Genomic DNA, 144,179 nt, shown 5'->3' with positions numbered 1-144,179 from the left:
AAAAAAAAATGGCGGGCGCGCAGGCTCTCCTGCCCGCCAAAGACACTGACCGCTTGCCAGTAAACTACCTTCCCGCCTGCCTGCCTCCCTGCCTGCTAGGCAGAAGATTCCAGCGAGGACGCGTCATTTGGGGGCTAGGTGCGGCCCGTCATGAGCCATCTGCGGGAGGGGGATGCAAAATTCGCACCCCGGAGACACTCGAGGGTACCAAAAAGCGATTGTGGGTGGACGGGTCGTAGGACAGGGCAATGGGCAGCCTGCAGGGAGGCAGCCATTGCCAGAAGATTCTGGCGAGGATTCACCGAGGAGGAAGGCGTCGGAGGCACCGGGGCACTGCCCACTGGCCAGAAGGCTACATGTTTTCCTTCCAGAAGACTGGCGAGGATGCATTAATTGGAGACGATGTGCGGACAGTCACTGGTCGGCGAAGGGAGTGTCTCTCAGGGCGGCACAGCGGCGGCTACGTAGAGCCATGCGTTCGAGCGCCGCCCTTAAGCGCCCACTCCTGTGGTTTCGCGTAGTTCCTCAGCGTCGGCCTCGTAACCGAGAGAACGAAAACGCCACCAAAGATAGAGCGAGGAGGAAAGCAGAGGATGTAAGTATGACGAAAGTGTGAGGTGGAAGGCGGAGTTGTGAGACCGCGCGAAACGTGCTCCATGGCGACGCGCCTTTCGAGATAACGGCAAATTATAGGAACTGGGCAGCTGGACAGGGGGCGCCACCACTCAGCGCTCCCTTCGTTAGTAAGTGGAATGATCCGGTGCATCGGACTACGCAGCTTTCCGTTGTTTTGCCGTGTTTGCTTCGGTGTTTTCAATGTTTTGTTGGTGTTGTGAGCGGATATGGGCGGTAAAACAGTCTAGGCAGATCTGTTGGGCTCTTAGATGTCGTAACGGCTACTTAAACTTGTCGGATGCTTATAAAGTGGGGTATGGCCTACATTGACATCAGCGTTTTTTGCAGCGATCTACGCTTGGCTTCACCTGATCGAAGTACAAAGAAAACTACTATTATTAGTATTAATTTCTGCTTAAATGCACTAACGGCTACTTAATCTTATTGGACGCTTCTAAGGTTTGGAATGGGCTACATTGACACGAGCGCTTTTTCCGGCGCTCTGCGCCTAGCTCCGCGCTATCTAAGCAGGAATAAAGCTACTATTAGTAGCACTCATTTCTACCACTTTCAGTTACCTTCACTGGTTTCAATGACTACGGTTTCCACTCCAGCCTTAACGGTGGGATACCCCGATACATGTGCTTTGAAGAGAAATGCACTTGTGTAGGAAATCGAGAACCATGTGGTTGTGGAAACGTCGCGGCAGTTTGCACTTTCTGTAACCGTAAGCTTTGCGCGTTTTGTTTTCGTGAGTGACAGTAGGGGAGCCTTAGAGCTGAAGCGCAACTCCCACGTTTGTAGTGGTCATTTTACAAAAAGCCAAAGTTATTCAACCACACAACAGCCCAAGCTACAAACCATCCCCCTTCGCCTTCCCATTTTACCACCTGCGTGTAATAAATGCTGGAACCGATAGTTAGAAATGCTGCAGTGTTAGCTTCATCCCGTGCTTTTTATTGCTTCAGTATTCTTGCCCGAGTACCTAAAAAAATCGTGCAATGCCTTGTGAAGAAAGCAGAAACGTGCGGCTAGTTGCCTCAAACAGGGGTGCATCAGTCAAAGTCCTCCAGCACAGACGCATTCCCGACACGCTGGAAGCAGTTACGATTTGAAGAGGGGTCATGGAAGGGCACAATTAACCAGCAAAATCATCCAGCCATCCATCTATTGAAGAAATACAATGGCAAACAGTCAAAGTCAAAGACGCTGCGATCAAAAGGCCACACTGCGTTCTGGTCAAATTCAAAGCTGTACTAGTCAAAATTTAAACCCAGAAGGTAACAAAGGCAACCCACACGAGGAAGCTGTGTGATAAACCATCATCGTTGTTAGGCGGAAGAGAGCATGATTTTTCAAGCTTAGGGGGCAGCTTGTAAAGCTCGACCGCAGCAATCTGTCGTGAAACGGAGGGCTGTTTTTCGGCTCCCTCCTGTCTCTCGTCCTCCAGCCACGTAGGTGTTTTTTTGCAAAACCATTAACCAACTAGCCAGCAACCATTGCAAGACTTATAACGCAATGCTTTTCCAAGACAACCATTATGTTCTACTAGCATGCGGTATTTATTTTGTAAAGTATTCCCCATGGCTCTATTAAACGTATTTCTGTGAAATTAAACACGTTTCTACCGTAGTTAATCAAGTTACGGACGGTCGTCTATCCCAATCGCTGTTTTGGGATAAATCTTGTATGTAAATCTTGGAAGGCACCTCCAAACTTTGTCTTTCGCTTGTGCACGACGCGGTTTCGTCATCCTCTGACAAAGGGCAGCGCCGCAGCCTTCCTGAATCGGCTGCACACACCGACTTTGTAGGACTATTTAGCTGCATTACAGTCATAGATACACCAAACTGCACGCACGCATAAAAAATTGCACGAAGCAAAGGACTTGTACTTCCATCTTGACATTCAGATTTGCGCAATAAGCGTCGTCTGCTATTTGTATTTACTGAGTATGGGCGAAAATTACGCGCATGGCATCTCTCGTAAAGGTCACCTCTGCTTTCAAGATTTACCAATCTGAAAAAAGTCCTTCTGGTTATCTGCACTTTACAAACCTCACCGCAGCAGAATGACAGAAAGCCCTGCACAAGAACGTTGCGCTGACCGCCACCGACATTCCACTGACTAGTGGTTCGTTACAGGTGGCGCTGTAGGCTGAAGCAACGGCGGTGCCATGAATGAATGAAACTTTATTAACGATACGGGGGGCTTGGTAGCCTAGTTGGGGAAGAGGGGAGAAGGGAAAGGGAGTGGGGCGGCCGTCAGAGTCGTCCGGTCAGGTCTGCCGCTCGCACGAACTCCCACAAAGAAAGGATCGTGCTCGCGGCGTCCAAGTGAGGGGGCGGGGTTGTCCATTCTTCCAATGATGTAACGCCGGCGCCCTTGTGCCTGTTCCTCAGCGGCGAAAGGCCGGGGCAGTCCCACAGTAGGTGCCTTAACGCTGGAGAGGCACCGGTACTGCACGTGCAGCACGTCGCAGTGGCTGCCTGGTCGCCCTCCTCGTTCTGATCGGTGATGTCCACTTGTGGGTCACCGCCACGAGCTCTTTTGGATGCAGTGTGTGCTCGCCACTTGGCCAGAACATCTTCCGTAAGGGCAGCACCTGTCCTAGCCTTGTATATTAGCACTTCCGCACCGCGCGGAAGCCCTTTGGGAAGTGGGTGGGGATTGTGCGGCACCTTCGCCCTCAGTTCTCGTTTGGCTTGCACCTTCATCCGCTCGCGCTCCTCGTCCGGGTCAAAGAGCAGGGAAGCCTGAGGGACTGTGTCAAGGGGGGACGAGCGGAAACGTAACAGCTCGCTCGCCGCGTCATGGGCGGCGCCGTTTCCGATGCTGCCCGCATGCCCCGGGACCCAGTCCACCCGCACCATCACGCCGTAGAGCTCGTGAAGGGTTGCGCAAGCGACTTTCACGTTGTGCGCCAAAGTGCCGGCTCTAGGTGTCTTCGTCAGATTTTTCAGGGCGTCCAAAGAGTCGGTAAAAATTTTGAAGGTTTGTCCTCGCACAGAAAGTGGGCTGGTCCTTGCACATTCAGTCAACTTCTCTAGTGCATAAAGGATGGCCTGCAGTTCAAGTGACCTCACAGGTTGCTCTTGGCAGTATTGAAACGCCTGCGCATCCCGCTGCTGTCCTCGGACGGCAGCGACCGCTCCCCGGAAGGTGTCTGGATCCCAGGCGGCGTCCGTGAAGATGGCGTTGTCCTGGAAGTCAGCCCTCTCAGCAAGGGCGGTTCGTTGGGCCGTGTGATCCCCTTTCGTGCGTCGGCGCGTGACTGACTTCGTGACACGAACCTGGACGTCGTCCCAGGGAGCGATCGCGCGGAGCACTTCTATCTGTTCACCCAGCTGTTCCCCGTCCAGCTCTAGGAGCGACTGGCCCGCTGGCGTGCAGAGACGGCGGCGATCGTGTCCTGCCTTGCGTTCTGCGATGATGTCTCTGAGCGGCGGGATGCGAGAGTAGCGGTGCAGCTCCTCAACCCGGGCATGGCGGGGCAGGCCCGTTATCACCCGAAGACACTCCCGGTGTAGTATTTCCAGCTTGTCGTATTGCGATTTTGTCAGGTCAAAACACACAGCTCCGTAGCAAGCTTTGGACGTTAGTATTGCCATTGTGAGGGTACGAGCTGTGCGTGTCAGAGTGGCCGGTTTTAGTAAGGACTTGTCTTGGAAAGAGATTAAACTGTTTAATGACAGGAAAACTGATTACATTGCGTTATAGGATCGGGGAAACAGCACTGAGAACGTCCGTCGCGATCAGCGGCGGTGGGGCGACTCCCCGCGCACGAAGTTCAGTTTACCCTCGCAAGCGAGGGTCCAAAATCCGAAACACACGCACACAGCACGTATAAACGCGGGCGCCGCTCGGGGCCGCGTGAGGGTACATATAAACACTGGCAGTGACTCGGGGAGGCGTTGGCGGCGTAAGCTGTGGCGGTGTCGTATACGCTGCAGGGCCGTCTTCTCCGCTTTCCGTTCGTTCTTCTATTTTCTTTCGTTCGTCGCCCCCAGCGAATTCTTTGTAGCCCCTGACACGACCTCCCTTTAGAAGGATCTGTCCCCAGGTCCTTCACCGAGTTGGCGCCCGATGGAGCTATCCGCGAGCTCTGTGGGGTAATTGATGCGCTCGTAATATGGACGCAACTGTTCCACGTTAACAGTTTTATTACTTGGGCCTCCGAGGTTTCCGATTCTCTTGATGCGCACCAGGTTTTCGCCAGCAAGGTCCGTGATTTCGTAGGGACCGTCATATCGTGGGTCGAGTGTCCACTTTCTGGCTCCAATAGAACACAAAACCTTGTCTCCTACGTTGAAATTCGGAGGATCCCTTCTCGCGTCGTATCGTCTCGTAGAGTATGCTTGGCTCTTCTGCAAGTTTTCTTTAGCTTCTTTGCGTGCCATCGCAAGCTCGTGAAGCCGTACCGAGTCTTCAATGTCATTTCTGACGGAGCCAATGTTCAGCTCACCGGGTAGTCTCGGCTGGTATCCGTGCATAAGCCAGAATGCGCTGTACCCTGACTGCTGTGTCTTTGCAACGTTGATGGCAAACACTGCGTCTGCAAGCAAACGATCCCAGTCGCGCGTCTCATTGAGCAGCTTTCTGAGAACTTGCTTTAATGTTGCCACCATTCTTTCGACGAGACCGTTGGCCTGAGGCCAGTAAGGTGGCGTGTTGACGTGTTCGATGCCGAGTCGTTTGTGAAGCGAAGCGGTCTTCTTGTTCACGAATCCTCTGGCTTGGTCGGTGATGATTACCTCTGGGTCGCCGAAACGTGGAATCCATCTGTTGAGTAGATAATCTATGTAGTATGTCGATGCCGTACTTGGCACTGCTATTGCATCCATATAGCGTGTCGCGTGATCGATGCATACCAAGACGTAACCCTCATCTTCGCTGTCATTAATTGGACCCAGGTGATCCAGGGAGATAACAGTGTTGGGGTCGTTCGGAATTTCTCGTGGGTGGAGGCAGCCTTGATTTCGTTTTGTTCTTGCGTTTATAGTCTGGCAGGTATGACAGGACTGAACGTATGTCTTGACATCCTTTGACATGGAAGGCCACCAATATTTGCGTTCGATGAGGTCCTTCGTTTTCGTTGCGCCGAGATGTCCGTTACTGTCGTGGAAAATCTTCATGACAGTGTCGCGCAGAGCTCCCGGTACAATAATTTTCTTCGATGAACGCCCCTTGTTCACGATTTCTTTGGTCAGAATGCCGTCGTCCATCTTGAAGGCGCTGTCTCGTCTCTGGCTGTCCTCCGTGAACCTGCGGCAGTCCGCGTCCAAAGCTTGGAATTTCCGCAGCGTCTCGTGATTGCCGGTGATGACGGTTTGAAGTACGTAGCCTCTCGCACCCTCCGTTTCGAGAATGTCTCCTGACATTCTTTCCGTTTCTGTCTGGCGTGATAAGGCATCTGCGGCGGTGTTGAGTCGGCCTGGGCGATGCAACACGTCGAAAGTGTAGTCGGCCAAGTCGAGCATCCAGCGAGCAAATCGTCGATTGATTGCTCCCTTCTTCATGAGGTACGTTAGGCTGAAGTTGTCCGTGAAGACGGTGAACCGTGGTCCTCCTCGTAGATACAAAGCGAATTTCTCTGTTAGAGCCCAGTGCAGCGCCATGCATTCCAGTAGGTTGGAATGAAGCTTAGAGTCGTGTTCGTTGAGCGCTTTGCTTGCATACTCGATCACTCGTTCCTTTCCGTCTTGGAGCTGAGTCAGTACAGCTCCCAGTCCTGTTTGGCAGGCGTCGACGTGGACTCGTGTCTGACATTCGGGATGAAACGTTGACAAAATTGGGGGACTCTTCAGCGTGCTTTTGAGGTTGTCAACGATGCTTTCGTGTTCTGAAGTCCACTGAAATTCAGCCCGTTCCGCAACCAGATTCCGTAGAGGTCGTGTGATTTTCGAGAAGTTCGGAATGAATTTGCGATAGTGGTTCGCAAATTGCAAGAAGGAGTATAGCTTCTTAGCGTTGACGTGCGGCTCAAACTTATCAATGGCTGCGATGCGTGAACCGTCTGGAATTCGGCCTTCCAGTGAGATCTCGTAGCCAAGAAAGTTGATGCTGCTGCGTATGAACTGGCATTTACGGATGTCCATCTTGAGTCCATTGATCTTGATTCGAGCTAAAGCTTCTTCTAGAAGTTCCAAAGCTTCTTGAATCGTGCGTGCGCCTTGACCAACATCGTCCATGTAGGTCGCCGTACGTGGTAGACCGTCGAATGTGTGGCGCATTATTTTCTGCATTGTTTGTGGCGCTTTGCAGAAACCGAACGCCATCCTGAGATATTCGTACTTCCCATCTGGGGTGACAAATGCTGTTTTGTGCACGTCGTCCTCCTTCACTCGAACTGTCAAGAAGGCAGCCTTTACATCCATGACCGTGAAGTACTGCGCTTTGTCCGCTGTGATATCAAAGATGACGTCTTCCATCACAGGCATCGGATACGTTGGGTTTATGGTCTTCTCGTTTAGCTTTCTGTAGTCGTGCACCATGCGTCGAGGTGTGGTCGGGTGATTCGGTTGGTCAACCACAATCGTCGGTGCGGCATACTCGCTTTCGCTTGGACGAACGATGTCTTTCTTTAAGTATTCGTTGACTTGCTCTTTCATAAAGTTACGATCCGCTGGAGAGCATCTGTAGGGTCGTGAAGCAACCGGTATGTTGTCTCGTAGTTCGATAGAGTGCTCGATGTGTGGACAAAGTCCAATCGGGCTTGTTTTGCTCGCGAAAACCGAAGAGTTTTTCAGGAGCAACGCTCTCAACTGATCACGTTCTTCGTTTGTCGCGTCTCTTGTCATCGAGGAAACGGCAGTTTCGATACCTTCACGGATGACTGGGTCGGTTTCGATTTCTAGGCCCTCGATGCGTACGAAGTCCGTTCTTTCGTTTTCGCGGTGACGGCAGAACGAGGCTATGAGTGTCTCTCCGATTTCATCCGGTTTCGATGAACTGGTTGGATCGTGGACTGCGAAAGTTGGGCACTGTTTGTCCTCTTTCGTTACGTTAACGAGCGTGACGTCATTCGTTGGATGAAACGTGACTTCAACGTTGGCGTTTCGTCGCCAGTCTGAACCAAGAATGATGTCCAAAGGCTTCGGAAGAGGGCTTACCACAACGTTCGACAGTGTTGTGCGTGTGTTGCCTACCGTGATGTCGATAGTTGCTGAAAGCTTGGGCTGGATGGTCCTGTCCAATATTTCGATGCGGTCTTGCGATTTCCAGTGGGTGACGGGTGTATCTGGAGGCAATGCTTCAGCAGAGATTAGTGACACGTTGGCACCACTGTCGATGCAAACTTTCACTGGTGAGGAGTTGTTCAAAAGTCCGTTTACGATTGGCAGCGTTCCACCAGATGATTGCAAAAAGCAATTCGCTTGTCGGCTGGAACTGTGGCGTCTATCTTCGGGCGCTGGTTGCGATCGACGCCTTTCTTCAGCTCGTAGTGTGGCGCTCGTTTTCGGTTTTGGGCACTGGCGGGATAGATGACCAGGCTCGTTGCAATTGTAACAGGGTCTTCCGGTTGGTGCCCTGAATGGCGAGAAACTGTTCGTTCCCGAACCCACACGTTCTGATTTTCTTTGGTTCGTTGGATTTGGTGTTTTGTCGTCAGTTTGGTCGCGTTCCGTGGATCGGCGGCAGTCTAGCATGGTTGCTCTGTCGATGAGGTCGATGACCGAAGTGCAACATTGCGCTGCCAACGGGTTGGCCCATTTGTCGTCCGTGATTCCAGCGAGAATGAGTGAAATTCTTTCTTCCGTTGCGAGGTTGTACGGTGCTTTCTCAAGCATGGCATTCTTCGCGTAAACGTACTCGGTTATGGTTTCGTTTTCGCGCAGCGTTCGTTGGGCTTGGTAGTTAAGGAACTCCTGCATGGTCATTTTGCGTTTGAAGCGTTCTGTTAGTGCTTCTTTCCATGCATCCCAAGTTTCTATTTTTCTGCCATAGCTCGTGTGCCAGTCGCGGGCAGGACCCTTCAACCGAGAGATCGCGTTCACCAAAGTCAGTGATGGAGTCCAGTGGGCTAGCGATGCGATGCGCTCGGTCTCCGCTGTCCAGGCCTTTACGTCTGCTCTTACTGAGCCGTCGAAGAAAGCAATGGCTGTGGAAGTATCGCTCGTTGAGTGGACCTGCAGAGGCTGCTGCGCTCGTGCTAAGCATTCGGCTATCGTAACTTGAGACTCGACCATCATAGCCATTAATCGAGCCATATCGTTCGTCTCCGATGGGGTTCTGCGGACTCCCAAAGTTTCGTCTCGTGCGTCAGCAGGCGTAACGTGCCGTGGAGTATCAAGGGTTGACTCACGTTGTTCTTCGATGCGCCCGGTATCAACTTGGTCGTCGTGACGTTGACCAACTTGTTCCGAAGGGCGCTCGTTGGCTGTTGCCATGAGGATCTGGAGCTGAGACTTCAAAGCGTCGACATCGGCTTGCAGCTTTTCGTTGGTAGCCGCCAGGATCTCCATGCTTGCCAGCCGTTCGTTGCTGGTGTTGCGTAGCATCGTCAGAGAGTCGAGGGTACCGTCAGCTCGTCGCCGTGCGTTGTCTTCGAGAAGCCTTTTCACAAGTTCACTCTTGTTGCCCGTGTGACGCAAAAGGCGAAACTTGAGTTCGTCGGTCAGCTCTTTCTTTGTGAACAATTCCAGGGAACTGGCGTCTTCCGATGAAAGGAGGTCAGACCCCGGAGTCGGGCGTGTCCGAGTTGAGTCAGCGTCGTGGGACCCTTGCGTCGAGTGCTCCGCCATTCTCCGTCCGCTTCGATTTTAGGTTGCCGATAATTTCGTGTAACGGGGCTTCAATTGTCGCCGTGAAGTTCCGTAGTCGGCTGCGCCATGTCAGAGTGGCCGGTTTTAGTAAGGACTTGTCTTGGAAAGAGATTAAACTGTTTAATGACAGGAAAACTGATTACATTGCGTTATAGGATCGGGGAAACAGCACTGAGAACGTCCGTCGCGATCAGCGGCGGTGGGGCGACTCCCCGCGCACGAAGTTCAGTTTACCCTCGCAAGCGAGGGTCCAAAATCCGAAACACACGCACACAGCACGTATAAACGCGGGCGCCGCTCGGGGCCGCGTGAGGGTACATATAAACACTGGCGGTGACTCGGGGAGGCGTTGGCGGCGTAAGCTGTGGCGGTGTCGTATACGCTGCAGGGCCGTCTTCTCCGCTTTCCGTTCGTTCTTCTATTTTCTTTCGTTCGTCGCCCCCAGCGAATTCTTTGTAGCCCCTGACAGCGTGTGCTGGCTCCTCCGGATTTGTGGGCTATGCGTCTTACAAGATGCAGAAGCTGTTTCCACTTAGGCTCTACAACGGCCGCCCAGTCCCTATAGGGACCGGGCAGCTGGACGGGTGGCGCCACCACTCGGCGCTCCCCTCGTCAGTGGAATGAGCCGGTGCATTGGACTACACAGCCTCCCGGTGTTTTTGTCGTGTTTGCTTCGGTGCTTTGTATGTTTTGGTGGAGTTGTGAGCAGACATGTGAGATTAAACGAAGTCTAAACAGATGTGTTGGGTTCTTAGATGCAGTAATGACTACGTAAACTTGTCGGACGCGTCTAAAGTTGGGTATCGGCTGCAATGGCATAAGCGCTTTTTGCAGCGATCTGCGCTTGGCTCCACCCGTTCTGAGTACGAATAAAACTACTATTATTAGTATTATTTTGTTCTTAAATGCACTCACGGCTACCCAAACTTATTGGATGCTTGTAAGGTTGGGGAAGCGCTACATTGACACGAGCGCTTTTGCAGCGCTCTGCACCTGGCTCCGCGCGATCTGAGTAGGAATCAAACTATTAGCAATATTAGAATTCATTTCTACCACTTTAAATTATATTCACTGGTTTCAATGACTACGGTTTCCACGCCAGCCTTAGCGCTGGGATATCTCAACACGTGTGCTTTAAATAGAAAGGCACCCGCATACGAGATGGATTACCGTGTAGCCGTAGAAACAGTAGAAATGTTGCGATAGTTTACACTTTCTGTAACCGTGAGCTTTGTACCTTCGGTTTTGGTGAGCGACACTGTGACAGCATGGGAGCCTGAAAGCCGAAGTGGAAAACCCACGTTTCTGGTTGTCATTTTATCAAGAGCCAAAGTTATTCACCAACTCAACAGCCCAAGCTAAAAAACCATCCCTCCTCCTCTTCCCGTTTTACCCCCTGCGTAGAATAAAGGCTGGCACCGATAGTTAAAAAAATGTGGCAGTGTTAAAGTCAGCCGGTGTTTTTTAATGCTTAAGTATTCTTTACAGAGTACCTGAAAAATCGTGTAATGCCTGGTGAAGACACCAAGAACGCGCGATTAGTTGCCTCAAATATGGGTGCATGAGCCCAAGTCCTCCACCACAGACACATTTCCGACACACTGGAAAAAGTTTAGATTTGGAGAGGGGGCATGGAAGTTCAAAATTAAACAGCAAAATCATCTAATGATTATGATGGTTGAACACAAAGCTTTCTTCGTGCGAAATCGAATGGGAAATGGTCAAAGTCAAAGATGCTGCGACCAAAAGACCAAACTGTGTGCTGGTCAAATTCTACGCTTAAAGGGACACTGAAGTGAATTTGTCAAGCTCCCGTTTTTGCTTGCACTGCGTAGACTGGCTCAAATTAGCACACTTTTCATCGTTTATCCTGTTGACAAATCGGTAATTATTTTGCAAAGCGCGAAAGAAGAAAAACTACCATGCGCGGTTTGCGGCGGCCGCACCAACTAAGGCTGTGACGTTGAGAGGAGGGACGCCGTGATTGGACGATGCCCAAGGTTAGCAATCACACAAGTTTCGGTTTCGGTTCTGTAAAACATAACCAATGGCGTTGTTGGATGGGCATTCTCAATACCTCAGTAATCATCGTACCGCGCTTCTGCCATGTTGTCGGCTGTAAAATGCACAAGATAAGCCTCCCAGGACGGCTTGTAGTCGTAGCATTCACTAGCCGAGACCTACGCAGTGCATGAACGCCCTCCGCGTACCCGCAGACGCCCAAATGTCATGCGCTTTTCCCCCATATTTGGAGCTTGCCTCCCTCATGCCTGTATCGTAAAAAGCGTGTTCGCACCAGGCCAAGGGTCTGTTCATTCTGGCCTGTGCCCACTGCCTGCAAGCAGTCGGTGCTTATGGCAACAGCACGCCAACGAGAACTCGCTAGCGCGCCAGTGCCAGCCTGCGCGCGTTTTGTGAACTAGTTCATGTAGCCATGCACATTGCGGCCCAAAAAAAAGGTGAACTCAATATAGAAAACATCGGCGGAAAACAAAAAAGTTAACTTACGAAAAAAAAAAAAAAAGCACGTACCTGCGGGGATTCGACCTCGTAACTTGCAAAACATTCGCGGCGACATACCTACGCCTCAGACAACTGAGCTACGGAGCGGGACGCGGAGGGCCTTGCTAATATAGGATATATATTGTACAACCGGTTTACACTTTTATTTAGTTTTGGCATTTCAAGCAGCTTAGGTGACTATTTGTTGTACTGCGATCGTGCAGTAAGTGTCGCCCGAGTTGCCACAGTAGCTCACGTCTAGCAATTGCATTTCGTAAACGGAAAAGCGTTCGCAGATGCGTAGTCGTGCTGCTGACCGCTGTGCTTGTTCGCCCAGCGCAAAAAAGTGCTTCCCGCGCCCTAGTTTTACGCTGTGCGGTAAAAATATCAGTTGATTTTATTTCCTTAGTACCTATATTGACTTCGCTGACTCTTCTCCCGCCTTCAAGAGGCCTTATATTTTCCTACTGGCGTACCAGTCAGCGAAGCGTCGCATGTGCGCTTGTGCAGCGCTTGTGAGAAGCGACCTTGACTTGGAGCTAGATACAGTGTACAAACAAACCAAGTAAAGAAAGGCACATTCTTCCATTCAGAAACGTGTCCTGGCTTCGTTTCAACTAAGCGAACGAATTGCGACCAAGCAATTTTTTTTAACCTCCTTGATTGCGACGACCCGCCGGCGGCCGGCGGACGAAACGCTGGCCCGACTGACTCTGTCGGCCGGGGAGCCGTGCAGTAGCGCAGCCGTGGCGCAGCCAATTGCCAGCTCATCCCCTCCTGACGTCACACGAAAACGCCACAGAAAATGGGCGAGCGTAAAGAGAGGAGGACAGCATTTTCGAATTAGTTTTTCTACTAAATAAAATCGCGTAAACGCGCCTAGAGTGGTCGAAACATGGCCTGGGGACTCCGGACTACAATTTGCGCTAGTAATCCCGCAATGTTTACATATCACTTCAGTGTCCCTTTAACTAGTCAAAGTTTAAATCCAGAAGGCAACCAAGGAAATCCATACGATAGAGCTTTGCGATAAACCATCATCGTCGTTAGACAGAGGTGTGCATGATTTTTCAAGCGTAGGTGGCAGCTTGTAAACCGACCGCAGCATTCAGTTGTGAAGCTGAGTACAGGTTTCGGGCACCCTCCTGTCTTGCATCCTTCAGTCACGCAGGAATTGGTTTTTGAAAAACCATTTACCAACTAGCCAGAAACCATTGCAATTCTTGTATACAGCAATGCTTCTCCACGACAAGCAATAACATTCTACTCTACTATCATGCGTACTATCATGCGGTATTTATTCTATCAAGGATTCCCGATGACTGCAGTAAGAGCATTTGTGTGAAATTAAACACGTTTCAGCCGTAGGTGGATACGGATACGGAAGCGTCATCCGTCACAATTTTGTTTTGAGGTAAATCTTGGAAGACACCCTCCAACTTTGTGTAATTCGCTTGTGGACGACGTCGGCGCCGTTTCGTCATCAACTGCCAAAGGCCTTCGCCGCAGCATTCCTAGATCAGTTGCACACACCGGCTTTGAGGGAGCATTTAGCGGCAATATACTCCTCGATTCGCGAAACTGCATGCAGGCATGAAAAAATTGCATGAAGCAACGAACTTTCACTTCCGGCTTGACTTCCAGCTTGGCGCACTGAGCGTCATCTGCTATTTGTAAATACTGAGTATGGGCGTAAATAACACACATGACATACCTTGTAAACGTCACATCCACACTCAAGATTTACCGATCTGAAAAATGCACGTGGGGTTACGTTCGCTTTGCAAGCCGCATCGCAGAAAAACGACAGAAAGCCACGCACAACTACGCTGCGCTGACCGCCACCGGCATTCCACTGACGAGCGGTTCGCCACAGGCGGCGCTGTTCGCTGAAACGACGGTGGTGCCATACAACGGCCGCCCGGTCCCTATACCGCGCGCCGTCGTGCATTTGCTGGTGACGCGGTCACTTCCTGAGACACAGCAGCTATGCGCCGTCGTCGAGAAGACTACAGTTCGCTCTGCACTCTAATTTCGAATGAGCGGGTATCGTAATCGTCCGCCAATTTCTTTTTTTCCCAATAAAAAACTGGGCGGTATGAAACTCTGATGATTAATAAAGTGCAGATTACACGCCTGCTTAATTCGGAATATGACGCTACTTGAAGTCGCGGCCGCTCAGTTTCTCGCTCTTCCGCGATGCGGCAGGGAGCAGTGGGCTGGGCGTAGGGTCAACTTTAACGACGAATACCGCTGTCCCCAAGCTAAAAATGGCGAAAAAAACTTTACAGGCATAAACTGACTAATGTAATAATTGTAAGAAGTAGTGTTTTACCCTGTTTTAAAAGCGCTTCAGTAGCCCTTTAAGGCTGATACTATCAATCAGCACTGATACAAGTGATACACTTGAGAACAATCCCGAAGGTAACTTTGAAGCACACATAGAAATGGTCCGCGGAAGCCATAACGGTATAATTTATTACAGAGTACATTCCGTTTTACTCTATAAAACGCTTTCTTAACCTCAAGAAATAACCCAAAGGAAACCTCGTTGTGATATATGCTATTTTGAAGGCTCTCCGACAACTTCTTAAGTAACACCTGCGTACCGGCGCCGGGGATGAAACCGTATTGATGCTCACCCGGTAGCTCATGTTTTGTTACAAATAAAGTCGTGACACGAAGTATGTGTTTCTCAAGAATTTACGATAAACACGATACAACCGAAAGAGGGCGGTAGTGTGAAAGGTCCTTTTTCTACAGCTTAATTTGGGGAACCACGCGTGCGCAGATTAGACTGTCTTCAAAGAGCAATTTTCTATTATGTTCTTCGATATACAAAATAACACCTTTTACATACCCAATGATTCGGCAGAAATCACCTATGTGTATGTTATCAAGCCGTGATGGTTTGCTGCGGCTTAATGAAACAATTGATTATACAAATGAGATCAAGCTCTGTCACAAACGAGATAAATGCGTAAGATGACACTTGATTGGGTAGTATATTGGGACTTCCACACTGAACTGGTTCGTTTTGTTTCGATGAAAACGTTTTATTGAATTGCTTGCTATGTCGGAGGTAGCGGAACCAAAGTTGCATTCCATCATGTTTCGTTTTTGTTGACAGGCGTTCCTTACGTCGTAGCTGTTTTACGAACGACCAAGTTTTAGTCATATTGCGACTAGACACTGAATTATTCGCCGCAGAATTGCCTCTTTGACGGACGAATTTGTACTGTGGCTCTATTTCTTTCCACATGGAACTCGCTGCGGAGCGCTGCGTTGTCAGGGTCTCGGCGATACCCTGCCGAAAGCATTTTTTTTTCTAGTATCAGCGCCATAACATAGATAACGTGGCTACCTCTAGTTTAGTTCTTGGATTGTTTACTAGATGGCGGTACTTGTATATGATGAAAAGATGCGCTTGGATTGTTTACTAGATGGCGTGGCTACCTCTAGTTTAGTTCTTGGATTGTTTACTAGATGGCGGGGAGCATTGTAATAAAATCCGTTCGCTGTTGGCGCGCGCTCGGAGTCGCCTGTGGAGTCGCCCGATGGATAAGGCTGCAGATGTGCGAGCCCGCGAGGCAGAAGCGCTCCGTGAAGCTGCGCGACGCCGCCGCCAAGATCCCAGCGTTCGAGAACGAGAGGCCCAAGCGTCACGGCAACGGCGCGAGGACCCTGCCGTACGCAAAGCGGCACGGCTGCGGCGCAAAGAGGATCTCCAAAACGTCAGAGAACGGGAAGCGGCGAGAAAGCGCGCGTATCGGCAGGCAGACCCCGATGCAGTGAGAGCTCGTGAGGCGTCTGCAAAACGCATCAGGCGAGCTCAGCCCCAAGGTGCCGACGCGCGGTTTAAGCGAGACTTTCTAGACGTTACGTTCGGACACAGATGTAGTGGGCGAACTTTCACTGAAGAGTCACGGTTTTACCGATGATTTCCCCTCAGAAGCTTCGCCCACTCATCATCATTCACCCTGTGGATATGCTGTGAATTTTTTTTCTAGTATCAGCGCCATAACATCAGTGGTAAGGCATTGATTATCAGTCCTTCTTTTGTTTATTATTTGCGTGTTCTACACGCTTCCCTCATCTGGCAAAAAACACGAAAGAAAATGGTCATATGCAGTGGCGTTGTCATTATCTTGAAAGAAAGAATTCCAGTCTGTCACGTGAACAGATGGTGAGGTTGTTTTTACCAGCTCATTGATGGACGCAGGAAAGCCGTAGACAGGTTTAACATAACACCCATTTAATGCACACTGCAAAAGCCCTAACACAACGCACTCAATAATTAAACTACACACAAATGATATGCACTCAAACCTCCAACAATCCCAAAACACAATTCAAATCTAAACCCCGAAGTCTCTAAAATAAAGTCCTACACAATTAGTTCATATCCACTCATTACATCAAGTCCGAATCAATGCATTTTGCACCACAACTCCCTAGTTGTGTACTACGACTGCGTCTCTAATGGACTGGCCTACCCGGTCGTCGGCACTGACGCGTCGCGCCCATTGCGTGGCCGCGACTTGGTGATAGCCGTCCTTGTCTAGCTTCGGTGCCGGCGTTCGATCCGCGCGGCCATTCCTTGCACCGATAGCCGTCCTTGTCTAGCTTCGGTTCCGGCGTTCGATCCGCGCGGCCATTCCTTGCACGGCGTGGGCTCCCCGCGTCCCGACTGGTTCCCTTGGTGGCTACCTTCTGGTAGCCGCTGCCGCTGGAGGTCCTTGCGGGCGGCCGTTCCTCGGGCGGTGTGGGCTCCGCGTCCTGAGGTTTCCTCGGTAGCTATGCCCTGGTAGCCGCTGCCGCTGGGGGTCCCAGGCAGGCTCGGCATGAACGTAGCCTTTCGGGGCCGTAGAAGCGCAGGTCGACGGAGCGAAGATGTTGGCCGCTGGGGCCACAAAGATACGGGTTCGTGGTGCACCTAGAATGACGATGCCGATGCGAAGTGGGCCCGCTCCCGCCCAGGCTCGGATGGCATGGTCGATGGCCTGGCCTGGCCATTTCCATGTCCATATATGGTCATCACGCCTCTGGTCTCCTTCGCGGCGTTCTCTAATTGGCTGACCAGCGCGCTACCATATTTGACCATGATGTCTCTGTGTTTAGGCGCTGGTGTTCGCTCATTGGTGCATCCATGGGGCGCCGTTCAAATTGCGTCTCTTTCTTCTTATTTTCCTTTTTTTTGGGGGGGGGGGGGATTTGATGCATCACCTCTCAGGGGGTGCTCTTGACTCATGACACAGTCAGAGCTGGTAATTTGCTCAGAAAGCATTTTTATCTAAGATGTCGGCAGTATAAGTATGGGCCAATTGTAAAGACTTGTACTTGGTTAAGCCACTCAAAACGAAGTAGCGATATGCTAGTTTCTGCATAAAAACAGCCCCGGATGTAGAAGAAAGGTCGGATGCTCGCACCCTGACAGGATCAATACACCTACGGGTGATCTTATCTTTCAGGAACTCCTTCCTTGTGGGTTCGCAGATGAGAGGCTTAATAGGTAATTCAAAAAGTTTATTCAGAACGCCCAGCAGGGAGTCAGTCAGAGCCGGGAGGGAGGAATCTAAACTAACTCTTCAAAACAAGTCTGCGCTCCTAAACGAGAACGCGAATAGTGTAGACAGGCTGAATGACAACGTAACAACGCTATAACAAATTCTGCAGCAGCACCTGGAAAAGCAGGATGCACGAAACAAACTGTTAAGCTATGAAAACCAAGGAGCTAATTGCGAAACGTAAGAACATGAAACTGTCGAGTGCGGCGGATGGAGTTGATTTACAAGAGCGGTCCACATTAACAGATGTAAAACAAACGGTATTCGTGCATCATTCGTGCTTAATTGGCCAAAGATTAAACTCAATTTCCCTCTAGCAGCCTCATTATTCGGCCTACATGTCCGAGGGATTATCTCCGCTGCAGTTGTGGGCTGCAGAAAAATTCTTCTTGCCGCGTGTGCATCATGGGTATTGCAATTTGCCAGCATTTACTATCGCTTTGAGCGTCCTTCACGCACGCATTAACAGTGTTCATTCATGAGCGCCAGTTTATTTTTTTACTCAACATACATACCTGCCGTTGTTTCATCTGTGCTTTGCTGTAATTTTTTAGATGCGACGCTGAGAGGAGCATCTCTTGCCGGCGGCCCTGTCCTGCGTCCGTCGTCGTCGGCATCCGCATCCACACAGCTGCGTCTCTCCTCCGCTTACCCCCTCTCCGCTCTCCGATAGCGAACACTCTCGCCCGACATCTGCGGGCGCGTGGCGCGGCGCAAGCGCGCTGTGCGCATGTGCAGCACCCTCTCCCCCCCGCACGGGGCACCTTGAGCAATCTTGGTGACGGTACTAGCGATACCGCGGACCCCGAGCCCCCAAACATAAGCTGGATCCAACCGTGGCGATGTGTTTATAGGTGGAGGGTTAGAAACCACGAACGGTGGCCGTCGGAGCCCAGGTCAAGCTCCGGCGGATGGGCTCCCTGTCTGTTTACCAGGCAGGGAGCTCCGGGACCTCTTTGGCTACCAGGGTAAGGTCAAAGAAGAAAGTACCCCCGTCTCCCTGCTTTTTCCTATGCTATATGGATAATTCAAAACCCCCCCAAAAACGTGATCGGCCCCCGAAAAGGGGCCGCACCGAAGTCTCCTTTCCTCCCTTGACAGAGTTGACATTTCCAAAACCTGCCAATTTTTCCCGCTTTCTAATAATGGAATCTCTTGACAAGTCGAAGCCCGTCACTGCACAGTCTGTTTTTCTCATCTCCAAGTTCCTTCAGGGCATTGTAGGGAAATCCTACAAAGCCAAGAAACTCAGAACAGGAGAAATCCTGGTCGAAATTAACAACAGGCAGCAATCTATCAACCTCCTCAAACAAACCCGCATGGTAGATACAGACATAAAGATCACACCCCACCGCACGCTGAACAGTTCCCAGGGCGTCATCTCCGATTCTGACCTGATGAACGAAACAGAGACAGATCTGCTCGATGGCCTTCGAGATCAGGGCGTGACGGCAGTGCGAAGGATAATCATGCGTCGAAATGACACCGAAATTCGTACGAAACACTTGATCTTGACATTTGACTGCTCAACGCTCCCCGAGTCGGTCAATGCAGGCTTCATACGATGTCCAGTCCGACCGTACATACCAAACCCGCGCCGCTGCTTCAAATGCCAGCGGTTCAAACACGGTACCAACTCTTGCCGCGGCAAAACGACCTGTGCCAAATGCACCGCACAGGACCACCCGACAGATAACTGCAACTCCACCACCTTCACTTGTGTTAACTGCGGGGGATCGCACGCGGCGTACTCCCGCAAATGTGAGAAATTCCAACAAGAAAAGAAAATCATCAATGTCAAAGTAACAGAGAACATCACCTTCCCAGAGGCGCGGAAGAGGTTCGCCTCTTTCCTCCTGGGGAGGTACGCCGACGCGGCTCGCCGGGGGGCGGAGCGGCGTCTGGTGTCCACAGGGACCCAGTTCAGCGAGTCTGATCTGGTCCCTCCTCCGCCCCCCCCCCCTCCTGGGGTGCCTCAGGCAGCCCAATCCGTTGCCACGCCGCTTGCTGAGGCAGCAGCGGTTGTGGTGACAACCTCTTCTGTGGGGACCGGTGCCGCTCCCGCCTCTGCCTCCCCGTCCTCCAGTGCGTTGGAGGTTGCCGACCGGATGGACACCCGGGGCCCCGCATCGGCTCCCGCCGCCACCGGCCCTCCCGTGCCACCTTTGGTGCCCCGGACGCCCTCGGCGGTGGCGGCTCAAACGAAGGGCTCCCGAAAGGGGGCCAAGTCCGATGGGCCTGGTCCGCCGGGCACCCTTCTGGCATCCGACGAGGAGATGGATGTCACGTCGTTCCTGCCTGCTACGCAGCGCAAGGAGCGGCCTCCGATGTCCAAGCAGACAGAAAAGCCTAAAAATCCTAGAATAACATCCCCGAAAGACGACACATGAACAAACACACACACACACACACACACACTCCAGTTATTCTTAAACCTAAATAATGGGAACAGAAAACATCATCCAATGGAACTGCAGAGGCCTCCTTAAAAATCTTGACGATGTGTATGAGATTCTGCATGCCAGTTAGCCAAGTATCATGTGTCTCCAGGAAACCCACCTCAATTCTAAACAAACAAATTTCTTAAATAGGTACATGGTATTCAGAAAGGACAGGGTTGGCTGCACACACTCTTCAGGAGGTGTGGCAATTGTCGCCCGGAAATCCTTAGCCTGCCACCCTGTCACTCTGAACACTGTCCTTGAGGCTGTAGCAATCCGTACGATAATATTTAATAGGTTAATAACGGTATGCTCCATTTACATCCCTCCTGATTTTGCACTTCTGAGCCCTGACTTCGAGGCGCTGGTCGACCAGCTGCCCGAACCATACATCATAACAGGCGACCTTAATGCGCACAACTGTCTTTGGGGCTCCTCTAGAACGGATGCCCGAGGTCGCCTGATAGAGAAGTTTCTTACATCATCCGGAGCATGCCTTTTCAACAAAAAACAGCCTACATACCATAACTTAGGGCACAATACATACTCGCAGCTTGACTTGGCTATTGGTTCCGCAGTTCTCTTTCCATATCTTGAGTGGGGTGTGGGCACGGACCCATATGGTAGTGACCATTTCCCCACTTCATTAACGTATATAGGTATAGGCCCGAGCAGTCCATCTTCCCATAAAAGGTTTAATGAATCAAAAGCAAACTGGAGCACATTCACACAAACATCTCAACTACACCACACATCCATAAAACACCTACACGTGGAGGAAGCCGCCCAACTCGTCACGGCGCACATCCTCGACGCTGCCGAAAAGTCCATTTCCCAGGCCTCCAGTGGGTCCTGCACCCCAAGGAGGCCCGGGTGGAACGAGGACTGCAGGCGGGCGCGAGAGGCCCAGAACAAGGCGTGGGGTGTCCTTCGCCGGTACCCCACGTCAGATAACCTCATTTCTTTTAAACGGGCAAAGGCTTTTGGGAAGCGAGTGCGTCGTGAGGCGAAAAGGGAGAGTTGGCGCACCTTCCTCACTTCCATCAATTCATACACTGACACACACAAAGTCTGGACACGAATACGAAAACTAAAAGGACAACAGACACACAGCCTGCCCCTGGTTAGTACAACAGGGGACACACTGGAAGACCAGGCTAACACACTTGCACAACACTTCGAACACGTTTCCAGTTCAGCACACTACACCAACACTTTCATTAAACACAAAGCATCCTGTGAGAAGAAGTCCTTGCAAGACACTAATAAGTCGAACTCATCCTATAACACCCCCTTTTCACTTCATGAGCTGAAGGTCGCACTCGGTACTTGTAAACCTTCAGCTCCAGGTGCAGACAGGATTTCGTACACAATGATACAACACTTACATGCAGACACACTTGAAACACTTCTTCACCTCTACAATAAAATATTTCTTTCGGGGCACTTCCCATGCTCTTGGAGGGAGGCCATAGTAGTGGCTTTCCTAAAGGAAGGGAAGGACCCTTCCTCCCCCGCCAGTTATCGCCCCATCGCCCTGACAAGCTGCCTGTGTAAGCTCTTCGAGAAGATGATAAACAGGAGACTCGTGTACTTCTTAGAGTACAACGGTCTTCTCGAGAGCTGTCAGGCAGGCTTTAGGGCGGGGCGATCTACGAACGATCAACTCGTTGCGTTAGAGTCATATTATAAAGATGCTTACCTCCATAAGCAGTACTGTATGACAGTATTCTTTGATCTTGAAAAGGCGTACGACACTGCTTGGCGGTACGGCATCCTCAGCGATTTGAAGTCCTTTGGTATGTCGGGTAACATGTGGAACACGCTTGCCAGTTACCTCTCTGAAAGAACGTTTCGCGTGCGAGTTGGAACTGCACTCTCTAGAGTTCATGTGCAGGAAAACGGTGTTCCGCAAGGTGGAGTTTTGAGTTGCACGTTGTTTATTGTAAAAATGAACTCTCTTCGGAAGGCTCTGCCACCAACCATTTCCTGCTCAATCTATGTAGACGACGTGCAATTATCCTTTAAGTCTTGTAACCTGTCTATCTGCGAGCGCCAAGTCCAGCTTGGTGTTAACAAGCTAGCTGGCTGGGCAGATAGCAACGGTTTTAAATTTAATCCAGTGAAGTGTACTTGTGTTTTGTTTTCGAAAAGGCGCGGCATTCGGCCGGATCCAGACATCAAACTCAATGGTGTCTCAATTCCAGTCAGAAATGAACACAAGTTTTTAGGTGTAGTCCTTGACGAAAAGCTCTCGTTCATTCCACACATAAAACAACTTAAACATAAATGCTTAAAGGCCATGAATGTACTCAAGGTTCTCTTCCACTCTTCATATGGGGCTGAAAAACAACTTCTTTTACGTGTTTTTACCAGCCTGATACGTTCACGATTAAACTATGGAAGCGTTGTTTATGGGTCAGCAAGTAAGACATCCCTCAAAATGCTGGACCCAGTGCTTCATCTGGGGCTCCGGTTGGCATGTGGCGCCTAACGGACTAGCCCGGTCGAAAGCCTCTATGTGGAGTGTAATAAGTGGAACCTACAACGTCAGCGAGCATACACAGATCTTCTTTTTGCTTTTAAAATTTCATCTATGCCACACCATCCTTTTAAATCGGCTTTTTATGATACGTCTCAGACTGCACTACTCCTAAACCGACCATCGTTTTCTGCGCCCTTCTCTTACAGAGTTAGAGAAGAAGCGTCAGAGCTTTCTGTCTCCTTTTTAGACACCATACAAAGTTCTCAAAAAGATTTTATAGCACCATAGCATCTCCGCCCTGTATCATGCGACACATCCTTCACACATGTAGATAAAAACCGAGCTCCCACATGTGCAATTCTGCAGCACTTCTTGTATTTGCAGCAGAAGTATCAATTTTCTGAATTTTATACGGACGCCTCTAAAACTGCCACCTCTGTGTCCTGCGCGGCGCATGGGCCCGGCCTTAATGTCACTAGAACTCTTAACAGTAATACCAGTATCTTTACGGCAGAGGCTTATGGTATACTTCTTGTTGTTAATCATATCCTTCAAAGTCACATCCCACAATCCATTATATATACAGACTCCCTCAGTGACGTGCGGGCGTTGTCGTCAACAAAGTCTTCAAAAAATCACGTTGTAAGTCTAATAGTCAAGGGTACTATGTCGGTGTATGTACGCAAATTTGAACTGGTTCTTTGCTGGGTCCCTGGCCACAGTGGTATAGCCGGGAACGAAGCAGCGGACCGAATGGCTGCTGCTGCTACACTCTCGAATACAGTAGACATAGCCACATTACCCTACACCGACGTGAAACCACACATCAGACAACAACTTCGCAAAACATGGCAAACACACTGGAGTGAACAAACATACAACAAGTTACACGTAATAAAACCACACTTGGGACCATACACCACCGACACACGTAATAGATACACTGAAGTCGCCTTGGCTAGATTACGGATAGGGCACACTCATGCAACGCACTCGCACCTTCTCACGGGGTCTCCAAGACCTCTGTGCAGCAGGTGCGGAGAGGCCCTATCCGTAATCCACATCCTTATACAATGTAAGGCACTTGACACAACACGACACAAATACTTCCCACAACTACACACGCGACATATTCCACCACACCCGTCATACTTCTTAGGAGATGAAGCCCTGTTTTCAATCAAACGCGTTTTCGAGTTTCTTACCGACGTAAAATTTTTACATCTCATTTCTTATCATGCATATTGACAACCTGGCCCTTTACACCAGTCATCTTCATTACGTTGTGTTTTACTTCGTTTATTTTTACTGAAATGTTCTACTTTTACTTCCATGCCACTTTCATGTAATCACTATTGTTTGGCGCTCTTTGCCCTTAGTCGGTCTTGCGCCATTAAACTCCAAACATCATCAGCACCCTCTCCCTCCGCGGTCTCCTCTCCTTCGGGCGCACTGCGCATATAAGCGGAGTGCCACGCTCCGGCCGGTCTCTCAGTCGACGGTTGTCCACGCTACGCTTGCTCTCTCTCTCTCTCTCTCTCTCGCATTACCCGACGATTGCTCACGCAATTCGAGTAATCGACCCAACGGAAACACACAATGGAACCCCCTTCAGCATCGCATCACACCAGGGTTCCCGCGAGGGGAGGTGGGCGTAATTTTTTTAGGCAGCAGGAGGAGAAAAGCGAAAGGAAAGGCCGAGAGGTTATCCAGGCTTAGAGCCCGGATTGCTACTCGGCACTGGGGAAGGGGTGTTCAGGGGATAAAAGAGATGGCAGGTGAAAAAGGGGGGATAGGAGCGGGGTCGCGCACACACTTTAGTCCCTTCGTGGGCACTAGAGTCTCTGAGCTAAACCTGTGTCCTTCATAAAACGCAGAATGGCTTTTGTTGCCTTCTGCGAAGTCGATTGTAAGGGCCTTTGCCCTAGAATAGTCTCTAGCTTGAACTGTTGATTGTCCAATCTTCTGAGCTCGGCTGCCAAAACGCGCCTTTCCGATGAATACTCGGGGCAACAACAAAGCACATGGTCGATTGTCTCTTCAACCTCGCAGGCGTCGCAGTGGGCACTACTGGCCATCCCGATGAGGAAGGAGTAGGCTTTCGTGAAGGCCACTCCCAACCACAGCTTACAAAGTAAAGTAGACTGATCGATTCAGCCGACACGGAAGCCGACGCTGGAGTTAGAGGGTCCTGGTTGTGGTGGCGCGGGTGCACAAAGTCCGGTGTATTCCATTGAGTAAAAGAGGTCCTCCGAGCGAACTGACGAAGCAGCCTAGCGGCATCAGTCCTTGCAAGCGGAAGCAAGATGGTCCTTTCACTGTCATGGCCTGTCCGGGCAGCTGCATCAGCCGAGACATTGCCGGTGATTCCACAGTGACTTGGCAGCCACTGAAATACAATATTATGGCCCTTTATGACAGCCTGGTGAAATAATTCCCGAATGTCTGTCACTAGTTGGTGCAAAGGACCGTAGCGCAGGGCTGCTCGGAAGCTTTGCAGGGCGCCTTTGGAGTTGGTAAAAATGGACCATTTTTGGGGAGAAGCTTCCATGATGTATTGAAATGCTTCACGGTTGGCTGCAAGTCCAGTAGCCGTCGAGCTCGTCACATTGGCGACACGTAATCGAATCTTGGTTGATTCTGATGGTATAACCACCGCACCTGCCGAGCTAGAGGACGTCACAGAACCGTCTGTGTATACATGCTTCCGGTCATTGTGTTGTTCGTACAGTAACTGCATAGAAAACTGTCTGAGAGCCAATGGTGGTAAGCCGGCTTTTTTTCCAATGCCCGGAACATGCAGACGAATGTCCTTTTCACGAATACTAAGGGTTATTTTGTACTCGTAAAGGAAATGCTCATAATACCTTATTCTCGCTTGCTCTATTTCGCTTTTATTTTGTTTTTCATTTTTTAAGAGCATTCAGCACTACAATAGCATACACATCGGAGTACAAGAGTGGAAACATTTTGCATTTTCGACAATACGCTTGCATACAGTAAGATGGGAAACAACTGTAGAAACAGAATAAATAAATCAGGAAAACAATGAATTGCACACATATAAAACGACAATGACATCCATAACATTTACAAGAATAATTAGTAGATTTCCTTACCGCTAAGACAATAGCAAATGTTATCAGAATGAATATACAGCTGAACTGCCGTCTAAACTGAAATATTAGTTTAGACGACCACAACTCACCATACACGCGTTCCTCAACAGAGCTGTTGCAAAGGCAGGTCTTGGGGCGCTTCAGCGTCGAAAAGCGTCGAAAAGCTCTCAGCCTCCGCTATAGTGAGAGGACGTGTGCAATTATCTTGGGTAGAGCGTTTTTATTTGGTAACAGGCTGGTGCACTGCTTGAGGGCCTCGGTCGCGTACCTTGGCAGCTCTTGTGGAGGTGTTTCTTGCCACCTTTGGTTCCATATCTCCCGCGCTGCATTGATCACTTCGAGATTTTTTGGTTACATTCAAGGCCTGTAGACTCCGGCATGTAGACAATCCCTTTGATTCAAAATGAGTAGATTGCGATAACCGGCAAGAAATACAAGACGGAATCGTTCAAACGGTGAGCATGGGTGGATATTTTTCGTTCTCGCCGTTGGCACAACTGACGGTACACAAGCTGAACGGTTCTCTCTGTGCGTACTGTACGTGGAGCATGAAACAATGAACATCACAGATTTTCTCCCTTCCGTGCAAGTGTCCGATCCCAGATCAGGTCTGCTGGAAACGCTCAAAACCCAACTGGCTCGCGTTGGTTTATATACTAATTGCATAAGAGGTCAATGCTATGATGGAGCCGCTGTCACCATGGTTCGTTTCCTGGAGTGCAGGCCCTGAGTGGCGCAAAATGTTCTTTAGCAGCGTACACGCACTGCCCTTTGCATTCGCAAAGCCTATGTTTGAAAGATGCATCTCAGGTAAGTGACATCGGAAATGCTTTCACAAAGATTGGCGAAATTTTTAGATATTTCAGAAGCTTCTCGAAAAGAACTGGTGTTCTCAAGAAGCACCTCTCATATTCCTCGAGCATTTTCACGCCTTCATAAGTACTACGAGACTAGGGGGTTGAGCGCAGCAAAGCCGTGGGTTTCTTCAGTGAAGCGCTGCCTGACATTATCAAGTCGCTGGAAGTACTTGTGGAAAGTGAAACAGCAAGAAATGCGTCTGCTGTAGTGACTCGAAGCTGCTGTTCGAGGTGTAATTCGGCAGCACGCGTTCAAGGCTGTTCATCATCGCACTTTGACCAGTGAAGCGCTCGGTGAATGCAGACGGCAGATCGTCCAAATACGGTATGGAACAAGTCCATGTGTAATATTCTTCAGGTAAAGTGGAAGTATTGTTTCTCTAACCTTCTGTGGACCGATTTTTTCGGGATGTCTGGCTGAATGACGAATCTGCTCGCCGTCCAGTCATATGAATAAAAAATCTCCTTGAATTGACCATCGGCATCTGTTAAAATGTCACTAAGCTGTTTCAGCACCAAGTCGATATGCTCGAGGGCGACGCTCATCTCGACGAAATTGCCGTGCAGGTACTTAGACAATCTGAGCGTTAGGCTCAACACCCTTTCGCTCACCGCGAGGGAGACGAGGAGAAGGTAGAAGCAGCACAGACGACTGAACTTCTCAAGCAGTCCCATTTCTTGCTGTTTCACTTTCCATAAGCACTTCCATCGACTCGATAACATCAGGCAGCGCTTCACTGAAGAAAATCATGGTGTGATGCGGGTTGTTGTGTGGATGAGGAGGTAATGTTTCACTGGCGAAGAAGAAGCGAGGCACGTGACGTCAGACAAGGACAACGTATATTAACGGGACAGAATTTAAAAAAAAGAGACAATTAGCTATGACCTAATCTAATCAAAGGACTAGATGTCCGACCAGACACTGTTAACTCAATAGAGTTCCCGCTCAAGTCTTGCAGTCTTGCAGTACTCGGCGGTAGGAAGCTGTGGCGGTACACTTGATCGGTGCGATGGCTGCAGGAGCTGTCTCCTTGACGCTGGCGCTGGCCGCCGCAAAGTCGGGTCCCGTGCGCTAGGCTCGGGGCGCTGCCGCGGTGGCCTTGTGGGTACCGGTGCTGCGACGGTTGAGTGCTTCGGCCCGGGTGCTCCGTGGCCGGTCTCGGCTGAGCTGCCTTGATGTCCGCGGGGAAGATGCGGCTCGCAATGGAGGTTCCCCGAACGTTCTCGTCCGGCAGGTCGCTCCTCGAAAGTCGTTCCTTCTGCTCTCGTGCCACGATCCTCCGGCTTCCTCCTCCTCCTTCTCTCCCGCGCCCTTCTTCGGCCTCCGCACACCTCGTCTTCCTCGCTTCGACCTTCCGACCCCAGTCCGGTGAGCAGCGCCTCCTCGCACATGGCTTTGCGCCGCTCAACCCATCTAGTCCTCCAGTACTTATGAAGGCGTGAAAATGTGCTCGAAGAAGATGAGGGTGCTTCTTGAGAACACCGGGTCTTTTCGAGAAGCTTCTGAAATATGTACAAATTTCGCCAATCGTGGCGAAAGCGTTTCGGATGTCGCTTACTGGAGATGCATCGTTCAAACAAAGGTTTTGCGAATGCAAAAAGCAGGGCATGTACACTGCTAAAGAATATTGTGCGCGAATCAGGGCCTGCACTCCAGGAAATGAACCACTGGTGACAGCGGCTCCATCATAGGTTTGACCTCTTACGCAATGAGTATATAAACCGACGCGAACAAGTTGAGTTTTTAGCGTTTCCAGAAGACCTGATCTACTGGGATCGGAAACTGGCAGGAAAGGCAGAAAATCTTTGATGTTCATCGTTTTATGCTACATGTACTTACACACAGGTAAACTGTTACGTTTTTGTACCGCCAGTTGTGCCAACGGCGAGAACGGAGAATCCAGACTTGCTCACAGCTTGACCTATTCATTCTTGTAATTGCGTGCCGATTATCGCAATCTACTCATATTTTAACGTTGGGATTGTGTAGAGGGCATTTCCACCATACGATTTTATGTGCTCGCCAAGTATCTGATCACCCCCCCCCCCCCCTTACCCCCGCTTTCCGTCGTTGTTTGTAGCTGCTTGTAGTGCAACTCTGCCAGAATCTCTGTCTCCCTGCGTGGGATTCTTGCCGGCCACAAAAAAAAGGATAGATTCAATGACTGGCTGCAGCATTGCCTTGTTTTTTCTGTGATTCGTTCTTTTATGGCCTGTTAAATTGCAGACACATGTCCATTTTTTCATGAGTCGCTGCCAAAATGACTGTACTACGATCGTTGCATCTATATGTTCTTCGGTTTTTGCGTAGTTTTCGAATAGTTCAAGTGCGTTTTCCCGTTTCGCTAAGTGACGACACTCCGCCCAGTTTCGTGACAACCTTTTCCTGTTCCGGATTTGCCGAAGGTACCTTTTTATACGTATGAGTAGGCGAGACACTGCAAACATCGCATTGAGTTCGGCTTGAATTTTCCTCTTTTCCCGTCCTTTGACACGGAGACATAGAAGTAGTGCTCAGAACAAGGTGTGCTCGTGCTCCTGTAGACACGTTCTTTCATGTTTGCGGGAAGTGTCGCGCGGCCTACGTCGATTCACATGTCATTTTCATTAGAGGGTTCACCCATCTGTTGTCTTATATTTGTTGTGTTATATTTGCGTAATGTCTTGTTCTTCTTCAACAATGTTGACAAGTATGAATATTACACCTGACTTAGACCGGTAGATTTAGCTGTGACTATATAAGACTTGCGCAGCCAATATTTTACTTTGGCCGGCTGGCTGAATCGAGTCACAGTCAGACAGACAGACAGAGAGACAGACCAAAATTTCTGGGTTTAGGTAACCCAAGAAAGACTATCGTCTTTATTAAGGGATGCCGCGAGCAGGAATGGGAAAAAAAAATTCCGTAACGACCCAACGTGTAACAAAAAATTAAAGGAGTTTCACTCGACGTGAAAGATGTCGTAAGTGCGGAGCAGTGATTCGCCAGAGGGGTTGTGGCGCTGTTCTTCGCTCTTTGCTAACCCCCTTATGCTCTTCCCTTCTTTGTCTCACTACTCTCTTGATGAATAGAAGATGATGATGATGGTTGGATTTCTATGGCGCGATGCAAACTGGGGCAAAGAGCTCCAACTGAGTGGTTAGGTATGAAGAGTGAAGTATAAAACACTAAAATCGTTCAATAAGAACAAAAGATCAGTTGCAGACAATGGTAGTGGCTCGTGTATAGGGCCAGTGTTATGCGTGGTATGAGATGAGGTTTAAAAACTTAACGTCTGACAAATACTTAAAAAGGCTTTTAACAGAAACCATAGCATCGTCACCCGAAAACAACGACGGGTGGAGTGAAATGTGTTGTCGGTAGAGTTGCGGAAAGTGTTGGTGTCCTGTTGTTTCGAGTTCCGTGCATTGGATTAGTATGTGAACTACGGATACGGCCGCTCCGCACCTGCTACACAGGCGTCTTGAAGATCCCATGAGCAATACGGGTGCGTTGCGTGTGTGTTCCCTATCCGTAGCCGAGCAAAGGACACTTCTGTGTATCCGTGGCGTGTCAGTAGTGTATGGTCCAAGTTTGGTTTCATTACGTCTAGTTTGTTGTCCGTCTGTTCACTCCGCCGTGTTTGCCGTTTTGCGAAGGTGTTTCCTGATGTGTGGCTTGATGTCAGAGTAGGGAACTGTTATTATGTCAACCGTGTCTTCCAGTGCAGTACCGCCACCCATTTTATCCGCAACCTCATTTCCAGCGATTCATGAGTAGCCTGGAATCCAGCATATACTTATTTCAAGGTTTCAGTTGTATGCAGATATAGGGGGCTTAAAAGCAAGATATACATAGTTTTTAGATTGCTTCCCAGAGGCCAAAGCACTTACAGTCATGGACAATTCAAATACAAACCGCGGAGCGCATGTCCGGAGATACCGGTGCCGTCACCTGGCAGCGGCCGTGGAAAACGCACGGACATGCGCAGTTGAGATGACGGTCATAGAGAAAGAAATACTGGTAAGAGTGGACACTCCCAGAGAGCCCTGCGGCCGAATGACTGTAGTGTAGTGTAGCGCGCCGAGCGGGTAGCCAAAATACTATCCATACTTTCGTTCACTTTCGTACGTTCACTTTCGGTTTCGGTTTCACGGACACCGATTTTGGCGGGTAGTTTGTATGACTGGAAAGCGCTGCTCACGGCGACGGGAATCGGTACTGTATTCGGACGCTTTCATGCATTAATTAGTGTTTATTTGAATATATCATTCTCAGGCTTATTGCCCGCATGTTTTTACAAAAAAAACAACGTTTTTTTTTTTGAAAATGTGGAATTGCAATTTACAGTACCATTCACAGTTGGTTAAGAATTCTGTCGTGTGTTCACATCTTGCCAAGCCACATAAAAGAGACACATCATAAATGAAGAAATATTTATTGCATGGCACTAAACGGAGCAAGTTCAAATTGTCATCATTCTTTGAAACACACATATAATAATAAACAGTGGTAATACACAACAGAGACAATACACAGTAGTCAGAGGAAAATACGTTTCAAGGAATTTACAAAAATGCACAAGTAAAGGTATCACAAGCACACAAACGATTTTTTCTCCGCGGTAATTGAAAATGCAGAAAACCCAAGACTCAGCCATCCACAGGTTTACTTGTATATACGACACCCTCAGACTCTGTGCGCTGTTGCAGTCATACAAAAATATCAACCATAACATAAGCTAGACACTGGGATACTTGCAGCTGTTTACAACTACTATCGCCGCAGATAATATTTTAGTCTGGCAATTTCACCAGTTAGGATGTGAAAGAAGGGAAAAACTCTTTAATGAGGTCTATTGCTTTGGGGCAACTTCAAATCAGTAGCAGTAATTGAACAGAAATCACATTTGTGTGGATATGCACACGAAAAAGGTTAAGAGGAAAAAAAATCTACTTATTGGTTCCTTGCAAGGGTGTATTTTCCCAAGAAGCCGAGTTACCTACCGAAAGTGTCGCCTTCCCAGTAAAGGCAAAGGACCAGGCGGGGATATTTTAGGTACGTGCACGTATTCAACCGACAGGTTCCAGGCTCGATTAAGGCACACAAATTCATGCCTTCCGCTGTAGAGTCTAATATAAGAAACAGGGAAGCAGTATATGCTTCTCGTGTATGAGACAATGGTGGCACATTACAGACTCTCATAAGGTAACGCGACAACATTTGTGGGACTACGCGCCACATTTGTGCCATTTCAAACACGCAGCCGAGTACAATTTCAGCAGTGCCTCGCCCAAACCCACAACTGTACTTGACATTACTATGCTTTGCATCTCACAACCAGGCACCAGGCAGTGAGGAATGCTACTACAGTACATTTTATATCAGGTACGTTTCGCAATCCACCATGTGCTATGACAGAGGATAAAAATGTCTTTGCCGCCTATATGCTCGCGGATTACACCGCATATGTGTATTCAGCATGGCATTGTACACTTTATCTGCCTGATTACTACAAGAGTTACACTGCAATTTGATTTACGAGGCACATCATGGGAGCACTGCGCGTATTCGCAAGCTGTGCTTCACCTGAAAACAAAGAGTCCGGAAAAGGACCACCCCACTACACAGTCGGCGTACACTGCACTTACAAAAGGTGCATCTATTTGCCAAACTGCGAGTACACAATTCTCCAGAAAAAAAAACATTTGATTAAAGGTTTTCCTGTAGAGAAGTTACACTAAGTACCGACGATCTTCTATGGCGAACAAGAGAGCCATTATTTGTAGCGCAACAAGAAACACGGACAAAGAAACACAGCAGACGAGACAGGCGCTGGAAACTATTCTCCAACAACTCCAGCAAGAAGTTCTCAGCTAAGACAGGCATCCTTGCTGAGGACGTTACGAGCGCATTTGACAACGTAGGTCCAAACAAGGTTCTCTTCATCTAGGCCACTCCGACAACACGCAGCAGGTACGGTGACAAACGACATTTATGATGACCTCTTACCCTGGCAGTCTTCATAATGTAAAAGGGTTTTTGTGGATGTACTGTTTTCACAATATTAACACTAGCAGCAACAATAATTTGCGAATGGAGTTGGGAGACTGTATACGCTGTTTTGACTGGTTTTAATGAGATGAGGCATGTCAGAGATACAAAACAGTTTGTTCCTTGAGTCAACCATAGGCTTTTCAGTTGTAACGCCTTATTAAGTGCCGGGACTTGCGTTAGATTTTCGGTGCTAATGGCAAGGTTTAATAGATGGAATACAGTTGCGGTATCCATCAGGAGCATCAATAAGGCAGCAAGAAGCATTGAAGGCAGTCATTAATACAACTGAATAACTCTGGGAGAAAAGTTGGCGCGGCCACTTTTATGAGACTTGTGATGGCAGGATCCATGAAGTTCTCACACCATGTTTGGAATGACGAATGCAGCTGGCTGGCTGGGATGACGAATGCAGTGAGAGTGAACTGAACGCAATAGAACCCTTAAACAAACATGTTGCCCCACGGGCCCGCGAAAGAAACGCATCCCGAGAATGGGCACTTGGCGAAGGTATATTTCGGTGCTGTGTGGGCCCCGTTCCAAGCAGCAGTGAGCGTCGTACTGACCGCCAGAGGCCATGCCCTGAAAAACATGACAAGAACACACATAGCTCCGACTGAACAGGTGCAATCTGCGCAATAGGTGTTTTATGAAACTAGCCAAAATATGACTAGAGAAAAAGAGCAAACGCTTGAAAAAACGGCAAGTGGGGAACAGTTCTATGCAATGCCTGCGATACCGGAATTGATATACAATGTAGAACAAAGACCAAATTTGGAGGTTTCAATTCACTTCGCACTCACCCCGCCTCGAGCAAAGCTGTTATCTGTCGACGAAAGAAGCGTTTTTACCGTACCTAACGCGCCAAAGCGAAGCGACGCGCGCGCGTTATCGGTGTCGGCGAGTGGGTTCGCTTTGTACGCAGGCAGCTTGGTAAGCAGGCATGTGTTAAACTTACGATGACTGTACGGCTGCTGGTTATGCCCAGAGAAGCCAAATAATGCAGATACGGCTACTTCGTCGTGTACAGTCAGGATCAATTTGAAGGTTATCGCGGGAGCACCGACCAAGCAAGACGACAGCGCCGTTCCAGGGCACTTTTTTTCATTCTTGAAGACGAGATTATGCTACCCTCCCTCACTCCTTGGCTGTTGCATAGAATTCGCTCACCCCCTTTGGCAAGGGCCGACTGCCACATTATTTTTCTTCATTCCTTTTATGATGGCTATCCGCGTTTCGTTTCTCGGCGATTGAATAACTTAGACATTTGTGGCATTGCGGAAGCAAATTACAACTTTTTTTTACGTGAATGCTCCGGCATGCCGACATAGTTGCGCTGAGAAGGGTGAGTATCAGTGGGAAGTAAATCGATTACTAGAGGAAAGAATAAAGCAAAAAGAAACGAGCGTGGCCTTTATCGCTCCTGATGGTAGTGCCATAGAGTTTCTTACAGTATGCACTAGAGAGGAATCTGGCGCTAGCGTCTATGCGGCTCACATCGAGGTCGTCTGTGTCGTCATGGGCCGCCATTATACATCGCGCTCGCCTTAGTTTCATCATTGGCTTGGGTTGAAACGTTTTAGTGACCGCAAATTTAAACAAAGTGCCACAAAAACGCGAAGAATAGTGTGCAATTATGTGAGTGGAAAATAAAAACAGGCTGTTTTAAAACTAAGGAAAAAAGAAGTAAAGCGTATTTTTGCCGGAACGCTTGTGCCTGCTATTCTGCAGGCCAAGGTTGTAGTTACGAACAATGTTAATATTTTGGGGGTAACCCATTAGAGACTGTGATTTTTTTAGTTTTACCATTATTTCAAATGATTACTTGTTTGAAGAGTTTCGAAACTTTTTTGAGCGTGCCTATGAAAACGTTGCCTTCGTGGTGAGCGGGTGCACCGCGACCGCCAGAAAAATGAAAACGTGGCGTTAAACAGTCGTGGACGATGACAAGATAGAAGGCATACAAGCGCCCGTATCTGCCGTATCATGTCTTCGTCGAAGTACGTTTTGCTTCTTCTTTTCGTCGGCTACAAATTTCGCGGCGGCATATTACCCGCTCAGTCATGCGTCCTTCGACTGCGGCATGAGCAACGTCAGGTGCGATCATGCATTGCCTGCTGTTTCACTGAACACGGCTACCATAGAAACGGGAGGATTTCGGCTTCCTTGTAGCTCGTAAACGTGTTAATGCATAGTGAAGAAAGAAAATCCCCAAAACCACTTAAGAATCTAATTGTCATGCCAAGCCCAAGCCAAAAAGGGGTGTCTTCCCATGAACCCCCATGACGACATGGCTTACGAGGCGCAGTTTACTCTGTAGTATACTTACTAAGAAACTCTATGGGTAGTGCGCGCACTGCATGGAACAGCCAAGGGAGAAGCAGGCGTAGCATAATCTCGTTCACGGCCGGACTGGAGGAGCGGCGAGCGCGCACTTTCATACGGCCTGCGCACCCAACAAGGAAACGATACAGCAGATTCTTGACAGAGTGAGGGCGGTTGGAACCAACCCTCTACCCTCCCAACCCTCTTTTTTTTAGTCTTAGTCGACGCATCGCCTCTGGCCGAGCGAGCCGACAACGCTTGCCGCACGTGTTTTTGATCTGCCGCGGAATAACGCCGGTACCAATGAATGCCTTCGCTGCTATATCTCACCAAAAAGAAGACTCGTTGTGCACTTCAGTTGCATGATTAAGAGTTTTAGCTGTATGTTTCTGGCAGTGCGCTCGCTGCCAGCGGTCCGCTCAGCCTGACCGGAGCGTGAGCAGCAGAAACACGTTTAGCTAAGCGATAACCGTATCTACCTCGGCAGGAAATCATTCGTGTCACTGGTCGTTCCCTGTGCGCGTGCAAACCAAGGCACCATACGAAAGGAAAAATAAGAACTGATATTTAAGTCACGGAAAATGCCGCGCTTATTGCCTGCCCACATTTTTATATAATCCAGTCGCTGATAAGATATCAAGGCCTCGCATATTTTTGTTCATGTGCCCCGAGTTAAAATGTTTCTTTCCATTTTTTGATTAGGCGCTTACGAGTGATAATGTTAGGCTGTATGACCCTATTAGACCGAAGATTCAGAAGGGGAAAGGGGTCGCCTATTAAATGCAGAGCATTTCAGTAACTGACGATGTCACCCGCGTTGGCGTCCGTAGTCCTCGTCCGCATCGCTCCCCCTACCACGGCCGCTCGATGGAAACGAGCGGCCGTGCCCCTACACTATATAAATACTTGCCGGCGCCAGGTTTCGATCCTACGACTGTGCGGGCGGAACGCAAGGTGCACGGTACTCTACAAACTGAGCCACAAAGCCGACACAGAACGGAAGGTTACGAACGTGCCTTATATCCTTGACTCATTCAACCGTCGGCCAGAGGTGCGCCCTCTCCCCCGCGTCCTCCTCGCCTTCTCTCCGCTCGCAACGCCCTCTCTCGCCGAGTTCGGTTTGGGCGCACAACAGGTGGGGACGTCCGCAACACCCTCTCTCGCCGCGTTAGGTTCGCGCGCAAGAACAGGTGGGGCGCTCGCATCGCGCTCTCTCGCCGCGGTCGGTTCGCGCTTAAACCACATATGTCGTTCGCGCGCGCTGCGGTCGCTAACATCTGTGGCGTGATCGTGACGTCAGCATCACGCGTTCGCGTGGTGGCGATTTCGGCGCTATAACACTCTCTCTCGAGGGGCATTGGATTGGATTTGATTGGATTGGCTTGGATTGGCTTGGATTTGGATTGGATTGGATTAAAGTGGATTGTGTTGCGTCATAGCCGCGCCACGTTGCGTCATAGCCGCGGCAGGGGGTTCACGGCACGTTTCACCATCGACTTCATCGACAATGTCTACGCTGGAAGACAACAATTACAACAACAACCAATACGTAATCCCAGGCGGGTAAAGCTGGCTCAAAAATGTGTCTAAACACGAATGCCGCCATGATGCCACGCTGTAGTTGCCAGATCAGTAGTTCAAGATATGGCTAACAATTTTTCTTAAAACAAATTTAGGGCCCTAAGCTAAAATTAGGCAACTTTTATGGCAATAACTGAGTTTCTTTACGAGTTTGTATGCTTTTATTAGTTTTCTTGAAGTATTCATGCTTGACGAACAAAAATAAATGAAATTATAAGCAAAAAGAAGACGTCGGGCTGAGGCGCCAAATTCAGTTTCGGTATATTGTGAGGAACGTCAGTCGTGTGGGGCTAATTTACAAAGGTTCACTCTATCACGCCTTAGTGTCTGCTGTGTCACTTCGTTGCTTGCGAGGACAAGCTTGCGACGACTGCCGACGATACGGAATAAAGCCGCCGCCGTCTATCTTCAAGGACACCTTCTCTACAGGTCCGTAGTGGCTGCTGCCGATTCGAACTCGCCGTCAGCCGGTCATATCATGTTACGCGAGACATTGCTGGGCAGATCGGCTCCTTTTAATTGTGTATGATTCGTAAATTAAAAACAAACAAATGTACGAACCATTTTACCATGCCTAGCATGTAAATAGGCTCTTGTTTACGGGTGCTGTTATACTTTCACTGAACGGTGTTTTACTTGAGTCAGAGATAAAACAACCGCCAACTAATAATAATAATGGTAACTTTATTTGCCCGATAAGGTGGTTTTCTAGAGGAGGACAAGGCGAAGCCGAAAGGTAATCCCGAATGTAGGTGCAGAAATCTCCTGTATAGGTGTGTGCGATTCGTGCATGCTCCTTCGATCGCTGAAACACGCAATCTGAAATTTTCGAGAATATATTCGATGCTTTGCATGACACATTTCTTAAATTCGGTGGATCAGCGACGTTGTTTAATTACGTATACTTGCACCTCTGCTCTCATATGGTCCATGTATATATATATATATATATACCTGCACAGAGGAGGTGGGGGAGGAGTAAACTTCGTTCATTAGAGATGGGCACCCGTGTGGTGGGGCATTAAGAAAAATCATTCTGTCCTTCCCTGGGTGCCTTCGCCAATGAACGGAAACGGCCACTTCTGTTCACGCCCAATTATCAGGACCACCCCGCCTGCAGGCGGTTTTCCCTGAAATGCCTGCGGGTTCGGCCGGAAATCTTACTGTCAACAGAAACTGCCTAGCAAGCATGTTGAGGTAACACACATATGCGCTTTCTTGGGTCGCGATGGGACCGTCATGTATTTTGTGCAAGGCGAAGTCGATGAAGGATATACGTCTCCCTTGAAAAGTAAATTATTTGAGTGCACCTATAAATTGTTATTGCCGTTCATTAGTTCAATCATAGTGGTTAATTTTGAAACAGCTGCCAAACATAACTATAGCAGGTGAATCAGACTGCCTAGCATGAGACTATCAATCGCTAATATAGAGTATTCAGACACTTAATGTGCATTACATATGCCAGTCATTAAGAAAGCCGACAATAAATTGACCTCTCAATTATTATTTGCGACAGTTACATCTGCACGTATCGGTTCAGCCAGGGCCATCTGGAGACGTTCTTCAGCTGTATACACTAGATAAAAGGAAGGAATGCGATATGCGAATGCGATACGCGATAGAACGAAGGAATTTGATATGTGTAGCACAGCCTTCTCATTTATGCCAACATCAAACCGGTGGCCACAAAGGTGCCACACCAGACCTTGCATAATTTCCACGCTTCCATTCTAGCGTGCTCACAGCAACAAGGATGATGACGAAGTTGCATTACCGAAGCTGGGTTCCAGTAATGCTGTAGCTCATTATATGAAAGTTCTGGCTAATGCTCATTCAGATTGTGGTCATCAGCATTCTTATTTTCATCAAAAATAATGGGCCATCGCAATGACATCAGACCGTGTATCAGAAGCAAAAATAAACACAGAAAAAGCAAGAGGGTCATATGTACAAGCAATTCTTATCCAACAAATTTTATTTCACCACTAGTAATACCACCAGACCTCTAGGGAAATTTGTGATGGTAAGAGCAAGGCTAAGACGACCTAATGTGCGACTTCAAAGAAAGGAAGAAACTGTAGAAGAAAGCTAGGGAGGTTAACCAAGGAAAGAAGAAGAAGAACTGTCCAGCTGGCTGTGCTACATGTGGAAATGGGAACAGTAAACTTGAAAGGAAAGGAAAGGACTGGCATAAAATAAAGTATAAAAAATTCAGGAGAAAAAAAAACATGGCGAGGAAAGGGCCAGTACAAAGACAGCACCATAGGCGAAAAAAAGATAGGCATAAAACAAGCAGGCAAAATGACAAAATGGGCAAACGAAGGATGCTGCATGCTGGTAACACCCCTACAGCACCTGTGACTGTTTTTCTCTCTTAATCACTGCAATCTGCTTCTTCAAGGCAAGAACTGATTTGGCTACTTAAGCTCCATCTTGTCTAAAACCACTCAAATATGTCTGATTTTCTGTGTACATAATGCAAATAGGGTACATAATTTCTAATTTTTTAAAATTTCTCCTTAAGTGTCTGCTCCTTCGTGGAAGCTTTCGTGACTAACTGCCTCGTGAATTGCATTTGCTTTGTTCATTTTTTGCTCTTTTATGCTGCCTCTGCTTGTATTTGTTTATTTCGTTCTTCTCCTCTTCTCCAGTGCTTAGGTTTTTTATCATGAAATTGTTTCTTCTGAAAGGTTTTTTGGCTTTTAACCCTGTCTGTTTATTGGCTTTAAACCTGCCATAGCTTTGCTGGAAATAGTTAGTTCCTCACGCAATTTTCCTCTTTCTTTATTCTGGGAGAGGGGGCATGAAATTTTAAAAGGTAAAGAGCCCTGCAGCGACTAATGAACACTTGCACTACTTTCTTTGTAGTTGGAAGTACTGAAAGCTATAGTTCCACAAACCCAGAATGGAAATGCTCGTTCTACATGATATCTTCTAGTCTCTGGTTTGCTTTTGTCGAGATTTTGTTTAAGCTGCTATTAAATAGAACTATTGCGACCTAATGTAACCTGACAACATTAATCATGTACCTTGTGTGACGTCCCCAAGCATACAATCAATGACAAATCCTCTAAGCGTACCTAGAAAAACGGAAAATCTCTTGAGAGAGTTTCTTGATGCACATACCTTAGTAATATTAGGCTTGGGTATTTCACGGTTATTGAATCTAAGCTAATGCAAGGGCCACTACCTAAAAGCATTTCAACTGGAGAAAAAAGTTGCCACACGTGCTGCAGGGGCCTCGTAGACAGGCACAGAAAGCATGTTTGTTTAGCATAAAGTGCAGTCACAAATACGATTTCCATTTACATGCATTTCTTGGAAGCGTTCTCCAGTTCGAACTTCCATTCGCTAGAAAAGCAAGTAGTTGTAAAGAGCACCTCAATAGATTGCGAAAACAATCAGCTGACGCATACAGGGGGGGGGGGAGAGGAGGCGTGTGAAACATGTTAAAATAGCGCTGTACAGACGGGACAACAAAGAAAAGACTACACACGACTAGCGCTGCATATCAACTGAACTCTTTCAGCACACACAAAATGATATATACAGAAACAGCGCATGCGCGAATACAGGGGAAGCCACCAGGAAAAAATCAGGGGAAAAAGCAATCAGGGGCAAGTGATTTCTTTTTAAAGGAAGCAGGAAAATAAATGGACTCGGGATATTATTAAGCTCTCATGGGAGCTCACCTGCATTTAACACAGTCCGGAAGCGGAAATAGTTGGGGAAATAGGATAGGAGAGAGAAAAGTAAAGATTAGAAAGGTGAGGAAAGAGTAGAGAAGAGTAGTTCCACTGTGGTCGATTCCGTCGCACACAACACACCACGAACACTGTTGGCTGGCGTAATGCAGCGTCCGGGAGACGAGAAACCTCGAAGGGAACAGTGAAGCGCGGAGGCGAGCATGGTGCGACGAAGAGCGAAGTCTGCGGCGGTCCCGACCGCTTTGGAGACGGGTACTGGGGGGGGCGGGAGCTGGCACTCAACCGCCCACACCAGCAGAGCGAAAGCCAGGCGACGTCCAACGGCCCGCGAGCGCAACGGGCCGCCGAAATGAAGCCCCTCCGAAGCACAGGAGCACGAAAAAACACGTCCGCTCAACTCCGAAGCGACGACCGAACTCCCCTGACGCACCCGCAAAAGCTACCTCTCCGAGCGTACGAAGTACCCGCTAATCTAGGCGCTACCCTTCTCAGTTGCGGAGAATGCAAAACTGCATCTAACGCGGCAGCATGGCACAAAAGTTCGCTACCTACCACAGGAAAAACCTAACACAACGTTTGTGCACAGCGAAGTTTTCACGGCGCACTCACAGCTGCTCACAGCAACGGTGGCTGCCATGATGGAATGCGTTGGTTACTAGGTGAATACCGACTACTGCCGCCAACTCTAGTAGTCAAAAAGGCAGCGGGCAACGCTGTGAGGGTGGCATCATGTCAGCGCCCGGGTGTAGCACGGTTTCAATGCACGGGCTGGCCGGGCAGCTTTTGCTCTAGAGTCAGAAGTATTAACTCTATGCGTAATCCATACGACTTGCAGGCGCGCCCCCCCGCAGAAATGCTCTGCATTTGATCGTGCCCCTCGCGAGGGGGATGTTTTTTGTGTATACTTTGTAGCGCACGTGGCGAAAAAATGATATATATATATATATATATATATATATATATATATATAGAGAGAGAGAGAGAGAGAGAGAGGAGAGAGAGAGAGAGAACACTTCGTTCGCGCCGGAATGTGGAAAGCAAGAAAGCAATAAACAAGAAGAATCCTCCGGGCGATCGCAGACGGCGACATGGGTTACGGATAGATTGCACAACGTTCCCGGCAATTGGGAATCTTTGTATCCTCTTTCTCGTCATTATCTGGGAAATGCAGCACAGAAATAAGAGACCATTGAGCAGCGGCGTCTGTACAGAGAAAGTAGCTCGTATATATGCGGGAAAAATCGAGGCGCTAAATTCTGTTGTCGTCGCGCGACAAAGCGACAGAATTCTGGTCGCTTTCGTCGCAGTGTGAACGGGCCTTTAGGCGCCCTCAGTGGGCGCTCTACTGATAAGAATGTAGCCTCCACAGTGCTGCATGCAGCTTGTGGTATGAAGTATAGATGCCCTCTACAATTTTTGTGGATGTTAATGTCATTTTTTTAATGACGCACATGTAAATTTACACGGACAGGTATCACGTGTAGCCACGGCAGGGCTAGGGCAGTGGCAAATGCGCGCGCGCCGCCGCTCTACCCCGCCCGTGCTGTAGGTCAACCGGCGAGGGTTGGTCCGCAGCGCCAAGAACTAGCGGCGGTGAAAGGTGGGAACTATAACCGAAGCGCAGGCCGTATGAAAGTGCGCGCCCGCCGCTCCTCCAGCCCGGCCGTTCTGGCTTATGCTAGAAAGTGTCACATAACGGCTCTGTCGTCTCGGTCGGTCGGCGCTCCCGCGATAACCTTCAACTTGATAGCGACTGTACGTTAGCCCGGACGGCTTTGCAGTGCATCACAGCCATAATAAATAATAGCAGTAACAGTTGGCCAAGCTAGCAATGGCTAGCTAGTATAATACAACGCAGCCTGCGGCTCACGTAATTCAGGGCACCGACAGCGCACAACCCCTGCTTCGCCTACGGACCGCCGACCGGCCGGCCACTTCCTCAGCTCACCGCCGTCGTTTGTGGCACGTAAACGCTACGTTTGACGATGGGCGCGTACCTCTGGCATCCCTCAGCACTAGATAAAACGGCACAACCAGCCTAAAATATCATTACGTCGGGCAAAAAAATGGTGTCTTACGCCTTTCCGGGGCGTTTCCAAAGCGCTTATCCTAAAGACGCAGAACTAGCTATACCTGAGTCCCTGATGCTACGCAGTGCTCGCAGCGTTTGCAGTACAAGGAAACGTAAATATGATACGCCACACCAGCACTTTAAAAAAGAAAGTCTCACCTTTCGTTCAGGATGCAAAACTGATGTCGCAAAGAAAGCGCTAGGCGTTTCCTCTTCCATAACAGAGGTTAGCACGAGGCTGCAGAAACGCACGTGCAAACGCTGCCGAAAGAGCCAAATGGCGGCTTGCGCTTGCGGCTTGGCCAGGCTTGGCACAAAGAAGCCACAAAAATTTACATTCACAGCCATTCAACTTATTACACAAATAAAAGTGTGTAGTCTAATGTGTAACAAAATTTTAAAAGTATAATATTGTGTGTCAGCTTAATTTTAAATATATAGTTTTTTACCTCTTCCCCCGACTGCCGGATGGTGCAGGAGTCAGGCCACTCGGCCGCGATAAGCCCGTGTGTCCACTCTTCTCATTTTTTATTTTTCTATTTTTCTATGTGACGGGAGCGAGGCTGCGCGTCCCACTGCTATATGTTGGCCTCTCCTCGCTCGCATGCTTGCCTTGTCGCCACGCCGCCAGAGCGCTGAAAACAATTGTTAGCGATGCGGCGCGAAATAATATCTCCGGCGACTCTGTGCTCGGCTCACACAAGCGCCTGCTCCCCGTGTGTGCCGGCGTCACATTGCCGACATAGCTTTGCATGTGGAAGGCAGTAACTTGATCAAATAACGATGGACAGCTGGGTCACGCCCAAATCATGCTCAGTAATGCCTGCTCCGCAGATTTCTACAAGCACTGAGGTGCCTTTCAAAAAAAAAAGAAAAATCGGGCCGCCAAAATTGATTGTGCAAGGGCAACTGGCCTATAGACAGGTTGGACCTGCGTATCTTCTTATTTTTTGTGAATATTAGAATTCTGCCAGTGAGTTTCCAAGCCCACACAATGCTTGCAGGTAATGTATATGATTGGATACGAATTCTGGTGGTATATCAACTTGCTAGGAGCACTGAATCCACTAAGTGACTCAGCCATGACTCCGTCGAACAAAGGCGCATTCTTGTTGGCGGCCAGCTCATTGTTTAATTACCGAGCCACTGCAGCACGAACGCAAACCAATGCAGTGCTATCTGAAGTTAGGTGGCATTCATTTATTTTTGTCTCCATTTATGCACGCTCATTTTCTTCAAGAAAGCATGATGAGCTATACAGTATGCCTTGCGAGAGCGTGCACGCGTTTCCCACGCAAGCACTCACTGGCCGCAGCCGCAAGCAATTACACACCGCATTGCTCTCAACGCGACCAAAACCCTCAGCTGCAGCGGCGGTAGCACTGGTAGTACTTGGAGTGCTTGCAGGGCTCTTGCGGCATGGCCACAAGGCAAGCATGCGAGCGAGGAGAGGGAAACATATCGCAGTGGGACACGCAGCCTCGCTCCCGTCACCACAACTCCGCATGTCCGTGCGTTTTCCACGGCCGCTGCCAGTTGACGGCACCGGTGTCTTAGGCCATGCGCTCCGCGGTTCGTATTTGAATTGTCCTTGACTGTACAACACTAAGAGAGTCCGTGTACACAACACACTTTGGTATTTGGTGTTGGATAATGTGATGTAAAATCAATAATATTTCAAATGCTTCTGCGGTAAAAATACTGTTACGGACATTCATCGCCTTACAGACCCGAAAGTTCTCTCCGTGCGCAGCACAAGACACAGCAGTGGCAGTCTTTGATGCGTCCTTGTAAAATTCTGCGCTACGGTGCTTGTACTGTAAAAAAAATGTTGCAGAATCGGAATCCTTGGTACCCTGTTTTTATCGAGTTGACTAAACGACATATCACACGACACAGGGTGAAGATTCTAAGGTGGCATAAAATAAATGATGGGTGTCTTGCGTATGTCTATAAAGGGAACCTTGAGCCCAGAAGCTTCCTCTTTTATCTTAAGTAAGAAAGGCAAAGAAATGGACGGACGGTTTAAAAAGAGGTATTGTGTGGATGTATCGTTAAGAGTGGAATTAAAATGATGGTTAGTCACAGCCATGACTTTTCAGGCATACAGCAAGTACATGTATGTCCTCTGGTGGAGCATGGACAACTTATTGCACGCTACGTAGAGGCTGTGGACTGGACTAGTGCGAAAAGCGCCCCACACAAGGCGAAGCCGTAGATGCAGCACTGGGTCGAGCATTTTCAGTGCCGTTTTTGTTGCAGCCCCATAAACGACACTTCCAAATTCCAATCGAGACCCCACTAGGCTGGTAAAAATACGTAAGAGGAGTTGCTTGTTCATTCCGTAGGACTCTTCTGACAAGATTTAAAGAATGTTGATAGCCTTTAGACATTTACATTTCAGTTGTTTACTGTGAGGGATGAACGTTAGTTTTCACCCAACACCACACATAAAAATTTGTGTTCCTTCCCCATAGGACTCGAATCGCCAGTAAGGGCAATGTCTGGGTCTGGATGTATTCCACGCTTCCTGGAGAACACAATACAAGATCTTTTTTCTTGGTTAAGATTAAAACCATTCACGTCTGCCCAGCTGACTAGTTTCTTCACACCAAGCTGGACTTGATGTTCACATATGAACATATAGCATGATTAAAAGGTACCTGGACGTCGTCTGCATACAATGAATAAGAAATTGTAGGTGGCATCTTAAGTATGAACAGAGTGCAGCTCAGAACTCCACCTTGCGGAACACCGTTTTCTTGCACATGAACCCGTGAGAGTGCGCTACCAACTCTCACACGAAATGTTCTTTGGGACAAATAACTACTTGCCTGGGACACCAATTGACTTCAGGTCACTGAAGCTCCCGTAGCGCCAAGCGGTGTCATAGGCCTTCTCAAGGTCTAAAAACACCATTGCACAAAACTGTTTAGGAATAAAAGCATCTTTTATGTAATGCTCAAGCCGAACGAGTTGATCGATAGTTGGCCACCCTGCCCTGAAGCCTGCCTGACAGCTGTAAGAAGACCATTGTATTGAGGAAAGTACACGAGTCTCCTGTATATCATCTTATTGAGGAGCTTGCACAGGCAGCTTGTCAAAGCAATGGACTGATAACTGGCAGGAGAGGAAGGGTCACGCCCTTCCTTCAGTAAAGCCACTACTATGGCCTCCCTCCAAGAGCGTGGATTGTGCCCCGAAATCTATATTTTATTGTATAGATGTAAAAGTGTTTCAAGGGTGTCTGAGTGTATGGATTGTAGGGTTTAACGGGCCGGCGCAACGCAGGCGATGAGGCGCGCCGTAGTGGAGGGTTTCGGATTAATTTTGACCACCTGGGGATCTTTAATGTGCGCCGAAATCTCGTACACACGTGCGTTTTTTGCTTTTCGCCTCCATGTGTCTGAGTGTAGGTGTTGTATCATGGTGTATGTAGTTTTGTCTGCACCTGGAGCTGAACGCTTTATGTGGTCAGAGCATCCTTCAGATCATGAATAAAAAAAGAAGAATTGTATGAAGTGTGCCACGTGTTGCTTTCACGCAGGGACTTCTTTTCTGCAGATATTTTGTGTTTCATGAAAGTGTTTGTGCAGTTTGTTTAACTGGACACGTGTTCGATGTGTTGGGCGAGTGTGTTAGCCTGGTCTTCGAATGTGTCCCCTGTTGTGCTAACAAGGGGAGGCTGTGTGTCTGTTGCCCTGTGATCTGACGTATATGTGTCCAGACTCTGTGTGTGTGCATGTATGAGGTTATGGATGTCAAAAAGGTGCGCCAACTCTCTTGTTTTTCCCCATGGCGCACACGTTTTCCAAACGCATTTACCGTTTCAACAAAACCAGGTTACCCGACGTGGGGTACGGACGAAGGATACCGCACGCCTTGTCCTCGGCCTCTAGCGCCCGCCTACATTCCTCATTCCACCACGGCCTCCTCTGGTTGCGCGGGGCACCAGAAGCGTGTGAATGGACTTTTGGGCAGCGCCCAGGATGTTCGCCGTGAGCAGTTGGGAAGCTTCTTGAATGTGTACGTGTCTTATGGTTGTGTAGTGTAGTTTGGATGTCTCTGTAATTGTATTCCAGTTAGCTCTTGTTTCATTGAACCTGTTCTGAGAAGTTGGCTACGTGGGCCTTTACCTATATATGTTAGTGAGGTGAGGAAGTGGTTACTGCCATATGGTTCAGTGCCCACACCCCATTCTAGAACAGGAAAGAGAACTGCAGAATCAATTGCTAAGTCAAGATATGAGTTTATGTTGTGTCCTATGTTATGGTATGTAGGCTGTTTTTTGTTGAAAAGGGATGCTCCAGAGGTTGTTAGAAAATTCTCTATCAGGTGATGGCGGGCATCCGTGCGAGAAGAGTCCCAAAGAGAACTGCGCGCATTAAGGTCTACTGTGAGGGTGTACGGCTCGGGCATCTGGTCAACCAGCGCCTCGAAGTCAGAGCTCGAAAGTGCAATACCATGACGAATGTAAATGAAATATACCGTTATCCACCAATAAATATTATTGTTCAAATTGCTACAGCCTCAAGGCCAGTGTTCAAGTTGGTAGGGTGGCATGCTAATGATTTCCGGGCGATTATGGCCACAGCGCCCGAAGAGTGTGCGGAGCCAATCCTATCCTTTCAGAATACAATGTAGCTCATTAAGAAATTTGTGTGATTGCAATTTAAATGTGTTCATTGGACACACATTACACTTGGCTGATTAGCATGTAGAATGGCGTACATATCGTCAAGATTATTCAGAAGGCCTCAGCAGTTCCACTCAAAATACTTTCTCTTCGCAATATTAAGTGTTCAGAGCGACGGGAGTGTGTTGTTTATGTATTGTCTTTCGGGGGTTGAGCTCTCGGAGAAGGTTTTTTCGGCATCTCTGGAGGTTTGAATGAAGGGACTCTCTCCTTCCTATGCGAAGCACACAGGAAAGGTCCCACAACCATCTCGTCATCAGGATTGTGTGGAGTACCCGACAGACCAGACCCCCTGTACTTGGCACCCTATCCGGTGCCCTTTGTTCGAGCCGCGACCGCCGAGGGCGTCAGGAGTGCCCCGGGTGGCATAGGTGGTGCGGATGACATAGGAACTGCCGCGTGTGCCTTGAGGAGATTCAGAAATATGCACAAATGTCGGCAAACGTTGCAAAAGCGTTTATTATGTCGCTTACCGCAGATGCATCCTTCCAGCAAAGTTTGCAAATGCAAAGAGCATTGCGTGTACACTGCTAAAGAATATTGTGCGTGAATCAGGGCCTGCACTCCAGGAAATGAACCACTCGTGACAGCGGCTGAGGATGATGCGACTATGATGTGCCTGGTAGATACTTCCTTATCATATCGTCTTATGGATATCCGCCTGACTTCCGTCACACCCTTATTTCTCAGGCCTTTTCAAAGATCGGCTTCGGTCTCGTTTGCCAGATCTGGCTCCGAAATTACGCCCTGCGAGCTGTTGAGGCTGCGGTGGGGCTTGACCTTGATGCCCAGATCGGCAATACGGGTCTAGCTCAGGAGATTTGTGGCCTGTTGCGGGGTGGTGACTTCTACCAGCAGCTCTCCTGTTCTTTGCTTTTTGGCTTTGTAGTGTTCTCCAATTATTCCTACAATGAATTTTGAAATCAGAAATACGGGCATTGAGGCAAACGGCTTCTCTTCTTCAAGGGATTCGATAATAAAGAATCGGGGATAATTATCAGGTTTCGGGAGAGTGAAAGTTGGAACGGGTGGGTACGCAACGTCGGTGCGGCGCCTTTTCCGGAACCGGTCAGGTTTACGGGGTTGGGGGGGGTTGATTTATCCATGAGGCATTATAAAAAAGCTCGGGACGGGGGTACTTCCTTCTCAAACCTTACACTGATAGCTTGAGAGGTCCCAGAGCTCCCTGCCTTGTAAACAGACAGAGAGCCCATCCGCTGCAGCTTCACCTGGGCTCCGACGGCCACCGTTTGAGGTTTCCACCCTTCACCTTAGGTCCCATCACCACGGTAGGTCACAGCTTATGTCTGGGGGCTCGGGGTCCGCTGTGTCGTCAATACCGTCACCAGATTACTCAAGGTGCCCCGTGCGGGGTGATGAAATAGAGACGTTTGTAGAATTAAAATCAATTTTCTCGCCTTCAGAGCGCTCGTGCGCCTTCTCCTCGGAAATTTTTGCGTCCTTTCCTTTATCTGTTGTTTCGTGTTCTGATTTCAGCAGCACTAGCGGCCGTTGTGTTCGTTTTGTGCTTGCTTTCATCTAGCGCATGCTGGAGCCCTCGTAAGCCATTTTGAACGTATCGCTTTTTGTTCCTGAGGAACCTATTTTTTGGCTTCGTTATCGTAAAAACAAAATGAAGGAGCATTGCCAATAAATAGACGCGGGGACAGCCGGTAACTTACATATATTTTGCCTTAAATGTACCTGCAGTAATTCTCACGCTACATAATGCGGAAAAATATATGACATGCGCCAGCGATTCCAGGAGTTTCCAATGGTTTTGCGTCTTGTTCTTCTTACCTTTTGTTAAAGTGTCCTAGGATCCTCTGGGAGGAAGACTGAATCGAGGGACAAGTTGGTATCTTTTCGAAACCTCTATTTACGTGCATGACGCCGCGTGTCTGAGGTGGCTAATAGCGTGACGGAGGACGGGTTACGGCGACAAGCCGGGCTCCTAAAGTGTTCGTCACTTCAAAGGCTTTATTTAACCATTTAAATACTAACACACCGGTGACGATTGCAACTTCGCTGTTTAACCGGCTGTACTGATTCCATGGTCTTTTATTTATTTCTGAAAGCCTGTCTTTTACTACGACTATGTGCGTTTTATTGGCGCAAGGGCGTCTGAGGCCAAAGAGCGCCAAGACAATGTTTGTTCACGTTTATTGCTAAAACACCATGGCGATGATGGTGATGCACTTGATAAAAAATAGTGTATAGATGGGTGTAAAGGGCCCTTACTCTAAAAGGGGAGGATGATTAAGATGAGAGGTAACAATGATGATGTTTAAGTGTGACAGTGCTGGGGGCATCATAACATGACCCTAGCTCCAGCGATGGCAGTGACGTCCCTGAAACCTGTTATGAAACGCTCCGAACCACCCTCACTGTCATCGGGTGGCCCTGATGTCACACATGGTATGAGATGAGTGCTAAAAATCCAATGTCAGCGAGGTAGGCTAAAAGGCGTTCACTTCTGATCGGGGGTTGATCGGATAAAAACAAAGATGGGTGTAAGGGTATCGTGTAGGTGTATAGTTCGGGGAAGTGTCGTTTCCTTGCTTCATGGTATGCCAAACATTCAGTCAATACGTGGAGAACTGTAAGTCGTCGTCCGCACTTCTCACAAGCAGGTGGTGCTGTTCCGCTTAAAAGGTATGAGTGAGTAGCATGTGTGTGACCTATCCTTAATCTACATATTGATATTTCTGTGAACCTGCTCCGTTTGTCTGTGTTGTATTTCCCTATTTGTGGTTTTATAATGTGTAGTTTGTTTTCGATTTGTGCGTCCCACTGTAACTGCCAGCGCCTCCGAATCCTACTCCGAACTGATTGCTTCATGTCTAGGTAGGGAACATGCGGAATATCTACAACACTGCGGAGAGCCGCCACAGCGGCATTCTGGTCAGCAATTTCATTGCCCGAAATGCCGCTGTGTCCAGGTACCCAGCAAACTATTACAGAGAGTTTTAGAGCGTAGGCAGCCATTATGGACTTTATAAGTCGATTTAAAATGAAGTTCTTTGTTGGTTTTCCTGAATGAAGAGCTAGTACTACGCTTAGGGAGTCTGTAAAAATAATGGAACTGTGTATTCTGCTTTCTGTAATGTGTTCCACAGTTGTTAAAATGCCGTGTGCCTCTGCTGTGAAAATATTGGTACTTTTGTTCATTGTCTTTGTGATAGCAAAGTTTGGGCCATGTGCAGCGCATGACACAGAATTAGCAGACTTGGAGGCATCTGTGTAAAACGTTGTGTAGGGATATTTATGCCGTAGGTGTAGGAAATGCTGTAAGACGAGTTCTCTTGGGGAATTTTTTTTTAATGGCTCGAAAAGATAAATCACAAGAAACCGGGAACATTTCCCAAGGAGCGACAAGGTCTGTGATCGAAGTTCTGTAAGTCTCGGTAAGAGAAATCCCAAGCTCCTCAGCTTGCACTTTCACTCTCAACGAGAAGGGCAGAGATATAGACGGCCGACTGAGAAACAAGTGCATGGCAGAGCTGTCGTGGATAATAAGTGAGGAAGGATGATTTTTTATAGATGTTGTCTTCACAGCATACAATAGGTCTGTGTATAAGCGCTGGTCTTCCAGGCACCACTGATCACATTCCACGTATAGGCTTTGCGCAGGACTTGTTCGGAAGGCTCCAGACGAAAGGCGAAGCCCCAGGTGCAGAACAGGGTCAAGGATTTTTAAAGCGGTTTTCGAAGCTGACCCGTATACTACGCTCCCATAGTCCAACCGCGACTTCACTAAACTGTTGTAGAGACGTAGCAGGCACAGCTTATCTGCGCCGTAGGAGTGGTGGGATAGGACTTTTAGGATATTCATCGCCTCTATACATTTTATTTTGAGTAGCTTTATATGAGGAATAAATGACAGCTTTTCATCTAGCAGAATGCCTAAAAACTTGTGCTCCTTTTTTACAGGCACAGCTACTCCATTGAGCAGGACGGTGGGCTGAGGGTGAATACCACGCCTCTTCGAAAACAGGATGCATATGCTCTTTTGAGGATTTAGCTTAAAGCCATTTTCTTCTGTCCACTTTACAAGCCTGTTTGTGGCAAGTTGTACCTGCCGCTCACAAATAGATAGATTACAGGACCGGAAACTGATGTGAACATCATCCACATAAATGGAGTAAGAAATTGTACGGGGCAGAACTTTTCCGAGGGTGTTCATTTTAACTATGAAAAGTGTGCATCTCAGTACTCCACCCTGAGGAACGCCATTTTCTTGCATATGCAGCGCAGATACTGCAGCCCCGACCCTCACTCTGAATGTTCGTTCAGACAAATAGCTTTGAATGGCATTAAGCATATTTCCACAAATACCAAAACATTTTAGGTCCCGCAGGATGCCGTAGCGCCAAGCAGTGTCATATGCTTTTTCCAGATCAAAAAATATAGACATACAATACTGTTTGTTCACAAAGGCATTTTTCACATAGGATTCAAAAGCGACAAGTTGGTCCATTGTTGACCTGCCCGACCGAAACCCTGCCTGACAGCTGTCGAGAATACCATTGTATTCCAGGAAGTATAGTAGCCTTCTGTTAATCATTTTTTCGAACAGCTTACACAAGCAGCTGGTCAAGGCAATGGGGCGATAACTTGAGACGCAGGAGGGATCCTTTCCCTGTTTAAGCAATGGCACAATCACAGCCTTTTTCCATGTCTTAGGAAAGTGCCCGACCCGCCATATCTTAAGCTTTAAGCATATCTTAAAGCTTTTAACCGCCTTAAGCTTTCTTCTCTTGGAATTCCCATTAATATACTACGCTGGATCGAACACTTTCTACAAGGCCGCATGCAATATACTACCGCTAACAACCAACGCTCATCGCTCACCAATGTAACTTCTGGAGTCCCGCAAGGCGCAAGCCTATCACCATTGTTGTTCCTCATCTACATAAACGATTTACCTACCAATATTACAACAAAATTACGATTATTCGCTGATGACTGCGTCATCTATAACCCCATCCGCTGTCCCTCTGACAACCACTCCTTGCAACACGATCTCAACACAATTTCTACTTGGTGCGATAAATCTCTCATGCCATTAAACCTCGAAAAATGCAAAGTCTTGTCATTCTCCCGAAAACACACTATTGTTCAAAACCTGTACACAATTAAATCAGTACCAGTAATCCCGGCCACTACGTATAAATACCTTGGTGTTCATCTGACGTCATCGTTGTCATGGGTGTCCCATATCGAATCCATCTGCTCAGACGCTTCACGCAGACTTGGCTACCTCCGTCGCAACCTTAAAACCGCATCCGCCGATGTTAAAAAACTTGCATATCTAACGTTTGTTCGACCAAGACTAGAATATGCATCATCAATTTGGAACCCCTCACAATCATATCTTTCTCACGATTTGGAATCGATACAAAACCGTGCCACCCGTTTTATAACATCGCAGTACTCCCACACAGTCAGTGTGACGTCACTCAAACAGTCCATCAACCTCCCCACCCTCGCTACACGCCGCGTTATCGCTCGTTTGTGCCTTCTACACACCTTTTATTTCCCGTCCCAATCACGACATGCTTTATTAACGCCCCCACCAAGAGCTTCTGCCCGTCTTAACCACAGTCACCCAATCTCTAGAATCAAGTGCCGTACATTATCAATGAATAGTTCTTTCTTTCCTCACGCAATAGCAATTTGGAATTCCCTACCCAATGACATAGCTTCATGTCCTAACCGAAAATTATTTCGCAAAAAACTTCAAACGGCGAACCTTTCAGCCTTCACGTGATACCCCTGCCGAATCGATTGTGAAAATTCCGTTGTCACGTTTTCTCTTTTTTTTTCTCTCTCTCTCTCTCCCTCTCTCTGTCAAATAATTATGTTTACAATAGTTTTGCTATTCCTAACTGATGCTGCTTTTTATTGTAGTCTTGTTGTTGTTGTTATTTTCGGTGTATGTATTCTTATACCTTGGCGCAAGCCCCCCCTTATGTAATGCCTTCGGGCCTTTAAGGAGCAAATAAATGAAATGAAATAAACAAAAAGAGGAGAGTATGAATTGTGTCTGTATGAAGGTGTTTGATCATGGTGTACGTAATGTTATCAGCACCTGGCGCAGAAGGCTTGCAACCGGCCAACGCAGTCATGAGCTCGTGAAGAGAGAATGGACAGTTATAGGAGTCATTCGATTGTTTGTGGTCACGTATGGACTTCTGCTCAGCCGACTTTTTGTAGTGCATAAATGTGCTTGTGTAATGTGAGGAGCTTGAGATGTGTTCAAAGTGTTGCGCCAGCGCATTTGCCTGGTCCTCTAAGGTGTCACCAGTGGTGTTAACAAGGGGTAAGTTATATGTCCTTTGTCCATTTAGTTTTCTTATCCTATTCCAAGCCTTTCGCGTATCTGTGAAGGAATTTATGGAGCTTAAGAAGGACCTCCAGCTATTGCTTTTGGCCTGACGCCGAATGCGCCTTCCCATGGCTTTGGCGCGCTTGAATGCTACAAGGTTGTCTGCAGTTGGATATCTGCGAAGAATGCCCCACGCCTTGTTCTGTGCCTGGCGCGCTTGTCGACATTCTTCATTCCACCAGGGTCGCTTTACGTTACTTTTGCTACCAGAAGTCTGGGGAATGAATTTCTCTGCAGCATCAAGAATATGGGCTGTGACAAGGCTACACGCTTCATCAATACCCAAGTGTTCTATGGATGTGTGTGAGAGTTGAGATTTCTGCTTAAATTTCTCCCAGTCTGCAGCGCTTTCTTTAAACCTTTTATTTGAGGTTGCAGGGTAGGGGTCTTTGTCTAGGCACTTCAAGATTACTGGGAAGTGGTCACTCCCTAACGGGTTTTTGTCCACCTGCCACTCAATGAGTGGGAGAAGAACCGCAGAACCTATTGCCAAGTCTAAGTGTGAGTAAGTGTTATGTGTGGTGTTATAGTATGTTGGTTGTTTGTTGTTAAACAGACACGCACCAGACGATACCAAGAACTGTTCAATTAAACGGCCACGGGCATCGGTTCTCCCAGAGCCCCAGAGTTTGTTGTGTGCATTTAAATCTCCGACTAGGATGAAGGGTTCCGGAAGCTCGTCCACCAGGGACTCGAATTCTGAGGTAGACAGACGATAATCCGGGGGAATGTATAAAGAGCATATGGTAATCAGCCGACCGAAAATGATAACGCGGACAGCAACCGCCTCAAGGCTGGTGAGCAGTCTAACGGACTGGGAGGGGATCGATTTTCGGGTCACAATGGCAACCCCGCCAGATGAATGAGCAAAGACATCTCTATCTTTCCTAAAGACAGTGTATTGCCTCAGAAAGATACTTTGCTTGTGATTGAGGTGTGTCTCTTGGAGGCAAACAATACTAGATTGATGTTTATAAAGGAGTTCATATACATCATCTAAGTTTTTTATGAGACCCCTACAGTTCCATTGAACTATGTTCTCAACAGCAATTATGCGTCAAAAATAATAAATCAAAGTTTTTTTTGTTTTTTTTTTCAGATCAGTGAGTCATGTGTAGGGCCTGTGATGCGAGGAGCTGGTTTTTTTCCCACGGCCAAGAGTGCTCCGGCGCTCATTTCGTTCCTGAGGTGCAGGTTCAAATGCCAAAGTGTCCATATCCTCATCTGACACTTCAGGTGTCATCGAATTGGTACCCTTCCGTCGAAAACCTCGAGGAATGGTCCCTGAGGTGGCCTCAGCCTTCTCAGTCAGAGCCTGCGGTGCAGGAGGGGACGGGGTCTGTGTGGAGCCCCGACAGTTCGTGCTCTCAACGCCCTCGAGTGTTGTGGGGGCGAACGGAGCTGGACTGGAAGCAGAACCAGTCACAACAGCGTCAGTCGCCACGTCCTCCACGGGCTCCGCAGGGGTAGCGTTGGGGCGCTGGGCTGTGAGTGGCAGCCCGGCAGGATCAGGAACCACCAGGGACTCTGCTGTGGAGGCAAGAGGAGCTGGTGGCCGCTCAGAAGGGGTTAACGACAGCGACACATCACCTAGGCTGCACTGTGTCGCTGTACTAACCAGACGTCGCCCCAACCCCCGGCGGGCGGCGTCTGCATAGGATGTGGCCGAAAACAACTTGTGCTTCTGGCGTGCCTCGGGGAAAGTTATGTTTTCAGTCACTTTGATATGAATGATCTCCTTTTCTTTCTTGAAAGATGGGCAAGATCGTGAGTATGCAGCATGTGCGCCACTGCAGTTCGCACATTTCAGAATTGTGTTTCGGCATTCTTCAGAGGTGTGATCATTTTCGCCGCATTTAGGACAGGTGAGCTTGCCACGGCAGGCTAGTGTTCCATGGCCGTAATGCTGACACTTGAAGCATCGCCTCGGGTTAGGTATGTAAGCGCGAACACGACAGCTAATAAAAGCTGCCTTCACTGTCTCAGGCAGGGTAGAGCTGACGAAAGTAAGAATGATGTGTCGCGTCTTGATGTCTGCCCCGTCTCTTCTCATTACGATTCTACGAACACCAACAACACCTTGGTCTCGCATTCCCTCAAGGAGATCAGCGTCTGTCTCATGCAGTAGTTCTTTGTCAGAAATGACACCTTGGACAGTGTTTAGAGTGCGATGCGGCGTGACGGTGACAGCCAAGTTGGCAATTTTTTCTTGCTTCAGAAGGTTGTCGCTTTGGTTTTTTCGCATTACCTCAACAAGTAGGTCTCCGGAGGGCATCTTTTTGGCATTGTAATCTTTCCCAACAATGTTCTCAATGCACTTGGCAATGAAGAACACTGAAAGGTCAGTGATTGGTGATTTGTCGTTGGTTGAGTGTACTACAAGGTACTTACTGAATGTTGCCTGGGGTGGTTCGATTCTCAGTGCTTCGGTGCGACCCCGTTTAGGAGGCCGATCGGGTTTTCTGAGCGGAGTAGGAAATGTAGCCATAAAACGTCGAGTGAATTCGGTGGCAAGGCCGGTCGCCCACCACCGAGCCCAACAAGGGAACGTGACTGTGCAGCACACGTTAACCGTACCTTGCCACTATAACCTTATGCTTGGACTCAAGGCTGACATCTTTGCACAAGGTTAACCCTCGCCACCTGGAAAAATGTAGAACAAGGAAGGAAGTAGATGACAGGACAGAGTTAAGAAAGAGGATAGGAAAGAGAAAGAATAAAGAGGAGGACAGGAAAAGGCAACTGGCTGATTCCCCCCAGGGCGGGTCAGACCGGGGGCACCGTCTGTGAGAAGCAGGGGCCAAAGTGGTGTGTTGCCGCTGTCAGGGGGCCATGAAGGTCCAAAACAACCCTGGCGTTGGCTCAACCACCAGGATGCCCCTTTCCTCAGACACGGCAAAGCCACGCACAGCCGGGGCGTGGGTGGGTCCAACCCACATGTGCTCGGGTCCGTGGTGTTGCAAGACACCAAGTGCCTACGGCAGTAGGCACCCCTGCGGAGCTCGGGACCGTGGTGGCGCTACTCACCAAAACACCTTGAGTACACAAGGTGCCCCCTGCGGGGGCCTGTCTTTTGGGATCGTGATGAAGTGGACGCAGTCGAGTTGCCATAGTAAATGCCTTTGTGATAAGCAAAGCTGCATGATGACGTAGTTTTTTTATTCACGAAGTTTTCTGACTGCCTGGAGGGGTACGTCGGCATCAGGGGAGGTGTTACGCTGCCTGCTTGCGGGGAGCATTATTACGGGGCCTGGGAAGCGAAGAGGAATGTGTGCCGGGGTTTTTTCGACGGACAAGATAGCTGAATGTAAACAACGATATGCTTGCGGGATGAATTTAGCCATTTGAGCGAAAAGCGTCTCGCCCGCAAATAAAGATTTGTAACCTGCATGTACAATTACTGTTAATAAAGTGAAGCTTTCTATGTCTCACTGATGGCGTATGTCACGTCAATCACGCATTGTAGGAACGCCAACTTTATCGATAATGATGATCGTGGGTTAAGTAACGAAAACGCTTCCCATGGTAGAAATCTAACTGGGGTCTCTCGCGTTATTAAGCCGACGTCTGTCTGACCGCGCCATTTGGACACGGTGGAAGCAATTTTGATTAGGAGAGGGGTGGATGGGCAAGCAAAATTTGACAAAAAACACGCTACGATAGTTGCGACGACGATAGTTGAACGTGACTATTTCTTCCTGCTAAATTAAACAGGGAAAGGTCAAACTATAAAGCGCTGCTATCAAAAGTACAAAGTGCCTGAAGTCACAGCCAACGACCACCAAGACCAAGTTCACACCGTTTGCGAGTCAACGTCCAAACTCCGACGAAACTAAGGGATCCCTCACGAGAAAGTTTCGTATGTAGCCATCATCGTGCATGAGTTTTACTACCTACAATCACAGAAGTGATTTTACACAGTCAAACAACATTAGCTGCTGAATTGGAAGTTTTTATTTGTTTATTGCTTCTCGGGTAACATTTACCCTATTTTTGTTAACGTCTTTATTCCTGCATTGTTTTTTATTCACCACCTTCAAGGAACCTTGCCTTGTCACAACTCCTGTCATAAACATAATGCCTAGTTCCAGCGGTACAATATTTTCTGTATAATCTATCGCACAGGTGTAAAGAAGGAATTGATGCCGGACCGTTGCGGTTTGTCCTGATCCGCACTTCACAAATGGCTAAACTTGATGCTGCAAACAGAAGTGAAGTGTAAATAGAAACAATACCGTAACAGAAAGAAATATCATATGAGTAATCCAGAAAACTGCACAGGATTATGTAAAAAAAGGTACGCAAATTTAAACATTCTTTTTATTACACATTACTTCGAGCTGAAATAATCCGTAACTGTCTGTTTGCATGGCGCCGAACACTTCTATTGCTCTTGAAACGGTATAGTGAGAGAACAGCACGCGATGAAAGGGCACACGACACAAAAGTACCAACTTAAGAGCACGGCGTCAAAAGGGCACACGACAAAACAGCACGCGACAGAAGAGCATAGTTTGAGAAGAGCACAGCGTCAAAACCGCACACAAGAAAAAGCACCGCGACAGAATAGCACAGCCACAAATGCGTATACGACAAGTGCAAGGCGACACAACAGCATACGACTAAACAGCGCTCTGCAAGAGAAGATCACTTAAACAGTTGAGTGCGGTGGCGTAACTTGGTAGTCTGGTATAGTGCACTCACGGGCCGGGCTCGCGTCGTAGAGCACGCATTTTTTCGGACCCGGGCCGGGCTTGGGCTCGAACTAAACTTGTACCCCGGGCTGTCCCTGAAGCCCAGAAATCCTGTTTCGCAAATTCTAAATTGATGACAGCAAAAGTTCTCTTGTTGAACTTTTAGGTTCAGTGAAAACAAAGAGAAGCGAAGTTCAAATTCACTACGGTGCTATTAAAAGACATGATAAATAGGCGACTACGCTAAAAAAGCCTTCACAACAATAAAAAAAGCGCTTGTGCGTGTCGCTCCTGTCTGACCCCGTTATTTGTTCGCTTTGAAGTTTTCAGTGATGCACCAAATAACCCAACTTGCAGTATTGCATAAAAAGAAAACGTCTAGGCCCCATTAGCATAGTGGGAGAGAATAGGCCAGAAAACGAGGGAACTCCAGTACCACAGTACAACATGATTGGATTTTCCCTCTGCTTTTCAAACTGAAACTATTAGTGAACTGGAATTTGCACTGTGTGCAGAGTTGTAAGGGCCAATTTTCGCAGCACAGCCCATGATTTCTTCGGGTAAGAATTTTTTAAACCATCATTAAAAGCAAGAAAGAACCGCAGCACAGAGACAATGATGCTGCCAACGTCACTAGAAGGAAGGACAAAAATGAAGTGGTAAAACCGCACGCATCTTTTGCCCAAATTTCAGGAAGTAACGGAACAAGAAAAAGCGCACAATCTGTTGAAGAATTGCATCATTAAAAAAGTATCCACTTGCACGGAAGCATTTAAGGTTTAATCGGTGTCTTGATTTTGAAGACTGAGAAATGAAGTGGCAAATGAAGTTCCACGACTGCCGAAGAACAGCTTTTCAGTGCGGATGTTTAAGTAATACGAAGTTCGGTCCAACTTTGCAGGAAATTTAAATCGAAATTAGTAGTATTTGCTTTGTGTTTACGCTTTTTAGATTAACAGCAAACGTCTACGAGTTCAAATTTATGGCCTGTAGGATTTAGGATATTTTACAATAGCCTTACGCACTGGCACTTATATTATTCAATTCTGCTGTGCTTATGCCGGGCTCGGGCTCATATTTTAGAAGTTTTTCGGGCTCAGGCTGGGCTCGGGATCAGATTTTAAAAATTCATCGGGCTTCACTTTGTGTGGACAACACCACCAAAGATAAGATAACGTACGTACATCTGGGTCTTTCTTATACCTTTTATAAACATTCTTTTTTGCCAATCAAATCGACCTCTTGAGTAGATTACTTTGCTAGCATAGAAGGACCTTAGCTCCACTTGGATAGACACCGGGTACAAACCGACAAGGAACCTTAGCGAATTAAAGTGAGAGAAGTACAAGTTTAACTGATTTTCAGCAGAGTGTACTAGCGTCAAAAACAAGTACTTGCTATCATAAAAAGAATTGCTGCCTTTTCCCACTCGACGAGCAAATTACAAAGGGCATTTGATGGTGGCGTTCGCTAAATTTGCTTTTTTTCTAACACCTCAATTCACAGGTATCACAGAGAAACGCGCGCCGCCTCAACCAGCGGCCATGTTGATCTACTCGCACCATAGATTCGCTGATACAACGCCGCTGGCAGACGCTGCTGGGAAGTGTCCGTGCACCGAAATGTCCGCACCGAAACATCCTGCACCGAAGTGAAATGTACTGAAATGTCCAGATGCCAGTCTAGGACATTTTGGTGCAGGATATTTCGATGAAGGACGTTTCGATGTGCACATGTTGCTGCACAGACATTTCGGGGCACGGAAATATCGGTCGGTGCGGAGACATATCGGTGTACGGACATTTGTGTGTGCAAGTTGTTTGGGGGCGGAAGTATCGGGTGCTTGTTTGTGACCAGGAGTACGGCACGAGGGGCCGCAAATGGAAGGCAAAATGGTAACCACCGTACTTACGTCTGCTTCCGTGACGGCTTGGTGCGTGACCTTACCATTCCTTCCTAAGGAAAGTTGAAAGAATCTCTAAGGGAAAAACTTTGTCTAACCTTCGTTTAAACTGCGTCCAATAGATCTCCAAGCCTTCAGAGGCCCAAGTCGCAAACGGAGAACTAACCTGTGCGATGATTTTTCTCGCACTAAGTAAACGCATTTAATGACAATCTAGAACTATACCGATCAGTTGTTATTATGTAATTATCAACTGTTTCACTGTTTATTCATGATCGATGCCTGTGTTGTTTTAGCTAGAACCGTTCCATTTTTGCGATTTTCAAGTAACAGTTTTGACAAAATAATAGCGCGGTTTCACGCAGGCGCCATTTGTCCAGACATGTCAACAGAGATTTTCGTTCGGCCATCCATTCTATGAAAAACGCATTCTGTTTTGCCAGCACGCCATCGGTCCCAATATAAAACGTTTCTCTTAAAAAGCGAGCCTCCCTCGACCGGAGCAGGTGAACCGGCACGCCAAGTCACTAGCCGAACCAGTCACTTGGGAGGGAGCGTCGTCACGCACTTGCCCCATGGCACGAGCGCGCGACCTCTGGACGGGAGAGAGGGGCCCCCCTCTTGCTTAGGCAGCAAGAGCGAGGCGTATGCAATATGGCGAATCTCCGCAGTTCCTACAACGCAAAAACTCTTACCGTTCACATTTGTATTTTCTTTTGAAGATATTGTGTAGATAACTCCACAGGCTACATCGTGGTATATTTTTTCCAGCTTTACCAATTCTTCGGTGTGGTGATAAGAGCCTACAAATACAACAATAGCAATATCTTGAAAAAATAATTCATGAACCATTACACTACGTGAAGATGCACATAAGGTACACAGAAGTGTGCACACAGTAAAGCTGTGTACGCAGAAAATAAAGGTAACAAAAACGTTTGTGAAAAAAGGTGCGAACTAATTTATTGAGACGAGAGCCTCATCTGTATAATTGAATTCCTCTTAAATCCTTTAAGAAAAAGGTGTCAGGTTGGACTGTACTTCTGCAGTACATTCTAAGGACAACGGGCTCTTTTAGGTGTTCTAACAGCTATAATTTTAATAACCTCGCGAAACTCTCACTGATGATTGCAGTGTGCAGGTGTCGTGCCAGAGTCGCTTCTTGCTAGGTACGGAAAGCACTCTGTCCTCTGGAAGATAATACTTGATTCGGCTTCTAAGGCAGGCAGAGAAACTCTGCAAGTTTCAGTGCAAGGGTTTGTATGCTCAAGCACGCTTTTATCGGAATTGTCTACAAGCGTCCTGTGCGTCTTTGAGAAAAACAAGGTACGACACGTTGCTCTGTGAGTGATCTTCGACGGCTGAAGAATACAAGGGCTGGCTGTAGATCAACGACCGACCAACGCTACCGCAACATGGGAAATCCCAACCTTCGGGAGGAAGAGTCGTCACAATAGGGGAGGTGATATTTCCTCGCAACCACCCGGAGACATTGAAGCTGTGCCCAAAGTTTTTGTTCCCCTACGCTAAGCCCCCAGGCCGCGTGAAAACAGCGGAATAATATACGCATCATGAATAGCTTCTTCTGCAGATGGGCGAGCCGGAAGTGGCCGTGGAGGAGCCCGAATGGATAGCATAAAAATGAAGTAGACTTCATACTATGCGATATGCAGCCATCGTGCAGGATGTGGAAGGGCTCTAGAGGGTGAGATGTCGTGACCACCCTGTGGTAATATCTCGAGTTAGGCTACATTTCAGGAGGTACCGCTACAAGCTAGTAAAGAAAGAATCCGAACAATGATATAATCGTAAGACGGAAAGTAGAAAAATTCAGGATCGCGCTGCATAACCGATACTCATCTCTAACCAAGGAAGCAGAGTTTACGACACAGGAAGCTAGTGATAATCTTGCACGCATTATCACGGAGTGTCCACTAAAAGTCGGAGGTACGATATCAAGACAGGATACTGGTAAAAGGTTCCAAGAAGACGAAAGATCTAATTAGGAAACGGCAAAGCATGACAATATCCAACCGAGCTGACAGAATAGAAGTAGCCGAGCTTCCAAACTTAATAGATAAGCCTAAGACAGCTAGAATGCGGAAGTGTAATATAGAGAAGATTTAGCACGCTGTAAAGAGCGGCAGCATCCTGAGAGCAGTGAAGAGGCGTCTAAGCACGGGAAAAATCAGAGGTATGCGCCTAAAGACAAGCAAGGCAATGTCGGCACAACTAGGAAAAAATAGTTATAGTAGCCGAGGAGTTTTATAGTAATCTGTACAGTAGCCGCGACATCCAGGATAATACCAAACGAGGAAGTAGTTCAGAGGAGGTGGACATCCCGCCACTAACGACAGAAGTAAAGACGGCTTTGAAAGAAATGGAAGGGGGCAAAGCACCTGGTCAGAATAAGATAACAGCAGACCTATTGAAGGATGGCGGGCCAATTATACTTGAAAATCTGGCGCATCTGTAAACGCAACGCCTAATGAGCGAGAGTGTGCCGGAATCTTGGAAGAACGCGAACACCATCCTAATCCATAAGAAAAGTGACATGAAGGACTTGAAAATCACTAACTTGTTCGTACATGTTTTTGTAAATGCACCCTTGTATTATGCCACAGGGAAAACTTTCGAATTAAAAAAAAACTTTACCGGCTGTTCAGGTTACGGTCAGTCGTCTACAAGGTGCTTACCGAGGTAATCGCTAACACAATTTCTGGCGCCTTAGATTTCAGTGAATCTGATGAACACGCAGGTTTCGTAAAGGCTATTCAACAATAGACCGAATTTGTACGATCAATCTCGTGTTATGGAAATGCGCGGATTATACTCATGCCCTATATATAGCCTTCATAAATAATGAGAGAGCATTTGACTCGGTGGAAAGCTCAGCACTCATCGAGGCATTGGGGAATTAGGCTGTAGACGAACATTACGTTAGAATACTAGATAATACCTACAATGCGTCTACAGCTACCATCGTACTCCATAAGGAGAGCAGTAAAATACCTATAATGTAGGTCGTCAGGCAATGAGACACAATCTCTACAATGTTATTCACAGTATGTTTACAAGAGGTATTCAGAACTTTGAATTGGGAACAGGTGGGCGTAAGGGGTATTGCGAAATGCCACAGTAATCTAAAAATTTTTGATCCCTTTGCCTTGGTAACTCGGGAGACGAATTGCAAATCGTTCGTACCGCACTGGAAAAGCAAAGTAGAACTTTAGGCCTGAAAATTATTATGCAGCAAACTAAAGTAATGCTAAAAAACCTCGGGAGAGCCCAACGGTTTGAGATAGGTGGCGAGGCAATGGAAGTGGTAGGCGAAAAGGCTTGGATGCAGGGACCCGTTTCCTGCGCTGCAATGCGGACAGAGACGGTCCCACGTCCATCTTATCCTCGGATGCGTAGGGCAGCCCGATGGACCTTGATGATGATGATGATGATGATGATGATTGCTATTGGATTCCCCTTTGAAGCGGGGTGATGACATGTCATCTTACCAAAAAGGACTAATATAACCATGTTTTACACTCTTGGTTTAATACTAGCGCTGCTTAGGGCAGACACTAAAGTTTATTAGGCCCGAAATACTTTCTTTTCCCAGTTACAGGTGGTAACTGTCCTAGGCAATATTCCCCTCTCTGCTTTTCGTCCACCAGCATTCTAATCTTCTTTTCGTCCCCTCGACAGCCTTGAAGTTAACTTCCTCTCTGATACCCTTAAATCCTAGGGCTTCTGGAAGCCCAATATTTCCTTCATGTAGATTTGGATGGATACCCTCACATTCTAACACTACGTGCCGCATAGTTTCTGTCTCTTTTCCGCAGACCACACATACCCCATCATTTTGTGAATACTTCCCCACACAACTCTTAGTTCGCAGGCAACCTGCTCTAGCCTCAAAAAGCAAAGCACTGCCCTGGGAATTATCGTAGAAATTTTCCTTTCTGGTGTTCATTTTCTCAGCCCTGTACATCTCTAACGACGTTTTAGCTTCCATTTTTTCCCTCCATTTATTCGTTTCAATCTGCCTTGCCTCTTTTTTGGTTACCTTGGCTGTTTTGGATTCTCCACTGTTCTTTCCGTATTTCATCGTCAGCCTTCTAGTTTTTCTTAACCACTGCGTGTCCACGCTTTTCAAGTATAGGTACCTAAAAACCTTACCTGCCCACCTTCGTTGATCCATTGCCCTCAACCTCATCTGAAAGCATATTTTACTCTCAGCTTCTCTAACTTCAAACGACGCCCTGCCCATATCTCCCTGAACTGCTTCGTTAGTTGTTTTTCCATGCGCGCCTAAGGCCAAACGTCCTACCGTTCTCCGGTTTACTTTAAGGCCTGATAGAACGTCTGATTTTAAGCAGAGTACAGAATTCGCAAACGTGAGACCCGGAACCATTACTCCTTTCCACATTCCTCTTACTACTTCATATTTGTTATACCCCCAAAGAGCTCTATGCTTCATTATAGCTGCGTTTCGCTTTCCCTTAACCTTAAGTTGCTCCTCGTGAGTACTTAAGTAGTTATCCCTTTCGTTTATCCACACTCCCAAATATTTATATTCCTTCACTCTAGGTAATTCGCCTTACTGGATAGACACTACGTCAGTGGTAGTGTCATTGAAAACCATTATTCCTGATTTTTCTGCACTGAAACTTAACCCGAGTTCAGTGGCTTCCTGGCGGCTAATATTTATTAGCCGCTGCATATCTCTTTGGTTATCAGCTAAAAGAACAATGTCGTCTGCGTATAACATTTCCGGAATATGCTGTTGTACCACTTCGCCTTGCAGCATACGGGTTAGGCTAAACCCTACTTGACTTTCTTCCAGTTTCTTTTCTAACCCTGCCATGTAAAGCATGAACAGTATTGGGCTCAAAGGGCATCCCTGTTTCAGTCCCCGATGGATGTTGACCTGCTGGGCGCATTTCTGTCCTTCCCAAGTAAGGTGCACTCTTTTGTCTTTATAGATTGCTATAAGGAACTGTACTAACTCGTCATCTAACCCCTGGAGTTTCAGCATTCCCCACAGCCCTTCTCTGTTTACGTTGTCATGTGCCCCTTTAATGCCTAAGAACGTAATCCATAGTGGTCTATTCTGTGCTTTCGCAATTTCAATGCATTGCGTTATCACGAACAGATTGTCATCCAGTCGCCTGTCTTGTCTAAATCCGTTCTGCAGTTCCCCAAGTGTTTCATTTTCTTCCATCCATGCTTGAATTTCTGATTTTATCGCCTGTATTACGAATCTATACACCACTGACGTTACTGTGAGTGGTCTGTATGAATCAATACTGGCTTTGTCTCCTCCGCCTTTCTATATTAAATTCATCCTACTTCCTAACCAGTCCTCTGGTATTTGTTTGGTTTCTATCACCTTATCTATTGCCCTCATAAACGATTCCTTACTTTTAGGTCCAAGCAGGTTTATCAGTTGCATTCGTATTCCATCCGGGCCCACTGTTGTCTGGGGGGGAAACCTTTTGCTCTGCTTTTTTACAATCAAGGTTGCTCAAACTTATTTCCCTTTCCGCAGTCTTTTTCGGCGGTGATGTTATCGGTGCCGGTTTCCCTACCACTATTGTCCTAAATTTCTCACTAATCACTCGATGAATATGCGCCAACGCGTGCTGTCCTTCTCAATGTTCCCCCTCCTCATCAATCAGGAATTTTTGATGGTTATCGTTTTTTGAGCTTAGTGATTTTACATGGTTCCAAAACTTCTTGGATGCGCTTTTGTCCTTCTTCCGTATTTCTGCCATCCATTGTTCGCTTTTCTGCTTGATCTTTGCTTGCACAATTTTCTGCACTTCTAGTTTTTTTCCCACGGTAGATATCCCACTTCTCCTTAACTACCTCCTGTTCCACAGCAGTTCTTTTTGCTTCTCTATGTTCTCTTGACGCCTTTCTTCGCTGGTCAATAGCCTCTTTTATTTCCTTATTCCACTAACTTCTCGGCTTTCTCTTCCCTTTCCATCGGTTTCGTTGCTTTGCTTCATTCATCTTACCCTTTATGAACGCAATCATTTCGTCGTAATCCCAATTTTTGCCTGGGTATTTATTGAGTTCATCTTGCAATCTATCAGGGATGATCTTTAACTGCTCATTATTAAAATTATTTCCTCCTTGTACCTATTTCTGCATTTTTCCGGGTTGCGCCTCCAAAGTGCAAGCTAAACCGCTTGTGGTTTGCACCTGTAGTTTGCACCTGCAAAGTGCAAGCTAAACCGGGTGCACCTGCCCCCGCTGAACTTGGCACCCATTCGGATGCCCTTTGGTTTTTGAGCAGCTACCGCCGAAGGTGTTGGGAGCACCATAGGTTGCACGGGCGGTGCGGCAGGGGTGGGAGCCTATGCGGGACACCCGGTATCCATTACCTCCGCAGCCTCCAGTGGAAGCAGGGAGGGTGAGGAAGGAGGGGCCGGAGGGGCATCGGTCCTGACGGTGAGTGTTGCCACCACAGCCGCAGCTGGCTGAGCGAACGCTGTGGAGACGGGTTGGGCTAACTGAGGCAACCCACCGGGGGCGGGGACGGGGCCTGGTCAGTCACACTGACCTGAGTCGCCACAGAAACCAGGCGACGATCCACCCCCCGGCGAGCTGAGTCGGCGTACCTCCCCAGCGGGAAAGATGCGAACCTCTTTCCGCCTCTGGGAAGGTGATGTTTTCTGTGACCTTTATGTTTATTATTTTCTGGAGTATGCCGCGTGTGGGCACTGACAGTGAATGCAGAGGAGTTGTGATTTACAATTATCTGTAGGGTGGTCATGTTGGGCAAACTTGGTTTTTTGGCCACGACACGAGTTAGTACCATGTTCGAACCGCAGGCAGTTGAAACAGCGCCGCGGATTCGGGATGTACGCTCGGACGGAGCACCGGATGAAACCGACATTGATATGGTCAGGAAGAACGGAACGGTCAAATATCAAGATGATATGTCTAGTCAGTGCCTTATCGCCTCTTTGTATGGGGATGCGCTTGACTGCTGTCACACCTTCACTTCTCAGGCCTCCAAGAAGATCAGCCTCTGTCTCGTCTGCAAGATCTGGCTCCGAGATAACGCCCTGCGAGCGGTTGACGCTGCGGCGGGGCGTGACCTTCATGTCAAGATCGGCAATTCGGGTTTGCTTCAGGAGTTTTGTGGCCTGCTGCTGACTGTGTACTTCGACCAAGATCTCGCTGGTTCTTTGTTTCTTACCTTGATGGGATTCGCCTACCATACTTTCTAGAAACTTCAAAATCAAGAACAAGGCCTATGCAGCAATAGGCCAGGCTTGTTCAAGAGATTTAATTATCAATAACAGGGGCTAGTTATCAGGTTTTGGAATTGTCACGGTCGGAAGGGGCGGAAACAATACTTCGGTGTGGCCCCTTTTAGGGGGCCGATCATTACGTTTACGGAATTTAGAAAAAAAACCATACAGCATGTATGAAAGCAGGGTACGGGGGTACTTCCTTCTCAAACCTTACCCTGATAGCTCGAGAGGTCCCGGAGCTCCCTGCCGGGTGCACAATCAGGGAGCCCATCCGCAGGAGCTTGACCAAGGCTCCGACGGCCACCGTTCGTGGCTTCTCACCCTCAACCTATAAACACATTGCTGCGGTTGACTCCAAGCTTCTGTTTGGGAGATCGGGGTCTGCGGTGTCGCCAATACCGTCACCAAGATTACAAAAGGTGTCACGTTCGGGGGCGCTGTGCGATTCACCCAGCGCAATACAATGCTTCTGCGCTCTTCTTTTACGCGGTAAAATAAACGTTTCGTTTCGGCTGATTTTATATCCTTTGTACCTACAATGACATCTCTTTCTCTTCCCCCGCCTTCAATTGGCCTAAGGTTTTTCTACTAGCCTACCAGTCAGCAAAGCATCGCATGATGGTCGCTTGTGTAGAGCGACTTTGACTCAGAGCTTCATACACTATAACAAAGCAATGGCACATTCTTTTAGACACAAACGTGTCATAGTCTAACTGAGCAAACAAATTGCGACTTCCCAGGGGTTTCCAGCCGACTAACCGCTGGGCCGACTGATTCTGTCGGACAGTCGCCGAGGCGTGCAGTAGCGCACTCAATCCAAGCCAGCTTGTTTTTAACTTCATACGAAACGTCCTAGAAAGTAGGCAAAGGGGATGCACAAAGGACAGCATTTAAAAAAAAATTTAACTGAATTAATTTGGGTCAACGCCGCGAGACCTAGAGACTCTAGACCACAATTTGCGCTAGTAATCTTGACATTTTACAAATCGCTTCAGTGTCCCCCTTTAAGTCCACTGTTACGACGCGTTATTTAAAGAAGGCGTCGAAGGGCCGACCTTCGACATGTTGCGGTAGCGTGGTGAACTGGCGGCTTTCGGGGGGTTGCTCCTGTTCCAAACGCCGATGCAGAGCGAACAACAGACGTTCAACGGTCTCATGCATGTTGTGTAGGGAGCAGCGATGATACAGGAATCAGCAAGCTGGCGTGCTGACAGTTCCAACGGACACAGCAACGTCCTCAGCGGTGGCCTATGACACGCTGCGGGGGGCTCTATAAAGGGCCTATTTATAACCAGAAGTGCCAACGGTCCACAGGCTTTCCGTGTAAGGCGCACGGGCAAACACACAAAAACACCTTCCACAGGTCCCGTGATAGACCTGCGCAAGCTTTGCCATGGAGAGAGGGCGAAAAAGGAAGTGGTAACCGGATTCCGTAGACTGCAACATCCTCCACAGGTTCCGGGGTATGTTCCGAAGTTGACAACTGGATTTGGTCGGTTCTCGCAATCATCGCTGTGCAAATCATCACCTCGAGGCTCCCCTCACTGCAAAAGCTTCGACGTGCCGAAACGTATTTGATTAGCTAGCTTCACCGTCACACGCCGAACTTCACCGCAAGGCACAAAACTTGGCCAGCGTACATGGCGCGCACAAAGTAACTGCCAAGTACTACGCGCTGAATTGCAACACCTGCGGAGAAAACCCTACCCTCCAGCAGAGACCTGGGATTCTCGGACTAGGTGACACACTCACTTTAGGCAGCGGGTGCCCAACCACCACTAATTATAGCTCGTTAAAATGAAACGTTCTTTGCTGACTCACCTTTGTAATACACTGCCATCCGATACAAAGCACGGTAATCAAATTTTCCAACGAGTATATCTTCATGTCTGCAAGTAATAAACCATCACCATTGTAGAGATAACAAGTGCCCCAGAGTGTTTTTGCATTCCATAAACACTTCATAGATGTTACTTTTCCTCGGTTTACTCAAGAAACGTTTGATACGTCAAACGTGCCACCCAAACTAAACCAGAATATTCCTTTCAGTATCGAACATTGTTGTTGAAGGCAGGTATTATTCCAGTCCAACTTTTCGCGACCGTCATCAGAGACCCGAAAAGAAAGCGCGTAGTTTAACCCCACTGATTTGGACGATTACAAAACACCTTGCGGTAGACAAAATTGCGAATGTTTATTAGTTTCTGATGTTGTATTCCTGTCTAAAGTCGTGGCGGCCATTTGAAAAATAACTCGGTCACTTGAGTCTGCTTCCGCGATTTCAATGCGAAAGCATTGCGGCACTGGTAATTACGGAATCAGATACTAGACTCTGACAGCAGATGTCATTATTACTGAAAAATACTCGTTAGTGGGTATTATAAAAAGCCGAGGCAGGGTGGCTGGCTGGTGTCGCAGGCCAATCGAAATTTACGAATTCACTGTCAGCTTTTGACGGCAGCTTTGGCCGATATCCTTTCAACTGCGTATTTGACCATTCCGAAGATCATTCGGAACTATTTTAAAACATTTCTCGCAGTTCCACCAAGTGTGAAGTCTGTTGAGAGAAGTTTGCAACGTAGAACAACAAGGAAGAAGGAACCGCTTTAATGGGGGAAACCCCGATAGCTTATATATGCGTCAAGTCTGAGGAAAAGAAAGACAAAAAAAAAACACCAAAGATGCATAAAACACAAAAACGGGTACTCGGTCACCAAAGCCGCAAGAATATTCACGCGAAAATTTCAGTTTGTTACCCGACAGGGCCACGAAAAGCGCACTGACGCATTGTTCTTGTAGCGTGTCTATTTCAGCTTCTTGAGTAGTCTTCCGTGCCTCTTTATTGCTGTGCCTAACTAAAAAAATGGTATAAAGAAATTCTAGAGTACAGGCGCAGTCACGGCAATCAACTCCACGGTGTCCAGTATCTTCGATTCACGTAATAATCATCCTCTACCCACGGCAAACTTCACTAACGCCAGCACAAATAGCGTTTAGTATGGGACCAAATGTTGCCGTAGAGCCAAAGGACACAGGTTCAGATATTGTAACCTTGGTTTACCCGGTGGCTAACCCGGTCTCAGGCTTTGTAAAAGACAGGTCTGCGTCCGACGGTCCACTTTGTGTCCCGATGTCGCACCAGAGAGAGAATTCCGCCTGTAGATCGCGCTGTGTCGTATTCTAGAAAGAACAAACTGTAATTGATTACCGCTTTTAAAAAAAGGATGCTTTGTTGTGCTTCCCGCAGATTTGTACGTTAAAGGTTCTATGTTCTGTCAACGCTCTATGGGAATGCCTTTATACCTCCTTCGTTTGAAAGGCAAAGTCTGCTGCCAAGTATCTTCGTAAAAAGTGAAGTTCTGACGGCGTTGTTGGCTCAGTTGGGCCTAGCACAAAACTTTCTGTACTTTACTTTCACTGCCAAAATTGATAAAGTTCACTTCCTCTTCCGAGTGATAATCCTAGAGAGCAGTAAACATAAGAAGTCTATTGATTTTTTCCTGCGACAAAACAGCCGACGATACTGAGAGTTGGCGATCCGTTCTTTGTGGTGTGCTCGTACTAAGGGACGCAATTTTTTACAATTTTAATTCCCACTTTGTGGATGCCTTAATTGACGTAAAAGACTTGTACTATTCTGTATATAAACATGAACAGCTGGTTTTGCTTTGAAAACTGCGTCGACGCCTTTGGAGCAGTCGCGCTTCAGAATGCCTGCCGTATGTCAGTGTAGGGCTTTGTTGCCGTACACACGATGTCGTTCCCGACGTTCACGGAAACTACCGGCGTTTCCGTGAACCACCAGAGATCACCCACAATGTTCCAGTGAATGGCTCTATCAGGTTCTTGGATCTGAGGCAAAAGCGTAGCGAGGGGGAGGAGGCGGGCTTATAGGTATTCATCCCTCATCCCTTTCCGAAACTTTGTCGCGCTGTCATGCACCGCGATCAAGACAATCACATGAGCCAGAAGCCACCTTAGCATATTTCTAGAACCGCAGGAATCCTGTCCGGAAAGGGCGCCTACCCTTTCCTGGCGGCCCGTTTCCCTCATGGCATACTGCCCTCCTTGGAAGGACTTCATCGATGGGGGTGTTCTGTGGGCTCGTGCTCCGTGATGCGACGGAGAGTCGCTGCTCATAACAAACCAGGGGGGAGTAGCGGGCGAAACCGCAGGCCTGGCTGCGTCAGTAATTCCATGCAATCAAGGCCGGCGCCGCAAACCAGTGCGTTAACAATTTCGAACTTCGTGCTTCCCGTTCGCCCCGGTACAGGCTGTGAATTTATCTGCGAATTCGCTGCTGCGGCGCCATTCGTGGGCGAAAACAATCTACAGAAGCTGACCGTTTTTTAGAACTTTAAATATTCAAACTTGCTGAATATTCCGGAATTTCCCGAGAAACCGCCAGTTGTCTCATAGGATTAGTTAAATTCGAAGATGTGACCCTCCTTTGAATCGGTCGCCGAAGTCGATTATCGAAGAGATGATCGCTGAAACGACAACTGGCTCGCGGTCGACGGCACGTGGCAAACGATGAGCTACTCCAAGCAAATGCAAAATGTACAGTATCTACACTTTATTTGCGATACGTATTTACAACTCTCAAGGCTCATGATCGTACACAAGAGGTCGGGCAAGGCCTGCATGGAGCGGGGCGCGCCGCTCTCTCCTATCACCCTTCTCTGTCTTCCTCAAACATACAAATCCTCGGTTTTACCACCTAAACCCAGCCCACAAAAGGGACGTCACAATTTGAGACGAAGGATGGCTCATTCATTAAACCCCACTAGGCCGCTGATTGGCATCCGAGACAAACAAAGCGAGGTGGGTACACTTCAGCCACGTGACCCACCTCTCTCACTGTCATACAGACACCCGGAGGTATTCAGCCAAACACAAATATACCACAAACAAAAACTAACCAATCAAAAGCGAACCCTCTTCCGGCCATCGGTTTTCGGGCGGCTTTTCTTAAACTATTGTCCATACCATGCCGCCGATGATTGTGCCCCACGCCACCGAAATTCTTTTGTTTGTGAACACGTGGAGCGCCTAACAAAGCCTGGTCGCATACCCATTGACGCATCCCAGCCGCCGAGTCGGCAGGGCCAGATGTGGAGCGAATGGGCACTTCACCCAGTATCTTAGAGCTGTGTAACCCTGGTAGTCAGAAAGTCTAGTGACCCCTTCATACTTTTGACCCCTTGACTGACTTTCAGCTGCGGTTCGCTTCGGGCTTTCTAACGGCGGTAACCGCGGTCATTAAGATTTCAATGGTCCCCCTCCGCGTGTTTCCCAAACGACTTCACTAAAGCCTCCTTCAAAAGCTTACATCGCTTTTAAACATTGTGAGGTGACCGACACATTTGTATAAGTCTTCTCCAAGCCCGCTTGCCGGGTGGACACAAAAGCGCAGCGAGTAACAAAGAAGCCTCCGCGGTCTCTCCTAACGCCCCTCACACCCAAGTCAGCTCGGTGGGCGTGAAAACAAACACAATACCGGTAAACACGCTACACCCAGCGAATAATATCTACTTGCCAGCGGTTTTCATTAATTAAGTGAAGTGCGTGAACTTAACACTTCCCCACCAAGAATGTTGTCCTTACACTAGCTGTACTTACAACATAAACACTGGGTGTGGATTATAAAAACCAGATATATAACAACCAAGACAGTCACTCACAGCACTCCTTAAATAATACACAGCATTCAACAATCGCAGACGTAGTGTAGCTTAAGCCCTACGGAGGAACAAAACGTAAATGCACTTGCAACAAACAAAAGCAAATACAACGACAAACTCCTCATTGCCCTCACTAAAGAAAGTGCCTTCCCTATTCACGTACAACAATATTCTCACACACTACAAGCTTTCTTGTCGCACCTTCCCTCCACCTCACCCGTCTCTAACAAAAGCCGATGAAATCACTCTCCGTCAACTTCAACCCGGACCTTCCCTCACAACACACTTTGGCATTTGATCTTCCCCACCTCTCACTCCCCACAGTGCAAGTTTTGCCCCGAAAGGGATACACTTTACCACATCGTATGGGAATGCTCCCACACACCCGACCTCCCTCCCAATTCCCACCCCTCCCCTTCACAGTGGGCGGCGCAGCTCCCCTGCTCTCAACCCGGCTCCCAGCTTAACCTGGTGAGACGGGCCCGGACTGCCAGCCAGATACTCCCCACTGGTCTGCCTCCACACACGGAGTCGAATTGGGCCTCATTAAAAGTTTATTCCTCCACCTCTTACTCGTTCCCCAAACTCAAACACTAAACAAAAACACTCAACAACGCAGAATTTAAACTTCACACCTTCCGAGAGGATACTGATTCCCCCCAAAAAAGATTGCATCAGCAAACTCCCTAGCCTCCACTAGCCTACAAAAAGGCGAAAGCTTAACAGGCGTAATGGCTTAAGGATTTTTCGCACTGCTCTTTTATTCTATTTTTCGTTCGCCTCCAGGTCCTAAAAATCGCCCAGCTACTGTATTGCCACCACTACAAAAATAGGTCGTCTTGCCTTATGAGTTGCGTCGCAGAAGCGAATTCGCAGATAAATTTCCCCAATGTAGGATGGGCTTTCTGTGCAATTGTAAACTTTGTACCCAGGGACACTTCTGGCCCTGATCAAAATGTAATCTCACTTTATACACCACAAGTGTGCATACTGTCGCAATTTAGACGTGTCAAATTTTGGTGCAATTATCCGCAGTTCACGACGGTCAACCAACTGATTCTACACAAACGTCGCATGTGTGAAAAAAGGAAGAAAAATATTCTTGAATTACATCACAAAACGACTTCAAAATAAAGCGTCCGCCCACAAGTTGTTTGTTTCGCGCTTTTCACGTTCATAATTTTCGCTCCATTGTTTGTTAGTTTTCAATGAATTACTTCTTCGCTTCGAAGTTTTTGCTTGTATCCCTCCTGAAAAGTTCCGTATATACGGAAATATGGGAATACGGAGTACTTTCCTGGAATGACACAATGCTGCAACAAAACACGGAATATTTTTCAGAAATACACATGAACGAAATAGTGCATACTTATCCAAAAATTTGACACCGATTTTATGTCTGTAAGTTTACTAGAACCGCCAAATCATTGTCCGTATGAATTCCGTATATACGGAGTATACGGAAAACATACGGAGGGGCTTTTTGTGTAATATTGAAGATAAAAACACGAATCCTGTGCCAAACGTTTTGATTGCGCACATTAATCTGATTCCCTGTTTTTTATACTAACATCTACTTTCGGTGTGCTTGGGGGTAGCATAATCAGTATGAACTCCGTATTCCCATAATTCCGTATATACGGAACGTTTCAGTAGGGATGTTTGTCATGAATAGATTTGATATCTGTTCAATAGTTTAATATTCCTTTAGGTCTTATTCCTTCCTATGTACACAAAACAGAAAATTGCAAGCAGTGATAGCAATTCTGCCCCACTTCTCGGAGCGTGCCAATACATTTTTAAAATATTTTGTTCTTCTTCTTGGTAGTTATATATTGTCCCTTAATAGTTAATATTTTATTCACTATTTATTTTCTTCCAAAATTTATTAATAATATTCAATTATAGTAAATATATATTTATTACCTAATATAATAATAGTTGGGATTTAACAGTTAATAATAGTTTAAGTTCATACTTATGTATATTATCAGTTAATAGTTACGGTGTAGGTTATAGAAAGAAATGAAAATAGATTGAACCACCGATGCCATACAAGTCTGCATACTCTAAACTCGCAAAAGTGCTTTCGCTAACCTGTGTTTGGGTAATGCTGTGAAAAGTGTATGGTATATTATGCATTGCAGCTTAAATGAGTAAGTGGACTTCACGTCAGCAACTGGGTATCCTTCCCACGTGGTCGTGTAAATCGCAAAGCGCTTGAAAGAGCCTTTGATCAAAGCGCGAACTAAATCGAACACCCACCATTAAAAAGGGAAAAAAACGTGGTTGTCATACGGAACCTTCACACGTAGCCCACTGGCCCAAACTCGGTGATAAAAATAGTACAGGCACTGTGCAAACGTATCAATAGAAGCACGGGGGAACCTCGCACATTCTTGAAAAAGCAAGAATCCAGTTTTTTTAGTGTAATAAGTGTGATTTCTATTCAATACCCCTCGACAGCTACAGCGAGTTTGTACCCATGCAGGCCGGTGCACAAAGGATAGGCTGCCTGTAAGCCTATAACGTGAATCGAACTGAGTGAACACATTCGCATTCATTTCCGGGACTCCGCTGTACTCAAACATTTATACGTACCCATCTCTTAGCAAGGTACAACTAGAACGAGGCATGGGTGTTTACTGAAGCTGCTGAAATACCTGGCTGCAACAACAATGCGTTAGTGCACCTTGCGTGGCCCTGTCTGTTAATTTTTGCGTCAATATTCTTGCCGTATTTGATAGCCAAGTGAAATTTGGGTGTTTTATGCACACTTTGTGTTTCTATCAGACTTGACTCATATATTAGCTCTCTGTGTTTCCCCAATTAAAGTGTTTGAAAGTGAGCGCTCCTGTTGCTTGATCTTCCCTACGTCCTTGTCATTCTCGCGCTGTGAAGGTTTGTCATTATGACCAACATGCTGAACCTGTTCTTAGTAGAAACCTGCTGAAACATCGGTACTGTGCTTCTTTTTTGGCTAGAACGTCAACGGGCGCACGGCCGAGAACGGCAGCGCCGTCTACACGCAAATTCTACGATTCGCGCAAAAGAATCGCAGGCTCAACACCAATGGCGGGAGGCCCCACTCCCCACCTCTAATGGCAGGGGTGGGAACCTGCCCGTACGAGACCACTGCGCCGGGTCTGGGAACAAGTCTGCGAGTCCGCCAGCGGGTCTGGGAACCTCCTCCTGCAGCTACGCACTGCGTAGGAACAAGACAGGAGGTGAATAGGCGCTTTCTCGAGCGGCAGATAACGCCTCGAGTGGTAGTCTTTGGTTAGTTCTCTTCTAGAATAAACTTGTATTGTTCTGCGGTGTGTTCCATCCTGCTTAGTGATTAGTGGTTTATCGGAGCCAGTCTTGTTCTTTGTGATGCCCCTGACCTTATTACCGGTTGGAAGCTTCCAACCAAGCCCTTCTCCTAATGGACGCACCGGAATCTTTGTTCATTGAAACTGGGCCTGCACGTCTTGGGGATATAGGAGGATGTTGCGGATAGTAAACCAAAATTGGTGTGGCTCAGCTCAGGTAACTCTCGATATGCAAATCGAAAGCATGGCTTTTCTTGGTTAAGTCTTGGTTTAACTTGGTTAGCATTTGATTTAGCTGTAACTATTAAGCTTTTCCTCTAAAGCCTGCTTTTGCCGACGATTATGGACCTTTGGTTTAGCTGTAACTATTAAACTATTCGTCAAAAGCCTGCCTTTGCCTACGGTTGTGGTACCGGTTCCGCCATTTTACGATCCAAGCGGCTCACTGAGTGATATTCGCGGAGTGGTCAGACGTCGCTTGCCGACGACGGTTCAAAGCCTCTAGCTCCCGCGCAAGGCTCAGCGTTCGCTTTCAGGTAAGGTCTGTCGACGCAGGACATGCTTCTACAACTACAGCGCCAAGCCATCGAGGGACGACACAACTCTTCCTATAATACCAGGACCATCCTAGGACTAGGCCTAACTAAAGCCTATGACAAAGTCAAATACTCGGCCATACTACAGATTATCGAGATGCTCAGAGTGGGCAAGTGCACCTACAACTAGGTGAGAGACTTTTAACGACGAGAACAGCCAACCTAACGATAGATAGTATTCAATCGAACCCCGTACAATTGGGAGAACGGTGCACTCCCCAAGGATCAGTAATGTGTCCTTTCTTATTCAGCGTGGCTCTCATGGGGCGGCGTACGAAACTCAACACGAGTCGTAGCCTTTATGAGAAGAAATTACACTCTGGGTTGCAGGAGGCAGCGATGGGAAGAAACAAGATACCCTACAACAAGCGATAGAAGTGGCTGAGAGCTATGTCATCCCTAGAGGTCTTCGCTGCTCAACGCAAAATCAACAGAGTGTCCAACAAGTGCTTCCTGTCAGGTGGGAGTAAGTGAAATGGGGCGCAGATTATTACAACAACAACGACGATAGCATACAAATTGTAATTTTTCATTCCCCCAGTTAAAAATACCAAGAAATTGCAAAGCGCACGTACATGAACGTGAGACTCGCGGCGACCACCAAGCACTTACCAAAACCAAGAAAAATGCCTTGCGCTTGTTTGTGCGCGCCTCGCGGCGGCCGCCCAGCGTTCCCTGCGCACGTTTTTCAAGCTAAGCATACTCACGTACGCCAAATAAAAACGCCAGCGTTCGCCGTAGCCGCCGCAACACTTGCTCAGAACGAGAAAGAGACGTCAGAGCGTACGCTCCTGCAAAGGGTATGTCACGCGATTCGTGATGGCCGTGAAGGTTGCGCACAACTTCGCTACCTTCAAATCTTACTCACTAATGTGAGCTTCCTTAATTTTTTCTTATTGCCTTTGTTTGCAGCGCTATACTAAAGCTACAAAATAAAAGTAAATACATCCCTTTGCTCGCCCTCTTTGCCGACGCAACCTTATCCGTGGGTGAAAATAAAGGAACCGTTGATCACGAGTTTTCCATTCAGACCACAAAAGGTCTAGTCATGGGCCTCTTTCGAAGTCCCCTATTTGGGTTTCTTAAGGAGAAAAAAGTGGCAATGCGAAAACATCAACAAGACTTTTGTCAAGTCATGGCAGTGTGTTCATTCCGAACTAACATTTTTGGCTACGGCGATAAGTGATATCGGAGAAGGCACATGTTTGAACACGCTCAGAAGCAGGCAGTCATCGGAGCAATACTTTCTTTCATGTGGAAAAATGAAGTGTGTTTGGCTGTTCCGGTTGTTCCTAGTATGGTAGCCTGCAGGTACGTAACGCAGCCTTTTTGCAGCGATATGAGATGCCGTGTATAAAACAAAAGAGTGTGGAAGTGAGTTTTGCGCTAGTCTGGTGAGCGCTCTGAAATGTGTTCCGTTCATGCAAAAACCTGCCGCGATTCTCTCAAAATCAAGCTCTAATACTTACATCACGCCGCTCTGATTGTATTTTCTGAGGAATCTGGCCTCATTGCCGTCATTTGTTCGCACTATATCGACTTTGCATTTCATGTCCATATCTCCATCGTCTCCATAAAGAGTCCATTTGAACCTCAAATGATGAGCGTAAAACTGTAACATAGAAGTTTTACGTCAGTTTCATGCGTACGCAAAGATGGTGGTTTATCAGACAGAAAATCAGATCGCAGAACCAGCCAGAAGGCACACCAACCGCGCGAGTTTTCTTGACGAAGAGACTTGAGACTTGAAGATAAAGCAATAAATTGTTTATACATTGCCTAAAACAGTCGTATATCTTTAACCCTAAAAACCATTGTCCTGAAATACAAGTAAGGAGTGAACCATGGCTGTCTTACTTTGTTTATAGCGCAATGACTGAAAACAAAAACGTTTAAACAATGCGTACATTGGCCACAGAGGGCATCCCGCACTTGGCCATTACTAGCCCCGTAACATTGCATATATACGGTGGATAAAATTTCACTCCAGAGCAGTACCGAAAGTGTTTTAAGTGAAGAGGACTTTAGGCCCTCGACTTATCGTCATAGCTCGCTCGCTGCAACCAAGTAAAGCCACACGGTGTTCCGTCATAGCGGCTGTCGTCACTTTTTAAATGCAGAGCATTTCAGTAACTCCCGATGTCACCCGCGTTGACGTCCGTAGTCCGCACCGCACCCCTCCCTACTATATAAAAAAAAACTATCCGGGGCCCGGTTTCCATCCCTCGACCCTGCGGGCGGAACGCAATGTACATGGTGCTCTACCCACTGCGCCACAAAGCCGACACAGAATGGGACGCTACGAACGCGCCTTCTATCGTTGACTCATTCAAATTACTGCTGACGAGCGCTCTCTCGTCAGCAGTTGCCACAAGTGCAACAACATTAACGTAACGCAAACTACTTAACGTCGTGCGCCCCCAGAAATGCTCTGCATTTGATCGTGCCCCTCGCGAGGGGGATGTTTCACTGCGTCTTCTCTCGGTCGTGGGACCCGTGGCGCCATCTGGCGGAGGCGCGGCACAACTCGTAGCACTTTCTTTCAAAAAGCGCCTCGAAAGCGCGGCAAATATGAAATAGGGATGACGCGCTTTCGAGGCTATCCGCCGACGCGGCTGCTTTGTGTACAGACTCGGCGGCGAGCGTCCCGCGATTCTGGTGCCGACCGAACCCCACTTGTTAGTTACTGTAGACCTTTCTTGGTGTTTATGCTCTGTCGCCCCTGAGCGTCATGTCCTCTAGAATGTTGGGGAGCCAAGCGCGAAGCAGGCTGACTGCAGCTGGCACTATGCCCTTCAAGGATCATCCTGCTCAGTGGCAACGTAGTGGCAAAAGGCGCCTCAAAATAAACCACCGGCGTCGCTTCTTGATCAAGCAGTTTCCATAAATGTAGGCCACACTCTCAAAGGCTGCCAGAAAAGTGCGCATGCGCGCAGTTTACTGACTGCAGGCAGACGGTGTGGCATGCGTAGGAGGCTGCGTGCTCCGTCATTCGCCTTTCTTTTAATCCCCCCTAGAACAGTGCGCAGAAATAGTTTCTCTTTATAGCTTAGCGCAAGCGAAGCAGTGCTGAAACAATCCTCCACGTCCTCTTGAATTTCCATCGGTTCGATTATTTCACGCGCAAGCCTATTATTGTTTTTATGCATGGCCATGACACCAGGGAAGTCCTCCTCACACCTTGCGCAATCTCGGAGGTGCGTGGCGAAGTGTCCTGACAGAGCATTCTTTGTTGCGGCCTTGTGCTCTCGAACTCGATCGTTGATACAACGTCCGGTTTGTCCAATGTAGCTTTTCCCGCACGATAACGGTAGCTCGTATACAACCGCCGCGCACATGCTGCGCACTTGGTACGGTGGTTAGTTTTGCAATGGCTCGCTGTCACTGGCTGATTGACACGGCGGCACATGGCGATAATTGTGTGAGTACTGCGTCGCTTGCGCGAAAAGATAAAGAGCAACTATTTCTGCGCACTTCTGTACCTGGACCACTTGGTTAGAGGATTGTGTAAATGTACAAGGCGAAGCGTATTAAAATTTAGTTGGGAGTGTCAGCGCTTGTGCATCTTTTTTTCTTTATTTCCAAACATGTTCCGATGGAACAAACAGAAGCAGTAGCACAAACAAATGAAAGTTGAACTAAATTATCAGGTCACAATATTCGATGACACAAACAGAAGCACTAGTACAACAAAAATAAAGTTAAACTAAATTATAAAATCAAAATACCCTCTTTGAGGTATGGAGCTAGTGGCTAAAATATTTTCATCTGTGTTAGCTTTTCCAACTGTGACAACACCTCTGTTTCATCCACTTGTGCCTTTACAACTTCAATGAAGGAAACCACGGCCTCTTGGAATTAGTCCCGACCGGACGCGCATTAATGTTGGAGTAGCGGACTTCCATCCGACACTTTCTTATACTGTGCAGGCTCAGGAGCACGATTCAATCTAATGAAACACCATCTTCGCTTTGAACGGACAAATACCGAATACCATGCGCGCCGATTGGAAGTTCCTTTTTCAGCGTCCCTTGCAGCACATCCCAGAAGAAAACCCCGTCCCAAAAATCAATGAGAACATGTTCAATCGTTTCCGGATTTTGCACAACCAACAATGTTCCCCCTAAATCATAAAGACTCCCTTTTGTTGCATCCATGTCTTAACAAGGAGACTACATGTATGTACTTTTAAAGAAACCGGTTTAACCCCCCGGTGCAACTGGCATACCTGGGCCTGCAGAGTAAATGATCCTATAGAAGGGAACCGGCAACACAGCGTCAAAGAGATAACCATACAGTTTTTTCCTAGGTACTGTACTCAAACATTCCTACGAAAAACGCGCAAGTAGGAAACGAAAAGAATCAACAACTTCTTTGAAATAACCGTGGATACGTCCCGGCAAACACAATGTTGTAACTATAAATTCTGTAAATACCCTGCCTAATCTAACTTGGCAAACGGTGCGCAGAAATGGTTCTTTTACATCTGGCAAGAACGGTTCACCAACTGTCGCAAAAATAGATGCGCTAACCCTAGCTCACCATCCCGTACCTGTCGGAAGAAGTTTGTATGGTTCGTTCGCTCCCAGGATGAACTCCAGATGAATACTGCGAAAATTCTATGACACTTTTCAACAGTGGAATACCTGTCGCACGTACCGCAGTTTGCTCACCATGAAGAGGTTGCACACCGTTGCACGAGGAAAACTGGAAAAATTGGTACCTTTTCACTTTTTTGTCTTCTCTCGTAACTCCACTCATTGTCTCCGCCAGTTAGGATCACTGTCGGAAAAATGCTAAAGGGGCACGCCTAAGTACTTAACCGGCGTCGTTACCCACTTGATATTCTGAAATACCACCGGTGCTGAGTTCCAATCTCCGTGCCAAATACCCAGGCACTTGCCCCAGTTTACGACACACCCGCTTACGCAACATTACCACTTCACTTTGTTTACGACGTCCGTTACGCTCTGTTGGTGTGCGCAGAACATGGCAATATCATCCGCGTTTGCCAACAACCGAACTTCCACAGCGTGAAGTTCTAATCCACTGATAGATTTGATTCCTATTATGCTTAAGCACAGGGATTCGATGTATATGCGGAAGAGGAGCGGATACAGAGGGCAACCCTGCCTCATGAACCTCTGCACTTCTACACGCTTTCCCAACACTTTGTTTATAAGTATTCTAGTTGTACATTTGTTGCAAGCCATTTCCACGCCTTCTAGAATGACAGATCCAATGTTAATATGCTCCAGAACCATCATAAGCCCGTCATGCGACACACGATCCAAGGCTTTATCCAGATCGACTTGTAACATTGCTACACCGGTTCTCATCGCATCCCAACGCTCAAATACCCTACGAGCTTTATCAATAATCATAACAATTTATCGTCCTTTGATCGCACATGTTTTATGAGGCCCCACTACAATGGTGATAACAGTCTGTAACCGTTCAGCTAGAATTTTAATTATTATTTTATAATCGACATTAGTTATGCTCATAGGTCTGTATAATGTGACCTGACGTAGTTTGACGATGTTTTCGGTCTTAGGAATTAAAATCGTGTGGGAAGACGAAAACGACGGTGGCAGCTCACCTAACTCCAAAGCTTCTCGATATACTACAGTTAAAGCAGAAGAAGACTTGTGTTTCAAATGCTTATAAAAATGCAGCACTAAGGTCATTCGGGCCAGGTGATTTTCCCGTGTTTTAGTCGTCACTAGGTTTTTCAACGTCTCCCCGCACGGGGCACTTTCAGTAATATTGGTGACGGTATTGGCGACACGGCGGACCCAGAGTCCCCAGACTGATGCTGTAATCTACCGTGGCTAGGAGTTGTGAGGTCAAGGGCAGAAACCACCACTGGTGGCCGTTGGAGCTCAGGTCAAGCTCCGGCGGATGGGCTGACGGAGAAAGTACCCCCGTCCCCTGCTTTTAAACATGATGTATGGTTTTTTTTTTCTAAATTCCCCAAATCCAATGACCGCCCCCTAAAAGGCGCCGCTCCGAAGTATCGTTTTCACCCCTTCCGGCCATGACAATCCGACAACCTGAAAACTACCCCCACTTCTTGGTAGTCGAATCTCTTGTACAAGCCAGGCCTATCGCTTCACAGGCCATGTTCTTGATTTCGATGTTTCTGGAAAGTATTTTACGTGAATCCTATAAAGCTAAGAAATAAAGAACTGGCGAGATCTTGTTCGAAGTACACTGTCAACAGCAGGCCACAAAACTCCTGAAGCAAAACCGAATTGCCGATCTTGACATCAATGTCATGCCCCACCGCAGCCTCAACAGCTCGTATGGCGTGATCTCGGAGCCAGATCTTTCAAACGAGACAGACGCCGATTGTTAGGCGGATAAACATAAAAAGAGACGATAAGGTAGTACCCACTAGACATACCATCCTGACATTTGAACATCCGTCTTTCCAGGCCACATCAATGCTGGTTTCATAAGGTGTTCCGTCCGAGAGTACATCCCAAACCCGCGGCGCTCTTTCAAGTGCCAGCGGTTCGGGCATGGTACTAACTCATGTCGGGGCCAAGTGCGCCCAACCTGTGCCCCCTGTGCCAAGTGCGCCCAACATAACCAGGCCACAGATAATTGTAGCCCTCTTCTGGATTAACTGTCATGGCTCACACGCGGCGTTCTGCAGAAAATGCGAGAAGCTTCAACTTGAGAACAAAATAATAAACATGAAGGTCACAGAAAACATCACCTTCCCGGAGGCGCGAAACAGGTTTGCCTCTTTACCACTGGGGAGTTACGCCGACGCGGCTCGCCGGGGGTGGGGGCGGAGTGGCGTCTGGTTTCGGCGGGGACCCAGCACTCCTAGTCGGACCTGTCGGGTACCCCTTTCACATCTGATGATGAGATGGATGTGGGACCGTTCCTGTCTGCTTCGCAGCGGAAGGAGCGGGTCCATCCATCTAAACCTCCAGAGACTGTAAACAAAACCCTCCCAAGAATGCAAGCCCCGAAAGACCTTACGTAAATAGTCACACTCCTGTAGCTCTAACACACTATAAAGGTAAGAGAAAATGTTGTTGAATGGAACCGCAGTGGCCTTCTCAATAATCTTGATGATGTATACGAGATCCTGCACGCTCATCAGCCAAGTGTAATGTGTGTCCAAGAAACACATTTAAATTCTATTTACACAAATTTCTTTAATAGTTATGAGGTATCTAAAAATTATAGGGATGGCTGCACACAGGCCTCGGGTGGTGTGGCAATAATCGTCCGGAAATCAGCATGCCATCCTATCACTCTTAACACTGTCGTTGAGGTTGTAGCAATTCGCACAATAATATTTAATAGGTTGATAACGGTGTGCACCACTTACATTCCTCATAATCTTGCACTTTCGAGCTCTGACTTCGAGGCGTTGTTTGACCAGCTGGCCGAGCCATACATTCTCGGAGGCAACCTTAATGCGCACAACCCTCTTTGGGGCTCCTCAGGAACAGATTCCCGAGTTCGCCTGATAGAGAAATTGCTAAAATCTTCGGGAGCATGCCTTTTCAACAAAAAACAGCCTACATACCATAACATAGGACACAACATAAACTCATATCTTGACTTAGCAATTGATTCTGCAGTTCTCTTTCCTGTTCTAGAATGGGGTGTGGGCACTGAACCATATGGCAGTGACCACTTCCTCACCTCACTAACATATATAGGTAAAGGCCCACGTAGCCAACTTCTCAGAACAGGTTCAATGAAACAAGAGCTAACTGGAATACAATTACAGAGACATCCAAACTACACTACACAACCATAAGACACCTACATAATCAAGAAGCTTCCTAACTACTCACGGCGCACATGCTCGACGCCGCCGAAAAGTCCATTCCCATTCCCTACGAAAAATGTTTGGAAAACGTTTGCGCCGTGAGGCAAAACGAGGTAGTTGGCGCTCATTCACAGACACACGAAAACTATAGAAATGGATACGCAAACTCAAGGGACAACAAACACATAGCCTGCCTCTGGTCAGCACAACAGGGGACACACTCGAAGACCAGGTTGACACTCTCGTACAACACTTACAACACTTGTTCAGTTCAGCACTACACAAACACTTTCATAAAAGACAAACAATCGGCCGAAAAGAAGCCTTTACATGACAATGACATATCAACCACGTCTTATAACTCCGAGTTTTTGCTTCATGAACTGAGGGGTGCTCCGAGTACCTGTAAATCCTCAGCTCGAGGCCCAGACAACATCACATATATATTGAGACAGCACGTACATGCAGACACTTTTGTAACACTCCTACATCTATACAACAAAATATGGCTTTCGGGGCAGCTTCCAAAGTCTTAGAGGAAGGCCATTGTAGTGGCTTTCCTAAAAGAAGAGAAGGACCCTTCGTCCCCCTCAAGTTACCGTCCCATCGCCCTGAAAAGCTGCCTGTGCAAGCTCTTCGGGAAGATGGTAAACAGGAGACTGATGTACTTTTTTGAGTACCACCGTCTTCTTGTGAGCTTCCAGGCAGGCTTCAGAGCGGGGCGATCCACGAACGACCAACTCGTGGCACTTGAATCGTATATCAAGGAAGAATTCGTTCACAATCAGTTCTGTCTTAGTTTTTTTTACATTGCGAAGGCCTATGGCACCGCTTGCCGTTACGGCATTCTAAAGACCTCGAGTCATTTGGTGTCTCGGGTAACATGTTAAATACCCTTGTTAGTGACTTGTCGGAGAGAACATTTTGCGTGAGAGTCGGTAGTGCACTCTCAAGGGTTCACGTGCAAGAAAACGTCCGCCCTCGAAGTGGCGTGATGAGCTCCACTCTCTTCATAGTACAGATGAACTCTCCTGGAAATGTATTGCCACCTACAATCTCTTATTCCATGTATGTAGGCGACCTCCTGATACCATTTATATCATGTAAAATGTCAAACTGTGAACGTCAAGTCCAGCTTGGTGTTAACAAACATTGCAGGTGGGCTGACAAGAATGGTTTTAAACTGAATCCCGGCAAAATCTCTTGTGTTGTGTTCTTCAGGAAGCATGGAGTCCACGCAGACCCAAACATCACTATTCCTGTGAACAAGGAGCACAAGTTTTTAGGTACTTTATTCGATGACAATCTTAAATTCATTCCTCGTATCAAACAGCTCAAATGCAAATGCTTAAAACCATGAACTCCCTATGGAGCCAAAAAACAACTCATGCTGCGCCTCCAGACAGCCTTTGTAAGGTCTCGGCTTGACTACAGCAGTGTCGTATATGGGTCAGCGACAAAAACAGCCCTTAAAATGCTCGACCCAGTGCTGTATCTTGGCCTTCGCCTCTCATGCAACGCTTTCCGCACTAGCCCTATCGAAAGCCTATATGTCGAGTGTGACAAGTGGTGCCAATGGCATCAAGGGGAGTATGTTGACTTGCTGTATGCATCTAAGATCGTATCTGTCACCAACCATCTGTTTAATCCTATCATTTACGATACATCAAATTTATAATTCTTTTTAAACAGGCCATCTCTCTCCTTCGTTTCTCTCTGAGAGTTAGGAACGAGGCTTCTGCACTCAAGGTCCTACTGTCAGACACGCACAAGACACCCATTCATAACTTGATTCCACCATGTCATCTACGCCCTATAATATGCGACCTGTCATTCACACTAGTACAAAAAATAGGGTAGCCAGGAGTACAATTTTGCAGCACTTCCTGTTGCTGCAGTACAAGTACAGGTGCGCAGAATTCTTCAGCGACGCGTCGAAAACTGCTTGTGCTGTCTCTTGTGCAGCGCACGGACCAAATTTTATAGTTAGCAGAACAATAAATTTTCATAACAGTATTTACACAGCAGAAGCGTATGGCACCTTACTCGTTTCAGATCACATTGTCAAACATAACATTCCCAAGTCCGTCGTGTAAATAGGTTCCGTTGTACAGGCACTGTTATCAGGCAGGTCATTTAAAAGCTATGTGATCAATGTTCTTTCGAAGGTACTAATGACTGCATATGCCACAAATCTTCAAATAACTACAAGCTGGGTACCAGGGCACTGTGGATGCCCTGGCAATGAGGCCCCCGATGAAATGGCTGGTGCGGCTGCTCTAATGACTACAATTGGCATTACAACACTATTTTACACTGACCTAAAGACACAAATCAGACGACAGCTTCCTAACACATGGAAATTACACTGGAGTCAACAAACAGGCAACAAACTACATGTAATAAAACCACAATTGGGACGCTACACAACTGACTTACACAACAGATACACTGGTCGCCTTGGCTAGGCTGCGGATACGCCACACACATGTAACGCACTCCCACCTGCTCACTGGAACTTCGGGACCCTTGTGTACCAGGTGTGGGAAGGGCCTATCCGTAGTCCACATACTAATCATATGCAAGGCACTTGACACAACACGACACAAACATATTCCTGAATTATACAGACGACACATTCCACTGCACCCATCATACTTTTCAGCCTATGAACCAATGTTTTCTAGTCAACGTGTTCTTATGTTCTTAGGTGACGTGAAATTTCTGAAGCTCCTGTCATATCACATGTAATCATCCTGGCTCTATACACCAGCTATCTCCATTTTGTTTTGTATTGTATTTCCATGAGTTTTGGACCTTTACTTCTACTCACAGGTTTTAGTACTTACAGTCTTATCAATCATTAAATAACTTCTTCTTGGCGATCTTTGCCCCTAGTCGGCCTTGCGCAATTTTTACTGTACTTCGAGTCGACAGTGTGCTATAGTGCTCAAAAAAGCACGTTCTCTATCTATATTTTCGCTGCCTTTGTGCTCAATTTCTGTTATTTTATTACAGAGAGCGTACCTCTTTTTCGTCCTCAGTGCTCTCTTGGTGGGATGTTTGCCATCGGCCATACGATGCCTAGTACGCCGGCTCTCGTGCGACTGTCATCGCGGCATAGCCCAAGGGCCTCGAAAGCCAAGTCATAAGGGTTCGAAACTCGTGAACCGCTGGCGCTTGTCATATATCTCCCAATTCTTTAGCGCAAAGAAAACTGTAGGTACATTATTTTATTTTATTTTATTTATTGGTACCCTCAGGGTATTACGATACCGAGGGGGGTGGGTTTGAGGGGGAAAAAGCATGAAAACAGGCAGGTATTTAAAAACAATTACCAAGCTGGTTCGAGAAATGTAGAAGAAAATACCTAACACTTTTATACAGACATACAAATTTGTACACGTACATACATTTCGGGAGTAATACAGTAATTTAAATACATTTCGCCCGTGAGAAATCGCGCGTGCACAAAACAAGACTTATTCAAGTAACACTACACAATGCAGAGCGAAACAAATTGACATCGTTAATTTCTACAATGTCTCGTGGAAGGTGGTTCCAGTCATTAGACGTACGCGGGATGAATGAATCAAAGGAAGCCTTAGTAATACAACTGATGACGCCGACTTTGCGCGTGTGATCCAGACGCAATGATAAATATGATGGCGAAGTGATTAAACAATCTCGCAAAGTGCTGTGGAAAAAAACTTTATGAAAGAGGCAGAGACGTGCGATTTTGTGACGTGAACTTAGTAGTGGAAGGCCCAAATTCTTTTTCATTGTGGTTACGCTGGTTGTTCGGTGGTAGTTTGAGTTAATAAAACGTGCCGAGCTGTTCTGAACCACTTCCAGCAAATCAGTAAGAGTTTCCGTGGAAGGATCCCATATGGATGATGCGTATTCAAGTTGCGAGCGTACGATGCTTTTGTAACAATTAAGTTTTACGGAAGACGGATCTGAATGAAAGTTGCGTTTTAAATAGCCAAGCATGCGGTTAGCTTTGTTGACGATAAATTCGATGTGAACTTTCCATGATAGGTCGGATGTAACATGAATGCCTAAATATTTGTAAGATGAAACAGATTGCAGAGTGGTGCCGTTTAAGCGATATGAAAACGGGTTAGTAGCGGCACGACAGATTCGCATGGATTTGTATTTGACAATGTTTAAGGTCATCTGCCACTTACCACACCAGGAAGAGATAGCATTATTGTCATCCTGTAGCGCATGCGCATCATTAATTGTGGTTATTTCACAGCAAAGGACGCAGTCATCAGCGAATAAATGGACTGGGGAAGAAATACAGTTTGGCAAATCATTAACATAGATGAGAAAAAGTAGTGGCCCTAATACTGTGCCTTGGGGGACACCCGACAGCACAGGCCCAAATGAAGAGCTTGTATCGTTAGCCACTACAAATTGTCGGTGGTTAGTGAGACAATTTTCAATCCATTTTAGTGTATTAGTATCAAGACCCAAATTTCTTAATTGTAGTAGGAGTAATCGGTGCGAAACTTTATCGAACGCTTTCGCAAAATCTAAAAAGATGCAATCAGCAAAACAACTACGGTCAAGAATACTGTGCAGTTTATGAGTGAATAGCAGTAGTTGCGTCTCGCATGAAAAAGTCTTACAAAAACCATGTGCTGGATGAAAAAATGAATTAGATTCCAAAAACATTTGCTATCTTAGAAAAAAGTATGTGTTAAGGATCTTGCACTGAACGCTAGTGATTGATATGGGTCTATAGTTTAAAGGTGAATGTCTGTCCCCCCATCTATATGCTGCAACCCGACGTCTAAGGATTGTTGAAAAATTTTAGATAACATAATGGAACAACAATGTTTGGTACTTTTAAGTAACTTTGGATTAATACAGTCAATACCAAAAGCGGACGATGCTTTGATACTGTGAATGATTTTACAAATTCCATTAGTATCTATGAGCACAGGGTACATTGGGATATAATCGTAAGAGCGAAGTTCCGGCGTATCACAGGCTACTGTGCGTGAAAAACAACTGGAAAATGCATTGTTTAGTACACTAGCACACTCACATTCCGGTATCGGTTCACTGTTTGAATCAGTCAGGGCTATTGTTCTCTCGCGTGGGTTTATTACGCTCCAAAATTTTCTAGGGTTATTACGCAGCATGTCCGGTAAAGTGTTAGTAAGGAAGTTCGTTTTCGCGTTTTTAATTTCCGACCCGTATTCTTCAGCTGCTGTATGGTACTGTGACCGGTGGCATTCGCTGTCAGTCTTCTTTGCTAAGAGATAAAAGCGTTTTTTTCTGTTCGTTAAACGCCTGATATTGTGGTTATACCAAGGGGTCTTAGGGTTATAAGAAATTTCTCGAACGTCTACGAAGCGTTTGCTGAGGTGTGCTACTTAATTTTTGAAAAGGCTCCAATTAGACTCAACAGTGCGTTCATAAAAGCCGTATAGAAATTTACTTAAATATGCGTCTAGTTCCTGGTTTATTCTCGTAAAATCGGCGTTGCTGTAATTACTTATTATTTTAGTTCGCCTTGTCACCTTCTGTACCGATAAATTGATCAAAAAATTTAATAAAACATGGTCGCTTAATTTCGGCATATGTATAGTCTCGGATACATAGGTCAGGACAAGTTGTGAACAGTAAATCGAGTATTGTAGCAGTTGTAGCTGCTTTTCTAGTGGGCTTTAAGACCATTGGAGTTAGATTGAAGTGCTCACATAAATCGAGAAATTGTTGGTTAATGGCGAATGCTTGGCTTGAGAAAGAGATTGGTGGAAACCAATTAATTCCTGGGTAATTAAAGGGTTCAAACACGAAAACAGGAAATGAAGGATAGCGGGTGATTACAATATTTATGGCGTCATGAAGTTCAGTGACAAATGTGGCTGGGGCGTTAGGGGGCGGTAGCAGACTCCTAAAATTATTCTACGATGCGACAGTTTTACCGATACCCATACCATTTCCAAGGACGAAGATATGTTAAGAGCGAATGATTCAAGATGCGGTTTGACGGCAACTAAAACGCCACCACCTTGCCTCGCCTCCCTATCACAACAGAAAAAGTTATACGTTATGGGAGAGTCAAAAATTTCTCTATCACGATGTTTCTATGGAGCCATATTTCGGTTAGAATGATAATATCAGCTGCGCAGGAGTGAATCGGCGCGGAAATTTCAGTGCGCTTTTTGATTACGCTTCGGATATTTGTGAAAAGGACCGATGCTCGCGATAAACAGACACCCACGTACCTACTGAGGTGGAACAGGCGGCAATTGTGCTAGCCGTTTCTCAAAGTCCTACCCCAAAAGTCATCCTGTCCGATTTTCAGTCTGCGAACGACACTTTGCCTGATGGCGCATACCAGCCAAAGCTCTCAAAATTCATCTGCGCAATCCGCCCCAAATGACCGTGGAGGTCGTGTGGACACCTGCCCACAGTGGTTTAGGGGGTAACGAGGTGGCCCATACAGCAGCTCGAGATCTTACTGCCTGAGCAGGCCCTTCTGTTACTCCTAACCACGCAGCGCAATCCACTCGAGATACCCTTATTAGATACGCTGCTATCACCGCGCACTGCCGTCTCCACCGCCACAAGTACCCCTCAGCCCACTCCTCACTTTATACCACTAAAGAACGCTTGTGGCGGATCCTTCAAACTAATATTCTTCCGAGCAGCGAACACCTTTCTCGCATATACCCCCATCAGTACCCAACACCGGTTTCCCCTCCCCCCCCCCCCCCCCCCCCTTAGGAGAAGTGGACACCACCTGTCACACTATGTGGGCGTGCCTTCGAAACCCCTTATGCCTAATCCCTTCTGTTGATCAACTGGAGACTGCGTTTGGCGGCTCTGACGATGGGGTCCGGAATGCCTTGTCGGAATGTGTATCCGAAGTCACCGCTTGGCTGTGCCCAGTGGTCACCACCCGCCCCTAAATTGCATACTGCAATAAAGTTTATATCTTCTCATGCGACAAAAAGAACCAATCCTATTGAGCGTTTCAAATCACGCAATTAACACATTAACACGTGAATAGTTCGAGCAAATTGACAAGTAGCATAAACGTGGCTATAAAAACTCTCTTCGGTCTTTTTTTAACCTTACGGTAAACTGCAACGTTGGCAGCTACACCTATAGCCTCATGTGTGGTTGATGGGTGTCTCGATCCGTTATGTAATAGTGCTCAACAATATGTGACAGCCTGTCCCATCAAATTTAGTGGTTGGATTTAAATTCACGCCTTTCCGATTAGAAGTCCGCCTAAGTGCATCAAAATTCAAAATGCAAACTTTGAATAACGGTCTCCTCATTGCGGATTGTCCTCCTTGTGATTCAGTTGTGTAGTCTCCACTGCTTCATAAGTGGCAGAAGCAATGCACCTTAAAAAAACCCTGCTGTAGCAACTGGGTCCAACACTTTGACTTACGTGTGCGAAGTTGTCTTTGAAGTTTTCCTTATCCTCATCGCATCGTGCGTCCTTTTGTACGAAGATGAATATAACAGTAGTAGCCAAAAGAAGACTTGGTACGTTCGTCTTTCTGCGGAAAAGAATGTTTTGAAGCTTTGTCCATCAAATCTGGTGGCACAACAACACAATAGCAACAATAGTTAGAAATAAAGACAGTGTTTTTTGATGAATGCTGCAGGTGCAAGCACGTTTATAAAAGCGTCTCGTCTCTTTCGTGATTGTATTTTGGCGTCAGCCGCACTATTTCTTCAGGAATAAATTCACCTGTCTTTTGGTGCGCAAGAACGGCGAGATACACTCCAAAACTATGTCGTATGCATAAAATACACAATATGGTCGAGTACTCGCACAGCCTAGGCTGATGTTGTCAAACAATTTTTTTTAGAAGTGTTAACCCAGCTGGTACAAATAAATCAGAAGCGTTGCCTTATGGAATAACCCTTGAAAAAAGTATCCAGGCGCTCGCCAATCAGGATATATTACTAATTCATCCATGAATAAATTCAGCACCATATCTCGAACCCTTTCTCATCCAACATCTCTTCCTGTATAACAGCGCCAGATTCGATGGTCTCATACTTCGAGTTTCCGCACTAGAGGAAGCCCTCGGTCACTCCTCCCGCAACCATAACAAACAGGTCCGTTCCCCATCAGCAAGGGCCTGCGCTTGCAATGCCAGCGCCTTTTGTATAGGGACCGGGCGGCCGTTGTATGGCACCACCGTCGTTTGAGCGAACAGCGCCGCCCGTGGCGAACCGCTCGTCAGTGGAATGCCGGTGGCGGTCAGCTCAGCGTAGTTGTGCATGGTTTTCTGTCGTTTTTCTGCGGTGCAGCTTGCAAAGCGCACGTAACCCCACGTGCATTTTTCAGATCGGTAAATCTTGAGCGCGGATGTGACGTTTACGAGGCATGCCATGTCTGTTATTTACGCCCATACTCAGTATTTACAAATAGCAGACAACGCTCAATGCGCCAAGCTGGAAGCCAAGCTGGAAGTGAAAGTTCGTTGTTTTGTGCAATTTTTTCATGCCTGCATGTAGTTTCGCGAATCGAGGAGTATATTGCCGCTAAATGCTCCAAGAAAGCCGGTGTGTGCAACCGATCTAGGAATGCCGCGGCGCTGGCCTTTAGCAGTTGATGACGAAACGGCGTGGACGTCGTGCACAAGCGAAAGACAAAGTTGGGCTGTGTCTTCGAAGATTTACCTCAAAACAGAAATTGTGACGGACGACGCTTCCGTAACTTCATTACCTACGGCTGAAACGTGTTTAATTTCACAGAAATGCTCTTACTACAGTCATCGGGAATCGTTGATAGAATAAATACCGCATGATAGTAGAACGTTATTGCTTGTCGTGGAGAAGCATTGCTTTACAAGAATTGCAATGGTTGCTGGCTAGTTGGTAAATGGTTTTTAAAAAACCAATTCCTGCGTGGCTGAAGGACGCAAGACAGGAAGGTGGCAGAAACCTGTACTCATGCTTCACAACTGAATGCTGCGGTCGGTTTACAAGCTGCCACCTACGCTTGAAAAATCATGCCCACCTCCGTCTAACGACGATGATGGTTTATCGCAAAACTCTATCGTATGGGTTTCCTTGGTTGCCTTCTGGAGTTAAACTTTGACTAGTTAAGCGTCGAATTTGACCAGCACGCAGTTTGGTCGTTTGATCGCAGTGTCTTTGACTTTGACCATTTCTCATTCGATTTCGCACGAAGAAAGCTTTGTGTTCAACCATCATAATCAATAGACGGAGGGCTAGATGATTTTGCTATTTAATTTTGAACTTCCATGCCCCCTCTCGAAATCTACACTTTTTCCAGCGTGTTGGAAATGTGTCTGTGGTGGAGGACTCGGGATCATGCACTCATATTTGAGGCAACTAATCGCGCGTTTTTGGTGTCTTCACTAGGCATTACACAATTTTTTATGTACTCTGTAAAGAATACTTAAGCATTGAAAAACACCGGCTGACGTTAACACTGCCACATTTTTTAACTATTGGTGCAAGTCTTTATTCTACGCAGGAGGTAAAACGGAAAGAGGAGGAGGGATGGTTTGTAGCTTGGGCTGTTGAGTTGGTGAATAACTTTGGCTCTTGATAAAATGACCACCACAAACGTGGGATTTCCACTTCGGCTTTCAGGCTCCCATGCTGCCACAGTGCCGCTCACTACAACCGAAGGTACAACGCTCACGGTTACAGAAAGTGTAAACTACCGCAGCATTTCTACGGCTACACGGTAATCCATCTCGTACGCAGGTGTCTTTCTATTTATAGCACACGTATCGAGGTATCCCAGCGCTAAGGCTGGCGTGGAAACCGTAGTCATTGAAACCAGTGAAGATAATTTAAAGTGGTAGAAATGAATTCTTACATTGCTTATAGTTTTATTCCTATTCAGATCGCGCGGAGCCAGGCGCAGAGCTCTGCAAAAAGCGCTCGTGTCAATGTAGCCCTTCCCCAACCTTACAAGCACCCAATAAGTTTGCGTAGCCGTTAGTGCATTTAAGAAGAAAATAATACTAATAATAGTAGTTTTATTCGTACTCAGAACGGGTGGAGCCAAGCGCAGATCGCTGCAAAAAGCGCTCATGCCATTGCAGCCGATACCCAACTTTCGAAGCGTCCGACAAGTTTACGTAGTCAATACTGCATCTAAGAACCCAACACATCTGCCTAGACTTCGTTTCATCTCACATGTCTGCTCACAACGCCACCAAAACATACAAAGCACCGAAGAAAACACGACAAAAGCAACGGGAGGCTGTGTAGTCCAATGCACCGGCTCATTCATCTGACGAGGGGAGCGCCGAGTGGTGGCGCCACCCGTCCAGCTGCCCGGTCCCTATATCGAACTACGGACCAAGGGGAACCTTTAATAAACTGGCAATGAAACTGGCGCGGCCTCCGCAAGAAACTTATCTCCCTAAGAGCGTATATTAAAGGGGCCCTGAAAGGCGTTTTGAGCACACTAAATGAAGTAGCGCAATTGTTAGATTGGGTCGTCAACGTCATCTGTGCCAAGTATTACTCTCTTACGCGCAGCGGAAAGCTCACACTTTTGTTGCAAAGCTTGTCGCTTTTTTCTCACCCTTTCCTTTGTGTTTTTGGACACCGCCATTTTCACATGTCTACATCATCGATTCCCAGACGTTCGTCATGAGCTAGACATTTTGCTATTGGGCGGCTTTTTCACGCACTTCCGGCAAAGAGATGAGTCGTCTGCTCAGCGTCGGCTCGCTGGCTGATCTGCCAGAGAAGTGCCGGAGTGCTTGGACATGTTACGGCAAACGAAACAAGTCTAAACAAACGCTTAACCGTTTGTATTCATTGCAACACGGCCATAACACGACATGGATATCCTCTTACCGGAGTACGTTTCATAAAGAAAGCGTTGAAGCCCCGTGACACTTCTTTCGTGCAATCGCAGAGAACACCCTGAGCCGCATGCCCGGGTTTGACGAATACATTTTATCCAACTTCAAAACAATCCAGAGATGCGTTTCGAACGCACACAACGTCACAACATGCGTTGCAAGTCTGAACCGCGATTGACAGACGATGGATTGCCTCCTCCTGCCCATCGCAAATTCGGCACTCACCTCGCAGGCGGTTTGCGGGACGAACAGCAAGTCACTTAACTCTGGCGCACAAGCCGAGATGGCTTTTAGCCACGCACACTGAACATACCCCATGCGAGGTTGAGTCGTACGCCGCTCGAGAAAGATAATCCAGACTATGGGAAGCCCTATCCACCCGCAGAAGCACAACGTCGCATTTCATCGCGAAACACAGGCGTCCACAACACACACACCATCGCATCCTGTAATGCCATACGCATGTCGCAGTTCTCAATGGAAGTGAGTGGTACGCCTGCAGTGCCCACATGTCGCGAGGTGGGGCCCCGAGCTGAACCGGGATCACGCAACCGTAACTGACTTCTGGAGCGGTTTTTGCCTTGTTGCCAAGGCAACCGATGTTTAAGATGGTCAAAGAAATGGCGCTCGCTCCAGCGCTAGAAAGCTCAGAGCCACGCCGGAGCATGTTTTGTCAACGTTGCCGCTCTCCACCACGCGTCGCCCCAAGCTGAACTGGTCACATGATTGAAGCGTTTTGTGAACGGGTTCTGTATAGGTTTAAAATGTCTTTTTCACATGTCGCCGCCAGGAATTACCACCGCCGCAAAATAAGACCCGGCACCACCGGGGCCACATCATGATACGGCGCGTTTTGGATAAACAGTGCTCGGTGCATGAAAGGGGCGGAGCGCAGGATCCTTGCCGAGCGGCTGCGAGTTCACCGCCGATAAAAAGTCACGTGCCGCCGATAGCAACTGCAGCAACGTACACTGCGAAAGGGCAACGCCAGGCCGCCGCACATATGCGGCCAGATTTTTCGTTCGCTTTTCCAGCCTTGAGCGGAGTGCGGGATTCATGGTCTCAACAAAGCTTGCCCGTAGCAGACGGCAGTCTGAGAAGCGCCATAGTGGAAGTACGTCACCGCTGAGAAGCGCAGCATCATGGGAGGGAAGGCTCGCGCGCCGTCAACAGTGAAAGGAGGAGGAAACGCGGCGCGACGATAATGCGTGGTTTTTTATTTACGATTTCTCAGGTAATACTCATCGCTTTAACAAAATTCTTGAGGGAGGAGACTGCTAATACATTGCTTTATTTGGTTACATGTACATCCATGTATCGGCGGAAGGTATTTCAGGACCCCTTTAAAGCTCAAGATAAACCTCCCGAAATCATTCTACAGGAAGCCAGCCTTTCACGCCCCAACTATATCGTGATTCAACACGTACCACACCAGTGACCTTTAAAACCCGCAATTCCTTAATCTAGACCACACTTCCGCATTCCCTAATCCCTTAATCCCTTATAACCCGTAATCTGTAATTCCATAACCCCCCAATTTTCTTACTCAAGCAGCCTCGCAAAAACCCACTTTCACTCACCCGCTGCACTTGGAGTTATTAACGAATATTACCATCCTCTGCACCTAATGCGAATACTTTAACGATTTTCTTTATATTTGGCTCAACTTTAATGTCGCTCAGCTGATAACACAACGTACACGTGTCACCCCGGAAGCCGCCGACATACTTTACCTAATCTTAGCGACGGATCCTGACAGCGTGTATTCAATAAATTATGTCAATCAAATAAATGACCAAAAATTTGTTAGCGCAAATTTTACTTTCGTGCTCCCATACGTCAAGCCTGCAGTAAGACAATTACACTACAGGACAAGTGTAACTACGTGTCCAGAATTCCTGAATTTCACGCCTTTCTTGCGGCATTTCGAGATGGTTTTTAGGAGCCACCTTACTGATGAAAACTGGAGAGTTATTTCAGAAGGCCCGAGACAGCCCACTCCCGAGTTTCTGGCTGCTCGAGTTAACAAAGTAGTGATATTAGAGCATCGGATAAGCTCCAGCGAAACCAGTGCAATCATGCGGGCGCGCTTCGCATTATCAGCGGGCCCAGTTGTGGCCGCTCACGTTGAAAAAGCACGGCGTGTGCAAACATCTGCGTGCAGCGCCACGTAGAATTTAGTTGCAGGCCCCTATTCTCAACTGGATAAATTCACAGTGAATTCGCCATGTTTTTACGTTAGCACAACATAAACAATTAGTGAAGTGATACACGTAAAGCTATGGCTTTATGCAGTGTAATTTGAGGCGTCACTTATAAAGATAAAACCAAGATATCAAATTGACACGTAAAAGATATAAGAACACTTGGCATGTATTATAAACATTAGCACGGCAGCTGAGGCTACCAAGGGAAAGACATTTCTTCAGGTTGAAATTGGCGTGAACACCACAAAGCGATCAAGTAACGTTGATCCAGAAGCGAGCGAACGGTGGATGTTAAGCTAAAGAACATCACACGTTCTTTTTTTTCCGTATCTATTTATTTCTTTCAACCACTTTTAGTAACATAGTCGAGCTATCTGCTTAAATGAAAGCGTTGTTGCCTTATCCCCTTCCCGGCCGGCACCACCGCCACGCTATCGCCTGCTGTTACAAGTTTATCGCATGATCACAGAAACGGACGGCCGTGGCTATCGGTTGTATGCTCGACTCCTACCGATGTATGCTCGGCTTGTGAGCTCAACTTCAATCAGCGCAGAAACAAATAAAACACTCAGTTTTCTGTGTTATTTTTCTCTTGAGTTCGATCATGTGACCACCATATAACTAGGAGGAGTGTGGACAAATGCCATACACGGGATTCGCTTCGTCATGTACTATTCGGCTTGTACTATCTTCTGATGTTGCTGTTACGCCAAACAAGTCACTTTTATTTCATTGGCACACATAAAAACAAAATACAGCACGTTATTTGTATGCTCCGGGATCGCTGACTTGGAAGCAGTCAAAACTATTATTTATTTTGGTAGAAAACAGCTTTAAAACAGCTGCGCCTGTTTCAAATTCACGGGGATTTCCCAGCGCCGAAGGTCAGTGAAATTTTTACCATACATCACGGTGACAACAGCCGCCATTTTAAGGCTTTTACGTAACCTCACTTCAAGTTTACGGAGGCTGAAGTCGCTAGACTGACATAAACGCTCCCGCCAACTATTTAAATTACGCCACGTGTTCTCACCCAGTCACAAAGGAAGCGTCACAAGCAATCCGCATTGTTTCCATTAGCAAAGACAGCCCTACGTTGTCATGTCTGCTGTATTTATTCTAGTTTTTCACTGCTGGCCAAGACTTTTGCGCTTTCGATCAGTAAGGAGAAATAAAGCAAACTTTAGCACTGGTGCCAGTAAATGTCATGAAACGTCAAAATGACGACAGCGCACACAACCGAAAGCACGGGACCAAAATTTAGAGCCAATTAGAAAGGACTGCCGCAAAGTCACAGTTCACGGTCTGCTCTCGGCTCGGGGCGGCTCCAATTTTTTCGGCGTTCAGCGGTGAAATTTTTTCCTTTATTTCACGGCGGCAGCACCGCCATTTTCAAGCTCTTATGTAATATCACGGCACTTTTATGAAGGCTGAAGTTGCCAATGTGTAACGTTATCGCTCCCGCAGCGGTTTAAATTCTGCCACGCCTTATCAGCAAATCACAGAGAGAGCGTGACATACAAGCCTTATTGTTGTTGAATAGAAAAGACAGGCGTTCCTTGTCATGTCCGCTGCATTTATTCTAGTTTTTCATTGCCGTCCAAGACTAATGCGCTTTCAATAAAGAGAAATAAGGCACACTCTAGGACGTCATGAAACGTCAAAATGACACAAACACACACAACCACTTTGTCAACCAGAAGCACGTGTCCAAAACTGCAAGCCAATCAGAAAAGACTTCCGGAAAATTCACAGTTCACTGTGAATTTGTGAATCGAGACTAGGGCACCTGTTCTTCAACTGAATTGTGTTTGCTACTCGATTTGAGGGTAGATCCAGTGCAGGTCAGCCCAAACCCAAAACAAGTAAGCGAAGGGGTTCACTGTAGCGAAAGGAACGCGCCCTTCTCCCGACTCTGGCAAATGTGGGATGCTTTGTTTACGTGCGGACGGCGGGCGTAGTATCAGAATTCCCCTCAATTCAACGTGTCACGGGCATGATGTTTGAACATTGAGGAGTGCGTCTTCGACCTTGAAGTCGGGTCATCGGTCATCGATTGAGTTTTAGTGTGTATGAAGACGGCTGCCATGGGAAAATCTTGTCGTCTTCGCCACTGCTATCGTTCGGCTTGGAGCGAACTCTTCGTTCGGACCGAACATCCTCGCGACTCTGACAGCATTTGAATGACGATGGCCTCGGGACTTCATTCATTCTTTGCTGATGAGTTTTGTTGCTGGAGCATCAAATTCGAGTGACTTCGTTGCTTCCACGATACCCCACCGGCTACGTCACCACCATGGTTGGGTGGGGCTTCGGTCGCTAAGCCGCGACCATGGATGGGCTGGGTGTGTTTGATTGACACGAAAACTCGGAGTAAATTCGGGGCTCATATTGCACGACTGTGTTGAACTCGTGAGCTCGTTATGGCGGCTCCTGTGGCGTGGTTCAGTGTACACGGTCGCGCCGTAGCAAGCATATATCTATCCCAACAGATCTCTTGCTTTAGCGGAGGCGGAGGATAAATTTCGAGCTTATTTTCGTCTCTCAAAATGTATAGACCGTTTGAGAAAATGCGGGCCACACTGAACATTCAGCGGCGGCAACACTGGTGGTTAACCCGATGACGCCATGATAAAGGAAGCATCGCACGTGAACGTCGTTGCGGTTACGCGTTGTGGCCCATCGCTTCACCATCTGGAGACCCATAAAAAGTTTTTTAGTTATTTTCCGTACGCTGCTCGTCTCTTGCAGCACTAGCTAGTGCACTTGCAGCCCGTGCAATGCTGCATACTTCTTTGTAAGCGGTACGTGCAATGACGCTGGGAGAAAGGTACGTACTGAGCGCACCTTTGGCGTCTCCTGTTTTGATTTGGCAATCTCCAGGGAAATGCGTCTTTTTTATACACCATCTTGGAAGCTGCGTTTCACGTGCCGGTCAGGACTCCCATCTTAGCGTTGAACGTTTAGGCTGCAGAGTTGTTTCGGCGCTGGCGAATTCGAGACTGCATTCGCGCTTCGCTGTGCCCGCAATGATTGAGTAGTAGTAGTATTAGACACTTTACTTTGAGCTGGAAACGACGGTGTCTTAAGACGCCGGACGGGGCGGTTCTCTTGTCTCGGGACTCGCATGCGTCCAGCAACTCCTGGCCCCTGGCCGCCAGTGCAAGCTGGCTCGGCAGGGTGGGCCTCGGCATCTGTGAACCACGAACACGCTCGTCTTTCTCTTTTGTTTTTCAGAACTGTTTTGTGGTAGATCTTGACGTGCGGATCATCACCGCCAAAGTTTTAACACGAACACTAAGACAGCAGAGTTTTCGTTGGAGCAGCCAAAAATTCGAACCTGAAGGCATGTTTCGCTCTCCTTGTTTTGACATCTTAGCGGCAGTGGTTCGGGAGTGCGTCTAGGACTTTATTTTTGTTTTTTACTCTATGCGAATTCCCTTCGCTTGCGGCGTTAACGGTGCATATCGTGCAGCCACCGCGCAGTCCTCGAACTGAATTAGGATCCAGCTTTTGCATAAATCTCGATGTAAGGGCGAACCCCCTGATGCAATGCACGATCTGTACTGCTTATGTGATACAGATGTAAAATACGTCACCTGTTTATACCTTGCAAAACTTTTTTGCGTGTTTCCTATCAAGTGTTCCCAGTCGACATATACAGACGAACAAAGATGGAAAGCAGCAATCGATAGAGGTGAGGGACAATATTTTACTGGATGCAAGGCACCAAACATTTGTTCAGAACATTGTGTGGAGGCAAGAGAAGTGTCTTTATGTATGCTTTCATTCATTCCGGAAATTGTTTAGAAAGTTTGAACAGTCGCAACATAAGCGCTCATCTAAGAACAGGCCCCTCATAGTCCGTTCAGAGAGGCCAGCCGCCACTACGGCGGGGCAAGGCCGCATCGAATAACACAATTAGAACTCGACGGCTAAGCGAGTAAACAGCGGTACGGCTCTTCGATCTTAGTTACAAATCCTGCCTTAATTTTCTACTGATCGTCACCCCAGACGATGGTATTTCACGCTGAAATTGTAGGATCACGTAGGGTCTGTCAGACGACTACCTCGTCGAATAAAAGTCCTGCACATGCTTCTCTTTGAACCAAAAAAGAGCAGCAAGGGTATTTTCCCACCCATTCATTGAAAAAAACAAATTTAAGAGACGCGCATACCATTAGTACGCCACGGCGGGCGTTAGCTGCTCTGAGTTAGCTGCCTTTTCGCTGTTTTCGCTTCATTTAGGATGACGGTGCACAGAATTGCCGGAATAGCTTAATGCTCCTCCGCTAGCGCTCGAGCCTTTTTGCAATTGTGCATTGGCAGTGCAGTCATCTGGGGACCGACCCCTTTGCGATGACTTTGAGGGGGCTTTCGCTCCATGACCGCCTAGGAGCAAGTTTTATGAGCAATACGGTTTTATGTGCAGGCGCCTTCCACGGAAGCGTTGATAGCAACCGCCTCTACGGCTGCCACCAGTCAACTGTCGGCCGGTATGTGCGCAGTAAGATTAGTGCTGACATGTTTTTCATCTTTTTAAAACGAAAGTGCTCCATGCTGAGGTCCTCCAAGATCTCATTGACGTCATATCCGTCACGGAAATGACATCGCCAGAAAAACTTCGATTGACGCGGCTGCGCCGGGTTTCCAGACTGGCCTGGGACTGGGACTGGAAAGGACTTTATTGAAACAATTCCTGCAGTAGGCAGGAGCCGGGTTACGGCTCCGCTTCGACGTGGGCTGGCGTCGCGCCTTCTTCTGCGACCCTACTCGTCACGAGCCCGTTTTATGGAGCCCGTGTCTTTCGAGCGCGGCGAAGATTTGCTCGATGGCCCATGACTGGTCGGTCTTGCTTGTAGATTCGATGGCTCTCTTTCACCGCAACGGGACGTACGAAATGCGCTCCCAACTGTGCTATGAACAGACACGTAAGTAGGACGACGTATGCGCCTTATATCCTAACTTACAGATGGTGCTGCCATCCAGTGAGGCCAGGCGAAGTAGTGCATCATGACGCTATTGAGTACCAACAGTAGACGCCTCGATGCCAGCGCCTACGTGCACAGAGGACGCGCAGCGAAGCAGCGGCGGAGCTTGTAAGGCAATGACGCCGACTTGCAAATATCGCGGTTGTGACACGGTCCGCGGCTCTTTTCGCTGCAGCGGACCATGTGTTCGCCAAACGATTCGCTGGCAACCCGTTTGGTTTCCTTCGCATGGATGGTTTGCGAGCGCCTGTGGTTTCAGTCGGATTTAGGCAGTACTCCGGCTCTTTCAATCCAGCGTCTAACGTTGATGTGTACAACGGTGCCATACAGGCGAAACATAAATAGCGATGTGCAAGTTCATATCGATGCACAATAAACATTCAACTGTTCCTGTGAAGGCCCATTTCACTTTCGTGTTTTACCGGCTCGTATAGAAGAGAGATCAACCCCATTTTTTAGTTGGCTCGTCGGACATGGCTACAGCAGGATCTACCATGCGTCAGTCTTTCTTCAGCCGGAGCGTGTCGTCCGGTTATCGTCCGGTGGTAAAACGGTTTTGAACGATGCGTTCGTTGCATGACCATGCATTTCACTTATCGTCATCGCGGCAGACTATTTCGCTTATGGCTTTGCGTGTCGCCGCATTCTTGCGAAAACGTTACTGTCAATGTAGTAAACAATCAACGGCGCGTATCTGCTATCGGAGACGATCTCTACGCATTTCATCGGGTTTTGCACAGCGCGTTCATCGTCGGGCAGGAAACAGTGCATGCAAAGCTTGTGAAGGGGAGAGTTGAGACCGAAACAAACAGCGTGACGGTAGAAGGAGGCTGAGCGAGCGCAGATAGAAAGCAAAGGGGGAGAGGGGTATGAGGGGATTGGACTCAATAAAAACAAGACCAACGACTGTACAGTGCTTCGTCAAACAAGAGCGGTGAGAAGCAAAGCGAAATAAAGCAAACACATTTGAGAAGTTGTGGTGGACCTTTGTGATGTGATAGGGTGTACAAATCAAAAGACTATGGACAATCCACTAGAGGTGTGCGGCGCAACAAAGACAATAATGGTTGAATGGTATCGTGATGACGAAGAGGAAAGCGGAGGAGGAGAAAGAAGACGTTGAGAATCGGAGGGCAGCGCAGCGCACTCGCTGTTAGTGATGAAGTCGTAGGGTTCTGCGGCCTGTCGACCGGACGGCCAGAACCACGATGTACTGCGTCTGTCGACCGGACAGTCAGACACCACGTCCGCACCCTCCACAAGAGGCCGAGGAAGCATCGTGCCGCAGCTCTCTGCATCCGCTGCTTCACCTGACAACACAGATGTCAACACTACGCCTCTGCAACCACAGCGAGACTTGTTGAATCGTAAGACTGCACCCATTCCACTTTGTTTATCGGTTACGAATTGGACTGTTCCGTTGCCCGCATCATTTCTGCCACCTGAACATTTCAACTGTACTCTGTATCCGTTTGTGTTGCGCCTCCCGGCATCTTTATTGTCAGTTATAAATGTTCTTCGTCGCATAGTTACGAACCGTGCTGCAGTCTCTGATCTGTACTTCCGAGTACCTCGTCTCGAGTCTCCGAAACCTCATAACATCACAACCTTATTCTTTGTTTCGTGGCAGATGCTTAGTTTGGGGATTTCCCCGCAATTTAGAGCTTGTAGGAGCTACTGGGCTCAGTTGTCGAAATTCACAAAATTGTAAATTGCGAAAGTAAAAGTAGTAGAGTAGCGCGCGCCGCATGACACAATAACGTGATGGCACGTGAGAAGGACTGGTGCACACCACTCATGCAGAACACAGATTATAAGAAGGCTGTGGTGTGTGCCAGTCTTCTTGCTGACATATTTCACTACGAACTGGTGCTAACACCGTATAGCAGAAAAAAAGCCGCGGGTCGAAGTAATTCTTGCGAAAAGACAACAAAATGAAATCAAGGAAAACGACGCAAGTAGAATGTATCACCAAAGTTAATAAGTATCCCCAAGCTTTCGACTGAAGCGCAGCAGCGGTTACACAAGCGTCGTCCAACAGGCAGCGAAAAGCAGACGGAGGGTTTCGGTAACGTAACACAGAGCAGCAAATATTTTGAACGTGGCGCTTTCGCATCCCTTGTATTTGCTAGTCGGCCTTAGTCACGTGATAGCAGTGTCTGGCGCCGATGGCAGTAATGGGAAGAAACTGCCTCCTAGGACGACAAAGTTCGAACAAAAACCTCATACAAACGCCTGAAATAAATTGGTAAATGAACTTTGTAGTAAAAATTCCCCGCATTTCCCCGAGGGGAAGAATGTGAAAGTGCGAATGCAGGAGTTGAATTTGCGCGGTTCGGTAATGTTCGCGAAAGAGAGATCACACACACACACACACACACAACTACAAAGAAAGAAAGATGCGTTTATTCACAGACATCTATTTGTGTTGTCGTTGTACTTGATTGCTAGAGCGGATCTCAGCTTCGAAATTTCGTGTCAGTACTCCTTTAAGCGGGTGCATTAGCCCTTCTCACGCCCGATTCCTGGCCAATCCCCCACGTGGGTATGTGCCATGTCAGCGGCCAGGCAGCGCGCGCCCATCTCCCCCCGTTGCCAAGGAAGACGAGGAGATTCCTGGCCAATCCCCCACGTGGGTATGTGCCATGTCAGCGGCCAGGCAGCGCGCGCCCATGTCACCCCGTTGCCAAGGAAGACGAGGAGCGCGCGCACCCGCAGCTGTTGCTATGTGGACGGACGGCGGTCACCGGAATTCAGGGTCGCTTATAAAGTGCATTCGCACTTAAAATACACGTTAATAAAACAGAAGCGCGTAAAATGAAGTAGTTGAATTTGCTTGCCCCCAGTAGACACCAGCGCAGCAGTGGAGCGACAGAAAGCACCCAAAAATGGGTCACGCCCCAGGCGTGCCTCCTTGGAGCGCTCTGCCCTAGACCGGTCACGCCCCCTCAATTATCAGCAAATAACACTAATCGAAATTTTAAAGCTCTTGAACCGAAATGTCCTACACCAAAATGTGCGGGTCCCATAATCATCATCGCTGCCATAATCATAATCGAGATCATTGTCATCATCATCTGCTGCGCCTTTATTCGCGTGAGCAGCTGTAGCTTGAGTTGCTGGGTATTTCACACACCGCCATCTTGAAAATATAACCACCCTATCAAGGACGTCTCGGCCCTTGGTCTCGCTTGCCTATTTGTGCTGTAATAGCGGAAATAGACAAACCGCCTTACACCCTGCATGTCCCGAAAAACGAATGATTTGCGCGATATTGAATTGTCATATTAGCGCAAATAGAGGTGCTTCGTCGGCCGGATTATTACAAAGCCACAAAAATTGAACATTATAATTTTACTGGAATGAGGTGACAAAATAAAAAATGTGTATCTTACATATCTCATTCAGTAAAAGAGGCCAGAAGTTACAAATCCTGGGAAGTATCCTTGAAAATACGAATAAAAATAGTAAATCTGAGCCAACCATGTATCAACAAAATGCGTAATTTGCGGAACAAAATTACTTGTTATGGAAGTGTAAATGGAGATAATGGGTTCAACAACATATAGAAAAATCAAAAATAAAAAACAATGTTATACTAGAAGGACAGGAAGAAAACAAAAAAGTGTATTTTAAAAATATCATCTAGAAAACGAGGACAGAACTAGGAAATCTCGGGAAAAGCCTTCAAAATACGAATGGAAAATTAGTAAAAAGTAAGCAAACTGTCTAATGCGCTGCTTTTCAACAAAAATGCATAATCGGTGAAAGTAACATTAGCAATGGTTATATGCGTCGAAATAATTTGTTCGTCACTCGTCCAACAAAATCGTGCCAAACCAAGCAATAACACTTTAAAAAGTAAACAAAATACAAAAATGAAGTGCAAAACAAAATTTTGTATCTAAAATATCTCCAAAGACTTGGACTGCTATAAAAACCCCGCAAACCAACGTTGTGAACTGTAACAGCTCTGGATTTTCACACAAATGTGTAATTTGTTGAAGTAACACATTTAGTCGTTATAATTACGTAAATGGAACTATAAGTCGGAGAAACTTTTGCAAAACGAACAGCTATGAGAAAAGAAATCACCAGTCTGAAAAATGAACTGAGTAGTTAATAAATACTGTACGCTGACAAAAATTACGCTGTTGACTCGAAGGTAAAACAAGTTTATTCGAGCGAACTTGTGCTCCCCTAACAAGTCAAAGAATACAGAGGCGGCGAAGCAGCAGCCAACATAGTGACGTGCGTAGACGAGTGTCGCCGAATCGAATGCCGTGGCATCTGCCCTGCGCGAATTTATCACTAGGCGCGAGGGTTTCTAAAATAGTCGAATTGCATCCAGAACACTGTAGATAAACGAAGATTATTCCAGGCTGGTGTCGCTAGTTCGAACTATTCTCCCTATGAAAGAAGATAGCACGTGCGGCATGAAGAATGGAACATACGCTTCACCTGTACCACGGATAACACAGATAAGAGAGCCCGGCGCAGCCAGTCGGCAAAAACAAAACAATAAATAAACAAACCAATACATGGTTCGCGGCTTTACCCCCCTCTAAGAGGGCATCGACCCGATGCTAAAATTAAAGACACTCCGAACAAACGACAAATAAAAAAGTATCATCTTGCGTAGTAAAGTTTTAAGCGAACCACGTGGACGACTTCGCGCCGCGTGCATCGTCGTGATGTTCCGGAATCACCATCGGGGATCACCTCGTAGGTAAGTTGGCCAACGCCTTGTAGCATCTGGTAGGGTCCGAAATACCGTCGCACAAGCTTCTCACTGAGTCCGCGTTGTCGGATGGGAGTCCAAACCCACACATGATCCATCTGGTAGGTGCTGGGTACGCGCCCTTCATGCTCCCTTCGCCTTCTGGAAACCGACAAGCCAGCCCAAGTCGAGCAAGCCGCCGGCTTCAAGGTTTACCAGCCGACTTTAGTCTACTACCAGAATTAACCAAGAGAAAGACGACTGCAACCAACGACATGGTGCAACAAGCCACTCCTACCATCCTAGCATCGTTCGGCAACAGCCCCGGGAAACACCATCGTTCCGCGGATCTCCCGGTGAAGACCCTGAGAACTGGTTTGAGAAAGTTGAGCTCCTCCGGATCTTTAACAAGTGGGACGACGGAGAAACGTTTTGGCGTGTGTTGTTCTATTTGAAGAAACAGTTCGAACTTGGTTCGAGAACCATGTAAGCTCTCTGACTGACTGAATTCTCTTTAAGAGCGAGTTTTTTAAAACATTTGCCACCGTCGTGCGAAAGGAACGAACGGAACTTTTGCTAGAGACACGCACGCAACACCCCAGCGAAGGGGTACTGATCTTTGGTGAGGAGCGTACCCGGAAATGACAGAAGAAAAGAAACTAAGGTTTCTGATGCGAGGGGTAAAGCAAGACCTTTTTGCTTCTCTTGTCCGTAACCCTGCGAAGGCGGTGGCTGAATTCGCGTCTCAGGCGTCCGCGATGGAGAAGACGCTTGAAGTTAGAACGAGGCAGTACGACCGCCCAGCCAATGCGATCGTTTGGGAGACGATCGGTGCCGGGGCCATTAGCTCCGACACACTACGCGAGAACACACGTGAAGTGGTGAGGGAGGAGCTGGGGAAACTTTTCCCGACGACGCCGGAACCCCAAGTTGCTTGCCTAACTGACGTGATCCGGAAAGAAGTTCAAAACGCTTTGGGAACTTCTATGCCATCCGAAGGACCCCGCGAGCCACAAGCTATGACGTACTCCGCGGCTGTTCGTCGACCTCGCCCTGCTCCAATAAGTCGTCAAGAGGCCCCGCCATACCGCCACCCACTGTGGCCCGCCCGACCCCCTGTAGTCCGAAACCAGACGCCGAGGAAGACTGACGTATGGCGAACACCGGATAATCGTCCTCTGTGCTGCCACTGAGGAGAGGTCGACAACATATATCGTCGCTGCCTATTTAAGAGACTCGGACTTCGTGGATTCTCCGGCGACGCACCACGCCCCCGACCCGGCCAGCGCCCTTCTGATATCGAAGAATACCTGTCCAACACCAGCCGTGGCCGATCCCGTTTGAACCGTTCGCCGTCGCCCTATACCGAGCACCTCCGCCAGATGTCACGCAGCCAAAAATGACGCAGTTGACTCGAAGGTAAAACAAGTTTATTGGAGGGAACTTGTGCTCCTCTAACAACTCAAAGAATACAGAGGCGGCGAAGAAGTAGTCAACAAAATGACGTGCGTAGGTGAATGTCAGCGAATCAAATGCCGTGTCATCTGCTCTCCGGGAATTTAGCACTCGGGGCGACGGTTTCTCGAATAATTCTCGGCTGGTGACGCTAGTTCGAAGCATTCTCCCTGTGAAAGGAGATAACACGTGTGACATAAAGAATGGAACATGCGCTTCACTTGTACCACGGATAACACATACAACAGAGCCCGGCCCAGCCGGTATCTGAATCCGGTATCTGGTATCTGTAGAAGACCCAGCCCGGTGTGTTCTCTTCCCTTGGTGCAGTGTTTTGTGCGCAGTTGCAGTCATGAACCATTTTCAACTATCCAGGCTTTCCACTTTGCGTCGGTCGGCAAATACAAAACATAAATAAACAAACCCAATATGTGGTTCGTATCTTAAACATCTTATCCACAAAACTAGGAACGAACTAGAAAATTCTGGAAATACGAATAAAGGAGTCGATAGTGAGCAAACCATCTAACACCACGTATTTCAACGAAAATGAGTAATTGCGGGAAACAATATATTTTGTTGGTAAATATGCGTCAATGAAGGTAATCGGTCGAACGAAATTTTGAAGAACTGAGAACTCCATAAAAGAACATAAAAACTATATCAATGGACTGACAAAATCAAAAATATGAATTCTAAATGTCTGCTCCAACACACAAGCCTGCACTAAACAAATCCAAGAAATGGTCTTGGAAAATACAAATAAAAAAAATTGGTTGATCCCTCTTCTGTTGGAACCGGTAAAAGACGAACGTGAAATGTGCCGTCACATGAAGAGTTCAATGTTTATTGTGCATCGATATGAACTTGCACATCGCTATTTATATTTCGTCGGTATGGCACCGTTGTACACATCAACGTTAGACGCTGGATTGAACGTGCCGGAATATTGCGTAAATCCGACTGAAACCACAGGCGCTCGCAAACTGTCCGTGCGAACGAAACCAAACGGGTTGTCAGCGAATCATTTTCTGAACACACGGTCCCCTGCAGCAAAAGGAGCAGCGGACCGTGCCATGACCGCAACATTCGAAAGTCGGTATCGTTGCCTTACAGGCTCCGCCGCAGCTTTCGCTGCGCGTCATCTGTGCCCGTAGGCGCTGTTATCGAGCCGTCTACTGTTGGCGCTCAATAGCGTCATGATGCACTACTTCGCTTGGCCTCACTAGACGGCAGCAAAATCTCAAAGGAAGGATATAAGGCGCGTTCGTCGTCCTACTTAGGCGTATGTTCATAGCGCAGTTGGGAGCGCGTTTTGTACGTGCCCTTGCGGTGAAAGAGTTCGCAGCTCGAAACCCGGCGCAGCCACGTCAATCGAAGTTTTTCTGGCGATGTCATTTCCGTGACAAATATGACATCAGTGAGATCTTGGTGGACCCCGGCATAAAAGACTTTCGTGTTACAATCGCCAAAATAGGCAAGCCGTCCGCTGCCATGCATTAAACAACACTTGCGAATATTTGGAAGTGACACACTTATTCAGTATAATACGTTATACTGCAATTCAATAATCAGTATAGATAATCGGTAGAACGGAATTTTGAAAAACCAAGAACTACAAAAATTCGAAAAATATAAAATATACACAAATGTCCTGGCAAAGTCAAGAGTATAAATGTGTTGTGGTGTGATGCACTGCAGATGTGTTGTGGTGGGATGTGGTTCAGTGGTGTGATGCACTGCAGATGCTAATTGCCGTCTTACTCTCTCTCTTTCTCTAATTTGTTTTGTAAATTGAACCTTTTACACAGATAGGTGTCTGACTGCCGTTAGTAGTTTATATTGATATGTGTTGAGTTACGTTGTTTGAATTGCATCCCCCCATATGTAATGCCCTTTCGGGCCTTTAGGGTATTCAAAATAAATAAAATAAATAAAAATAAATCTTGAACATCTCCAAAAATCGTGCACTGCACTAACCAAGTCTGCAAACGAACGGTTGAAATACAAATAAAAAATAGCAAAACTGAGCTAACCATGCGGCTGCCTGGACCGAGCCGGCTGATTCGCCCCACCATCCCATGAACAATAAAGTTTTTTATCTATCTATCTATCTATAAACAAAATTGACGACTGATAAAAGTAACATAGTAATAGTTACAATAGCATTTTTTCGCGAAACTTAGACACGCGCAATTTTGAAGAAAAATTACAAAAATCAACGGACGAATTAAACATCTGTATCCTAAAAATTTCATCTAAAAAACTAGGACAGAGAAAATAATCCCAAGAAGAAACACTAGAACTTAGAAACAGAAGCGGTAATGAGAAATCCGTGTAACGCCAAGACAGGTGCATAGGTTCTTGTATCTTCTGAAGGGATCTTCGAGCGTTGAAACCGTGGCAGAGGCACGTTGTTTGCCTTTTGAAGTTATTATACAACAGGAGACCATTCGAGTGCACTTGAGGCATCGTCTGCAACAAGAAATCATTTACTAAATCGTGTACCCTCCAAGTGCAGCCGCTCCGGATTCGCCCAGACCATTTAGAGCATACCACGGTCGGTTCCAACGCAGCCCTTACCAATATTTCCGCCGCATTTCCCTCCGTGGAACATCACTCCCCTACAAATTGAATGTGGTATCCGAGGAATTGGCCCCAAGAAAACTATGCCTCAGTCAAAAATCCTCCACATAGTTTTAGACTATGTGTATAGAGCGCATTCAGCAAGAACATTCATATTCACCGATGGTTCATCAACCACGCAAAGCTCTTCTTCAGGTCTCTACATACCACAAACTGGTGAAATGCTTTCATTTCTTCTAGAGCGACAAACATCATCGACAGCGGCTGAGCTCTATGATCTGAAGGAGGCAATCGTTTACATCCTGCGCCATGAGCCGCACCAATGGAGTATCTTCATGGACTCCAAGGCAGCTCTGCAAATTCTATGTAGAAGTAGATTTTCCCCCCAACAAATCGCAGCCTGTGATATACCATACCTTCACCATCTTGCCTGGTCTGCTGGACACAACATTAAAATGCAGTGGATACCTGCACACAGCGACATCAAAGGTAACCAAAAAGCCGACGAAGCGGCCCGTAAAGGCCTTCTTTACCGAAAATACCGCAAGGTGTTTTTCACGCAAACAGAAGCTTCTGCCATGGCTCACCACTTTGCGCTTACTGAAAGAATCCGTATACGGAGCAACTTACAAAATAATCGCTGCTTTTTGCACACTATTGACCAAGAATTAAAGTCGAGACTACCGAACACAGCTTCCTCGTAACCTGGAAACGTTGTACCATAGTGTGCGGCTGAACTGGGCCTACACAAACAGCTACTATTTCGCTTTGGAGCGACGCCAAATCCGCACTGCGACAATTGTGCTTGTGTCGGGACAATTGAACACATTTTATTAGATTGTGCAGCCTACATGGAACCGAGATCCCACTTCCTTGAAAGCATGGAACGTCTAAAACAGGGACCAATTACTCTCAGAATTATTTTAGCAACATGGATTCGTCCTTCAAAGCAGCGCCAAGCTCTACGGAGTTTGTTCTCTTATTCTGATGAAATTGGCCAAATTTAGAAATTGTAGATTGTGTAGCCCAATCTCAGTACAAAAATATGCATGTAAGTCCGCTACCGCGCCAAGTCCACGACGGTTTTTTTTTTCTTCTTTTTTTCTGCCCACCTCTTCCTTGGGCTTTTTCTTGCCCCATCCCCTACCCACATCAGCGAAGCCTGTAGGCGACTGTAAATGCCGGCAAACCTCTGTGCTTTTCTAATAAAGAGCCTTCTCTCTCTTCTCTCTCCGTGTAATGTCCTGGATTTAAAAAGAATGTGCTCTACGCTTCAGTAGCACAATTTTTCGTTGGAAAAGAGTAAATGGCGACAATTGGTCGGACGTAATTTTGAATCCCTACGAAAGTGCTAGAACTATAACAAATAAATTTTTACAAAGATATACGGACGAAATCAGAAGTATTTCTCTTAAACATGCCGTCCAGAAAAGGAGGACAGGACTGAAAAATCCCCACAAAAAAAACTTCAGAAAATACGAATTAAAACTTGTGCAAATCAGCAACCGGGTTACTAACGCAATCAATTTTAACAAAAAATATATAATTGAGGGAAGGAACACATGTTGTCGTTAAAAATCGTAAATTGAGATTGTTTGTAGAAAAGAACTTAGAAATTCCAAAAACTAAAAAAAAAAAACAAGAAATAAACAATCCACGAGACCTGAACTCGCGAATACAAAGTAAGCCTCCTAAACATCTCCCCAAAAATGAGGACTGTGCTAAAAAATTCCGGGAACGTGTTTTATACCAGAATAAAAGCAAAATAAAACCCCCAAACCGTGTATTGGTCTACATTTTCAAAAAAAAAACACAATGTTGGTGGTAGCAACACATTTAATAGGGATAATAGCGTAAATGAACTACATTGATTTAACGGAACACCTAAGAAACTAAATAATGCTGCAGCGAACACTACCCTCTGATTTGTTTACTTACGTGTTTTGTTTTTACCGTCCGGCCCCGCCCGGCTGGGTTATCTGTTCTGCGTGTACATTTCCTTTCTTTAGTATGTCGCATGGCCTATCTTATTTGGAAGGTAGAGTGTTTCACGCCGCCGTAACTGGACTAGAATAATCTTTTTTTTACCTTGTCTGTTCTCGCTGTAATTAAATGGTTCCAGAAACAACCCCGCGGACAGCTCGCAGGGCTGACGCCGTGACATTCGATTCTCCGACGCCGTTTTGCGAACGTCTCTTCGTTGATTGCTACTTTTAGCAGAGCGAAAGTTCGCTCCAATAAACTTTGTTCCTTGAAGAAACCAGCGTCGTCTTTGGCTACGTGCCATCTGGTAAAGGTGCTGGATACATGCACCCTAAGCCCTCTCCAAGTCGCCAAGCAAGCCCAAATCGTGCCGCATCTGGTGACAGCAAGTCCTCCCACCTACTGCCCGAGGAAGTTAAGAAGGAAGATGTCGCGACCTGTACCATGGTCAACACAGCCAAACCCCTGTCCTTCTGCAGAACCTCGGGGGCCTTATCTCTCCAAGCATCCCCTGGTGAAACAGCAGGAGTGGCTAGAGCAGGTGGAGCGCGTCCGGTGTTTTAACCATTGGGACTATGAAGGAACCCTTCGGCATGTATTTTTACCTCCAAGCACCGGCTCCAATTTGGTTCGAGAACAATGAGAGCAACTTTACAACCTGGGCTCTGTTCAAGAGCGAATTCCTGAAACCTCACGACCATCATTCGAAAGGAGCGGGCAGACCTTCGTTAGCACTGCGCACCAATACCCGGACAAGGATGTTATATTTGCGTGAAGAAATGATGATGTTGTTTCGACGAGTCGAAGCAAAAATGAGGGAATAGAAGAAGCTGCCTTTTTTTATAGGTGGCGTCAAAGCAGAGCTATTTACCGGGCTAACCCACCACTCCCTGGAAATCCTTGTCGCATTTGTGTGCAAGGCTACCCCGATTGACAAGACCCTCAACCTGCGCTTGAGCCGATACGACCGGCAAGTGAACGCGCTTACGGCAAATGCCTTTGACATCACCGGAGTGAAGACAAACTCCCTACAGGAAATAATTAGTATCGTCGTCCGTGAATAACTGCGTAAGCTCTTCCCAACGACACCGCAGCCCGAAGTGCCTTCCCTCGCCGACGTTATTCGGGAAGGACTGCAACAAGCGTTGGAAGCTCCTACGCCACCGCGAGCACCCCATAAGCCGCAAGCTATGGCCTACACCGAAGTTCGTCAACCCCGCCGCCTACTCGTCGTCAGAACACCCCACATGCAACCGTCCGCTTTCGCCCACCCGATCTCTGCCGTGCATCTTCAACATTCCCGGTATGTGGCAAACCCCTGATCATCGTCCGCTGTGGCCCCATGCTGAAAAGCCCTCCACACCTACCGACGCTGCCCGTATAATCGACTAGGACTGCGAGATGTCTCCGTCGATGCTTCTCGTCCGTTGGCCGGACAGCGTCCCAGAGAGATCGACGATTACCTGAACCGCGGCAGCCGAGGCCGATCGCGTTTCAACCATACGCCTTTGCCCATTCCATACGACTCACCTTGCCACGCCGTCCCCAGGTCCCCAGATTTGGGGACTTTGCATGCATAAGGTCCCCAAGCCCAGAAAGAGGAACCTAGACGAAGAACTTTCAGGGGGTGAAATTGCTCTCCTGAGAAAAAAGAGAAAACCTGTAACGATGTAGCGCTACACTCAAAACCACAATTCAAGGGGCGCTCACACCCCGACGCCCACATTTAACTCTGACCGGACCCCGGAACCCGACAGTAGCTACACGGCACGGCGCATACCCGACAGCAGCAAGCCTGCGAATAACCAGACGATGACTACTACGATGCGTGAAGACCGACCTTAGCCCTAGCTGTAATACGTCGCCGAGACGCACCCTGCAACTCAATTACAATGAATTCCGACGTCCCGCTATCCCTCGACAGCTTTGATGTAGTTGCATTAGTAAACACGGGAGCCGATTACTCTGTCGGGAACGGATCACTGGGGACCAAGCTGAAGAGTTACGACCAGCTGGGATGGTCTGCATATCCGCATAGCAAGAGGTCATGTCATCACGCTAAGTGAAACGTGCACATCCCCCATCACCATAAATGGCGCTGCCTACCCCGCCGCTTTCGTCATACTCCCAAAAAGGGATTCTCCGAATGGACATTTTGACCGACAACGGTGCTGTTATAGATTTGCAGGAGAAGTAGACCATTTTCTCCATCAATTGTGCCGTGGCGCCCAAACGAAGCCTCGAACAATGAACCACTAAAAGGATTACCGACGGCCACGTCACCCTGCCTCCTCATACTAGCCTGATGATCGCCATCTACTTTCTAGATGCGCTCCTAACACCGACGATGTCTTAGGGAGCGACCAAAGCTTCATTCTGGAAGGTAGTGTCTTTGTGGAAGGAGATATTGTGCGCTTGAAGCTATAAAAATCCGATGTTATGGTCATTAATTTCACTGCAAAGTATAAGCACTACTAGGGACCATAGAGACAAAATACAAGTTTGTTCTATTCGAAAGGTTTCGTATTTTATAGTGCTGCCAGCGCTTGTCCGGAAGCAAACAATGCCGTATCCGCTGAAACGATAATCAATTTAAAGTGAAATTTTAATTCCCCCCCCAGTCATATGTTTTCGCGATGTCTGAAATGACAGCATAATAATCGCTCTACTGCCGATTACGTACCCTGGTTTACAGTTAGTCAACCGACATTAGGCAACCCGTTAGACAACCCATTTTCCGCCTTTGTTTCTGACCGCAGTTCTACGATTCCGATCAGGCTTTCTCGTTCCTCTTTTTTTCTGTTTGTCTGTTTAATCTACATACTAAATCCTTTCTTCGACTGTATTGTTTTTCGATATGTGGTTCTTCTTAATGAAAAAAATTTTCTTGGCCCATCCCCCTTAGTGGGTATGCGTCAATTTATGGGCCACCCCCACCACCAACACAGCGCATGCCTGTGGAACCAAAACCCACGCGTCCAGCGTCCTCGCCGACCTCCGCTCTACACGTGGCGGCCCGTTCCACTTGATGATCATGCAAGGGGTGGCCGGATGTAAAACCGATGGCTCGTGCGTCACAGCAACACCGGCGCGCACCTGTGGAACCAGCTTAGCTCTGGGGCGATTGGTGACGCTGCGCCGGAGCTGCTTGATAAATATACATGTGTCACATAACGCATATACCTTGTCTGTGTCACTGAAGCAGCTGTAAGCATGACAATCAAGCTAATCCTAGACAACCATGAAAGCTAAGAGTAACCAGCTGAACCTTAACTCACGCTACGTATATCCTGGCATAGCCGAGCTGAGGCACTCATAATGTTTTCCTAATTATATAGCTTATTTGAGCAAAGTTCACGTTAAAAGTGGTGTCAGTATGATTCTAACTAGGCAATCTCTCGAATGAAACAAACGTGTGTTTTATCTGCATGAACCCTTTAAAACAAGGACGCTGCGAGTACGTTTCTTGAATAAATAGACGATGCAACTGATGTGGTCGCGGTAGCTGTCTTTGAACGTCAGCCCGACAATGCCTCCAACTCTCAGTGCTTACGCACGAAAACCAGGAAACGTGAGGGCTTTCTTACGCCGCTACAACCGCTGTTTTTCTTCGACATCAAAGGTGCAAAACAGCACATAGAGAAGCGCCAAATATAACTGAAGATGGAGCCTGACCTTCAAGGCAATCACCGTAACGGGTGTCTTCACACGAGTGCGAAGCTATCCAAACCCAAGTTGAAGACTGCTTGAGGTCGACATCAATACAACCCTCAAAATACCCCTCTGCGGCCCCAGGTATGCTCGTGAAAAAAAAAATCGTATTATTACTATAATCACTAACGCTAAATTTGTGCTCAGCGCGAACTGCAGTCTTCTCAGTCACGGCGCATAGCGGCTGTGTAACAGGAAGTGATCGGATGATCAGCGAACACATGGCGACGCGCGCTACCCTGCATTTATCTCGCACCGCGTCGGTGCTGCGAGCATGTTGTTGTAAATAGTGTTTGCACGTGTCGCGCAAATGTCACATGGTTCGGATGCGCGATGCAACGAGGAAGATAAATAGTGCCTGTCACCACAAATTCGTTCCACGACCATTGCCATTACTGACATTTTTTTCAATAAAAATGTCTCCGTCGCGCCACACGTGCTTAAATACTACCGTATGGAACGGACTTCCGAGGTAAACTGTCCTTCTGGGAGGAGGTCTCTTTGCGAGGACTTCGTGTTATGGTCTTTATGCCATTAGGTATAAAATTTCAAGAAAGATGAACAGACCTTTGTTGACTGCTTTAACACAGGTGAAAACGTTGTTCAGAACAAATTGAAAATCACAAAGTATTTTAGCGTGTGTTTCCAATCTGTTTTTAATTGTGGCCTCCTTATTACATATCGAGTCGAAACATGGTCGATATCAGCCAAAATAATTAAAATTCGAAGGAATTTATAATCCTTATAAAGTTAGATATTAAATGCTCGCGTGGTGCGGATAACATTCTTAATGCTCTTCTACGCCGCTATGCTTTATCATTAGCTCCCTTTATGTTTTTTTCAACTGGCATTGTCCCTTCAGACAGCCGTATCGCTCCTGGTGTACCGGTGTTGAAAAAAGGGATAACGCATTGCTTCAAAAATACTGGCTCATATCCATTATAAGCTCTTCTTGTAGGCTCATGGAGCACATATTTCCTAAAAGCATAGTTGATTTTGTAGATAATCGTAATAGTCTTTCTCCCTTGCAGCATGGCTCCGCAGGAGCCTGTCCAGCACTACTCAACTAATTTCCCGTATTCATTACTTTTTTTTCTGAAATTGATGAATTAGGGCAAATTCACCTAATAATACTTGAATTCCGTAAGGAGTTCGACAGTATCTCTCACTTAGGAGTGACATTTAGACTGAAGAAGGTCTGTTTCCTTTTCTCCTTGCAGAATGGGTAATATCATACGTTGAAATGGGCGAACAGTTTGTAGACCTGAATTTTTATCTTACAACCTCCCGTTATTTCCCGCGTCCCCCATGGAAGAACATTCAGGCCGCTGCTGATCTCTAATTTATATGAACGATATAAGAACTTGTGTGAACCATGACGTTTATGTACGTCTATTTGCAGATGACTGCTTGCTGTTGGAAAGTATTAGAAATAGTAACTATGAGGTCTCTTTAAACGAAAGTCTCAATAGTGTACTTATATGGTGCATTCATTGCGGCATAATGCTTCACCCCGATAAAACGGTGTTCATGCGTTTAATAAAAATGATCGTCTTGAACATCAGTACACCATTAACGACACCCCATTTATTTTATCAAATGGCTTAAGGTACCTCGATGTGAAAATTACTGCCACCTCTCGTGGTACGGTGATGTTGATAATATTTGTGAATCGTCTAAAAGGCAACTATGGCTTTTTTATGAGCATTTGTTTTGCCACAGGGCGTATAGTATAGGGGGTATGAGTTAAAAGGTGATTAGACGAACATGAAAATGATTTATTCGCGGATGAAGTCATGGCGCCCATGTATCCCTGCGGCGTATGCAACTAGGACTTTTTAAGCAAAAAAATGAAGGAAGCCCACACTAAGCCGTAAGACTTGAAGGTAGCGAAGCCGTACGCAGCCTTCACGACCTTCACGATGGTTTAAGTCTACGACTGCAGCCGTCTAGCTTCTTCTTCACTGCCGAAACGGCCTTTACTCCATCATTGTTGCTATAAATGTGAGCTCCCTTCATTATTTTTGGAAGTGATAATCATTGCACATCGCCTTGGAAGGGACATCGCTTATGACACGTATTTCTCGCTACTAGCAAGTGTTGCAACGATTACAGCGAGCGCGCGAGTTCGTTTTTTTTTTTTGCCAATCCTGGGCAATCTTCGTAGGGGGGTATGCTTGACTTGCAAACGTGCACCGGGGACGTTGGGCGGTCGCCTAGAGGGGCGCACACACCAGCGCTGGACAGTTTCTTGTTTTTTTTTACTTGCTGGTGGTCGCTGCGAACTTGGCCAACCTCCCTAAGTGGGTATGCATGGCTTGACAAATATGTGCCGGGGATTCTGGGCGGTCGTCGCCAAGCACGGACAAACGACCACTCGGCATTTTAAATGCAGAGCATCTCATCACTCGCCTTGTCGCTCCTGCGTCGTCGTCGGCGTTGTCCGCCCCTCCCCCATTCTCCTCGCCGCGCCAGCTGCGCTCTCCGCCGCTCACCCCCTCTCCTCTCCGATAGCGAACACTCTCTCGCGAGGGGCATTGGATTGGATTTGATTCGATTGGCTTGGATTGGATTGGCTTGGCTTGGCTTGGATTGGATTGGATTAAAGTGGATTGTGTTGGATTGTGTTGCGTCATAGCCGCGGCAGACGCGTTGGGGCCGGCGCATGTGCAGTACTCTCTCTCCCGCGGTTTCCTCTCCTTCGGGCGCGCTGCGCATATAACCGGTGTGCCGTTCTCCGGCGAAGCAACATCCACGCTTTTACTCAAACACCTAGAGTCCACGCCGCTTTACAAGTACGCCAACGTCGTCATCGACTGAGACCGGCTTACGCAGTCCCCTCAACGTTATGCGCGCTATAAAACGCGGTCCCTTCGCCGCTCCGCCTATGCGTCGCATCTACACAGGGGTTCCCGCGAGGGGAGGTGGGAATGCACTTTATAAGCGACCCCAAACCATCCACCGCCGCCGGCGGCGGCGGCGGCGGCGTCCGCAGTGCTCCTCTATATTTAAGAAAGAAACAGCATCCGGCGCCAGGTTTCGATCCGAGGACTTTGCGGCCGCAGCGCGACGCGCTACCGACTAAGCCACGGACGCCACGCTGATATCAGTGTGAGTAACGCGTCTTATATCTTTAACGCATTCAAACTACGTCGTCAGCGGCGTGCGTTGGCGACTCAGCGGCGTTATAGCGGCTTGATAACTGCGTGGTGTACACGTGATACTACAAACCCGATGGAAGAGATGGAAGAGAAGGCGGCGAGGCGGTGGGCTGCGGGGGCCGAGCGCAAGCGCCGCAAGCGGGCCGACAACCGTGCATTCGCACTTTCACATTCTCCCCCTTGGGGAAATGCGGGGGAATTTTTCTTGGTTTGTTAACTGCCGAGTGGTCGCCGCGAGGCCCGCGCTCACGTGCGCGCGCTCTGCAATTTCTTGGTATTTTAGATGCGGACACGAAAAATAACGTTTGCTAAACAGCTTCATTTTTAACAAACACTCGCCGTTCAATATCACATTGTTGGCTTATTAGTCTGTCATCTGATCTCGCATTGAGTACGCTTCAGGGGTCTTGGACCCGCATACAAAAAAAGAGATTGGCAATCTCAAGTAAATTTAAAGACAAGATTTTTCAAAGACAAGTAAATTTAAAGACAATACGGAGTTTTACTTAAAACCCTGTCAAAGACACGATTCAATTACCGTACTCATGCAGGATAATGGAATTCTAACGCTGGAATCTCAAAGAACAAACAACATAATAAAAGTTTCTGCCAATCTTTGGAACCGCAAACTGCGCCTTGACCCATCAATATATCTTACCCCTGTTTCCTTCCTTTCAGCCAGGTAATACCCTCATTCTAAATTTACTCCCTTATGGACCCACACAAACACCTATAAATATCGATTTCTTTACCTGCGAACAATGTGTTACTGCCACAGTCTCCCTTCCACAGTGTTTACTTCGCCACATCTGCTTGCATCAATAGATGAGCTTTTTCACATGTAGTAATATTTATGTTTGTCATTTTTGTGTATTTCTTAGATGGAGGTTGTATTTTTGCATTTGGTCGATATGCTATAATCATCTTCGCACGCCTGGTTTGGCATAACTAGGTCTTGCAGTATTGCCTCAGTAAAAAATAAATAAAATTTCCCGGTGAGTTTTTCTGCATTTGCCTGTCTTCCCGACTGAAGCATAGCCCTGATCACGGGCTGCAGTACGTAGAAATAAATAAATCAGCCCTAGGACAACCAAATACTGGAAGAAGTTGCTCACCTTTCGGATACCTTCATCTCCTTACCTGCGCTGTGAAAACTTTGTGTCTCTAACAAGTTAATGCGTGTGCTTAAACCCCTCTCGTGCAGGTGTTGCCGCTTTAAAAGAAAGACGTTTACTTGGTAGGGAGTTTTTTAAGAGCACACGAAGCAAAAAAAAAAAAAAAAAAAGAAGTGCGGCCCGAAGCATTGAGCAATCCCTGAATAACTTTTGTTATGGATGTTGCACGCTGTACAATACCCATTCTTCCATGATTGATCTGACACGAGAAAAAGATCCGTTGTTAAGCATGTTGCGAACATGTGCGAAATATTATGCAACAGAAAATGAGTAAGTCGCCTTGTCTATACGCCCACAAATATTCTTTTGCGCCTACCTATTCTAATGCCCTTGTATTCTAAGTCACACTCGGGAACTAAAGGTATTAACTATTCTGTAGCCGTGGATAATTTATATTTGATTTTTATTCCAATCTGTCAGGGCGCTTCAGCGCCCTTTATTTTACAAGAGGGTAAGAGTTGATCAAGCAAAGTGTCAAACAGAGCTCACTTGTCCTCGCAATTCGGGCTTCGCCTTTGCTCAGACCTGTATCTACTGGTATCACAAACCTCGTCTTCTATGTAGCTTGTCGAGGTCTGTCCGGGAAGTTGCCCCCGGTTTCCAAGTCGTACTGGCGCGAAGCTTTCGCACTGAGCGACGGCCGCAGACCTCGAACAAGTTTTTATTGAAAGCAGCCCAGGTTGTATTGTACGCTTCGTTATTTCAAAACAACAATTTTGCGGCGTCGGCCAAGGAAAAGGTGACGTTGTTGAGCTTGGTACCATCATCCCATCGGTTGTGCCTGTTTGCCAGTTCGTACGATGCCGGTCAGTCCGCGACATCATTTTCGTCGGTGCGCCAGATAGTGCTGCGCAAGTGCACCGTAATAGGTGACAGATGGAGGGGATGATGGTTCCCGGTCTCGATCGGTGACACGCTAAATTGTGGGGTGTAGCTGCCTATTTCGCAACTTAAGGATGTGGTACTGGGGTTTTGGCAACCTCCGCAAACTGAAATGAGGTTCGTGTGAGCGTTAGATACAGGGATACCTCGGCAAACCTAGACGCCACAAACTCGCACTCACTAAAAAATATACCTTAGCTCTCATGCACTCACTCACACTCACGGTCACTACTCGCACTCACTCGCGCTCACCTTCACCCCTCGCACTCACTTGCGATGACGCTCACCACTCGCCGTCTTCACTCTCCACTAACTTGCGCTCACGCTCGCCGCTCATCGCCACACGCTTTCACAACTCGTACTCCCTCACGCTCACCTTCCACACTCGCACTCACTCGCGCTCCCATTCACCCCTCGCACACACTTGTGCTCACGCTCACCACCCCCATTCACCTCTCACACTCACTCTCACTCATCACTCGCATTTGCAACTCAGACCCACGCGCACTCGCGCTCGCCACTCGCATCCCCCTCACACGCACTCGCACTAGCGTTCACCACTCCAATCCCCTGCTTACACTCAACTCACGATCGTCCCAAATACTTATTCACATTTCGGCTGATTTTGCTTTATAGGGCGCAGCCCATTGGCGGCCGTCTCTGGGCTGAGCCGCGTAATCGACGTAAACGGGTGAACGATGGCAAGACCAACGAGTGAAAAAAAACAGCGAACGATGAAAGAAAGGAAAGTAGGAGAGTGTCGCGACATTGGGAGGGGAGGGCGGTTCGTCATGGCGCCGCGAGCCCCCGCTCTCCGAAAGTGTGTGGTGGTGGGGAGGGGCAGTTTGCTGTTCCCACACGAGCCGCTCGACGGCGTGATGCTTGGCTGACCCAACGTGTCATCCTGCCATAGAACTGCTGAGGCCTTTCTAAGAAATTAATGAAGCTAAAAAACTGAATTCGCTCCGGTAAACTTCATTTGTGGGCGCTCCTTTTACTGGAGTCAAACTATCAGCGCTCCCTCACTTCAGTGGTTACCGTACTCCTTCCGTTCCGGGTAATCGCAGTGGTGAGGCACATGGAACTGCGACAATATACATCGTCAGGAATGTTCCTGAAACGCCAAATAACCTTTAGAAATGATTTAACCAACAGCAAGAGGTGGTCGCAGTTTTAAACGGCACAGCCAAAACACCCCTTCTAGAGTCATTTTATTAGAGGCCATGCAGAGCATGTCTTAACCTAGGTTGGGTCCACCACCGTAGGGCAACAAACCCCGGAACTTCGATAATATTAAGCGGAGACTTCAACGCCCCACACTCTTTATCGGACTAAGAGGAAGGGTTCGAGAGAGGAGTACAGCTTCATGACATGTTCACGAACATAACTTTTCTTTGCTGAACAACTGCGTCATACCTGCCATTCATTCAACTCGTTCTCAAGCTCCGGAGCTTACGTGGTGGCCTTGTCTCCTGGAACCCCTCCAGGAATCCGGAGCCAGACGCTTGGGCTAGCTACCACTCCCTAATTTTGATTGGGCTGCACACGAAGAAGTCACAAAAACGTCGTCGCCAGATCAGGATTTTTCACTGGAATAAAGTCCGCTATGATGAACAAACTTGTTCACCAGCTGCTGATAACCTGATTTCTATGCAGCAGTCCGTACTCACAGACTGCGCTATACATAACACACGGAACGAGAATCAGCCTAAGCCTGATATGCACCTTCTTAAACTCTGGTCAGAGCGCCGCCGAGCAAACATTTTTTATAATCGTCACCCGAATCAATTCTACGCCCGTGTCATGGCAAACCATATCGGGGCACAAGCACGACGCTACCAGAACCAGTTGTCGCGTCGGCGGTGGCATGACTGCTGCGCCTGCCTTGGCTCTGGCACTGGATACAAGGCTGATGGCGGGTATTCCAAGCCATGGAGGGGAGTGGCGATAAGCTAGCACTCGCCTGGGTCTCAACATCAGCCCAGAGGAGTCCGCGGACAGAGCGGCCGTGAGTTTTTTTCCAAACCACCAACAACCTCCGGCCGCCCCTTTGCTGAGGAGGTACTGGACGTCCCTGGTATAACCGAATTGTTTACGATGGCCGAGCTCATCGCAGCCATTCAACAATCACAAGCGCGGTCTTCTGCAGGGTACGATAAAATCTCGTATTAGCTGTTCAAAAATTAATGAAGCTAAAAAACTGAATTCGCTCCGGTAAACTTCATTTGTGGGCGCTCCTTTTACTGGAGTCAAACTATGAGCGCTCCCTCACTTCAAAGGCAGGCCTCGGACGCGCTGCTCGATTCGTTGAATGATCACTGGGCGAAAGGCTCAATTTACCCAAGTAAAAGCACTTCGTGGTTGTGTCTCTCCCCAAATCGGGGAAACCACCCACGGGTAATAATGTACTAGGACGCATTTATTGAAACCTACAATATGCAAGGTATAGGAGTGAAGAGTGGCCTCTAGATTATCCTGGTGGCTTCAGCACAACAGGAAATGCTACGCAGCTCAGACTGCCTTCAAACCTAACCTCGGTACAGACGATGGCCTGTGTATTCTGGCTGACGATACATTGCATGTTTCACCCCGCAGCCACCTTCCTGCGCAGTGTGCTGGCCACCGATATTTCGAAGGCTTATGACAACGTGGCCGAAAGGACAATACTCAGAAAGATGGAGTCTTTGGGGATTCCACTTCAGGTAACCAAAGTACTACACTGCTCCTTGTGCTCAATGACACTTTCAGAACGAGTGAATGGGAAGCCTGTCGGCCGGTTCACATCGAACCGTGGGGTACCGCATAGTTCCGTGCTAGCACCTCTACTTTTAAACATCGCAACTGCACACTTTGCATAGAAGCTACAAGTCATCTCTTTTGTGCGATTTATCATGTACGCATACGATGTAACCCTGTGGCCCACAAATCGAGACCTCGGCTTGCATTGTCGTCATCTCCAGCAAGTCCTGGACATTTTTTATGCCTTTGGGCAGTCAGCTGGTTTAGAAATTTCAGCTGAGAAGTCTTGCTACGTACTAGTGATAAAAAAGGCAGCGATGTAGTTAGCCTCCGTGGCTAACTTTCAACCTAAAATTGGTTCAGTTACCATACCAGCCAAAGATGAGCTGCAGGTGCCCAGACCTCTGATCCAGCAGTCGGGTTCTGGTGTCCATTGGCTCCGAAAGGCACTCAAATACTCTTCGACAACCTTGCACTTGATCGCCGGATTGCAACGCGGAGAGGAGAATCCCGCACGGACGTGGCTGGATGACTACTTTAACAGGCACTGTTTCATAGACTTCCCGTGCAACAATAAGCGAAACTTGAGGCTGTTAACAGAGAGGCCATGTGTCAGTCTCTAGCATCAATGGCAAAGTATTATAGAAATAATTTTCTTTATTACCCAAGCCAGAAAAAGTTCTAATTGTTCTATTTCTGTTTGAATGCAGGCCCAGAAAAGAAGTATGGGTAGAACAGGGACCGTTGCTGAGAAATAAGGAACCACTGGCCTTCGTGTTTTTTACGAGCAAACACCGTACAACAAGTTGCTTCTATGGATGGCCAAAACATGGGCGCACGAACGATCCTATAAATTTGCATGGGCCAGGAATTGCAAGGTTCTTGTCAAAAAGAAGCAGTGTGACGACATCATTCACATAAAGTCTGGTGATGACCGACAAAAGATAGTCTGAACACAGACGTAAAAAAAATTACACCATCTCCCCGAAGGGAACTATGTGGTGATGCAAAGCAGAAGCGGCGTCGCGTTGCCGAACGCCATCTGGATCCGCTGCTCGGCGTCGAGGTTTGCGTTCTGCATCTAGAGCTCTCCTCTGCGCAGCCTTGTGTTCAGAGGTGCTCGCGGTTCTGGGAGTGAGCTGGCTGGCGTTGGTTGAAGGTGTGCCAGCCAGTTCGCTGACAGAATTGTTGACGTCCATTCAGTTCATCGGACAAGCAGCAACTGAGGGAGCGGCGCGCGGAGAGGAGGAGAGGAGGAGCAGCGCGCGCGCTACCGCACAGCGGGCGGGGAGAGGGGGAGAGGTGAAGAGCGCTGTTATGGCACAGCTGGTGGGGAGAGGGGCAAGCTGCGGACGGACGCCGATGGACATAGCCCCGAGCAAGAGATGCTTTGCATCTAAAAAATTGGCCGCCATCCTGCCTTATGAAAGTGGACATCCAGCAAAGCTGTTCTAAACCACTACAAATGGTGATGTAGGAGGCTATGAAACGTTCCTTAACGTCTGGGCTTCCTTGTCGCTTGCTCTCGGCTAGCTTCACTGGATAAGGGTACAGAGTAACCGCCCTCTTTTCTGTTATTGTTCCTTGCCGCTGCCACGATCATTGGGAGTTCACATTACGTGACATTTGTTTACTCTGTGACGGTTGATGGGCCATTTTGTAGTTTAGACGTTTTGTTTGGTCACCTGTGGTAGCCTTACCTTGTCTTTCCTAGTCTGCGGCTGCGCGGAACTGACGTCGTTGCGAATGCCCATCAAAGATAACGCGTGTAAGAGCATTTCAGCATCAAAAGTGTGTCCAAAGATGCAGTTGTGCTGCATCTTTGGAAGTCTTGTTAACAAACAACCTGGTCGAAGGTACTAGGCCGTATATGCGGCAATCTAGCAGCACTGATAAACACCAAAATGGCCGCTGTTGCTGACTTACGTGCCTGTGGTACACTAATAATTTATCTAAGCTCGCCCTCTCTTGCGGCAAATGCTGTACCCTTCCTAGCTTGACGCATGCACTCAGCGTCTTGGGCAAGAACTGTTCTATTTAGTGGCACTATGCCTGCCCAGCTTTAAAAGATAATCTGCAAACATAACCTTGACCAGGAGCACATGGGCAGGGTCCCATTGTTCACAGGCGCTTTATCATCCGTGATGTAGTTTCAATGCTTGTTTTCTGGTTTCCTTCAACGAATTATGACCGCCATGCTTGAACGTGAACATCTTTGAGATAACTTTGTATGGCTCTGTATGGTTGGGTTATACTTAAGGAAGAGGCAGATACCAAGGGCGTTTATTGCAAGCGGTCCCAACGTTTCGGGGTCTACTCCGCTCCTTGGTTAGGGGTGACTGTGTAAAACCAGAAGCAGCAGTTATATAAGGTTTATTTCCGGATTAATTTTGACCCAGTTGGTCGAAATTAATCCGGAACTGTCCCTTACGGCGCGCCTCATAGCCTGCGCTGCGTCGGCGCGTTAAACCCAGCAATCACTCAATCTATATAAGGTGTCTTTTTTTTTCTTTTTTTTACTTCTATCTTGCCCTTGCGCGTCTGAGGCCGTGGGCGTAGTTACGGGAAGGGCTTTTAGGGACCTGTTCAGGCCTGCCCGAGTCCCTTATATCTGCCAGGACTCGGGGAGCACTCTTCGTGAGTAATTGGTTTCAGTGCGAATCACCTTCTCCTCGTCGAAGTCAATCCTGTGGTCAGCTTTCTTCCCAGTGTTTGGCCAATGCAATGAGCTGAATAACGGACTTGCGAACGTCGTTTTTTATGCTTTCGGGGGCGTTCTGGGATGTTCCTGGTCTCGCCGAGTAACTTGCGGGGCATTGTGCTCAAGCAATTTTATAGACGACCCCTTGTGCTTTTCCTTTTGGCGGACGCTATTTCATGCGGGAGGAGGAGGAACAGGAGCAAACCTTTATAGACAGTGAAGTCGAGGGGGATCGTGCGCGGGGTCCTCAGTCCAGCACTCCGTTGGTGCGGCCTGCCGTCTTCGCCCTTTCTGCGTCCCAAAGCTCCTTACTAAGGTCTGAGCTGCTAAACTGAATCTCCAACTGCTTGTGAGTTGCATTAGGAATTGGATCAAGGTCTGGGTTTGGTTGGCATGCCTAACCTCATGATATAACCTAGCTGGGCTGCCTCAGTGTCTCCACAGGGGTTGTATAATGTGGGGTGGATGGTGTGTAGCCGCGTGGTGTGGAAGTGTGTTAGCTTGAAACAGTGCTAAGGTGACTTGTTCTTTTGTTAGCTGGTTGGCCGCCGGCGGGAAGGTGCGTCATGTGAGCATTTATTTTGGGTGATGTCGTTGTATCGGATGAGTAAGTGACTGGTACTCTAATCATCCTCTTGCTGTGCCCGGCGACCACTTCCTCGGGCGCGAGCATGCGCCACTTGATTGCCGCGAAGAGACGAGTGGCCAGGCGTCCAAACAATCTTGATTGTTCTCTTGGGGTATTTTGCTTTGTAACTCGTGCGGCTACATTGAAAATTATCCGAGCCGTGTACGTTCGACTCGCCGCTTGCGACTTCGTAATGATGATCGTGGCTTGGGTCTGCGTTATGGCTAGTGCGAGCGCCAATTCTGTTTCGAGGACGGTGGACTTACGAAGGGTGACACCTGCAATGAGACAAGTGGCGGTGGCGACGACCGCTGTTTTGGAGTTTGCACGCGGGTAGTACGCCGCGTCGTGCAGACTGTCGTGCTCGAGTCGCGGAATTGTCTTTCGATGGCTAGCACCCTGCCCGTTCTTCTTCCTTCGTGGTGCGGGGGCTCATTTTTCTTGGCCGTCGGGGAACGTTAAGCTTGGATCTTATTTCCCGGGGTATTTCTACCGCAGTATCTGTTTCCATTGGAGACTCGTACCATAGGTTCGTGAGTGCTTGGCGTCCTGTGGGCGTAGTACTTAGTGGCGCTTTTCGGCGCTCAGGTGCGCCTTCGTAAGTTCGTCTAGGGTGTTATGTACTCCTAGCGCCATCGGGCAACCGCTAAAAGTGTTAGTCGGAAGTACGATGGCTTGTTTGTATGCCTTGCGTATGATGGTGTCGATATTCCGGCGTTGTGTTGCCAGGCGGGCGCCGTAGGAAGCGACGTACGTTATTCTCGAAATAATGGAGGCTTGGACTAGACGAAGCATGTCCTGTTCCTTCATGCGATGTTTTTGGCGGGCAATACGGTGTCCCGTCCTGAAGGTTTGGGAGGTGGACGAGTCCAGACCTTTTATTATTTTGGTTTTATCGCAATATGCCTGATATATCATGCTGAGTATTTCAATGGTGGGAGTGGTTTGGCTTGTGGTCCCATGCAACGTGATATACATGTCCATGGTTGTACCTCAGTGGAGTTGTTGCATGCAAAGCTTCAATTTCTCAGACGCGCAGGTGAGAACAGGCCCTTAGGCGTAGGCCTACACTACGTCAGTAGCCTGTTGGAGGTGGTCCTGCATGGTTCCTGTCGACTCTTTGCTTACCCATATAGTGACATCATCGGCGCAAAGGTCCGGCTTGATATCCGGGATTTGGTTCAACTTTTTCGCAACTTTACAAGGACTACATTGAAAAGTATGCAAAGAGCATTGCGTCTTGCGACGTACACGTACTTTCGCATGTCAAGGGGTCGGATCGGAGGTCACCCCCCATGATGACAGCTTGACGGTGTGTAATAAGGTCGTGAACATATCCGTACATTTTTTCGCCACACCCGAGATGACTGAAGCTCGTTAGCATAGCCGCATGAGCCATGTTGTCAAAGGCCCCCTTGAGGTCTAACGGGAGGACAGCCTTAAGCGTGGTCTTAGTGGTTGAGTGGGAAATGTCGGTTTTCGGTTGTAGTGGGATGTCTTGGTTAAAAGGGGCGGACAAAACCCCACCATTGTATAAGCGCGTTTTCATTATTGCGACAGTAGCGTACCGCGTTGGTTAGTCGAATTGGGCGAATGCGACGCGTTTGCGTTTACATGCATGCCGATTGGTGACTACGGCCGCACTGGGTCATATCTGGCAGTTGTGGGGTCGTATTTCCAGCGTTACCAGTGTGCGGTAGCCGGCAAGTTGCTTGTGTGCGTTTTGGCGTCTATCGCGGCTCAAGCGAAACCTACGACTCGTTCCCCGATTCACCCGATCAACTACGACGATCACTGAGCTAAATGTGTACAGTGCTCACGGATTGAAACGCGACACTGCGAGCGCGTGGCCTGTGGTACGTGCAGCGCCGCCCGTGGACGCCCGTGGAAGCTAGGTGTTGCATTGTGGTATACCACGAGGGTGAGAGCGTTTTAACCGTAGGCGGGCTGCTTCCGGTTGCCAAATTAGCGGGGCTGTGGTTCTCCGCAGCAACAGCGGTGCGCTGGAAGCCTGGAGCGCGTTTGTGCGCCGGTGGTAGCCGTATGGCGCAGCCACTTTCGCGACATCGTCTGCTCGGGCGCTCTTCTTACGCGTGCCCTTCCGATGCGAGACAGATAATGTGCATGTAATGCTCGGTCACGCTTATCTGAATAAAACGAGCGTCTGCACGAAGGAACAGCCAAGTTTATTCCATGATATAAACTAAAAAAAGAGGAGAGCCGACGAAGTACTATATAATGCGCCGCACCACACGTGAACGTGCCTGCGAAGGCTTCTTTCCTTTTTAAGATGCGGAGCATCTCTTGCTCTGGGGTATGCCCCGCGGCTTCGGCGTCCGCACTCACACTACGCATGCGCAACTCTCCTCCTTCCCGCTCTCCAACAGCTGCGCGTTACTCTCTCCAATTCTCTCCTACCACCTGCTTGCGCTTCTTCTGCCTTCTCGCTTTTGCTCTCGCGGCGCATTCGCTACTCTCCTCCTCTAGTCTCCTCTCCTTCAAGTGTGAATATAAAGCGGGTAGAGCGCTGCGTGTGTTCAGTGCAGAGCTTGCTTCGGTTGACTTCGTTGATGCGTCCGATGAAGTGTGATGGAAGCAACAGTCCCGTCAGTGAGTGGGCTGAAGCAAGCACGCGTCAGCATCAGCCCAAACACTAATAGCAACGTTACGTCCACTCAAGACAAAGCTGCGAAGCGAAGGGCACGCGACGCTGAACTCAAACGCTTGAAGCGAGCGGCGGACCCTGAACTCCGTCAGCGCGAAGCAGCTTCGAAGCGTCAACGTCAAGCAGCGGATCCTGAGCTTCGGCAACGTCAAGCAGCGTCGGTTCGAGAACGTCGACTGGCGGTACCGGAACTTTGACAACGTGAAGTGGAACGATAACGTACGAAGCGAGCGGCAGAACCGAACCTTCGAGAACGGGAAGCCGTTTGTAAACGTCCACAACGTCTACATTCCCATCGGGGGTTCCGTTGCGCTCCGTTATGTTAGTAGTTGGGTTTGGGGGAAATGTAGGTGAACCCCGCGATGCTCCGCATTCTACTCAGGGTTCCCCTCGGGAAGATGAGGTAATTTTTTAGTTTACATCCTGGAATAAAGTTTGCTGTTCCTTCGTACAGAAGTTTTCTTTTATTGAGATGAGCGTGGCTGTGCATTACATGAACATACTGTGCCGTATTGGAAGGGCACTCGTAGCAAGAGCGCGCGCACACGATGTCGCAAAATCAGCTACGCCCATAGCCGGGCTACTACCGTCGGCGCCCAAACGTGTTCCAGCGCTCCAGGCTCGCAGCGCCCCGCTGTCACTGCGGGGAACCACACTCCCGCTCATTGGCAAACGGAAGCGATAAGCCTACGGTCAACGCTCGCGGTATACCACAATGCAACACCTAGCTTCCACGGGCGTCCACGGGCGGCGCTGCATGTACCCGGGCCACGCGCTCGCAGTGTCGCGTTTCAATCCGTGAGCACTGTACATTCCGCACGTCGTTCACGAGAAATAGATACAGCAGGCAATCGTGAATCGTTCACTGCCCTCGGAAACGTTCTGCGAACAAGCCGGACGCGCCTGCCGGCACGGCCCACAAAGCGGCTCGAACCGGCGCAGACCACGGTAGCAACAGCTTGTTGGCACAACCTGATCGCGAAAAAGAAGTCCCACATGCCAGGAAGTGGATGCTAGTGGGGCGAAAAATTGTGGTAGGGATTGTTATCAGCGCTGATTTTACAAGCGGCGATCATATATCTGCCGCGATGCTTAGCCCGGCCGCGGAGGATCGAGACCCGGCACCGCGGTGCGCGGTTCGGCGAGCGGCCTAAAGATGGCGCTACCTGCGCGGAAGAATCAAAACAGGACGCGGCAAATGTCTTGGTCGCCGATCTCTCAAACGGCAATTATTGCGTAAATAAAGTTCCAGCTACGAGAAGGGGGATGATAGTGTGGCGAAAAGTTGCGTTAAGGATTGTCATCCGCAGTTGTACAGGAAGCGGCGATCACGTATCCGACACGATGCTAAGCCTGAAGTCCCCAACACCCGAGCCGACCCGAGAAATGCGATGCGACTACTGCTACGCGCGTTCGGGAAGTCGCATTTTCGTTCTCGAACTACCCTGGTTTAGTGCATCGAATGCGACGCGTCCCCCAAGCGAATGTCCTGCTTACATGCGACGCAATTCCGTATAGGCGGTATTCAATGAAAAGTTTATCGGGCGATTTATCCGCCTGGCAACACTGAAAACCGCCATGTCGGTGGCCACCGTGCCAGGGCATGCTCTTTGCGCCCGCATCTCAAGGAAAAAGAAAACACCAGCGTACATCGTCTGCTACGTTTCAGCCCGATTATCGGTAATGGCGTCAACAGTCAATATTAATCGCACTCACATTAAGTGGCGGTGCTCTACCTACCCTCGAGCACTTCGAATCCACGGAGGATGAAACCGCGACTGCGCACGGCGCGTAAGTCCGACGCTGCAGTTGGCTGCCGCCGTGGATGTCGGCGCAAGTGCACCCGCACCACATCTACGACTTTATGTCATGGTAAGGGCGCTCTAATACGTGGTTGAGTACAAAAACCGAATAATTTCTTTGGAGAAATGGTTCACGCGCACACCAATTTAGCGCTGGCTTTCTCGTGCACTAAATGTTTCCCACTCAGCAAGACAACTCACGTCTGACGTTAGACCGCGGCGGCTGGCAATCAGGTGATCTGCGGCGGCTACTTCATACGCGCGTGGCGATAGGTAGATCGTGCTGTGCTGCACTCAACAGCACTTGGCGTCGAGGTATTACTTTGCGTTCAGTGGGCAACAGTTTGGAAATGATGCAGTTCCTGCTGTCAAGCGGACCACTGCGCTCACGTTCAAACCTTTGCGCCCCGACCGAGTCGCACTCGCTCGTAGGTGTGCGCGGAGGCTGGGGTTAAATTGCGGATAAGGTTGTCACACTCTTGTCACACTCATGAGCGGAATCATGACACCGTTTTGGGGGGGGGGGGTGTAGATGTATACAGATATCCCGTAAGACCAGGCACAACTTCCCTCATGCCTGAAGCGCCATGCAGTTATCACGGTGCTGGAACAAAATATCAAGCAGATGCAATTACTATTTTTTCATCCTAATGCTCAAAGCTTGCGAAATAAATCGGTGGAAATTTCTATATATGTGTAAGAGCTGTAGCACAATTTTGATGTATTAGAGCTTACTAAAACTTCCGTTTATAAATGAAACTAACATTTTCCACTTCAGCCGTTACAATTCGCCCTGGTAAAGCGGGATGTAGCCTAAAGTTTTACATTGCTGACGCCATCTTGTACTCTATCATTACCAAATACACTGTAACTGCTGTTGACTATGAATGCCAGCAGTCGCCGGGAAATGTTTTGTTGATGGAGTTATTTACCGCCCCTGTCACGTTCGTTATCAATTTTTCTCAATTTATTTGGACGACTGTGGAAGTATTTATTGTCTTTAACCTCCATGTAGCAATATTAGGCGATTGTATTACCGACGTGCTTGCAGGCGACGCTATCGGCAATGCATTTCTCGAATTGATGTATTCAGTTGGCCTTACAAATGTTATCGATATTGCGACACTTATCACCAATGAGAGTTGTTCTTTAGTGGATGTTTGCCTCACGCGCTGTTTGGAAGAATGTTTATGCGCTGGTGTTTTATGTGCAGGAATGAGTTACCGCATGCCTCTTTTTGTTTTTTATCCCTACCAGCATTAACGGAGAAAAACCCTGCAACGTTTCATCAAAGGCTTCCTCGTGTAATTTGGGGCAACGTATTAAGTACAGAAAGCCCTGAGGGAGCCTATGATTTATTTCTCGAGAGATTTACTGAAATTTACAATTTAGCTTTTTTTGTCGTTGAGTAAAATAAACGTAGGAAAGCCAGAAAAGCCTGGATTACAGGGGAACTCTAAAAAAATGAAACTCAGAGACCTGCTGTCTCGTGACTTTATATAAACTAAGGACATTGCTAAAATTTGATTCCACAAAATAAGGAATAAATTAACAACCGAATTGAAAAAAGCCCGATCAAAGTATAACATGAATAGTTCTGTGGCGAAATATGATCGACCTTATCAAACATGGGCCCTATTAAAGTAGCTCGTATCTCGTAACAAAGATACTGCTCCTGACGAAATAAACGTTAACGGCGATTTTTTACTCGGGTGCGACCTTCGCTGAAAAATTTAATAGTCAATTTCTAAAGTCTGCTGAATCACTTTGCCCACGTAGGTCCTTTAGGTCTCATATACGAGCTGAAGTTTCCGTTCCGATTTTTAGAACCGATCTCACAGTATGAAGCTGACTCGATAATTAAGACGTTTAGAAGTGCATGTTCGAGCGCCTTAGATGATATGCATGTTCGTACTGTAATATAAACAGATGATATAGTAAGTATTCGCCACAGCCACATCTGCAACAGTATCTCATCTTATGGTATTTTCCCGAAAAGATAAAAGTTGCCCGATTTTACGCTGTTCATAACAGTGAAGCTAAGGATGTCCTCGGAAACTACCACGAATCTCCATACTGGAATTCTGTAAGATTGTGGAACAGGTCACTACTCACAGGATTAGTAGTTTCTTAGATGTCCAAAAGTGATAGCAGATAACAATACGGGCCAATGACAATACAGTCCAAAATGGTCTTTCGGACTTCACGGAATATTAATTGGGAATATTCAAAAACATTCGAAAACCGCAGGTATTCTTAGAAAAAAGAGCATTTGATCCTGATAAGCATAGTACTCTATTTGAAACACTTGGTTCTATGGCATTCGCAATATTGCTCTACCTGTTATAAAAAAGTTCCTTACAAAATCGTCGTCGATTTGTGATGATTAACGACTTCAGATCTACTCCGAAAATCACAAAGTACGGTTTACCACAGGGTTCCACTTTAGGCGCCCTTTGAATAGACCAGTGAATAGTGGAGACCTGAAGAACACTTCTGAAAGACATATATGAGGAATGCACGGGCGCGATAACCCTCCACAAGAAAAGCGATATATTTCCTATCCGAAAGGCAGCAAGACAGCGAGATATCATCTCGGCAAAATTATTCACAGCATGTCTTGAGGCGGCATTGAGAAAGCTTGAGCGGGAAAACAGGATTAAGGATAAATGGGAAATACTTGAGCCATTTTAGGTTTGCGAACGACATAGTCCTGCTGAGTGAGACTGCAGATACCTGCAATGCTGAGGAACTAGAATCAGAAAGCATGGCAGTGGGGCGAATGCATAAATTTAAAGTAATGAGCAATAAGCATGCCAAAAACGTCTTCTTCAGCTAAAGGAAATAATTACTAGAAGACGTAAATTATTAAAATTCCCTGGGCCTAATGGTTAATGCTCACGCAAAACCACGAGAAAGAAATCCGTCGCAAAATAGGTAGGGGTTGCGGAGCACTCGGCAAGCACTCCCGAATAGTGAAAACTAAGATACCTCTGTGACTCAAAAGAAAAATCTCCAACCAGTGCACACTGCCGATGATGACATACGGAGATTAAACATGGCGCCTTAGTTAACATATAGAAAGCAAACTTAGGTCGGCTCCACGGTGCATGGAACGAATAATGCCAGGGATAACACTCAGGGACAGAAAACGAGCTGCCTGGATCAGAGTACAAACTAGCTTTGGTGATATCATAGTTCAAATATGGAAAAAGAAATGGTCTAGGGCTGGCCATGCAGTGAGGCGAACCTACAACTGGTGGACAATTAGGATAACAGAGTGGATACCAAGAGATGGGTACAGAAGAAGGGAAGGCTAATAATCCGCTGGGGGAATGAAATAAAAAAAATTCGGGAGTATACTGTGGGCTCGAACAGCACAGCACAGGAGCGGTTGGAGGTCAATGGGAGAGCCCTTCGTCCTGCAGTGGACCTGAGTACACTGCTGCTGCGGATGATGATGATTTCTTCCTTGTTTAAAATAATGACGTGTTTCTTGTGGCTGAAGCGCCAATTACTGTTTTGTACGCTGGTGACACAAATGTGTTTTTTCATGGAGTTAATCTCGAGATTGTTGTTCAACAAGCTAATAGATCGTTAAGTGAATTGCATTTGGTGCTTTTGTTAAATTAGACCTCCCTGAGTGGAAATAAAAAAATATATTGTATTTAGAGACAGGAAGAAGCCATTGATTCCATTTTTTAAGCTGTCCATTGACGTCAAAAAACGAGAAGGGGTCCCATCGGTAAAATTTGTGGGTGCCAATTTTACAAATATTTAAGCTCGACACCACACATTACTAATTTACGTACAAGCCCATGAAGGGTTACTGGCATGTTAAATAGATTCAAAAGGTTTTTTCCGAAGTAGTTTATATCTCAGTTATCACACGCATTAATTTTTTCATGCAGAGAGGAGGACACCAGTTTCTAATGAATTTTTCTAGGGAATAAACTCGCGTTAACGCAGCGAGAGTGGTCGAAACATGGCCCAGAGACTCCAGACTACAATTTGCGTTAGTAATCACGCAATGGTTACAAATTACTTCAGTGTCCATTGGAGGCAGTACGAAAGTCATTGCTTACGGTGCTGTTCAGAGAACTTCTTTCTGTTGTCAGCATTTTGTGCGTCCGAGGATATTTTTGAAGTCAATTGCCCTTCTCTATTGTTTGGAAGTTAGTTAAATGGAGCCACTGTACATTAATTCTTTACAAGCACGTTTTTCTGCCGTGCTTGACATGATTATGATTTTTTCAGTGCTATCCCGAAACGAATATGCGCTATCAAATTCTGTTTGCATATTCAGAAACAATTTCTAAAGAATCTTTGGTGAAATACAAGAATAAAATTTATTTTGTGCGACTATTAAGGTCACTCGATGCATATATGTCCACCCCTAGAAACTGACCTAAACGCGGTCGCACACTCCCTGCTTCCACCGCTGAAGCAAAGACTACTACGCTGCATATAAAGGTAGATCGCACTTGAATGCACTCTCATCGATGTTGTTTCCTGTATTCTTTAGATCATATTGTTTTTTTTGTAGCCTACAAAATATGGTGAACAAAAAATTGGCACTGAAATCACCAAAAGAACAGAGCTCCAAAAATTCACCTCTCATGGCTGCTGATCCGAGGAACAAAAAAAGTTTAAGAGAGAAACAAACCAAAGCACCTAACGGCCCCGGAGCAGGAGGCATTTTTCTTTCCCGCTCACGAGAACAGACAAAGGCTTTCTTCTCACAACGTAAATATAACATCCAGTACATACAATTCGCTGAGAATGAATATCGGGCGATGTTTTTGTGCATTGTAAACAAGCGTCTTGACACCGCAATTCGAAACAGCCGCACACAGACATGGCCTAAATGCAGCTGCGAAGTACTGCCACTTCACGGATGAGGTCAAGCATAGGATTTGCGTGGAAACTGTGGTTCCCAGCTGCGATATGATACAATGCAAAAGCACGTTTCATATTTCCAAGGCTAAAGGCACCGACAAAAGTTCCCAGTAATATCGAATGCAGTAGTGCGTTATTCGGCCGATTTTCTCGTTTTCTCTCATAGATTTGTCTGTCAGCTTAAAGCGCATTGTCGCAAGTCTTAGCTGCACGATTATTTACTGCGACAGCGTAAGGAGGATAATTTTGTTTACAAGGATGCGAGCGGGAGCGTGACCGCTTAACACCACGAAGCCGTCTGCTGAGTCTCCGGAAGCGTGAAAGATTAAAACGTTTTCTTTTAAGGGTGCTCACCTGATCACGATCTTATGGGACATACCAATTCATGATCTACGTGCTTAAAAAGGATTGTGTACCGATACGAAAATTTAGACAAATCTTTAGAAATGTTCCTCACAACCTAGGTTGCTTCTTTTAGAAATATGTCGCTTCTTTACCGAAATAATAATTAAACAAGACAACATATTGGTTTATGCAGTTTTAATAAGCTGTCGCGGGCTTTCTAAACAGGTAGAATTTTGTTTCTGTATTTTAGTAGAGAGGGGACATATTTCTAAAATAACTAAACGAGGCCGTTGTGAACATTTTCATGGATCCGTGAAATTAATCGAATTGTGCACGATGGTTCTGAGGCCCCTGTGGCATGAACTGGTAAGTCGCATACGACAGATAACAAGTGAGCCTCATTTAAAAGACAGACTATTGTGTTAGCGTGCCCAGTTAACCATTCTGTATGCTCGCAACACGTGCCTTTAAACTATAACGTTAGCCGAGCTTCACTGACGTAACGTCGTGAGCACTGATATTAAACGTACACTGAAGTGAATTTGTCAAGCTCCCGTTTTTGCTTGCAGTGCGTAGACTGGCTGAAATAAACACAATTTTCATTGTTTATCCGGTTGATAAGTCAGTAATTATTTTACGAAGCCCGAAATAAGAAAAGCTACCAAGCTCGGTCTGCGGCGGCCGCACCAAATAAACGCTGTGACGTCGGAATGAGGTGCACCGTGATTGGACGATGTCCAATTCTTATACAACCCATTCTTATACAACTTTACTTATCCAATTCACAGTTTCGTGAACTTTCAAAACAGAGACCATCCGCTCCTTAAAGTTCTCAATTGCGGGCAAGTCACCCAAATGGGAATGTGCTACGAAGAAAAGAATAGCAACAACCATAGCTTTTCAAATTTGTTTCCTTTATTTCACTTTGCCCTTCACACCTCTTGTTCGACGAAGCTCTTTACAGTCGTTGGTTTTTTTATGGACTCTACACCTTCACCCTCCTTCTGGCGTCACGCTGTTTCTTTTGGTCTCAATTTTCCCTTCACAAGATATGCATTGATTGCACAAGATATGCACAAGATATGCCATTGATTATATACTATCTTGTGAAAGTTCTCGCAAGAATGGTGTGACACGCAACGCCTCACGAGAAACCGTCTGCCGGGCTGACGATAAATGAAGCGCATGGTCATGCAACGCCAGATTGGAACGTTTTGCTAGCAGAGGATGACTGAAGCACGGCCACTCAACGGAAACCCATTTTCCATCGAGCGGTCGCGACTGAAGCGTACGCTCCGGCTGCAGACGAATAAACGCATGGTAGAACCTGCGTAAGCCATGTCCGACGAACCACCTAAATACAGGTGAAAAACTTGTCTTCTGTAATCCTGTTGCGCACACACCGACTGTCTGTCGACTGAGGGCGGTCGCTGGTGCGGTCGCTACCAACGCTTCCGTGGAAGGTGTTCGTCGCGTAAAACTGCAGCGCACCCAATGCTCGCTCCTCGGCAGTCATGGACGAAAAGGCTCCTCAAAGTTTTTGCAAAGGCGGTCGGGCGCCAGATGGCTGTACAGCCAAAGCATACTACTTCCGAGAGACGAAAAGGGGCTTGAAATTTCCCCTCCGCTAAAGAAAAAACTATCTCGGGATAGATATGTTCCTGCTACGGCGACCGTCAGCAACCCCCGGCAACACGAGCGTCACGAGTTCAACTCGGTCGTGCAATATCTCTCGAGTGTCCTCCGAGTTCTCGTGTCAGTCACACACATCCAGCCCATTCATGGGCGTGTTGTAGCGACGGAATCCCCACCCAACCATGGCTGCCATGGCGTCCACTTCGCCGGTGGGGTAGCGTCGCAGCCACAAAGGCACTTGCATATGATGCTCGGGTAGCGAAGCCTAGCAGAAAACAATGATCGAACGAATTTCCCAGGCTGCCGCCAGTTAAATGCTGCCACAGGCGCAGAAGATGGGGGTTCGCTCGGAACGAAGAGCTCGCTCTAGTCCGAACGGTAGCAGCGGCCAAGACGGCAAGAGTTTTGCATGGCATCCGTATTCATACACAGCAAAAACACAATCGACGACAGATGACACACCTTCAACGTCTAAAACGCACTCGTAAAATGTTGAAACAAGCTCATGACCCGCTAAATTGGGGTGATGTCTGATGCTATGCCCGCCGTTCGTTCGTACACAAAACCGGTCACGTTTGACAGTCGAGAGAAGGGCGCGTTCTTTTCTCTACAGTGAACTGCTTCCCCTTCCTTGTTTGGGCTTGCACTGAGCTGCAGTGGAGCCACCTTCAAACCACGCGGCAAACACACTTCAGTGGTCCAAAATAAAACCGAGAAAATCATATTCGCCCCACGCCGCTTTTAGAGGGCGGAGATTTAAAAGAAGGCTGGGGCCAGGGCGGAGTTTTAAAAGGAATAGCTGGGTTATCTACTTTACAGAACGGTGTGCATATTGCAACTCGATTCTAGACAATGCTGCACTCTGATGTTCACACAAGCCATGCTTTTTTAATGTCAGCGGCCTCAACTAGGCGTGATGATAATGCCAACTCGGCTCCACGCGATTGCTCCAGTGTCGCTTGACGTTTTTTGGATGCCGTAATATCACTGTGTGGAAACGTATCTTCGCCATGCTTCTCCGATGCACGAAGAAGACGAAGAATACAGCTAGATGCGTCGGAGACACTGAGCGCATGGCTCGTGCTCTGAGCTCGCTTCTCGCGGTACGAGGCTCGCCCCTCGATCAGTCCTACATCGAACGCCGGTCCTGGGTGCCACGCAAATAATTCCTCTTCTTCTGTTTGTTCACGACGAGCTTCATTTCTTGGCTACCGCCACGCCTTGGCTCATCATTTTTTGGTGTCGACGACCCGGGACCCACAGCCGCGACCTACTGAGAGCATCGAGGCAGCGGAGACCACAAGGAGAAGCTCAAGTTCAAGAGGACATCAAGGCGGGCGCAGAACACAAGGGTCATCAACGAGGCAATTTCTTCATGACCGATCCTTGCGCAACGACCGGCCAGCTAGCCTCGGTTTACGAGAGACTCAAGGCGAATGACGACGGGCTAAATAAAGTCAAAGAAGGGCTTGAAGCTTACATTCATGATGGAGGGGCATTTAAGGCCGAATATGCTACTGTGATCAAGCACCAAGAGAACGCGACACGCGTCCCCACTGAGCTGAAAAGCAAGAGCACCCGCCTTTTATAGGCACCTGCACCTATGTCAGGACCCGTAAGGAACGTCGCGGCCCCAGGTGCTTCTACGACTTTGGAGAGAACCGGGATAAATCTACCGAAATTGATCATCACCGCATTTTATAGTAACCTGTGCCGATGAAATGAATTGTAGGAGCAAATCGACCAAATGATAAACAAAAATAGCAGCCTTTCAGCTTGTGAACGACTCTTTCTGTAAGGAGATGCTACTTCGGCAATCGGAGGGATACCCACGACGAAGGCTTGAACCAGGATGCTCTGCAATCCTGAAATAGCGTGTCGGTGATCGGACACGACTCGAGCAAGAACATTTCGTCAGGCTCCGAATGATCAACTCGATCAGGTCCTCATGTGAGGCAAGTGGCCTTTGCAAGCTCAACGACCAGGTTTTAGTCAATATCCGTGGCCTCGAAGCCCTCGGCGTGAAACAGTCCTCCTTTTCGTCGATGCTCTCGGACATCCTGTTGCGAGCTCTACCGCACGACATCGTTCTCCAGTATCACCGCACGCGCGCTGCTGAAACGCCTTCACAGCAAACAGACGCACCTCAGGAAGTGACAACAGATCTACACCGGCTTCTGAAGTTCCTCAGCACCAAGCTGGATAACCTTGAAAAGAGTCACTTCAAGAGTCAGACAGGACGAGACACCAGGCCTCAATATGAAACAGACAAAAACTTCCTCCTTAGAGAATCCAAGCCCATGTCATGTGTTCTCCGCAGCAATTCGCCGAGGTTCGGTGACGAATGCGCATTCTGCAAGTCCGGAGGTCACACAATGGAGTCTTGTCCTGCGGAAATACCGTTGGAGAAGAATAAGCAAATTTTGTCGAAGGAGATGCGCTGCTTTCGCTACACATTGAAAGGACACTGAGCACTTTACTGTCACCGGAAGATTACCTGCAATGCGTGCGCCAGTAGACATGCTTCAAGCATGTTCAACCCAAGAAAAAGCAATCCACGGGATTTTCGTTCTGAAGGAAGTCCGAACCCACACACGACAGTCTGCGCATCAGTCAGAAACAAGTCAGGAGTTGATACAAGTGGATGCGTCCTCCTCCAAACTTTTCCAGCCTGGGCAGTGAGTGACAATGCCTGCCGCTACGTCAGAGGCATATTCGACGGTGGCAGCCAGCGGACATTCGTGGCCGAAGAAGAGTGCAAGCACCTCAAGTTGAAATGCATCGGATTAACTGATATTAATCTGAACACGTTAGTCAACGCCAAACTTCAACCGGCTGCGAGGCGTCGGATTCTCAAGCTTCGACTGAAAAGCCAATCTTCCGACACCGAAGTTGTCCTGAGCGCCGTAGAAATACCTTACATCTTTCAGGACATTGAGGGCTGGACTATGGATTCGTCTTTCGTTCTGGCTTGCAAGGCATCGGGAAAGGACATAGCTGATGAGCTTCTTCATCCTGGCGTCATCACTCGCGGTGGCATACGCATTCTCATGGGATCGGACCAGATGCCTTGCGAATCGGTGAGGTCCTACAAAAACGAGGCACTGGATGCTATAAACACGAAACTTGGATGGACCTTTCAAGGTAGCAGCACCGAGGTGACAGCGGCAGCAAATACTTCGCGCACGATGGTGGGCGCTTTGAAGGCCGACGTAACACAATGCGACGATATTCTTCGATCGTGTTTGGAAGTCGAAAGCGTAGGCATCCTGGATCCGACGAGCAGCGGTACCTCAAAGGTTACAGAGTTAGGGCACGTCGAGAATGTCTTCTTGCGACATGGACGAAACGAAGTCGCGCTACCATGGAAAGCTCACACATCTACACTTCCTGGCGAGCCGTTGTATGTCGACAACCTTGTCGCGGGTGCCGACTCCGTAGGAGAAGCGACAAGGTTGTTCTCTGAAGCACGCGGAATCATGGAGGCCACAGGCATGACCTTCAGAAAATGGACCTCAAAGTCACACGAGTTAATGCAGCATTTGGAGAATGAAGATCGTGGAGTCTGCAAAGGAATGGTCGTACATCACGAGCCCACGGGGAAAGTGCTAGGCATCGCTTGGGATTCTCCAAGAGGCATGTTTCTGTTCCACATTTCCAATCTTCTAGCCTTCCTCAAAGCAAAGACTGACACTTAGAGATTCATTCCCCAAGTTGACCTCAGGAATATTTGATCCACTAGGTTTTGGACCGTACACCATGTTGGCAAGCCTTCTGTTTCAAAAGCTTTGCCCTCGAGGAATATGCTGGGACGAGCTGCTGCCTCAAGATCTACAGAATGAATCGGACCAGTGGGTACTCCAGCTCCCCAAGATGGAGAAAATTGCTGTTGCCCGACGGCTAATCGGAGAAGATAAGCTTCTTAACAAACTGGAATTACACGTATTTTGTAGTGCAAACCCTCAGGCGTATGGAGTGGTAGTATACATCATCACGGAGAATTTCAGAAACTGTCATCTGCTGACCTACAAGTTACGTGTGGCCTCATTCAAGAAAATCAACTTGCTGCAGTTGGAGATTCCACGAGGTTTATTTGTCTCAGTGGTGCACAGCTACGCGAATGCCAGTTTGTTTAGAAACGTGGCATTGTCTATCAAAACAACCCACCTAAAGAAAAGACAAAAGCGCCAATAACTTCATCAGCTATTGTGATATCAAGTTGCCAGCTGGACCCAGGCTGAGACTGTATCCTTTCAATTTCGCGCGTGGCTATTTTCTCGTGGCCCGGAATGCGTGGAAAATTATCATCGCCATGCTTCTCCGATGCATGAAAAAGACGAATAATACAGCTCGATGCGTCGGAGACGCTGAGCGCATAGCTCGCGCTCAGAGCTCGCTTCTCGCGGTACGAGGCCCGCCCCTCGAGCAGTCCTACATTGAACGTCCGTCCCGGGTGCGACGCAAATAAATCCTGTTTTTCTGTTTGTTCACGGGAGCTTCATTTCTCGGCTCCCGCCACGCCTGAAATCAACAACTGCTTTGGTAACTCGAGCAGCTGGAAACTCGGGAGCGAGCTATCTCGGGCCTCCTCGAATACCGTCCCTGAGCTGCATAATATAAATGCA

At 47.5% G+C, this 144,179-nt stretch overlaps 1 long non-coding RNA gene across 1 annotated transcript; it reads right to left on the bottom strand.

The window, feature by feature from the left end:
• Positions 1-57,077: 57,077 nt before the first annotated feature.
• On the bottom strand, positions 57,078-121,332 carry LOC144161899 (uncharacterized). The gene is made up of 6 exons (XR_013320523.1): positions 121,199-121,332; positions 91,846-91,957; positions 78,085-78,227; positions 68,843-68,910; positions 60,452-60,559; positions 57,078-57,358 (listed from the first exon to the last, which is right to left on the bottom strand). It is a non-coding gene; the product is annotated as an uncharacterized LOC144161899 (long non-coding RNA).
• Between the last annotated feature and the right edge of the window lie 22,847 nt (positions 121,333-144,179).

Source organism: Haemaphysalis longicornis, unplaced genomic scaffold, assembly GCF_048455015.1.
Source record: "Haemaphysalis longicornis isolate Haplotype H1 unplaced genomic scaffold, Haemaphysalis longicornis Haplotype H1 scaffold_12, whole genome shotgun sequence".
In the NCBI taxonomy this organism is placed as follows: domain Eukaryota; kingdom Metazoa; phylum Arthropoda; class Arachnida; order Ixodida; family Ixodidae; genus Haemaphysalis; species Haemaphysalis longicornis.
The sequence above is the reverse complement of the archived record's forward strand: the minus strand, read 5'-3'. Positions and strand labels throughout refer to the sequence as shown.